Source organism: Copidosoma floridanum, unplaced genomic scaffold, assembly GCF_036245765.1.
Source record: "Copidosoma floridanum isolate Cflo_tuat_1 unplaced genomic scaffold, Cflo_Japanese_pri ptg000030l, whole genome shotgun sequence".
NCBI classification, from domain to species: Eukaryota; Metazoa; Arthropoda; class Insecta; order Hymenoptera; family Encyrtidae; genus Copidosoma; species Copidosoma floridanum.
Window position 1 is genome coordinate 23,164,997 of NW_028321907.1, and position 143,660 is coordinate 23,308,656.

The window sequence follows — 143,660 nt, forward strand, 5'->3', positions numbered from 1 at the left end:
TAGTTTATTCGTCAAATGAATTATTTTTATGGCAAGCAAGTTTCGGTAATGAGAAATTCAGCAATTTATTTGTTAGGAAAAATCGTGTTTCACCTGGTGCGTATTCGACCAGGGAATCACGAGTCAGCCAATAACGCTACGCTTATGATGGCTTTTTTACTGCTAGCCTATAGATAAACTTTTTCTTTGACAAACAAGCGACGACAACGAGTAGCTCAGCTTTTTGATGGATTATTGAGTTAATAAATTTATTCCTTGGTGAGCAAGTAGTGGCAATAAGTAAATTAGCTGTTAATAAGTTTATTTCATAAATTTATAACTTCTTTGGCGAGCAAGCGATGGCAGTTTATAGCTCAGCTATTTATCAGTTCAGTTACGAAATAAATTATTTATTTTTGGAGCGAGTGACGCCAATAAAAAGCCCAGCTTTTGATGAGTTTATTTGATAAATAATCTTTATTTTTGGCAAGCACAAAATTTCGAGAAAAAAAATTGCGAAGAAGATTTTGTACTTAACTTGTAAGAGTAAGTGAGACAGAGAGAGCGACCGAGTCCCCTGCACCCACCACCCAGTAGTGTCCCCCACTATTCCACCGACAATAGCAGCGAAGGAGAGAGAGAACCAGAGATAATGTGAGTGTTTGTAAGTGTGGCTGCTGCACACGTGCACACACGGCAACACGGCTTATCCAACGGTGAAGCACCAACTTACTCAATCCACTGAAATATCGTTTGAAGCTTCTTGTATGCCTATACAGATTTCTTAGACGACCGGCTCATACGTTTTTAAAGTAGCCACAAAAAATTTATAATGGAAACTATTTTTTCCTTTATATATGAATTTTTTTCACGATTTTGATAATTTCCTGTCGATTAAGCATAAGCTTGATATGCAATTTTTTGATGAAAATCCGTTTTTTTGATCATTTAATATTTTTATTGACTACGTATTATTTTGAAAATTGTACATAAGATAAAGTTTGAATGGACAAAAGTATCTTTTTATGAAATAAACTCATGAAAAGTAACTCAAAATCAAAATAATTTTAAACAGGTAAAACTGGAATATTGATATAGAATTTTAAAAGATGCACAGCTTGATGTATTTCGGAATTTTGAATACTCTATGCTCAACATAATATAAAAATGCAACGATACAATAAATTATAATGCGTACAAGAACTATTATTTTGTTTTTCAAAAATCAAAACTTGAGATTTCAGCATGATCCAGTTTAATTTGTATATATTTATGGAACCATTATGAATAAACAGTACTTTTTCCCTTGCACTGCCCTGTAAATAATCTCTGCTCGTCGTTGGCTGGCTGCACGGGTGCGATTTTTGAAACCGGCAAGACTCAATGCTTTTAAATATCCTGTAGAGAAGAAAAAGATTTTTACTCGTCCGTATTATTTTGTGGAATTGTAAATTTGGATTTAAAGTTATTTACACATATGGATTGACTAACGACAGTAACAGCTTTTCAGCTTTCAAGATCAATCGACCTTCTTGCATCAACCCGTCGAAAAAGTTAGCGTGTGAAATTCTCTCCAACAAAGCCGAAAAAAATGCGCTGATAAAACTGTTGCAAAAAATGACCTGGCCAGGATTTGTGTGTATTGTATTGCACTAATCGATTTTTTCACAAAACTTTTCGACACACAATTTTGAACACGAGGTAATGCACAATAAACTAATTATACAATATTCTCACTATTATAAAAAAAAACATACTCATAATTTGGGCCTAAGAACTATGTTCAAAATATTTTTCTGCAGAAAATTCAAAAAAACTGAAAATTTTCAAATCAATCCACAATCATTGAAAGAGTTGGTTACGTTACATATAATTTTGGTTAAAACGCGCAAGAAAAAAATCGATTGCGACTGTCAATTTTTTTTTCATGTTTTCATATATCATCTTTAGAAATAATTAAGAATTGTAGTTTATTAGCCAGTACACTTATGTATAAATAATTAATATTTTAGCATTTGTTAAAACGTTTTTCCATTTTCTTAACCGAAAATCAACAATTCCACAAAATAATACGGACGAGTAAAAATCTTTTTCTTCTCTACAGGATATTTAAAAGCATCGAGTCTTGCCGGTTTCAAAAATCGCACCCGTGCAGCCAGCCAACGACGAGCAGAGATTATTTACAGGGCAGTGCAAGGGAAAAAGTACTGTTTATTCATAATGGTTCCATAAATATATACAAATTAAACTGGATCATGCTGAAATCTCAAGTTTTGATTTTTGAAAAACAAAATAATAGTTCTTGTACGCATTATAATTTATTGTATCGTTGCATTTTTATATTATGTTGAGCATAGAGTATTCAAAATTCCGAAATACATCAAGCTGTGCATCTTTTAAAATTCTATATAAATATTCCAGTTTTACCTGTTTAAAATTATTTTGATTTTGAGTTACTTTTCATGAGTTTATTTCATAAAAAGATACTTTTGTCCATTCAAACTTTATCTTATGTACAATTTTCAAAATAATACGTAGTCAATAAAAATATTAAATGATCAAAAAAACGGATTTTCATCAAAAAATTGCATATCAAGCTTATGCTTAATCGACAGGAAATTATCAAAATCGTGAAAAAAATTCATATATAAAGGAAAAAACAGTTTCCATTATAAATTTTTTGTGGCTACTTTAAAAACGTATGAGCCGGTCGTCTAAGAAATCTGTATAGGCATACAAGAAGCTTCAAACGATATTTCAGTGGATTGAGTAAGTTGGTGCTTCACCGTTGGATAAGCCGTGTTGCCGTGTGTGCACGTGTGCAGCAGCCACACTTACAAACACTCACATTATCTCTGGTTCTCTCTCTCCTTCGCTGCTATTGTCGGTGGAATAGTGGGGGACACTACTGGGTGGTGGGTGCAGGGGACTCGGTCGCTCTCTCTGTCTCACTTACTCTTACAAGTTAAGTACAAAATCTTCTTCGCAATTTTTTTTCTCGAAATTTTGTGCTTGTCTAAATAATTCAAATAGACCAAATTGATAGGAAATTTTTTGCTCTATACGCTGTTATTTATATTTTTACTATAGCTCTTACCGTTACTGAGATATAAGCAAAATGAAATTTCAAATGCGATTTTAACATTGATCCACCACTCGAAAAAATTTTTATTTATTTTTATCGTAATCAGCAGGTCAAATTACATAAAATATCAAAAACGCCTTCTTCTCCAACAACTTTCTAATTCAGAAGTTTCTTGGTTGGTCTATACTGCCATCTCAAGCAGCTACGCTAGCTAGTCGAGACTCGAGACTCGAGACTCGAGACTCGAGACTATATATATACCTACAAACTGGCAATGCCTCTATATACATACGAATTGACGTTCTTCTGCTTCATATTTGTATTTGAGTTCTCGCCAGTTTCAACTTTAACTCCATGCATACAAGGTAAGCATATACGAAAAATGTATGTGACTTATTAAGTATACTCGTGTGTGTTATCGACGACATTTCTAATTTAGTTGCTTGCAAACGCACAGAAACAATTTTTCTCGTTTAAAAATTTTGAGGTTGGCTCTTTTTTCTTGTCCATGTATTTATCTTAGCTTTGTAGCTAAATTATCATTGTATATACTGCATATGTATACGTATGCCAAGGACACCAAAAGTTTTTGAGCATTGTGCTCGCTCTTCGTTTGAATTAACATTTTCGAACTTTAGTTTCATAAGACTTTATTTTCAGTGCAAAGTTACAATTTTTTTCAAAAGTTTAGAATAATTTTTTTTTTGTTTTAGTTTATGAGTGCCAGTTCAAAGTCTTACTCTTTGAGGAAATAACAATTTCAAAGTACCTAAGAATGGTCAAATTTTAATCTTATTTAGAAGTTTCATTCAATTAACATTACTACTTCATTCAAACAATCTTAAAACGCATATGATTATCTAAAAGTATTTATTCATATGCAGAATTTTTTTAGAAATTATTACAGTGTTATTCTACAATACATATGCATAGCATAGCCCGAAAAAATATACATAAAGTTGGAAGAAAATTTAATAAGTATTTAGGTATCGAAAAATTGCTACTTTCAAAATTGTCCTTAAAAAAATTTCTGGAAGATTAAAATTAAAATGTGAAAAGATGCATGTCAGTTAGAGGAATATTTTCATCACTAAATCAAGCTTTATATGCACACAATATAAAACTTAACTCCAACCTAATTATTTTTCTCAATATATTGTACTTTTAATTTGTATTTTGCTAAAAAAAATTAACTAAATCTTTCTGTTATTTGCAATATTCAAAAAACTGTTCATATTTAATACAAAATTAAAAAATAAATTTTTTATTTAATATCAGAACTTTCTTTTTGTAAAATACTAATGTAATAAACATACAATAATTTGTTAATAATTTTTGAATTTAATATGATTCAATTAGTGAATCACAGTCAAGTTGCAGCTATAACTTATAGACTGTCATGGATAGGACCGTTTAAATATTGAAATGTTGTATGATTTTAGGTTAAATTATTTTTTAACTCTCCATATCATAATAGAATGATTTTAATCAGGTTCACTGAGTTTCTGCTATTCTGCTGTTATCTTTTTCACTTTGGGTCAAGTTTTGAGTGTCACATCGTCATTTTTTCAAAGTCAACCTTCCTATAGCTTGTGTAAGTTACCTTGCTATCATTATATAACAAATAATTATATAGATTATAAATCATAAATACTTCTCATTAAGTTTCAGTTTTTTTCTTTATCTCTTTTTCTATGTTTCAGATATAATGCTAAGCAGTTGGATTAAGCATACTTTGCACTGCTTTCTTTTAGTGACCGTTATACTGCTCTTTGAATTTGTATCAGGTGGTTTGCACTGGGGACCAAGAGACCAGAGCCAACTCGATCCATGGCATCAGTACGGCTTTGTGGGTACTCTTGTGCTTTATCTCTTAAGAACTCTGACTTTTCTCTCCTTTCCTCAAGTTCTCTTCAATTTCATTGGACTTACCATTTACAATGCCTTCTTAACCAAAGTAGATCTTAAGGGCTCACCTCTTCTTGCACCCTTTGTCTGCATCAGGGTAGTGACTCGTGGTGATTACCCCCAATTAGTGAAAACGAATGTAGACAGAAATTTGAACAAGTGCATTGATGCAGGTCTAGAGAACTTTCAAATAGAAGTAGTGAGTGATAAGCCCATTGGCTTGGCAGCACATAGGAGGGTACGGGAAGTAGTGGTGCCTTCTACCTACCGAACAAGCAGTGGAGCTCTGTTTAAAGCCAGAGCCCTACAATATTGCTTAGAAAATTCTGTCAATGAGTTAGCTGATCATGATTGGATTGTTCACCTTGACGAAGAAACATTACTTACTGAAAATTCTATTCGAGGAATATTAAATTTTATTCTTGATGGAAAACACCAATTTGGTCAAGGTTTAATTACTTATGGTAATGAAGATATTATAAGCTGGTTTACTACACTGGCTGACAGCTTTAGGGTAGCAGATGATATGGGAAAACTTAGACTGCAGTTTACCATGTTTCACAAGCCTCTTTTTAGTATGAAAGGCTCATATGTAGTCACTCAGGTAGGTGTTTTTCATATTTTTCTTTAAAATCATAAGTATTAAAGAAGCACTGTATCTATTCTCTAAATTGCAAAGATTTTATGAAATAACATTTGATTTTTACTAATTTAAAAATCGCAGAAGTAGAAATACAAAACTTTAAATGGTCTTTCTTTACTCGGTTATAATTGTTATTTACTATTTTAACAAAAAAAGTTGAACTACATTAAAATGGTGTGAAGCTTTGATCACGTACAGTAGAGGCCATTGGTAAATTGGTAAATTGGTAAATTTTATACTTCCCGCTCATTTTTTTTGTTTTTTTTTTTGTTTGATGGAGCGGGGAGGAGAAAATCTTCATAGACACCCCAGCTTATCCGGTGGTAGTGTCGGATTCATCCGGTGTGCCTACCGACTAAAAACTAACCTCCCCGCATGGGACAGGTCCGTGAGGGTCACTCCCCTAGATAACAAAAGGGCATAAAAGGAGAAAGAAGAAGGAAAATAACGGAGAATTTCGGAGGCCGACTCGCTCTTGAAGAGATGAAAGGAGGGGACACTTACGCATCTGGGCGAAGCTCGACTTTCCGCTCAACGAATTAAACGGCCTCCAGTGTACTTATGGTACGTATGTTATACGCGGGCATTAATCACAAAACAAACCAAAGCTATGTGAGAGCTTCTTTCCCACATAATGTAGAGCAATCAATAACATATTCTTTTATATAGATCAGCCATTTTATGACAGTAAATTTTTCACCATTTCCCTGCTGAAAGTTCGTTTTGTTTCCTTGGGTTTGGAGATCAAAATCAGTCTTTACTTCCTGTCGTTTGGTTGCGCAAAAGTATACTGCACACACGAGAAAATATATTTCTTATTTGGATGTACACGTTCCAAATAAAAATTTTTTTTTCATCATACTGCCCCGAAAGTAGCAACTTTTATTTCGCTTCGCGGATCAAAATTCCCTTCTCTCGGCGCAGGATTGTTTAAAAACAGAATACGCACCACGTTCAGAGGTTAAGAAATGTCCTGAAGAAAAAAACGTTTTTCCACGTGAAATCTGCGACATTCTTAACCTCGCTCACTAGGTGTGTAATATACTATAACCGCCTTCTGACCTCAAAATAGCACAATCACCGCTTGATTTTGGGTTCTCAGGCGGAAAAATAGTATACGAAACTCATTCGAAAAGGCATCTTTACGAATCTCGTTACGGCCTTCGCCTTCGGCTCGTACTGTAAACCTCTCTGTTCGTAAATCGAATCCTTTGCAAACTTGTACGCAATATACTATTTCAAGGCACACACTTGAACCGATTTTCTTCTTATTCTATGTACCCTTAGAGTTTCTTTATCTCTATAAAGAAAAATTGTGTGCAAGCATTTAAGGACTTGTGACTCTGTTTTCCACCCCACTAGAAATTTTGAATACTAATTTTCTCACGTAAAAAAACCAGACTAAACTGAAAAATATCGAAAACTAGTTAAATCGTCCCGGGTTTAAGAAAAATCTTATTTTTTCGCATTCTGCAGTCGTTGGGAGACATTAATCACCCTGAACCTTAACATAACTTCGAAATATAAATAATTAAGGGTGAATTTATCCATCCAAAGCCTCCCTTTGTATTGCAGTACCAAAAATTGATTTTGAAATGTATTATTTTACCTCGAAAATTCTCTCTCAGAGGTATTTGAGGCCATTAATCACGTATTGGAGGTCTATTTGCTAGCAGGAATAGTTTGAACTCCTCGAAATCATCCTCAGTTGCAGTAAATCATTAAACAATTTGTAATTTTACCTCTAAAATCGTTCTCCAGGAGGCGTTCAAGGTCGCTGATCACGATTCCGAGGTCCATCTATGGGCAGGGGTAGTTTCAACTCCTAAAATCACCCCCACTTTCAGTAAATCTTACTACTTTACCTTGGAAATGCTCTTCCAGGAAACCATAAAGAACTTATTTGAATATTGTTTATTAGGAGTAAAACGGCATTGAAACCACCTCTGCACACAAACAGACCCTAAATTCGTGACCAGCGACCTTGAAAACCCCTGAGAAACGACTTTTAAGGCACAAGTATGAATTTTTAAAAAAAAGAAATAATTAGAGTACACCTACTTTCAATAGATCTTTAAGAATCCGATATTAGACGTGATTCGCGCATTCTAAGTACTTCCATGTTTGCTATGATATATACAATACTTGTACGAATTGTTGGTCATGTGATGCAGAATGAAAAAAAAATTTTGGCTACCATAAAAGTGAAATAATCCACTCTATCTTATTGAGATTAAGAAAAACAATAGACAATTTCCATTGTAAAGTTATAATTTTTCATTCAATTTGTTTTCTATGATTATTTATAATTTAATATTAAAATTCATTCGTGCCTCATTAATTTCTACAGATCTCAAAAAATTAATAATGAGAAAATAGGTTTTGGTCACGTGACAATTTTTCTTATAATATATAATAGAGAACAGAAAATCAATTTATAGGTAGAAAATGAAGGATGTAGCTTTGCCTTTGAGATATGACTTTTATTATTTTTAGAATTATTACGATTGTTTGTATCAATCAGTGTAACACACATTTTTGTACCTCAATACTTATTTTCTGTACGTGGAACTATTTTTAGCCTATCTGTCTTCCTTTTCAAGATACGGTTGTTTTCCTACTTTTGAGAGGTTATGTTATAACAAAAATTTTTCGAAAATTTTATCAACGTCCATGTTAGTTTCCCAAACATGCCAGACTAAATAAAAAAATTGTTTTTACTTGTTCTTTTCAAGATACAGTTAAAAAAAGAAGTAATTAAGATTATGTTTGTGCATACTCCAACCCCTCTATATTTGTACACCTCGATCATGTAATTCAAGCCAGTAAAAATTGTTACTTTTAGCCAATTTTGCTTTCCTTTCGAGATACAGCGTTTTTTTTTGTTTTCAAAGGTTAAGTTGTCAAATTATACATATTTAATACTTAATATACGTTTTTTTACATACATATATTCGCTGTGAGTGTGAAGACAGCCAGCACTCGAGTCTACGATTTTTTGCAACGCTGTCTGGATAGCGGACAACTTCCACAATGCCAAGTCTCGAAAAAATATACAATAAAGTTGATGTAATTTCTGTACGGTTGAGCAAGTACTACTAAAAGATGATGTGAACAATCAGCTTGACTACAAAAAATGTGTTTAATAATTTTAGTGCGTGCGTAACTCATACGCCTGTAACGATTTCAAGCAAAATATCTCGATGCGGCTACCAGAAGAAAACGTGACGTCAAATTTGATGTATCTGACAGTCCAAATAACAGAAAAAGGTTAGCCTGCTCGACTTTGTTACAGGCGTGTGAGTTATGCACGCACTAAAATCATTAAACACATTGTTTGTAGTCAAGCTGATTATTCATATCATCTTTTAATAGTACTTGTTCAACCGTACAGAAATTACACTAACTGTAATGAATATTTTTCCGAGACTTGGCATTGTGGAAGTTATCCGCTATCAAGCCAACGTTACAACAAATTGCTGACTCGAGCGCTGGCTGTTTTCACTCTCACAGCGAATACATATGAAAGGATAAATAGGATAAAAGAATAATTTTTACTATTTTTTTTCTAAGACTTAAATGAGATCAAGCGACATTTATGTCAGACATTATTTACCTGATAGTACCTGAGATGTAACGAAGGCCCAGTTTAGCCCATATTACAGCCACGTTACGATTTCCACCATGCAGCAGTAGGTATACCTACTCTATACATAGAGTACTATAGAGAGAAGCTATATCATATGTATAGATAGAGTAACTGCGGTGCACTATTGTGCGCATGCGAGAGAGAGGAAGAGAGACAGACAAACAGATCCCCTGCTTTCAGCGCAGTCAGCGCTGGCTGGAATACGTACAGATAATATATATATAGATACTTATGTGCACGACAGCTTTCGCTCGCTCGTTTTACGGGTTAACTTCCCATATAAGGCACACCTATAGAAGTTTCCCTTCAATATATCACTGTTACGTGTGCATGGCACAGTTCAAATTTTGAGTAAGATTCTATTCTTACATACTCTTTCGTGTTCAAGAGCGACTGTTAGATTTTGAACTTAAAGAAGTACTGGGTTTTGACCCGTCTGTACTTGTAGCCTGGTCAGATACGTCGATCATTGACTGTTTCTAAGGTAATGGGTCAAGCAACTAGTGCAAAGACTGAGCGATTCTGCTAAACTTTTGGTGGCCATACATTACAGTCACACCAAGTTTCGAAGGGCTCTCATAATGGCGTCAGTGGACAAAAAGACGAGAATTGTCGTCAAACAGACCAAATCAGATGATTCTCTGTTTGATGGGAACCTGATTGATAAGCTATGACCCCTGCAGCTACGATGAAAGGAAGATTCCTTTCAGAGGTCAACGCAGCTTTAAACTGTCCAAGCCTGCATAGAAGACGGCCATTCTAGTAGGCAGAGTGACAAGGACAACAGTACAGGCCAAACTTCCAGTTCAGAGGAGCGAGAAAGAACAACAAAAAGAGAGAGGGGCCTCAAAGGCACCAACCACCCAAGTTCACGCCTCCAGAGAACTAGAAGTAAATGATATCGTGGGACGTTTGGCTCAATTTCGTGACAACTGAGCTAGAATAACCACAGATAAATTTATTTTCGACATCATTTGCAGATTTGAGATTCCGTTTACTTCTGACGTGGTACGAAATAGGGTTCTAGAGGGCGTTGTCAATCGAAACAAGAATTGTCTAGGTTAACAATAGCAATAGATATCCTAGTTTCAAAAGGCGTAGTAAAGGCAGGGCGGGTCTTCTTTTCCTACTTTTTGGAAGCAAAAACAGACGGCACTGACCGTTTCCTACTGAATCTCAAGAGCCTTAATAAGTTTATCTTTCCACTACACTTTAAACTTGAAGATCTTCGAATAGCTGCGAAAATGATACAAAAATACTGTTTTAGGAGCACTATAGATCTCAAAGATGCTTAACATATGGTGTTAGTGAACACAATAATTTGAAGAACTCTAAAAAGTTCTACAAGAATTCTAAAAAGTTTCTAAGCTTTTGATTTGAAAACAAAATTTTCCAATTAACTTGCTTACTATTTTCTTTGAATGTAAATCCATTTATCTTCACTAACATTTGAAAATCTGTTATATATCCCTTAAGAGCCCAAGGCTACAGCTCAGTGGTCTTTCTAGACGATCTTTTGTATGTTGGTAAGAATTTTACACCGTGTGAAAACAATATAGGTGCTACGGTATACCTTTTGACCAAGCTGAAATTTTTGATTCAGAGAACTAAGAATGAATTAGTGCCCCAACGTACATGTAAATTTACAGAAATAATCGTAAACTCCATACAGATCTGTTTTAGCTTACCGTAACAAAAGATAGTGAAGCTTCTCAATTTATATCATACTTAATAAAGATAAATGTAAAATTAGGGAATTTGCTTCTCTTTTAGGATCGTTCGTGGTAACACTACCATCAGTGAGTCAAAGTCTCTTGTATACGAGAATTCTTAAGAGGGAGATACTGGTAGTACTACTCCAGAACGACTTAAACTACGTGGCTACCATACGAATCTCTAATAATGCTATAGAGCTGACTTGTCGTGGTGGTTGAGTACCATACTAAAAGTCAGAAATTCCATTAGGATAAAGAAGAAAAACACGAGAAGAAGAGCGAGTAAGCGGATAAGGTCAGTAAGAGCTCTGGCATCCACCGCTTTGCTTCCATTTATTGTATAAATGTATATAAATACTCTCTAAACTTGTGGCTAACGTATTGTAGAAAGAAGGGTCTGCATCATGTTTATCGTGATATCTTTGAACAAGGCTTCTTAGTATAATTACGGTTGAACTTGACGTACAAGTAAGTTTGTTTGACCGTGTAAATGTGGACGAATGTATATGCAGCCAAATACTTAGGCATGATTTTATATACATATTCACACATTTAGAAACATAAGCATTACAGGTTTAAGGGTTTAAAAATTATAAATTACATTAAATACTTGCGTAAAGTATACACATAAAACATAACTTTTTCCTAACTTCTTTCCTTTTTCCTAAAGTATGCAAGTCTTTCGTGCAGGCCCCTTATAAAAAGTTCCCTTTACATGACTTGTTTTTCCATTCTTCTATTGAGCGAATCCAAGCTATTATTAGGTGTAATAAAAAAATTTCATCTATTCACCATCTCACTCACTTTATTAACCTTTTTTCAAATTGATGGCCATTTTATCGATGACATAGCAACGTGTTGATTTTTACGAATATGCAAGCCCCTGGAGGACCAGACATATCATCCGATAAAGTCAACTATCTGTCTTTGAACCGGGATAAGTAGTTTTTCAAAATCTTGGATACTCATTCTTTCAAAAAAGCTGGAATGAAAAATATCGATACTTTTCAACTAAATTTGAACCACATGACTTGTTTAACTCCTTATGTTTTTGCCACATGTATAAGAAGATTAAACAGTAAAATATCTCTTTTCTTACTTACATACTCTTTTAGAACAATGCTGCAACAGAAAAGCAGAAGAATTAATTCCAACTTTATTTTGATTCTTAGACAATGAAATATTATTGTACAACTAACTAACTTCTAAAGTACTCATTTTTGAAACGAAATTTCTTATGCTGGGTTCAGTGCAAAGATGTAACGTTATGAAAAAGTGTCACGAAAAATTTTTAGAGAATTAGAGAATGAAGAAAACCCGATAACTACTTCCATGTACGGCCTCTGCTCTCACCTCTCTGTGCACTGTCTTCACACGGTCCACACCTCTCTCTCTCTATCTCTTTCTCTTTTACACATTATACCACTGCATGACACTATTATATGGTGTTATTTGTATATATACATGCATGTAGTCTTTTCAGTGTTAGCAGCAATGCCAGCGAAAAAAGTAATGCGACTGTTTTTAGCAATCAGACTTAAGAAGATCTTGCCTACATGGAAAGTAATGGCATAGAATTAATGGCCTAGTGAAACCAGGAGATTGAGCTAGTTAAATCTGCAACAAGAGTTATTGAAAACACGCTTGGAGCTATTACCATAAATTATGGGAATACTGCAAACGTCGTTAAGGAAAGCCTCAAAGCTGCTCTCAAATACCTGAAAGCAGCTGAGGTGATAAGACAAGGCTTACTTTTTGATGAAGAAAGATTTTAAAAAGGTTGGAAGGAGTCCTTTGAATCCGTGAAGTACAGGCGAGATTATTTTCGACGGCATGTTCAGAAAAGAACCATGAACACTGCCCTTAAGGAAATAGAGCGAGTTAAAAAAAACAGGAGCGCATCAGACAGCCCTGAAAAACGCCAACAAGCCATGTATTCTAAGAAAAAGAAAACAGGCAGAGGCAAACAACAAGAGGAATATATATGTGTATATGTATATATATGTATGTATAGTTTGTGCGCGCGCGCGTGTGTGTGTGCGTGCTTGCGTGCGTGCTACGCTGTATATTTTTGCACTTATAGCGTAGCATGGCCTATCTATAAATTATACATGTATTTATTTTTACATTATGCGTACGTTAACACCACAACTTCACTACACTGTAATCAATAATGGACGATATATTGAATTCAATAATTATAGAACCATCAGAAAAGAGACACATAGCATACTAAAAAAATTATTACAATTATTCAAATCGATTCTAAAATTATGTTACAAACCTAATCTTTAAAAAAATTAAATAATGCGATATTTCAAAAGAAAAGCAAAATAGGTCGAAAACAATCTTTTTTACGGATATAAAGGCGCCCATTAATCATGTGAGGTGTTTAGGGGAGGAGGGGTTCAAGCTTCATCTCATCATATCTTACGCAGCGCTAACATTAAAGTTGCCCTTAAGAGCACAAGAAAAAGAGCTTAGCCAAAGTCGAGTAAAGAAAAGCATTGTCCCATAAGCCATCAAGCACTGTGGCCAGTTGCACACAGCCACGCTTCTAAGTGCTTAATAAAAACGATTTTTTAAATATTTGACGACTTAATCAACAGTCTGTCAACACTGTCATTCATTCAAAATGAGTGATCATGATTCACCGAAGCAGAAGTTCCCGAAAAAAGGAAGACTTAATGCTACACTTTAGCGTAAAATTGAATAGCTCATCAGAGAAATGATAGACAAAAAGGCCCAGACTACTCTAGTATACCTTTAAGTAGATTATAAACACCTTTTTCTTGGTGCTGTTTCATTTTACGCGCATTCAATGGAAAGCGGTATTGATCTTTTCATTCTGCACTCACTATACACAAATCTACCAAAACAAACTATTTTCTCCATATGTCAATGTTATGTCTGAAAATCTTCATCGCAATACTTTAATTCCAAGTAAATACTCAAACCTCTAGCAGTATTTTGGCTCAAGCTGAAACAAGTAAGTAATTACAGTTTTAAAAACGTAGAATGTGCAAGTCAGACTGGGATGAGCGCACAGTATGTTCAAAACTCAGAATCCAAGGATGAGGATAGTACTTACTAACCAGCAGCTAAGAAATCAAGATTTTGGTAAAGATCCTTAACTAGTGAATTAGTATTTGCCTTCCTTTAAATGCATGGCTTTTTCCCATTTTCCTTTTTGAGTTAAAATGTCTTTAGTTTTGAAGGTGCTTCAAACCGAAAAACTTAGCCTCTTGCGATTAGTGATGATGAAGATGAAGTCACGACGGCATCAAAGACAATACAGCGTGCAAGTGGCGGTGGGAAATCGATGATTTTAAAAAGAAGCTTACGCTTGAAGAAACAAAAGAATGTATGCTCTGAAGCATAGAAAAAATAAAAGTCAAGAAATAATTAATTCATGTTTCAAGAATCCCGACGCGGCAAAGTCGTTGATGCCTTATGCTGGTCCTGGACAACCGAGTTTTTAAGAAGTGCAGCCTGAATTAATAAAAGCAATAGTAGATTTAGCTATGTTTGGTGCATCTGCTGAGGAGCGGCATTGCTATGAGATTTTTCGTACTGTTCATACGCTTTCAGAGCTCACTGACAAATTGATTGAGATGGGATTCAATATTCAATATTCATCGAAGTAATACTTACATATGTCTACTGCTAAGACGCTCAAATACTCGTGAGGCTTATTGTCATGTAGTGACTATTCAAGTAAAGCTGAGCAGTCTTGAAGCTGACCATCATAAAGCTCATCAAGACCAATACTTTTGTGTGGCCTCTATAAGGTTTCTTGAGACTGTAGCCTCAATGCTTGGCCCTAACACCGTGAATTTTTTGTCTCATGATAATAAAATCTGAGTTCTAATAGGATTCACAGTGGCAAACAAGTAGGCAAGCGCCTTTGCTAATGCATGTTGAGTATAAGGTGTCGCTGCCAGATCACGACTTCGTGATTGCTTTGAGGCACAAATTGATTCCGAGCGTGTGTGCTCTTTGTGGAATAAAACTCAATTAAAAGGGACGGTAAGAAGCTGTTTCGTACAGTAGGTCGACTTATATAGCAATCAGAAGTGGCAAGCACTCATCGTCAACTGCAACTAGTCACACTCAAGATTTGAACACTCTTTTAACCCTTGATTTTCTTCACAATTTTATGAAAAATGGAGACAGAAAAATTAAGCTTATTCTTATCATTTCGAACAATGGTGGTCCTGACGAGAATCTACAATATCATGATGTTATTGCACACGCCATACAGTACTTTAAATAATATGATTTAGATGCATTGTTTATAGTAACAAATGCCCCTGGCAAAAGAGCTTTTAAAAAATAAGTGCTTTAAAAAGTGTAGCCTTATTTATTATTAATTCAAATTCGAAATATACTTTACGAAGAATATTTTCCATAGCTAATTATTTCTACTGTAATTTTTTATGAAATTCTTAGTTTTGCAACTTTACTTGTGAACGATTTGTAATTGAAAATTTCTTCCTAAAGTATATTTTCTGTGTCCAAATCGTTTTCACGTTTAACTCGTACGAAAATTCTTTTTTTTTTTGCATCTTGATATTGCAAGAAATAATTTCCTACTGTTGGAAATGAGAGCGACCGACAGTAGGCCCGGCTTTTGTGTACATTGTGTACACTAACTTGTAGTCTCTGTCGGCTCAACGCTCTGTGCATGTGCGCTTGGTCGACTTGGCGCGCTGCAGGTGTGTGTGTGCGTATTCACGCGACGAGCTTTGTATACTGTAAGCGCCAGATTATACTCAGCTTTCGTCGAAGATAGACTATGTTAATTAACGTTGCCAAACTCTAGCATTCAAAGATGCATACATCACCTTAAATGCTAGCGTAAATCTTCTGATTAACTCTCTCAATACAGTGGACAAAACTCAGTTGTGCAGTGCAGTGCACTTAGTGCTTTGTTTAAGTTGCTCACTGCATAATCTGCAGACCAGCTCAAATAGTTAATCTCATCGAACTACCAGTGATCATCAACAGCAAGATTCAGTGAAACTCTTGTGTATTTCTACAGACAGTAATTGTGTATTTCTACAGACAATCGTTTTTCTTTAATCAATATTTCAATCAGTTATATTATATCAGTGCTTTCATTTTCACATTTATTCGTGTAACTTTCAAACTCTCTTGCGAGCTCAAAGTCAGTGCGTGTTTACATATTGTGTTATTCAACTTGACTCTTTTCTTTCTACATTCTTCGCTTTTATATATTTCAATAGTTCATTGCTTTAAGACTATAGACATTATTTCTTTTCTCCTGTATTATTTTGACCTTTACTATTTTTGTGAATATTAACTGTGATTTTTCTTGGCCTTTGAGTGACATTAAAAGTTGTTATTTTATGCTGTTTAATTTTATTGTGTTTTATTGTGTCTTCCCAATCACCCTATCCGAGCCTAGTGTGTGCTAACGCATACGCCTCGAACACCTACGTTAAAATAAATGATTTTTAAAGAATAAACCTATTCTGTCGAAACTTTAACCTTGGGACTTATTAATTGTTATAACAAACGCTATAACTAAAAGAAATCACTTACTGTAGAAGATAAATGGTATTGAAGATGTGTTTTCAAAATTTAGTGTTATTTTTGGTATAAAAACTCTATTACCGATTCTATCTCCAATTATTTTATTTGTTTAAATATTATACTCCCATAATTTCGTTATTTTTAACCTTGTTTTATAACATAAGCTGTCGTACAAGATTAAATTTCTGATCAACATAACTATTGCTCTGATTTTTAAATGAAGTTCATTGAGCAATAGGCCTTTAGGAGTATTATTTTATATATCAGTATAACAGTTAATACAAATGTTACCCTTATTTTATCAACACCCTCATATGTTGTGTTATTTGTTCTGAAATACGCGTATGGGCCTTACTACCTAAAAGTCTGGTTCCACCTAAGATTTCGATGAAAAATAGTGTGCTCCCCCTTAACATTAAGGTCTGGCAACAACGCTGAGTAGAAGAAGTTTGTTTATTGTCGGCTGCTGTTCATAGTATTTTTAAATGTTTTGTTATGCAATACACTCCGAATAAATCAGCTTTAAAAGTCAGGATACTTTCAGAAAAGAAAGAACGTTATTGACAAAGTTTACAAAAATGAAGGGTGTGTGGTTGAAGTAGCAAAAAAAATTACATGAAAATAGAAAAAAAAAAATGCTGTAGACTGTAATGATCAGTTCTCGCCGTACAAAATAAAGACGAAAAGTTCTACTATTAAAGATAATAAAATAACCATGGCAGCTACATGTCCTCGAATAGAAAATATGTGTACTTCAGCTGATTATTAGTTTTGCTGCACATGTAATAGCCCACTTTCCTTAAATAATATTATTGAAGAAAATGAATGTTAATTAACATTTACTATTAATATAAAATGCAAGTACTGTTTCAATATTTATGATCCACCCGTGAATAAAAAACACTTGACATTAAAGAAAGAAAACCATTTTGATATCAACACTAGAGTCGTTTTGGAGTAAGTAACTTGTACTTGTTTAAAAATCATTATTCTTCATTATTTTACCCACTTATGAAGTTCATTTTCATTAAAAATTGTAAGACCCTTAGGCGCTGGGCTAGGTCACACTCACATTTCTTAAGTTACAAGCTTCTTGGATGTGCCTATAATGAATCAAAAGATTTTCAAGGTCTATGAGGAAATAGTTGAACACACTATAGAAAAACTAGCTCTAGCAAATTGTAAAAAACAGCATTTGAAAATAATACGTTACATTACAAGGGATGAAATTCGATGATCCGCTCTCGGCAATCAAGTTGCCCGCTGGAGCGGATTATCGAGTGACGTTCCGTGTGATGTATACTATTTTTCTTACTACTTCGGCCGAAAATTCGTGGTTCATTAGCCATCAAATAACAATTAGCTTTAGTGGTGAGTATGGTGATAGGTTATATTTGGGGCAAAAGTGAAGGGCCCGTATCATCCGCTAACATTTACGACCCGAGCGAAGCGAAGCTTGTTGGTTAGTGGATGTTAAGGGGGGTTATCGTGATATTTCATTTTCTAGAGAATTAAAAAAAAAATAAAATGGGACACTTATTTTGTCACTACACATAACACATTAAAATTTTAGAGAAACTAGCTTTGTAGTTTTTGAGAAAAAAAATCTTAAAATTTTTCTGTTATACATGGGCTCTTATGGAGAGGTCGTTGCGGGCTCGCTGCCAAAGATACGTATTCTAATAGATCTCGTTTGATTTTCTATAGATTTTCGTAAAAAACTAATATGTTGAACTGACTATATTAAAAAGCATAGTTCTAAATTTCATAAGGCCTAGCTTTACAGTTTATGAAATGTTGTAAAGTACAGTAGCAGATTTTGCCAAAAATTTGATGAAAATGAAGCAAACAGATGACTAGACTCAAAGTGCGCATGCGCGAGTACATTCACTCATAAAAATTCATCGTTACGGGAAAAAAAGAGTGTACAATCAACTTGGATCTTGATACACCAAATTTTTAACGCATATTGTACCACGATAACCCCCTTAAAAGGCCTGGAAAGCAAAAGAAGTTGGTCAGAACTACTTAATTTTGTTAAAACTCCTTTGGATTTTATTAGTTACTAAATAACATCTTATACATTTTTTTATTTAATAAATATTATTGCATATCAACAGCATTTACACATTTATAATCTAATATAATTATTTATTAGACTCCTGGGCATCGGTTGCTGCTAAAGTCACATATTTGATTTTTATAAGATTTTTCCAACCATCATTTTATCAATGTTTCTATATTCAGATTGAGGTTATAAATTTACTATGTTGCATATTACTGAAAGAGGTTACATGCATTACACGACAAATTTATAATCATATCCGAGTTGGACGCGTGCTCTATGTAAAAGCTTTTTCACAGCTCGAAAAAAATTAATTAATGCAGCATAAATAAGTACCTGCTTAATACTTGTGCACTTTTGCACTGCTACTCGCGCTCTCTCTATCTCTTTTTCAAACAAGGAGGAGTAGGGGGAGTACTGGAGCACTGCTGCTCGCTCTCTCTATCTCTCTCTGAAGCAAGAAAAAGTAGGGAGCAGGAAGTTTTTTCCCCTCGACCCCTCTTGTCTTGTCTTTGTGGTTGGCCTTGTGTCATTGCTGTGAAAACGGTATGCCATATTAAATCTTTTTGTTATGTGTATTTAACTGTGTACTCGAGAATCAATAATTCGAGGCACCGTTGATTCTTACTGCTCCACGGCACGGTATGCATTACACCGCAGAGCCAGGCACCGTTTCCCTTACTAGTTAAAGCAATACCACGTAATTTTAGGCCAAGACACTTTAACGGCAGGGCCCAGGTATTTGAGATCCTGGGACGATTCCTAACCTTTCGTAGATTTAAACTTATAGCCCCAAATTAAGTCCAGCGGAGTTATAGCATAGGAAAGAAAATGATTTTTTTTTAGTAACTTTACCGAACCCAATTGCGGTATTATGAAAGATTATACCTTATTAACGTGTCAAAATTTCTTTCCCTGCCGAAACATACTGTTCGGTTCGGAGCAATGAATTGAAAAAAAAATTTTTTTTTTGAACTCACTTTACCGCTTCAAAATTTAATGAACTGTTCATTATAATATTTGAAATGTACAAAAAAATTTCCTGCCGTTTCTGCTAGACCGTTTCCGAGAAATACATTTTGCAAAGTGCCGAAAAAATCGATTTTCGAGACCTTTTCGAACAATACCTGAAATAATTAGTTAACATTGTTGAAAATGGCAGGGAGTACATTCATACCTTTATGGAGTCCCAATAAACTATACGTGTCGTTCCCTGACATTTTTGATAATATTTACCCCCCCCCTTTGCCCACCCCTAACATATATAAATTGTACGATTTACAATACGTTTAATGACGTCATGTGTCACCCCACTACAGTCCTATAATTTATATATGTTAGGGGTGCGCAAAGGGGGGGTACATATTATCAAAAATAGCAGGGAACGGCACGTATAGTTTATTGGGACTCGATAAAGGTATGAATGCACTCCCTGCCATTTTCAACAATGTTAACTAATTATTTCAGGTATTGTTCGAAAAGGTCTCGAAAATCGATTTTTTCGGCACTTTGCAAAATGTATTTCTCGGAAACGGTCAAGCAGAAACAGCAGGGAATTTCTTTGTACATTTCAAATATTGTAATGAAAAGTTCATTAAATTTTGAAGCGGTAAAGTGAGTTCAAAAAAAAAAATTTTTTTTTTTAATTCATTGCTCCGAACCGAACCGTATGTTTCGGCAGGGAAAAAAATTTTGACATGTTAATAAGGTATAATCTTTCATAATACCGCAATTAGGTTCGGTAAAGTTACTAAAAAAAAATCATTTTCTTTCCTATGCTATAACTCCGCTGGACTTAATTTGGGGCTATAAGTTTAAATCTACGAAAGGTTAGGAATCGTCCCAGGATCTCAAATACTTGGGCCCTGCCGTTAAAGTGTCTTGGCCTAAAATTACGTGCCATTGCTCTGAATATACTCTCAGATGGCACGGTAGCATTACACAATACTGACGAGGAGTTCCACAGCGTTTGGGACGTATGGAAAAAACCACAGAGGTACCCACGAAAAAGTGACGGAGCGGGGTCTCGAACCCGAGCCCTCCAGACGGAGGGCAAGCGCTCTATCATTTTTCACTTATATCACTTAAGCCACTGTGAACTCCATCCCTCGACCCCTCTATGCGATATAGATGTCTCGTCGATAGGGAAGGAACATTGGCATTCGTCCCTATACACTGCCACTGAAACTCGAATTTTTGGGTGAGGTAATAAGAAAAAGAAATTAAACAATGTTAAATAAAAAATAATCAAAAGTGTCGCTGTAGGAAACAAAGAGAGATAGTTTACAAAAAATTGGAACTAATTAAAAGCAATCTTTATTTTTAATTTTTTTGTTAACAAATCATGTCAAACGATAAATTATTGTATTGCAAATATTGTTTATGTGAAGTAATAACTTGATTGTTTTTTTTTTTACATTTTTTAAAAATTATTAATTTTCTATACTAATACAAAAGTTTTTTGGACACAATGCCAATTTTTTTTACTTTAATTACTTGTCAGTATTAATTATTTTTAAGTGAACATACAAGTTTAATTGTGTTTTAGTAATCTTACATAAATGGTTACGGTTGTATTTTAGGTCTGAAAACATTAATCCTGATCTTATAAATGCAAATAAACTGACAATCAAAGATCTAGGCAGGTATCATTCGTATTGCTGTTTCATATGATATGGGATGGACCACTTAAAGAAATAGAAGAGACTATTAAGGTTTAAATGGAAGTAGTTATTTTTCGAAAAATTTGGAAAGAAATGTATTTCTTGGTTTGGAAATGGTGACCTAGTGAATTAATCTTAGATGGCGCTACTGGTACTAAGACTCTAGCCAATGAGATGTGAGAACAGTTTATGAGATAATAGTTAAACTATTGCTGCCCTGCGTGCTAAAAGTAGTTACGAGATTGCAAAACTATCAGGTGTTAACCATACTAGAAAATGTGTAACGAATGCATTGTATAAATTGAAGATAAATTTTAAAGAAATATTTGAAGATGTAATATATTACTCACATCGTTGTTTTACTTAGGCAATATCATAAAATGTAAGAAAAAAAAGCAGATGACAAAGGCAATTAGATGCATTCCTTATCATGCCGTAAATAATCATGAGCATTGTGGTTCTTGGTGTGGATATAAAATAAATACCAATATTTACAAGTATGTGCATAGTTTTGTCTTCTTTCTGTAGGCTTACGTTTTTCATAAAATAATCTATACCTGTTATTTCATACGGACTCTCGTATTGTTAATCCTATTTATTGTTTGATGGCTGTTTCAGCATACAATATACACTATTTCTTACTCCAAGAAATATTTAGTAATTAGTTTACGGCCATTGTAGTGTTCGGATCGATACTTCGCCTAAGTTTGGTTCATTGCTCTAATAGTTCTCATTTCTGTCAGGGTCTCAACTAATTCTTTAAAATATTCCCAGTAAGCACATTTTCTCAAGATCTCTTAAAGATGTCTTGTAGTCTTCTAATATCCATCTAAAATATGTCTTTAGAGAATTTTAGCTCTACAACTCCTCAAAGATGTCTTTCATGTGGATATTAGAAATCTACAAGACATCTACAAGAAATCTTGAGAAAATGTGTTTCCTGGGTTTGTTTTAAAGTCTGGCCTTTAGGTTACAGTTTAATTCTAGATGGCATTATAGCTTTTTGGCCAAAAACGATTTCAAACGGTGAATAGCCCGTACTTTGATGGTCCGTTGTGTTGTATGAGTGCATGCACATTGGTACATGTTCGATCCAGTAAATACTTGATTTTACGTAGGCTTTTATGTACTCTGTAAGGGTATGATGCATCCATTCAATGGTTTCATTTGTTTCTGGGTAAAATGCTGCACTGTCTATTTAATCTATTTTAAATTATCTTGCGAGTTGGTCCATGCTTTTGTTCATGAAATGAGTGCCCTGATTTGATAATAAGTGTTCTGGATGTTCGAAGTACGCTATAAACTTATCTAACATCGTTTATACGGCTTTTTCGGTCGTTGCTTTTTTCATGGGTGTGAAAATGATGAATTTCGTTACAAATTTAACAGCGCTAAAGTAACTTTCAGAATTGAAAAAAAATTTTTTTTAACAATACTTTTTTGTGAACAATACTGTACATAATATAGCAAACGTCCGTGATCAGTGGTTTGTTAAGGGAAAATTAGCCGGGAGTTCATATATACGTACACAAGTGTACTTGAGATTCACTGCTTCTGTGCTATTGCAACGTTTCTCTGGGCATTTGCTTCAGCCTCTAAAATACTAAAAGAAGTTTAAAAAAAGTCTCTTTTGGACCAAACTTTAATAAACCTTAATCTTTCTGATAACGCGATTTATTAGCAATCATTAAAAACTTCAAAACTGGTCTTTGTTTTGATTTGATTGTTCCCATAATAAATGGCCCTACACATTTTCTGGCGAAAACAATCTATTCGCTTCGTGCAGCAATTTAAAACAACGCCACCTACAGGGGAAAAGTTGTCGATTCTAACAAACAAGAATACATAGATTGTTATGGACAATGATATATTACAATCGTTAATTTTAACAGTAATGTATATTTAACAACTCACATAATTTTGTTGGTTGCTGAATATACTTTTCAACTAAAAAAATATCCATTTAATAGGATCTGAATAAAAAAAAATTTGTTTTTCGTTCATGGTTGTATTTTGTGAGTTAGTATTGCGATTTTTTTCGCATATCAATTTGTTTCGTGAAGTACTTTCGAATCAGCACATTAAAAAGTAATATTTATTATGCTCGCTCATATATTATTTTAATTTCATACTATAAATTTACTTTTTTTTTATGAAATTGAAAATGAAATTGAAATGATTTTTATGGAATTGGAGTTGTTTTTTAAGTTGCTGCACAAAGTGAATAATTAGTGTCAGAAAGTATTGACCGAAGAACTTCACCTCTAATAATTGAATGTGAAATTCCTATTAACGAAATCAATGAATGCATAGCATTTTTATTAAATAAACTTTTTTCCATTTTCGACACTAAGTTTTACCAACAAATTTTCGGTACTCTCATGAAGTCTCCCATTTCCCCTTTTCGCAGACCATGTAATAAACGACCTGAAAAGTGATTTCCTCTGAATTTTAAAAAATGAATACAATATTCTTACAATTTTTTATTTTTGTTGCGTGGACAACATATTACTCTTGCAAGGGGGCAATTTTATCACCTAGAAATTTATAATATACGCCTTATCCGCGCTGTCGACTGCGTGCAGGAAAATAGATTAGATATGCGCAGGAATCATCAGCAAATACGGAGAATTGATTGTGCACCGAGAGATAACGTAGATTGCGACGGTGAATCATCTCAAAGTCGGCTATAAAAAGCGCTGACGCGTAAAAAAATTATCCTCTTCTAGCGAACCTGGGACGCGGAGATCCGCTGCTTACCCAGACCTGGAACTCTCCCGTGCACCGGTACTGACCGGGACCAGCACGAGCCGAGAGAGAGAGAGAGCGATCACGTAGTTAAGATACTAGGAATAGCGATGGCGCTTCTTGGGTGAAATACTCGGATAGATTACTAGAGCTTTCCTCTAGGTACCCAAGGCCCCGAGGACGACCTAACCCTACGTGACTCTTTCAGGATAGGTATAGAGCCGAGGACTAATACTCCGAGGCTGTACTACTCTTGGTGGAACCCCCAACGCGAAAGAGAATTTGTGCGGGAAAATTTTAAAATCTTTTAAAATATATTTTGGAAAAATTTAAAGTTAAAAATATAATCCAGTTTGGATTCAAGCGCGAAATTCAACTTATCTCGAAATGATTCACAGCCTTTGAAATAAACCAGAAACTTTACGGTTTTTAGTTTAAAAGTTGCGATGATTATTAAAATAAAAATAAGTAAAAAACCTAGCAATTAAAAACATAATTACCTTATTAAAACAAAGGTGAATAAACTTAAGAAAGAGAATAATTAATTGTACTTATTTATTCAAACCTACCCCTCAATAGGTGGTTCCGAGTCCTTATATTCCTTAAAGCTTATTTGATAATTTAATTATGAGTGATTTTGTTATTTAGTTTACAATCTAATTGATTGAAAATTTTCATTGTTTTGTCTATTTTCGAGCTCACGAGTAGATAAGAAATTGAGTTACATAAAATAAAAATAAGTTTCAACGTATAAGAACTTTATCTATGCCCAAAGAGGTTTAAATAAATTTATGTGGAATAAGAATAAATTACCAAAGTAAAAATCAATAAAGCGATAGTAAAAGTAATCGCTGTATATACTGCAGGGATTTATAGATTATTCAACACTTCATTTAAAATTAAGATAAAAGCTATTTTAAGATGTTTTTCTTTATGGAATCGTCCTCCAACATATGATTACCGATATTGATTGTGTGTTGGTTCCTAATCTTAAAGTTTCCCTGGAACATATGCAATTCTTAGCCATGCCTTAACTACCGCCAACTAGTCGGGGTTACACTCAAAGAATGGAAGGTCGTACTTTCAAAAAAAAATCACTTTGACAAAGTTCTAAATGTTTTGAATTTATACCATTCCCAAGTACATTTTACTTATCAAATCGAGATGGACAATGAAATCAACCTCTTAGATTCAACAATAATTAGAAATTCTAATTAGTTTATCTTTGTCTGATTTAAAACATCTAATTTATTTAGATAAATTTTAAATTACTTCTTAGGTTATCCAATTAATTTGAAAAAAAATTTTTTTTTACTTTTACTCAACATATTACTTTTTTTTTTTTTAATAAACGATATGCTATAATTTAAAGATTTTGGTCCTGGAAAGTTAATTTTAACTGTATATTTTCATGTATGTACATATATTCGTTTTATTACATGATTTGTAACTACTGCTTTATTCCTAATATTTTTTATTATTTCTTTCTTATGGCATTCAATCTTCTAGTTAATTCATGGTTTTAATACTTGTGATTAAGAGCTTCGATGGCTTAGTGGTTAGTATGCTAGCCTCCTAGTCGGAGATTCTTGAGGGGTCGTGGGTGAGAACCCTTTTGAAAATTATCTAGATTTTTCCCCGATTCTTTTCGCTAGAATAAGTACCCAGGATGCCGAAATATCACTTATCTGGTTTTTAAAACTAATACTTGATTTTTCTGGTGATGTCTGAACCTCCAAGAGCTTTCTTTTCGAAGAAAAACCAGCACCTGGCCTGCTCACAAGGTAAAGCCTCTGTAAGTTATAAAAAGGTCGGTACAGCGAATTAGATGGTTTATTGGAAAATATATTTTCATTAAACCTAATAATAACTGAGGTGTGCTTAAGACAATGGCTGCGCCCTGTAGATAGTACCTATTAAGATGCATGATCGAGTCGTCTGAGGGGACTTTGCAAAGGGGCGTGCACGAAAGACTGACACACCGTGCAGTGAGAGCAAAAAGTTGAAAGCAAAAAGGTTGCTGATATGGTAAAAGCTGAAAAGAGTCCTAGAAATCAAAATACCAATACCAATATTTGTAATTAAGGCAGTATTAACATGATTACGTTTATTGAACCGAAAGATTTTAAACAATTACAAACATTATTTTATAAATCCAATTAATTTTCCACTATTTGAAATCACGATTTGATTTTTTTTTTAATTCTATCGAACATTATAAATAGAGAAAGAATTAGGCTAACTTTTTTATTAATATAAATGACTTTAAATAAGAAGTTCTATACTAATAATATTGAAACAAAGTGAGATTTTTTGCTTCCATACAATTGTTTTGCCTATGGCAAGTGCTCCATTCTACATTTCCTGATGAGAAAAGGAAAGTAAGAACATTGGATTGACATCCTGCAATAATTTTTTTATACATTGGCGACTTAGTACACTATTTATTAAATTATTTAGATACACTTACAAGTCCTAATCTCCAATATTTACTGATTTTTAAACGAATATACCTTTACATTCTCCTGTTACAAGTTTATTGTATTAAAGATTTTCTTTTTTATGTTTTCTTTCAAAGCTAATTTTATAGTTTTAAAGGCATTCTATACTTGCAATTCGATTTAATTGGATTTGATTTGAAACGTTTTTCCACAGAAGCGAAGCCATCATCATTTGTATAATTAAATGTAAAAATGATTATCAGAACTGTCACAATAGATTTAGGTGTGATGTGACAAACTTGATCTTGACTTTTTGAATTACTAATAGTTTTTTTTCACTCACGAGATTTGCGCTAAAGGATGCAAAAGATTATTGTCATTTCAAATAAAATATGTAAAATAATCACCGTTTAGCAATAACTGCATTAATTTATTATTACACAGACTTGAGCCAAGTAAAAATATTCTTCAACGTTTACAAAAATCTAGTTTTTGTCTTTTACCTTCCCAAGATTTTGCTGAACAAAATTGGATTCAACATTCATTTTGCCCAGGTGGTAAAGCCCCACTAGTATATATATGTAAACCAGCTCGGCTTCACCTTATATATTATCCTCCTATATTATATAGTTAAATGTGTGAGGCATTCCACATAACCCCCTTCCCCTCCACTGCCCCGTGCTTTTCAAAAGACCCCCCACCATTTCCCCGCTGCCCCTCCACCACCACCCACAATTTAAGCTAAAATTCGTCTTATTTCTTTCACACGTTATTTCAACCCGATAAATATTGAATTTTCAAAAAAAGGCATTGAAATATATTTTATAAAAGAGAAAATAAAAAATTTTAACAGCATGTGGATGATTCTTAACCATCGTAGTAATGTTTTATACATAATTTTCTTACTTTCTTTAAAACACACATTAACTATTTTTAACGAAATATAAAATGTCAATGTGTACTTATTGATACAGTTAAATTTATATGGGAACTTAAAAGAAAATAAATAAAAAATAAAACTAATAATAAATAATATTTGTTGGCATAATATCTTAAGTACTATGCTAGAGTTTTTTTTATTTTGTTGAATGATTACATTTTATTTACTTCGATTACAAACTATTTTTTATTGTTTACCACAGACCAACTAAAGCTGATTTTTTTATAACAACCATACTCATTTTATGTGAGGGGTATTTATTTTATATCTTTTTTAATATTATCATTACTTATACAATTCATGTTTTTCAATTGGAAAACATTTTTGTCATCTAAGACATTTTGCCTCCTACTTCAAAGCCTATACGAAGGACTATAATGCATTGAGGAGGTTATTGGTTTATTATAAATTATAAATTCAATATTTATTGGGTTGTAATAACGTGTGAAAGAAATAAGACGAATTTTATGATTTCTTGAGGTTTTGTGCATAAGCACACGATCAGTAAGAGCTAATTTAGGAGTGAGAATAAAAACTCCAAAGTCAGGTGTTAGTTTGAGCAACGTTTCGTTGGTCTTAACGCCAACCTCATCAGGCTCAGTCTATATCGTTAAGACGATCGTTACAGACTCTTAACGATATAGACTGAGCCTGATGAGGTTGGCGTTAAGACCAACGAAACGTTGCTCAAACTAACACCTGACTTTGGAGTTTTTATTCTCACTCCTAAATTAGCTCTTACTGATCGTGTGCTTATGCACAAAACCTCAAGAAATCATGGAAACAATTGGGAGCAGAACGGCACGTTCAACAAACACCGTAAAGACGAATTTTAGCTTACATTGTGGGTGGTGGTGAAGGGGCAGCGGGGAAATGGTGGGGGGTCTTTTGAAAAGCACGGGGCAGTGGAGGGGAAGGGGGTTATGTGGAATGCCTCACACATTTAACTATATAATATAGGAGGATAATATATAAGGTGAAGCCGAACTGGTTTACATATATATACTAGTGGGGCTTTACCACCTGGGCAAAATGAATGTTGAATCCAATTTTGTTCAGCAAAATCTTGGGAAGGTAAAAGACAAAAACTAGATTTTTGTAAACGTTGAAGAATATTTTTACTTGGCTCAAGTCTGTGTAATAATAAATTAATGCAGTTATTGCTAAACGGTGATTATTTTACATATTTTATTTGAAATGACAATAATCTTTTGCATCCTTTAGCGCAAATCTCGTGAGTGAAAAAAAACTATTAGTAATTCAAAAAGTCAAGATCAAGTTTGTCACATCACACCTAAATCTATTGTGACAGTTCTGATAATCATTTTTACATTTAATTATACAAATGATGATGGCTTCGCTTCTGTGGAAAAACGTTTCAAATCAAATCCAATTAAATCGAATTGCAAGTATAGAATGCCTTTAAAACTATAAAATTAGCTTTGAAAGAAAACATAAAAAAGAAAATCTTTAATACAATAAATTTGTAACAGGAGAATGTAAAGGTATATTCGTTTAAAAATCAGTAAATATTGGAGATTAGGACTTGTAAGTGTATCTAAATAATTTAATAAATAGTGTACTAAGTCGCCAATGTATAAAAAAATTATTGCAGGATGTCAATCCAATGTTCTTACTTTCCTTTTCTCATCAGGAAATGTAGAATGGAGCACTTGCCATAGGCAAAACAATTGTATGGAAGCAAAAAATCTCACTTTGTTTCAATATTATTAGTATAGAACTTCTTATCGACTACGCAGTAAGATTTCGAGTCCTATACTTTATGCTGAAAGACTTATGCGATAATTTTTTTTGCATGCTTACATTATGATAGAGAGAGGATAAATTATTTCATAATAATCAAAAAATATTAGGGACAAAATATTGACAAGGTCTAATAAATCATATAATGCGTAGTAAATCAAATAGTTAAAAAAGTTTGAAAATAATAAAGTACAAAACATTTTCATTTCACCTTTATTATTCATTGGTGGTGCAAGGTACATTCAAGAACGTAACTAAAATGCAATGGCAATAATGCAAAAATTTATAAAATCTGACTTATTCATTACTGTTACATATAACTCAAAATGGACAAAAAATAAAGATAATTTAAAAAAATTTTCCCAAAGGTACCACTCCTAATAATATACCAAATATTACTCTCAGATTGAATCATACAAATCTAAAATTTATATTAAATGATATAAGCAAGTAAAATATTTTCGAAAAGGTTATTTTGTACGCTTACACAATTAAATTAAAAAAAAGGCTTACTAGGCTCACATCATTGTGACATTGCATCTTTATGATAAATTATTTACTCCTGCAGCCATGACAACTATATTTCGGAGGAATTTTCACTTGACTCATACATAAACATTAATACTGTAGTATCCATCAGAAATCGTACTTTCTTATGAAATATATTATTTTTTACAAAAATAGTCAAAAAATTATTAACACCAATGTAAGTTCCTAGAACTAACACAAATGTATTATGTGAATAAAATTATTAACTAAATGATAATTTTACTGCGTATTGTTTGGCATATTTATCATGCAGTCATAAATTATGATCAATAATTAGATTTTGACAAGTACCATAAACGGGAACTGGAAGGGGAGCCACTTAAAATGTGAGGGGACCTGTGGGGTTGCAAGAAGGGTGAGGGGGTCTTTATTTACGTAGGATATTTATTATTGGGTCAATTTAAGGGGGAAATTTCGATTTTCTTCCCTTGTTTTTAAGAGGGCTCAAGAAAAAATTTAAAGTTTTGAACGGCGTTGAGGGAGGCGAGGGGGGTAGGTGACTGAATTTGGTCTTACAACCATATTTATGTATGTATGTGTGTTTGTGTGTGTGTCAACATATACATGTAAGTTTAAAGTTTTCTTTCAATGTGAAATTACCGATGGTTAGAAATTATTTTAAACAACGTATAAATTAGACAAGTGTTAATGCAGAAAAATAACTGTTTGTTAAATATTAGTAACAACTATAAAAAATCACACACAATATTCAAATTCAAAAATTTTTAAACGTTTGTTACCTGAATTAACAACTGCGTCTTTTTATATTCAATGAACAATTTCTTGGTTACTTAGAGCTTACAATAAAAGTTGAAAATTTTATCATATTTAGTGCAAATATCTTAAGAACTTGTAACTAACTGACTAGAATACATAGATGAAGTGAGGCAAAAGAGTTATGACGATTTAGCTGTGTTCTATCATAATGGCTCGTGGGAAATATGAGTTGAATCAGTGTCTAAGCCTCTCTGTATTAAATAGAACAAATTTACATGTTCTTTTTCCTGGAAAATTCACTATGAACAGGATACTCTAAAAGTGATTTACTCTTCATGAAAAATATTTAAGTTTTTTTTTTCTTACCAGTATCTACTCTGTAAAGAGATTCAGATAGTTTTTTCACTATTTTTAATGGATTTGTCCGAACTAGATCTAACTTTTTTCATTGATCTCATTACTACTTTAAATATTAACTAAATAATTTGTATGGTATTGTATTTTTTTGTCTGTTTATAATAATACTATTTGTTTATGTTATGTCGCCTGTATGCACTTTTCGTGCTGCAGATGTATTAAAATCTAGATTACTATTCATATTTTCATGCAATTCTTTTGAAACTATTGTGCCACAGATCTGTTTAAGGCTTAGTTATCATTTATGTTTTAGTATAGTAATCCTTTCCTGTTTATAAACAATTCAGTGAAAAATCCGTCCAGATATGTATAGTGTCGTTATATTTGCAATTGCATGATTTTTTAATGATTAACCAAGATTTATTTTAATTTTCATACATTTTACAATAGATTTTATTTATCAACGGTTGCTTAATTCTTTTATTCTGTTTATTTTGAAATGTACCGTTTACGACTGTAAGAATTAGTTAAACTTTTTTTTTCAAATACTTATTAAACTCTGTGAAGTTTGCTCCCAGACACTGATCCATTAATACCGTCTTCCAGTTGCCTTTTATTTCCACCTTTTTTTCAATATTGATAAAATCTCGTGCTACCTGCATTTAAAACGTTGAAATAGATGCGTATTGAGTTAATTGTTTTACTATTAAGTGTAAATACTTTTTTGGGGATCTGTTTTCACTAAAATTTTCTATTGCATCCAGCTTTATTATTTCTGACGGCTATTAGGCTAGATTTAACTGTGATAACGGAGTTTTAAAATTACTAAATCTCGATTTTTTTTTTTTTTTGTTTTTTTGTTTTTTGTTTTTGTTGTTTTTGTTTTTGTTTTTATGTATATCTTGCGAGCGCGCGGTGGCTCAGTCCTCTAGGTCATGGATTGGCACGCGGGAGACCGTGGTTCGATTCCCAGCCAGTGCAGTGCGACTTTTTCGGGCAAGTACCTCTGTTATTTTTCACATGTGCTTTTTCACCACGCAATGCTCCTCGAGGAAGGTTTAGGCGACCTTCTCGCAGCAAAAATTGCCTAATTTCCCCCTACCCCCCTCCCAGTAATATGGGAGGCCTCCCATCCCTCATCCCTTCCTTCTCCCAAGTGCTAAGTGCCCATAGTAGTGCCCTTATGAAAGGAGCCGGACGTAGAGCACTTTAATATAAAAAAAAAATGTATATCTTGCACGTCCTGCAAATAACTTTAATATTTTAATGAATATTTTTAAAGTAAAGGATAGGTGCAATCATTAAAGAAATTTGTTTGACACCTATGTTATTATTAATATGTTCCTGTAAATCGTAGAGATATTTAAGTACGGTTATAACAAATTTTTCTTTTGAAGGTTTTTATTCTTATTTAAGGTTTCATATGTGCTGTTATCTTTAATAATGCAATATTTATCATGAATTAAATCTTTTTAATCTTTCTAAATATATATTTTAATATTTCGAAATTCACTATCTTCGTATTTGATTTGTTAGTATTGTTCTTTTCAGACAAAGCTAGATTTCTTGAAAGACGATCAGCCTCTAAATTTTTTTACCTGAATTATACTGAAAATCAAATTCAAATTGTGAAGCGTATTTCTAAATATGTAGAGAGTTCTAAGATTTTATTTTTTATATTAAAATTACGCAAAGGTTCATGATCTGTAAATATTCCAAATCTTAGACCTGTTAATTAATACTTTCAATATAAAATAGTCTCTTTTAATGCTCATCATTCAGTAGAAAATGTTTTTTTAAAATTTTTTTCAGATGTATTGAGTTTTTGCAAAAAATTAAATACTGGCTTATTCGATTCGTCTTCTTGTTGTTGTTTTAATATTGCAATAACTCCTTGCAAACTATCATCTTTGTAAATTTACAATAGCTTATTCAGATCAAATTTTGCTAAATCAGTGGTGCACATGTGTACTCCATTATTTTTCGAAAAAATTTTCTTCGCATTATTCGACGTTGTAAAATGAGCATTTTTATTTAGAAAATTATGTAATGGTTATAACGTAGTCGCTAGAAATGTCATTTTGATAGAGTACTACTTAACCTAAAACTTGTGTGAGTTAGTTTCTCTCTTTTAGTTTGGAAAAATTCTTGAACCGCTGATAAATTATTATTTATTGATATTAGGCTAAAGTACAATATTATCTGTCCTAAGTATGTCACTTTATTGTGTGAAAAAATAAAGTTTTCTGGGATTAGTTCTACACCATGTTATTGTAAGACTTGCAAGGTTTTGTAAGCATGCTCTAAATAATCTAAATATTTTTACAAACAATTAAAATATTGATGTGGTTGATTGTACAGAAGTCTAGGTTATTATTTCTAATCAAACTTCAGAGAATTTTTTAAAGTGCAGCTGCATCTGATTTCAAGTCAAAAGGTGAAAACTTCTATTACCCCTGACCATGATCAGTCACTTAAGCCGTTTTATATTTATTTTTATCTCGTAAGGAAGTAGACCAGGAAGCTGAATTTGTGTCTAATTTTAAAAAGTAAAAACACTTTTCTATACGTACCATGAGATCATCAGTTCTAGAAAATGGTTGTCTTTCGGTAATAATTATTTTATTTCACAATAGTCAGTACACAATGGTGATTTTTTGTCTCCTTTTCTATAAAGTAGAGTGACTGGTGAAGAATATAAACTGTACGACTCTTTTATGAGTCCTGCATTTAATAAATTTTCTGTTTGTATGTTTATTTCTAACTTGTCTGGAATAAAACACTTATATCGTTTCTATAAAATGTATTTGTTTTTAGTTAATTTTTTTTTTATGAAAATTTTTAACCGTATTAATTTCAAATTACTCTTTAGCAAATATTCAATCATGTTTTGCCGAAAGATCATTTCAATTATTTATCCCACTTTTATTTTTAAGCGTTATTTTTACACTCTGATAGACTTTTAAATTTACATTCTGAGTAGTTGAGTTTAACCTCTAAATGGTTTCTTAATTTTCTTTATAACATTAATGAAACTTTATAATACAATTCAAACGGATCAAAAAATTATCCTCGAATAAAACGCTTTTAGTAATCGTGATTAAAAGTTGTATGTGTATTTTAAAGATCTTTCAATCGACCATTGTTTTTTCATACACATCTACTAGCCCATTCAATATTTGTATTAGTTTGATCCTACTTATTTTGTTTGTTCATTGTAATCCCTCGTGCAGTTTGTTTTTCGAAAAGTTTAGTAATAGTACATTGGCTCTAGAATCATACAGTGCAAAGGCCATTTTATTATCAACGAGTACATTTAAGTTAACAATCATCAAATTAAGTTTCTTTTTCTGCTGCTTTTATAATAACTGGAAATTTTTTATGTTTTCTTTCTACATAGATTTTTCGGACGAAACCTTTTTGCCGTATGTTACTTTCTCATTAATATGACACAGTCTAGGCTTATGCTTCTGTTTATTTATTTCTGTTTCAAATTTTCTCACGTTTGAATTTGTGTTTACTGCTAATTTTAGTTTTCTTAATACAGACATCAAGTTTTCAATAGTTATGAAATCTTTCGTATTTAAATGCAATCTAATAAATTTCAGGATAGTCTATACAATAAAATAAATTTAGGAATTTAGGCTTGATTTTGGATTGATAAATTAAAAGATTTCTCTTTTAAAGTAAATCAAGAAAAATTACATACACCCATACAAGAAAAAAGCTTTTTCAATTTTATTCCATGATATTTCACTGAATGTATGCAGAAAAGATTTGTTAGTATATATCAGTGCCCTCCAGTGAATTTGGAAATTCAAAGTGATCAGTGATCCGTTGGGGGCGAAATGTAAGAAAATAAATAAATACAAGTAAAGTGTATTTAAATTTTCTTGCGTTGATTTATTGATGCGCAACGTTTCGCTGACAATATGCGTCAGCCTCATCAGGCTACAAAATTAAAATTAAAAACACACAATGAGTGATCTGGAAGGCTCAAACACAAAATTACAATAAATTTTTTGTAAATTGTTACCGCAGGTACGCGTAAATTCGTAAGTTTGGTTGACTTACTCGTCACCTGTCGTGCTGTCGACTGACAATAAATTACAACCACAAGCCAGCACTTATATAGGCGGAGCCGCAAAGGTAGACGGTAGAGGGCGATGAACTCGATCGGGACATTTAAACTTTCGTAGTAAAGGAAGGTATGCTCTATTAAAGGAAAGCACATCCTCCTTTCTATTGATGTTGTGTTTGTCGAGTTTTATATAAAGCATTTCGGAAATAATTCTTTTTTTATAATTGGATTCTTTGTCAAGGATTTTAAAGTTATCCCAATCGAATTCATGGTCAAAATTGAGTGCACACCAAATCAATTTTGACCATGAATTCGATTGGGATAACTTTAAAATCCTTGACAAAGAATCCAATTATAAAAAAAGAATCATTTCCGAAATGCTTTATATAAAACTCGACAAACACAACATCAATAGAAAGGAGGATGTGCTTTCCTTTAATAGAGCATACCTTCCTTTACTACGAAAGTTTAAATGTCCCGATCGAGTTCATCGCCCTTTACCGTCTACCTTTGCGGCTCCGCCTATATAAGCGCTGGCTTGTGGTTGTAATTTATTGTCAGTCGACAGCACGACAGGTGACGAGTAAGTCAACCAAACTTACGAATTTTCGCGTACCTGCGGTAACAATTTACAAAAAATTTATTGTATTTTTGTGTTTGAGCCTTCCAAATCACTCATTGTGTGTTTTTAATTTTAATTTTGTAGCCTGATGAGGCTGACGCATATTGTCAGTGAAACGTTGCGCATCAATAAATCAACGCAAGAAAATTTAAATACACTTTACTTGTATTTATTTATTTTCTTACATTTCGCCCCCAACGGATCACTGATCACTTTGAATTTCCATATGCAGAAAAGACTTATGCCAATAATTTCAAGGTTTGATCAGAGCACCAGTTTTAAGTTAAGCTGAAAACTAATCAAGGGCAGGTCACTCCAAACACACTTTTTACGCTTCTGAAAACTGTGTTTGCTTTATACGTAATTTTTGGCATTTAAGTATGAACAAATCGAACCACGATTTTTCGTTGTTACTTTAAAATTTTTAAAGTGTCATATGCGCGATAAATTTAATCATAATCAGAAACAGATAATGGGTGGCCGATGGTACATTTTGGAGGATTATCAATCGCCTCTATGTAATAACCGTCAAATACCACATTACATTCGAATCATAGGAATCATAGGACATAATCATAGGAAATTTGAATAGTTTTTATTTTTATCACAATGATTTTACTATCCTGAGTCCGATTCTAACAATTGTTATGTTGATATTAAATAATGTAATCAATAAACTTGTTGAGAATTAAAGATGAAACAAACCAGCACACCGTAGCACTACCTCAAGCTTGGTGTAGGAATGTGTAAGCAAATTATATGGATAAAATAATTTCTAAGGAAGTGGTGGAAAATGTTTGAAAAGGGGTAGAAAAAATGTTTGAGCATTGCTCAGACAATGCGATTAGAAATTCTGAGGATACTGATACGGGTGTTTTTAGAAAGTGTAAGGAAAGCTGAAGAGGGAGGGGGGTGCTTAAAGTAGTTTAACTAAAAATGACACGATAACCCACATAATTTTACTTCTTTTAAAGATGTAGTGGAAGGGTTAATTGAGGAAATTCTTTTAAATAGTGAGGAAAGCTTATTGGGTTATCTCGTTACGGGGTTATATAACAGTGAGAGGGGGGCAGAGGGAGGACTGAGGTGGCTAAACACACAATCCAATGAAAATAATTTGAAAACCAATAGAATTTTACCCTACTTAAAAGGGGATCGAGGGGGTATGCGAGGAGTAAAGGAAGGGTGACGGGGGTTTTGTAAAATGACCGTTTAAAACCACTAAATAATATAGGAAATGTTTGTATGCATAGTACTAATAACTTTAAAATAACTATAATATACCTAATAATGTATTCCTAACAACTAATATTCCTTTTATACAATTAAATATTCGTATTACTTTAAACTTATTCCTAACTAAGTTCAAAATAACTATTAAGTTCAATATGGAACTAACATATACAGGTCAAATACTGAGATACATGGCGTGCAAAGTATTTGAACTCTTTGAATTTGATGTTTGAAACTGAGAGCTTCCAACACCGAGGTTCTGCGCTTTCACCGTGGAGCTCATAGCGTTCAATGTTGTTAGAGCGCTTGGCGCTTCAAGTAGGTCATACCTAACTTCTAACATGGAAATAAAGTGCCCCCGGAATCATTGAACCACTACGTTTTAATGTTAAATGAGATGTTGTCAAACGTTGTAGTACATCACTTCGATCTTATTGAGTGTATTTACTGTCACAAAGTTTTAAGTATGTATGTACGGGTGTGTATGTATGTATGTATGTATATATTAGTAAGATTTTGCATTCTGTGGGCTTGGTGCGCCAATCCTCCATTTCCAGCATTTAAAGTTTACTAAAAAAATAAAAAAATTTCTCAATTTTTTTTTTTTTTCTTCTACCTTTCAACGAAAAGTACCCTTATCCAAAATTTCTCTAAAAATACCAAGAGAAATAAGACCATTTACTAAAAATAAAGATAAAAGTAGGCAAATGTGTACTAACATCGATTTTATCTATACATGTAAAGATAGTTAATATGTTGGTACAATAAGTAGAAGAACGTAAATGCCACATATTTTAGTACTTTTCCTTAAACTGCCTTTTTAAAAGTTGTGCACAAAACTGATTAGCTAGCACTTCCACGGTTGTTATTATTACATCATTATATAAATTTTAAAGCATTAAACATGTGTATATTATGTTGCATACTTTAATGTATTAAAATAAAAAATTGACATACTGATGTATGAATAATCAAAAAAGTCAAATAAACAAAAACATCAAATAAACAAAAAGTCAGCGTGCCTGTCTGTTTAACTCTTGGGTGGTGTGGAAAAAGGAGATAAAGAAGTTGTTCGGTATAAAGGTTCTATAAAGGTTAATATTAGTCATGATGTTCCAAGTAGGAATATATGAGACCATACTATTTTGAAGGATGTTAGGTGACAACAGAAATATACGTATAATTATGGTGAAATAAAGTTAGTTGTTTTCCAATATAAAAGAGTTAACCCTGCGACAAATTATATTTTTTTCTTTACATTATGATGGGTATTGCAAAACAGTAAAATAAGACATTTTCAGTAAAGGGTGTGGGAGGGGCGTGTAGACATACCCACCAAAATAAGTATCTTACTAATGTATAAATAAGGGAAAGTCGCTAAAACCGTTGTAATCGCAAACCGCGAAAACTACTGAACCGATTTTGCTGAAATTTCACATACCGATTCTTGACACTTCCTACATAGTTTTAGTATGATTTTTATCTTGAAAAATTTAATAACAATAACAATAAATAAGCTCAAAGTTTTTCAAAAATACGCCAGCTTTTCACTTTAGTTCAGTAGGATTCGCTAGCTGGCGTCGACATAAAATCGAAGCTACCTGCAACAGAATTAAATAAGTGTGGTTATAATAGACCGGAGCATCTCAGAAGTATACACAATCGTCTTCTGACAGTTCATCGAGCTGTATCGAGAATGTAGATCATAGTCGTGCAGCTGAATATCCCAGTTACCGATGACGCTCTTTTCAAACGGGCAAGTGATCTAGGTCTACTTTCACCCTAAACCTCCAGGATTGATGAGTGCCACCAATAAAAAATTTATTCTAACCAATGACGTCTCTGGCGGAATACCAGGAGACGTGCCTAGCCAGAGCACATCCTGCCCCATCACTTCAAAGTTATGTGGCTGTACCACAATCTGGCCTGGTGCCGTCAGAGAATTTTTTACTACAAATGTAAGCCAGGGAAGACAGCCTTGAAAAGTACGGGCAGCCACAACGGCCAACTTCTTAATGGTCGTTCCAACGGCATACCTACAGAGAAGGTATTCTCCATGCCCACTTTCCCGATTAACGATGAGCGGTTCGTTATGTGGGGAACGACCTGAAGACGAGATATATTTTGGTCAGCGGCGCATCTCTCTCATATACGGTCTTCATACACAGACTTTGAGGGTAAGAGTCAAGCTACCAGCAGCTGGCTCTCCATCATCAAGAATGATATTAAGGAATAACTAGAAATTTTACCACTGGCCTTTTTCAGGGCCAATATAAGTATTTACGTTCATTACTTAATCTTCAATTTCATCGGTTCTTTTAAGGGCCACCTTAGTTCAAACTGCCTTGCCAACAAATACATTTTTACTACCATTTCTGGAAACGATTCGTGGACGAAAAGACTATGGAAAGCCGGCCACTATTAAACCAAGTCAGTCATTCACTGGCAGACGTCACGAGCCGAGTTGTTCGTCGGAAGGCTGGGAATCCCAGTGACCGAGAACCCTATATTACCCTCTTGACTCCAAGCATTCGCCCGAGAATCACCGATCCTCTCCAAGGTCTGCGCTGGACGAACCTAATAGCTATGAAGAAAAAAAACTTGAGGCGACGGGAGTCTCCAACGGGCAAGCATCACGAACCAATCTCTACTAATCTCTCCACCTTAGATTATCAAAACAAGTGAGTCTGAAAAAAAAAGTGCGTTAGACACCAACGTCTTTAACGTTATACCAGGAAACGTTGGAAAAGAGCACTACAACTAACCCCAAAGCTTCGGACTTGGTAATTTTTCTCCTAATGAGTCTGGGTCTTCAACAGCAGGCCAGAGAAGATCACCCTGAGGTATCCAGGCAGTCACAATTGCTGTAAACTTTAGTCAAGAAAGAGTTTACTTACGAAGCTCACCGGTCTTTTGTAGGGCAATCGGACGTCGAACTACCTTGCCAACAAATATATTAGAACTTAACAAAGTTGACAGAAAATAGCCTTTAGGGGTCACAAAAGTCTTAAGCATGACAAAAGTCGCAAGAGGGTGAATTGGAAGGAAAACTTTAAATGTATCTAATGAATACAATTTTAGGCGTTGAGAAACTGATGCAGAAAATTTATCGAGATTGGAAGAGCAGCGTCAAATTCGACAAATAAAGAATCCATTACGTGAGAGATCAGCTTTTCATTTTACCCTCACAGTAATTTCTTAAATCTTTAAAGATCTACTAAATTTAGATTTTTAACTAAGTAGAAAATATATTCGTATTTTTGTGGCAAAAAAAATGTAGAGATTAAGCCACAGGACTTTGTGGCTCTGGTTATAAAGTTGTGAGATAAGAGAAAAAAAATTTTTTTTAACATATATTTTTTCGGAGTTTACAATCTTAACAGTTTCAAAAAATAGTCCTTTTCGTAAATTATACGGGAGAAACTGCACATCATTCACTTCTTATGTCCAACAATTATTTTATAGCATAAGGAACGCACGGTACTTTTTAGCATAATTATATATTTTTTTTTAATTCTTACAGTTTATTATTTGACAAAATTAACTTTATGAATTACTAACAAATATGTTTTTCATAAAAAGATTTTTATTCTAAGAAGTGTCAGGAATAAATGTAAAATTTCTAAATGAAAAAGTTTCACATTACGTGTCAACACACTCCGGTGTTCCATTTAGTAAGTCTCGGGCAAAGCCGAGACGGGGGGCCGCTAGTATAATATATACAAATTAAAACGTAATATAATTTAATACACTATTAAGATTTTCTGTCTCATAAGGTACTTTAGTTCAAAAATTGCTTATTTATAATTAAATTTATTTTTCTTTAGACAGAAACTGATGAAACAGAAAAATCATAAATTAAAGTTATTGAACTGTGGATGTGAGATTAGATTCTTGTATTTTTTTGTAAACATACTAAGAAGTCTTAAAAGTCACGAGCTAGTAATCCTGACTTTTATTTTCTTTAAAAAACTAAAATAAGGATTCACTCATTTGAAACTCTAAAAAAGCCTAAAATTGAAGTTTCATAATAACTTATTAGTTATTAAGTATTTATTAACCGGTAGCACATACCAAAGTTAAATTTATATGCTTCATGTATAATAAAAATAAAAGACTGTCTTATTGTTTCATAAATTATTTGTATTCATTTAACTAACTGTTCATAAGTTTAATCAGCGAATCAGTTATACGGTAAATAGTATGTTAAAGTAGTGAGTTTTAAGTGAACACAATACATCAATACATGTTGTTTAGAATTATGAAATAGGTAATTTAAAGTTGGTCAACTAAACGCAATAAAATTTTAAGAAGCTGTATCTTCAAGATGATGACTTTAGATAGTTGATTAGGTACTATAATAGTTTCACTGCTTTATTTTACAATATACAATCTAAATGTACTGCAAAGAAAAGAATACAATGTATTACCTTAAATAATTGTCTTGTTTGCTATATAATGTCTAGTATCTGATTCAAACATTTGTATAAAATAACGTATATAGACAAATTACAAAACTCCAGTATGTATGTTATATGTACAAATGATTGTATTTTTCGGTAGATACGCAAACAAGTATTAAAGCTGATTTGCTGGTAACGCCAATATTTATTTTGTCAACAAACTTAAAAAAAGATTAACTTATTTTAAACTCCAAAAAAGTCTCAAATTAACTTTTTGTAATAGTTTAATAAGTTATCAAATAAACACAAACCGGTTATAGGGAATTACATTTTATACATATGATGAGGAGGTTTGGTCAAAAAATAAAAATGTTATGTAATTCTAAAACAAAATTAAATTTTTTTTCAAAACATTGCATGTTTGACTGAATTTTTTCAAAATTTTTTCAGACATATTGTGAAAAAACAGTCATTTAATTTAACCATGTAATGTAGGCTCTTGTCAGAGTCAATATCTAAATTATATTTGAAAAACGATTTAAATAAATCAAAACTCCTTAAAGCAATTTGAAATAAATTATGCTATGTTATGGAACCAAGTAATTATTTTTCAAAAATACATCTTAAAAAAATTTTGAATTATTCATGCACACATACCTATAATGTTTATAAAAAAAAAACGTAGTTTTTTCCCGTGTTACCTAACATTTTCCTTTTTTTGATAAATTCTCCCTTATGAAAAAAAAAAAGAAAAGACTAGATACTGAATATAAACTTATTTATATCATAATAAGATTCATCAGTTGACTCAGTGATAGAATAGTAGCCGAACTACTGTGGGTGTAAAATACATAGATAAAATATTATTTTTAGATACGTCAAGTAACTTACCTTATTTCTTATCAACTAAATATATGTGCGATATAAATGTGAAGGGCTATATATCAGTACAAAGTATAAAAAGTATAAAGGAAAATGGAGGGTAAGAAAAACTAATGGGTACAAAATAAAAAGGGGCACTATTTATTGTCAAAAGAGAATTACAAGAAGAAAAAAAAAAGAAAAAAAAAAGGGAATAAAATAATAAAAAAACAAATTCGGTGGGGCGGTGCGTCCTTGGCTGCTGGTGTACCGTGGTTCGGCTGGTCCTTGACTGAGTCACTCGTAGACCCAGCCCCCGCCCGTGCGCTGGTATCTATAATGATCGGAGCGCCTTGGGCACTCCTTGGAGCGCTTCACCCCCTGATGCACATATAAGAGTGGACGGGGCAGGTGGACCTTCCCTTTGGGCGAAGGAAGTAAGAGTTATCGTTGCCCCTGTTTTCGGGGACCGGTTGAGGAGTGGGAGCTCTGCTTTGGCTCATTGGCGTATGTAGCCGGGGCCATTCGACGCTTCTCGACGTAAAGAAGTTCAAGCAGCAGCTTCACCATGTCCTTGTCAATAGCAGGTTTTCTGGCCTTCTTCTTGGTCAGCTGATCGATTATTTCCGCCGAGTATTCGTCCTTCAGATCGAATCCAGCCATCTTAAGAGGATTAGCCAATTTCTTTGGCAGCTCCTTAATCGCCTTACACATGGCAGTTTGTTCACTGTGGATAGACGCTATCTCTTGCGAGCTCGCATTCACAGGCCTTAGCCTTGAGCTTATACGCCGGTTCTGGCAGGTAAAAGTGTTCAGGTGGGGGTGGCTCGTGGAATGCATTTCTAAGCCATAGGAGGCGCTCAGCCTCAGTGGCTCTTCGCAGCAGCTCCGCCAGGCCGCGCACCTCGTCTTGTCGGGCTCAATCCTGTAGCTTGGATCTCATGTTTCTGTGAAACAGGTCCAGTTGACGTTCAATTGGCTACGGAGGTTGGATTCGCCGCACGATATTCTTAATCTGTGTTAAGAAATTTTGTACGGGCTCACCAGTGTACTTGGTGCACATTTGCGCGTTGGAGGTTGAGCGGCGCTGCACCGCTTCGCCTGATCTACACCATTCCTGTCCCACAGCTACAAAATTAGTCCAGCTAGTCCACTGGTCGCATTCGTTGTGGAACCACATTGCTGCGATACCGCTTACAAGTTCCGGCAGAGCTAGGAAAAGCTCTACTTCCGTCAAAGCCGAGCCGGGCGGCACTCGATAATGTACGTGAAGAAAGTGTCGAAGTTGTCCTGACTTTCCTACTTGAACTTGCCGTTCCATCGCCATACAATTTGTCTTAAGTCACGGCATCCGGAGTCGACGTACGACCTGCCTGACCCCGACTGTCTTTCCGCTGGGGGTGGGAGACTCCCCCTCAACCAGGCTGGACGTGTGGGGTCAACTGGTACAGCCGAATACGGGGGTAGGTTTGAGTACGTTGGGCGTGTTGATGTGCTCACTGCATATGTGTGTGGCCACGTCGTAAACGCTTGTGTTTGCGTTGTACGTGCAGGTGGCGCCGTTAAGTACCCACTCATCTGTGGGTAGCTTACCGATGCCGTGTATGCGCTTGTTACCGTGCATACTGGGCATATCGCTTGTCCCCAGCTGACTGGTGTAGGTGGCCATAAGGGTCCCATCGTTGTGTGTGGTGGTGGCGCTAAAATATGTGCCGACGCTGACAATATGTCTACATTATATCGACCGTTTTCGAGTAGCGTAGCTTGCGATCCGCGAGATTCGCAAACGCCTGCTCGCCAAAAATTGTTTCTCGCCTTCTCGCCGGCACGTTGTCGCTTTGGCTTCCTTGTAATTCTTGGAAAGCCGCGTTCCTCATTCGTGGTTGGCTCTTATTAGCTGTAAAGGCCGAGTTAAATCTTGTCAAGTTTACGATGTCCTTATTGGCTTCAAACAGCTTATCGCACAGCTATCTGTTCTCTCCTTCGAGAGTCTGTGCCAATTTATCCTTTCTACACTCATTCGAGTTCCCGATAGACAAGAACGTATTAATGAGAAGCTTGTCTTTATCCGTAGCAGCTGCTTGGACATCAGGGGCTCCGTCCTGCGTGCTTGAACTTGCCGCCACTGTCGTGACTCTTAGGAGTGCGTTTACCTTCTCACTATTCCGCACTATTTGTAGCGGATGTATGGACTTGACATTAATTCTGTCGTCGTTTGTTTTTGCAAATTCCTCGCAACTTTTGCCATCATGAGGTGACGAGCCTTACGACGTGGTAGCTAAAGCTATTACGTCACTATATACCTATATTTTTGGCCAAGTCATCGACTACTACCGAGTCCTATAATATATAAATATATATAAATATATATATATATATATATATGTATATATTTGCTATACTTGTATATTTTTGACATATTGTTTAATGTGCGTTCTCGGTACTGCTGACTATGAGTCAAGAGGAGGGAGAAGGACCGAAGGGAGTGAGAGGAGTTGAATGTGTGAAGTATGGTTAAGTGAGTGTATGTGTGTAAGAGAGAAGGGAGTTGGATAAGCTCACGACGCGTCGGGAACAAACCAAGGGCCAGTTCGTCGCGTCGAGGACTTAGTTTTGGAGAACTCCAACGATTTACCGATTTTTAGGAGCGTTGGAGGTTGTGAGATGCAAGGGAAAGGGCGTGCGCACCTATACAGACTTACTGCATAGCGCAGTCAGGATGGTACGAGGCATCAGAGAGAGCAGAGCGTATAGATCAGAGTCGAGAATTATAGGGAAAGTAACAGGTGATACAGAGAATAGCAGAGAGAGAGAGAGAGAGAGAGAGAGAGAACCATAGGAGGAGGGTATCCAGCGAGTTGAGAGGACAGCTGCCGCGAAGGGAATCACCGGAAGCTAGTGGTGTGACTAAGCCACCGCTGAGACTAGGACGAGCTCCAGGTAGCGCAGCGTGATCGTAAGTATATTATAAAGGTACTGGACTTAGAATACTAGAGTCAGATACGGGGATAGAGGTATCCGAGTGATCTGAGCAAACGAGTGTGCGAGTACATACGGGGATAGGGTGAATGTTAGAGACGCGTGAGTGTGTGCGAGATTTCTTGGGTTAGTGACGCGCGCGAGGACGGTGATCGTTACGAAGTGTGCATGATATGGTGCGTCTAGGTATATACGTGTGTATGTGAGGTAGGTGTGGGCCTCCGACAACCGAGCTAAAGAGAAGTTCGACAGCGAGGACGACCGGAACACATACATTGAGTGGTATACTGACCTTGAAAGCACCGTGTAATAATGCTCACATCTTTAGTGAAGAGAGAGAGAGAGAGAAAGAGAGAAAAAGTGTGTAATATTCGAGAGTGTGTAGAGGACGGATAAATAGCGCTGGCGCGCTGTGAAATTAACGTCAGTGATTGTGTTTACTTGGAATTAGTGCCCCCTTTCCCCCTTTTTAATTTCCTTTTGGGAGTGTTTGGCGTTCCTGGGCCAGACACCTGTGGCAGACCTCCTGGAGGAGAAGAATCCAGAGTGTAGGGACTAGTAAGTGACGTAAGTGACAGAATCTGGGTGGCTGTTTATCGGCTGGAAAAATCCTCGTCACAGCCTTTATACGTCGTACTATGGCTGTATTGACGTCTTCCACCGGCTTGAAGTCCTTCAGGACGTATCTCCCCGCGAACCACTAATAAAGGTGATGAGCTCTGACTGCTTTGCTGCCAGTCGTTAACAGCTCAAGGTTTACTAGACAGTCAATACCTAGGTCTTTTTTTATTACTGACCTGCAAAATTCAGTTAGTGTGTCCTCTTAAGAGCTAGCCAGTGTTACCATGGCCCTTAAAGGTGCTAAAATTCACGCTACACACACGGAGAGATTTCTGGTACTACGGTAGTATGTATAGCCGCGTGCAACTGTAGTATAGTGCGTCGTATACGACTGTAGCGCCCGCGCGCCACAACGAAAGTATATGGCTTCTGCTACCGTAGTCTACAGGCCTCCGTGCAACTGTAGTGCGTGAACTATACTACCGTTGCTTCTGCCTTATACTACAGTTGCAACGCTGATATACTGAATTGGTATATTACCCCGCTTACCAACTTTGCTCGGGAGCCATACCAAATCGGTATTGACGGCCCAAGCAAATGTGCACACACACACACACATAAGTGTATATATATGTATATGTACGTCGTTTGATACGGCGGCGGTGCTGCACTATATATATATAATCTCGTGTTTACCGCTCGTTGGAATATATATATATATATATATATATATATATATATATATATAGCATGATATGTATCGGTGGCATTTCCCGAGAACCGCGTGTAGAGCGATTTTTTTTGACGCGAACACCGTTGGAATCAATTTTTTAGGGCAAATAGCTTTTAAATGGGAGCCGATTGAAAATACGTTCCAAACTACCCCTAAATGGGGTTGAAAAGCTATAGCGCGCCCGCATGAACTCGCGACGTTGCCACATTGTTATTGGAGCTTAGTCGGTAAGCAGTGAGAACTATATCCATGTGCGCACGCAAGAGCGTCAGCTACTGCTGGTAACTTGAAAGTTTTATGTAAAAATTTTTACCTTAAGGTAAATATTGTCTGCTCCTCATGTTGTCAGTTGTTTATCCATCACGCGCTTACTGTCTGTCTCACTCTTATGTTGGACAAAAACATCTTTAAATTTTTATACTTAAGTAATGTTACCTCGAATAAAAGTAAAATACCATATCAGTAGAGATTTTTGCACTCTACACGATAGTATTTTTGCAAAAATAGTCGAGCTCTCGGTCTAAAATATTGTTGTTAGGTATGTCTTGCTTACGTTCCCGGGTATGTCGTCTGTACACGATTTAGAACGAGTCTATTCATAAATTGCAATAATCAAGTACCCGGGAAGTGCCCGGGAAGTACCCGAAGAAGTGCCCTGAAAGTACCCGACAAGTGCCCGGGAAGTACCTGCCAAGTACCCAGGAAGTGCCCGGGAAGTACCCAAGGAAGTGCCCGCCAAGTCCCCGCCACGTGCCCGGGAAGTACCCGCCAAGTGCCCGGGAAGTACCCAAGGAAGTGCCCGCCAAGTTCCCGCCAAGTACCCGGAAAGTACCCGAGGAAGTGCCTGGGATGTACCCGCCAAGTGCCCGGGAAGTACCCGAGAAAGTACCCGCCAAGTACCCGGAAAGTGCCCGTGAAGTACCTGCCAAGTGCCCGGGAAGTACCCACCAAGTGCCCGAGGAAGTACCCGGGAAGTACCCGCCAAGTACCCGGGAAGTGCCCAGGAAGTACCCGAGGAAATGCCCGGGAAGTACCCGGGAAGTGCCCAGGAAATACCCGCCAAGTACCCGGGAAGTGCCCGTGAAGTACCTGCCAAGTGCCCGGGAAGTACCCACCAAGTGCCCGGGAAGTACCCGAGGAAGTGCCCGCCAAGTACCCGGGAAGTACCCGACTGTATTGTACTAGACGGGGACTTCTAGGGCACTTGACGGGTACTTACTGGGCACTTTCCGGGCACTTGGCGGGTACATCCCAGGCACTTCCTTGAGTACTTCCCGGGTACTTGGCGGGGACTTGGCGGGCACTTTCTCGGGTACTTCCCGGGTACTTGGCGGGTACTTCCCGGGCACTTCCTTGGGTACTTTCCGGGCACTTCCTCGGGTACTTCCCGGGCACTTGGCGGGTACATCCCAGGCACTTCCTTGGGTACTTCCCGGGTACTTGGCGGGCACTTCCTCGGGTACTTCCCAGGCACTTCCCGGGTACTTGGCGGGTACTTTCCGGGCACTTGGCGGGTACTTCCCGGGCACTTCCTTGGGTACTTCCCGGGCACTTCCTCGGGTACTTCCTGGGTACTTGGCGGGTACTTCCCGGGCACTTCCCGGGTACTTGATTATTGTAATTTATGAATAGACTCGTTCTAAATCGTGTACAGACGACATACCCGGAAACGTAAGCAAGACATACCTAACAACAATATTTTAGACCAAGAGCTCGACTATTTTTGCAAAAATACTATCGTGTAGAGTGGAAAAATCCCTACTAATATGGTATTTTACTTTTATTCGAGGTAACTTTACTTAAGTATAAAAATTTTAAGATGTTTTTGTCCAACATGAGAGTGAGAAAGACAGTAAGCGCGTGATAGATAAACAACTGACAACATAAGGAGCAGACAATATTTACCTTAAGGTAAAAATTTTTACATCAAACTTTCAAGTTACCAGCAGTAGCTGACGCTCTTGCGTGCGCACATGGATATAGTTCTCACTACTTACCAGCTAAGCTCCAATAACAATATGGCAACGTCGCGAGATCATGCTGACGCGCTATAGCTTTCCAACCTCATTTAGGGGTAGTTTGGAACGTATTTTTAATTGGCTCCCATTTAAAAGCTATTTGCCCTAAAAAATTAATTCTAACGGGGTTCGCGTCAGAAAAAATCGCTCTACACGCGGTTCTCGGGAAATGCCACCGTTACATATCATGCTGTATATATATATATATATATATATATATATATATATATATATATATATATATATATATATGCAATAATCAATATAATATTTTCTCGAGCTTCATACAGTATAGCATACTACTATACACTGGATGGGATCTAATAAACGCATATAAATGCGCTGCTGAAAATAATGTATACAATAGGTAATCTTATCCGAAATGAAATAGTAATTAACTACACATACATCGTTTTCAACAGCTCTGCGCGTTCTAAAATAGCCCTCAATAGTATATTGCAAAAATAAGGTTCATGCTAATAGCCTCTGTTTCGCAAAAAAGGACTCGTATTGTATTAGGCAAATGAATAAAAGATAATTATAATGAAAAGCATGTTTTTTAACAATAAATCATTTGAAAATTATTTTTATTTACAAATAGCACCGTATATATTTCAACTATTAATTTTTGTTAATTACAATAAAATTAATCTCGTACAAATAGCAGTACGTATTTTGCAATCATTTGTAAAAAAAATATACATATACATATACATTCCAACGAGCGGCAAACACGAGGTTATAGATATATATGTATAGTGCAGCGCCGCCGCCGCCACCGCCGCCGTATCAAACGACGTACATATACATATATATGCACTTATGTGTGTTTGTATGTGTGTGCACATTTGCTTCGGCCGTCAATACCGATTTGGTATGGCTCCCGAGCAAAGTTGGTAAGCGGGGTAATATACCAATTCAGTATATCAGCGTTGCAACTGTAGGATAAGGCAGAAGCAACGGTAGTATAGTTCACGCACTACAGTTGCACGGAGGCCTGTATACTACGATAGCAGAAGCCATATACTTTCGTTGTGGCGCGCGGGCGCTACAGTCGTATACGACGCACTATACTACTGTTGCACGCGGCTATACATACTACCGTAGTACCAGAGATCTCTCCGTGCAATTTATTGGTAGTTAGTGTACTGTGCCGCAGCGCAGAGATTAGCTTGGGAAAGAGAGCTGACAGGTAGGGGAAGTTTGCGCCAAGGCGTTAGCTGGATGCAACTTTTCCGCCTATATTTAGGCCTTAAGGCTTTTAATTAAATTAATAATTCAATATAGCTTTATTTAAAGCTGTATCCTTCAAAGGATATTAATTCCCTCAACTCTCTGTGTTGTATGTGCGTATGTGGTACAGTATTGTATACAATTTTCGTGTAGTGTACCTTGCACACGTACACTATACTGCCTAAGTGCTCGATGCACTAGAGCCGCGAGAAGCCAACAGCCGTGTACATATTTATACCGGTATATACACTTAGTATATGCTGTCTGCGCTGTAGATCAGCGTTCGCTGCCTGTGAAAATTCGATTTCACAGGCTAGGCTTGTTGGCTGTTGAAAATGATATTTTGTCTCGAAATAATATTTTTTCTCTCATTCGCACTCGTATACAAAAATTTTGAGTGCTGGAAGTCAGCAACGACTCAAATTTTTCACGTAAATAAAGCCGCTGCTTTGTTTACACGCGCGATCTACTCGGGTCTGCCGGTGTCTCTCGCGTATGTTATACGCGTTCTACGCCTTATACAAGCAATCTATTTTGTTTTGCTGTAGCTACTGCTACAGCTCCTACTTTACTATTACTGTACATACATCGATCGATGCCTAGCCGTGGTTTATTTGTCAGGGGCCAACGGTAATAGAATGTTATGTTAATTCCAGAAAAAATACACAAGTCAAAATATCTATTACAATATTATAAAATGCATTCATAGTGTACATAAGAGTCTAATGAAAATAGCATTGAGACTACAAGAATTTTTAATACGTGTGTCATAAAAATATGAATTCATCAGTTCATCTTAAAAACAAACATTTCTATAGTTACAAAATTAGAATAATTTACAAACAACTGTTAAACTCCAATAACAATTTTGTTTGTGTTAATATTAATTAACAATTGTAAGAAAAAAAAAATGACTGTGAATCCTACTTTTCCAATCGAGGGCACACCAACCTCAAAAACACCTGAAGTAGGAAATGGTGCATTACGTCGCTACGGCACAAAATACAAAGATAAGCGCCCGAAGGGTGCGGTTGTTAAATGTTGGTGCCTGAGTCGCGTATAATATTTTTGTTACTGAGGGCGTACAGTACAATTTTCCGCCCGTGGGCACTTTGGACCCGGAAGGCGCAAAAAACGTTTCTGTCCGTGGGCCCAAAGTTATTACAAGGGCGCAAAGTATGGCCCGAAGACGCAAAGTGGCAGCTGCATTTCGCGCCCATGGTAAGAAAAATAATGAATGAAAAAATGTTCTTTAATAGTACGGTTTAATAATAAAATTAAAAAATTAAAATGACGATGAAGTGAAAGAAATTTTGAAAGTAGATCTACGAATGTTGTCTTTGTGTCCATGAAATGTATTAAATAAGAATTAGGATGCTTTATATTGATTACAACGGCGCAAAGTATGGACCGAAGACGCAAAGTGGCTGCTGCATTTTGCACCCATGGTAAGAAAAATAATGAATGAAAAAATGTTCTTTGATAGTACGGTTTAATAATAAAATTGAAAAATTAAAATGACGATGAAGTGAAAGAAATTTTGAAAGTAGATCTATGAATGTTGTCTTTGTGTTCATGAAATGTATTAAATAAGAATTAGGATGCTTTATACTGAAAAAATTAAAAAATAAGCAAAAAATTCTGTACGAAAAATTTAAGGAAATAACTGCTAATATTGATTAAATAAAATGTAGTTCTTTAACTAATAAAATGTTTAGAAGAGCAGTTGCTATTGTAAAACTATCAATCACAAAAAAGTTTACGTAGCTCTTACTTTTAAGAAATATTTTTAGTAATTCGATCTTAAAAACTATAACAATTAATTCTTAGAAGATTTTTTATGTATTGTAATACTTATATGTTTCAAATAATAGTACAGAAGTTAATAATGGGACAAATAAAATAGCGTATAAAAGAAAAGTGTTAAATGCCTTGTACCCTATATTAAATCAGAAATATATGAGAGTAAACAATACATTATAGCCCAGGAGGTAAGGGTTTGAATTTTTGTGCACAAATTAAACTAATGATTTGATTGAAACCTAAAACAAAATTTTATCTATATCACGGGCTCATATTTTATGAAATATTAAAACTACAACTTAAAAAGAATATATTATGAAAAATTGATTTTATTACTTGAAATAAAGCTTTAAGAATCCTTGTAACAGCATTACAAATATTTGATCTTGAGTTATCTAGATTTATTGAAACTAAAATAAACCCTTTGAAAACGAACAAATTGTTTGAGGTAGTGTTTTTCTACAAGTTCTTTCTAGATAATAATTATCCATTTCATTTGAATAGTAAAATTTTATTAACATCAATCTCAAGGTTTTGATCAGAATTATTTACTTGCGTGTGTATGTGTGCAAATTCTATTGCACCCATAAACGCATACGCATGTTTTTTCATGTCAAGCAAGTTTAACCTAGTGTTAAAATTCATACTTGCTGCCTCTATTATAGAACGCGGAGTACATTAAAAAGGCAAACAAGAGATAGTAGGAAAAAGGGTTGGAATCGTTTTGTTCTCGATCGCTAGCTTGAACTCATCAGTGTGGTGTGCTAGCGATCTAGCCACAGACGAGCACAACTAACACTTGCACTAAAGTAGTATCATAACAAACGCAAGATTCATACAGTAAGTTGGAAAACTGGCATGTATTTGCAATCGTATGCCTATAAACGTTATTTATTACAGTTAGAGCCTATAAGTGTTAATTATGTTTGTCTGTGGCTAGACCACCAGCACGCCACACTGATGAGTTCTAGCTAGCGATCGAGGACAAAACAATTCCCTCCCTTTTGTCTACTATTCCTTGTTTGCCTTTTTAATGTACTTCGCGTTCTACAATAAAGGTACCAAGTATGAATTTTAACACTAGGTTAAACTTGCTTGGCATGAAGAAAAATGCGTATGCATGTATGAGTGAAATAGAATTTGCACACATACACACACTAATCAATAGTTCTGATCAAAATATTAAGTATAGTATCTTAATTATTTATTGTCATTTCTACGAATAAATGAGCAAGTTGTTTCGGGGGATTATATCAATAAAATTTTTAACTTTATGATGGGGAAACTATGGCATATTATGGTGTAGATAAAGCAACTAGTACAGGTGTTAAAGAATTCAATAATAGTATCTTATGAATTTACTATTACTAATACTAAATGATATTTGGTAAAATCTTTCAGCTAAATCATTAAATTTAAAGATTGAAACAGTAGTGATAGGAGTTAGAAATTCAACAAAAGTAGATGAATTTAGCAATGTTACGGATTTAAAAGTAACAAAACTATACACAGATAATATTGAAGCAGTTAAAATAACCAGATAAAAGGTAGAAACAATGTATGTGTCTTTGTAATAACCCTATTTCAAAGACATTCATTACCATTACTATTTTTTTACCTTCTTTTTCACGTAAATAAGCATAATGTTTTATGTTGCTTTTTTCAACCTAATAATTCCAACAATAATTTCAGTTCGGTTGAAATCAACAAGAGAGTAACGAAATGAAACTTTGTTTATTTGATCTTTTTAAATGAGTGAAATTTATTTTAATGGTTTACCTATATTTATTCGTGATGAGCAAAAATAATGCAATTTTTTTTTAATATGCTGAAAAATTATATAAACTTTTAATTTTCCCGCGCCCTCTTAAAGTCTGGTGGCGCTCTACTTAAGCTATAGGAATAAGCTGTCAGAATTTTTATACGATTTTTTACATCGTATCAAATAACTTGTTTATTAATTTTGCTAAGTAAGAAAAATTCTGCCGTCGTCTTCTTTATGAAAATTGAAAAGACAAAAAATGCCTTTGAGTAGTGAAATAAAATTTTAAGTTTTAATTTTGTAAAATATCTAACAGTTACCAGATGGAACAAACAGTTCAAAAGTGGAGATTTGAGTTTGGATGACCATAAGCGTGAAGGTCGTCCAGAAAAGTGTTAGGTAATGATTTGCAAGCTTTTCTCAATAAGAATCCATATTGGACTCAACAAGAATTGACATAGCTAAAAGTTGACCGAATATCAATTCCCAAATATTTGAAAGCGATGGTTTCACATCAGTTAAGTAAAGAAAAGAAAAACGGACAAATCAATACTTGCCATTCTCTTCTTGCTAAACATCATAAGAAGTCGTTGTTGTGGAAAATCATAACAGCAGATGAAAAGTAGATTTTCTTTAATAATGTAGAGTGAAAAAAAATTATTAGTTGATCCCGAACGATCCTCCATGGAAATTCCGAAATTCGAAATTTCTAGGGATGAAGTAATGCTTTGTGTTTGGTAGGATTTGAAGGACATTTTGTTTTATGTATATATATATACATTACCAGAAAATAATGTCCACTATTATTTATGCATGTATGTACTAGTTTATTAAATAAATTCATGTCTTGTCGTAGTTCACTAATAAAATAAATACTAAAACAAAATCATATTTATACGAAAATGTGTGTGGGTATGTGCCAGGATCCATGGTGGTTAGTAAGGTTTTAGTTAGATTTCACAAAATTGGTATTGGGGTCTGTGAGGAGGGGCAGCGGGGGTAAAAAAAATCTGCTAGGGAGGTGGGAGGTGAGTAGGAGTCCCCTGGGGACTGTAGAGTGCTGTAGGTGTAGTCGGAGTTTAGATAAAAAGTCAGCTAAGCCAAAATAAGAAAGACAAAATAAGGAAGTAAGTGATAGAATTTTCCCTTATTTTGTAGAGACCAGTGAGCGGTGAGGGTTAACGGGGGGTTGTTGGAGTGATGTAGGGGTTCTTTTGTCGAATTTTCTAAATAAAGAGCTATAAAATATTAAAAGAAATACATTATTCATAATGCATTATGCTTCGTTGATCAAATATTTAAACTTTTTCTGCCGATGATGATTTGAATGCACACAAATCACTTTTCATATAGCTCTTGATCGTGTTAATTAGCAAAAGAGAAATAGTATGTTACTTACAGCTATCCAGTCATTTGTTCGTTTTTCGCAATATCATCACTTTCCTGCGAGCTTAAAAACTTTTTTTGTGAATATTTTACCCATAATAAAGAAAATTATGCTCTTCTGCACGTCAACAAAATTTTTGAACTTGAAGATAAATCATTAAAATAATTTAATTTACCTATACCGTTGAAAAATAACCTACAAAACAATGACGCTGAGGAAGTTGCATTCTGTAAATATACGTTCGATTCGATGTATGCTTAGTTAAACAAAGAACAAAAAAATATTTTTGAAATTGTATGTAAAAACGTTGAGAAGACTTATTTTATACGCGGTCCTGAAAAATTAGGAAATAACGTTTTATATAAAACATAAATTTATTACATGATATTACAAAGAAAAAAAATTTTGTCAATGGCATGGACTAGCATTGCATTAGTACTACTTCCAGAAGGAAATAAAAAAAATTTAATTTCTTTACATTAGGAAAATTATTAAATTGGCTGAAATATTCTTGCATAGTTCGTTTAAACAATGAATTAATGTATTTAATCAATTAAATTATTATTCTAATATTGTTTTATGACCATGCTTATAATTTGACATATTTCAATAAATATGAGTCTTACCTTTTCGTCGGAAGTAGGACTACAAGCAAGGTCCACGGTTTAAATAGTCTGTAAGCTTATTCGTTGTTATTGATTAAGTAAAAAAACATAATTTCATGCTCTTAAACTTATTCAATAATGCAATTAATAAACTTTTAGAAAATTAAAAAAAAAACCATTTTCGCAAAAAGTGTAAGAAAAGCTGAGAGTAGGGGTGTAAAAAGTCATTCAACTAAAAATGACATAATTACTGATATATATTAACTTTATTTAGAGATGCTGCTGATGGAAGACTAATAAAAGCTCTTTAAAAGTGTAGGGAAGGCTTATTGGATTATCCGGTTTTTAAATTATAAAATTATGGTGGGATGGAGGGGTGCGGGCTAAACAAAAGTTTAACCCTTTCAAAGTATAGTTATAACTAATAGAATTTAACCTTATTTAGGGGGGGGCTAAGGGGGGCTGTTAAAATTGAAAAGTAGAGAGGGGCTACCTAATAATTAAACCCAATAAAAATTACATAAAAACTGTTGAAATTTCACATTATGTAAAGAAGGGGCTGAGGGGGAACTGGGAGGCTTCTGAAAAGGGGTGAAGGGGAGGTTGTGTGTAATGACCCTCTAAAATCACTTTATAATATAAGAAGAGATATATATATATATATATATATATATATATATACTAGTGAGGCTCATGCCCCCCTGCGCGCACTGCGCGCCAATCCCCCAACTTTTGTATATTTTGTGAGAAATACATTTTTACAGTTTTTGTGTATTTATTCTTATTTATTCTTAACTTTTTCATTTTTTAAATTTAAAAAACTTATTTTAAATAAATTACATGGGGCTTCATCATTTGAAGACGTTAAAAAACATAATGGAATAACATATAAAAATTTCAGGGATACTGCAATTGCAATGGGTTTAATAGAACGTGATTCTGAAATCGACAATATTTTTGAAGAAGCCATAACAATTATGTTTCCATACTATTTAAGACAATTTTTTGCTTGGTTTGTGATTTCAGAAAACATTCAAGGAGATGAAATATGGAATGAATATAAAAAATATTTTACGAAAGACTGATAATAATAATAATAATTGTGCTCTTCTACATATTAATCAAATTTTGGTATCGGAAAGTAAATCATGTGAGTCTTTTAGTTTACCGACACCAACCATTAGCAACTATATAAATAATTGCTATATTGAGGAAATATCTTTCAGTAAAAAGATGTTCAATGTAACGTACACAAATTTAAATGAAGATCAAAGAAAAATTTTTAAAACTATTTGTGAACAAGATGAAAAAGCATATTTTATAGATGGTCCTGGTTGATTCGGAAAAACCTACTTATATACGACACTCATTTATTATTTTATTTCTAGAGGTAAAAATATTTTGTCAATGGCTTGGACAGGAATTGCATCTGTATTACTACCAAAAGGTATGACCAGTCATAGAACTTTTCGTTTACCTCTAGACTTAGATAATATTGAAAGTGTATTTTTAGAATTTGAAACTGAAAAAAAAAGTAAGGGAAGTTGATTTATTAACATGGGACGAGGCTTCTATGATTTCGAAAAAAGCTCTAAAAATCGTTGATAGAACGTTGAGAGACTGGTGTAATACAAAACTTTGCTTTGGTGATAAATTAATAGTATTAGGAGGAGATTTTCGACAAATCCTTCCAGTTATAAAAAACGGTAATATAACTGTAGTAATAGAAGAAACTATTAAATCATCATTTTTACGGAACTTCTTCAAAATTTTAAGATTATAAAATAATATCCGTTCTAGTAATAATGAATTTTTAAAATTATTGTTAAGAATTGTAAAAGGGGACATAAAAACATTTAACATTCCTAAATCCTGGATAACAGATGATGTCTGTACCAAAATATTTGGTAATTACAGCAACTGTTTTGACAATAACGTGATACTAACTTCACATAATAAATATAGTTTTTTTTTAAACAATTAGATTTTAAGTAAATAGATTTTAGTAAATTACATAGGAAAACTAAAACTTATTACAGCATCGATACTGCAACATACAAAGGTGTTGATAAATCAGATGATAATATTTATATACATTTTCCCATAGAAATGTTAAACAACATTCGTGAAGGCTTGCTACCTCATGAACTTAAATTAAAAATAGGTACAATAGTAATGTTAATTTGAAATTTGAGTATATCAGACGGATTATGTAACGGTACACGATTGCGAATTACTAAATTACTGAAGTATAACGTAGAAGGCGAAATAGTAACGGGAGAAAAAATTGGTAATAAAGTTTTCATTCCCAGAATTACATTAAATACTGGAAATACTTCATCATTACCTTTTATTTTATATAGAAAACAATTCCCATTAGTTGTAGCATTTGCTATGACTATAAATAAGTCTCAAGGTCAAAGTTTTGATAATGTGGGATTATATTAAAAAAAACCTTATTTTCTCATGGTTAATTATACGTGGCTTTATCAAGATGCAAAAATAAAAATGGAATTTTTGTTCAAGTCGATAGAGAAAACAGTTTAGAGATTAAAAATATAGTTTAGAAAGAAATTTTTGAATATAATAATGTATCTAAAATTCGTAACATAATTTAATTATTACTTTTTTATACATAGGTAAAATTTATTAATTAATAATACATATCATGAATGTATATCGTGTTCATCTATTGTACCAATTTCAGCATTAATTTAAAACAGAATAGAAATGGACGTAAGTCTTCGTGGTTTAATCAGGCTTTATATGATGACTCATAAAGTGATGCGAAACTTAAATTGTTTATATTAATGATACTCTCAATTTAACTTAAGTTTATGTTCGTAAAAAAAAAAAAATGTGTATTAAAGGACTATATAAGTGATGATGATATAATAACTATGCCATGAAAAAATTCGTGGGGGTTGGTGGGAGGGCCGTAGGGGGTAGGTGGGGGGATGTGGGATGTTTTGAGAAAAATACTATACAATCTTTCCATGTGATTTGGTAGGAATGTGGTGATAGACTTTAACACATTGACAGGGCTGGCAAAATGCAACGTTACAAAATGCTAACAAAAAAAGTCAGCCCACCAAAAACTTTATGCTTACAAAGAAACCAAAGGATCCAATAAATTGAAATACAATTGATTGTATTTAAGTTCAGCTGATTATCGTATTGTGTACTAATCTGTAACTATTTGATTAAATATTAAAACATACATTGTTACTATCCCATGAAGCCATACGTGGTTGAACCCCCTGGCTTGAATAAAGACTTATACTATACTTCTTTACTATACATATAATATTTTATGGGGGGTCAGTGGGGGTGGTGGGGGGCCTTAAAAAAATGCGTGGGGATCAGTGGGGGGCTGTGGGGAGTTTTGAGAAAACCTATGATATGTCAAAATGTCAAAATAAGAAAAAAAATAACGGATTTTTACCTAATTTTTGGGGGGAATGGTGGGGGGCGGTGGGGGGAAATGGGGGCGGTTGGATGCAAATGGGGGCGGTGGGGGGTTTGTGTGAAATGCCCTACTGAGTAAACTATATAATATAGGAAGATATGTGTGTGTGTGTGTGTGCGTGTGTGCGTGCGCGTGCGTGTGTGTAGATGGAAGTTAAGTAAGAAAAATAATTACAATCAATCTAATAATATGTATAATTCGTAATAATCAGTAAACATATATTTTTTACTAATGATGATTTATATCTGTGCAACTTCTGCAACATAAAATTCGCAACACCGAAAAATTAAGAATTTATAAAGCAAAACAGAAAATTAAAGTATTTTTGTTAAATTCGCGGGATTGTTGTTACAAATGAAAAAAATTTAGTGAGGCATAAAAAAAGACACATAGTGACGAATGATTATTTCATTGTACAGAATGTTAACAAACGTTTAAAAGATCGTCACATTTAAACAGACGTGTATTAATTCATAAAAACCATGAAAAAAAATATGTGAAAAATGAGGAAAGGGTTTTAAAAGAACAGATGAGTTAAAACAGCACATAAAATGTCACAATATTGAATTAGAAGAAAAAATTATTGTCTCAAAAGCTTAATTGTGTTTGTCTATTTAATTATACCTTTTTCTAAATTTTATTTTTTTGTAAATAAAGTTCTCAGTAAACTAAGAATTTTATCTTTGGAAAAAGTAGACATGGATCAGAAATAGATTATCCAAATGTAATAGTTAAACCACGTTAAATCAATTACGTAATTTGCGAAATATAGTGAGGCAGTGGGGGAGAATAAGGAGAGGGGGACCTACGATCTGTGACTCGAAAAACAATAGAAATGAGGTACAACTTCGGAACAAAATTACATATATTTTTTTATACGAGGTACGACTTGAATACTAAATTACATGTATTTTTCAACATTCCAGAGGGTGAAATACTCTATAAATATATATATTTTGGGGGAAGGTGGAGGGGGGGAGCAAAGGAAAGCTGAGGAGGAGTAGAAGAGCGGGATCAGCTTACTTAGAAATAATTGGGTCAAAAACCACGTAAAAATAAAAAAATAACTATTTAAATTGAGAAGGTGCTGAGAGGGAGGACTAGGACTCACTTTTGTTAACATATCTGTATAATATAGGGATGTATATACATATCAGACATTCTACGTCCATCCGGCCACTTAAATGACTAAAAATCATCTAGACCTAGAAAATTATTTTTGGGCTTAAATTTTTTGTCTATTTGTACGCTTTAAAAATTGATCTGGCGTTTTGAAAAATTTAAAATGGTGGATCCAATATGGCCGCCAACTTTTCAAAAATGAACAAATTTTCAATAAAAAAGAATACTACAATAGTCTGCCAAACATTCTATGAAAAAAATGTTTCTTACAAATTTTTTAATAAAATTGCCGTTTTTAAGAAAAAAATTCAATAATTCTCAAAAATTTTCTAGCTTAATGAAACTTCAGATTTTGGTCTTGTACAGGAAAAAATTCACAATTGGCATGTAAGACAGATTTGTGAAATACTCTTATGAAAGAAGGTCGCTTGTGATAAATCTAGTATCAGTTGTCAAGAAATTTGAACTGGTGGATCCCATATGGTAGCCAATTTTTTAAAAATAAACGAAATTTAAATGAAAAAAATTCTATAATATTCTGCATAAAATTCTAGGAAAAAAACGTCTCTTGATAATTTTTTAATAAAGTTGTCGATTTTGAGAAAATAATTCATGAATTACACAGCACCCCAAAAAAAAAACGCAAAAACCAGACCAATCTTACCCCTCATATTCTGGGTCACTAACGAATTCGAGCTCAGGAATTTTCCATTAGCTCGTATTTACTCCATAAATTTAAATAATTGTCCTTATCTATAAAAAAACAACACAAGTTGTTAAAAGTGTCATGGTTTTATTTCATTATGTAATTAATTGCATATGTTATGTTAGCTGTTTTCAAGATTTAATTCTAAGAGATCGTTTGGTCAGACACCTAACATAACCTGAAAAATCCCCACAACTCTATAATTCAAACTTTCACAATTAACAGCTTTTTGAATATAAATCTGAAAACTCGTTACTACTTTATACATGAGCTCTCAAAGTCTCTCGACTCTTGAACTAATCGCACGACCTCTTGAACATCTAACATAACCCTAAAAAATCCCACAACTTTGTAACTCAAATCTTTAAAACCAACAGCTTTTGAAAATGAAGTCTATAAATTCGTTACTATTTCAAATATGAGCTATTCAACTCCCCGGATTCTCAAGCCAAATCCATGAACTCTAGAACACCTAATATAATTAAAAAATTCTGTAATCCAGTGGAGATAACCTTTGATAAAATAGATTCACTACTTAAAGTTTATAAACTTGTTAGTGCTTTGGACATAGTCTCTCACAGTTCTTAGACTCTTATGCCAATCCTATGACCTTTTGGACACCAAACATGACCCTCAAAATTTCTGAATGTATGACTCTAAATGTTCGTCAAGTTCTAAAAAATTTTACAAATCGGCAAATATCTTGAAAACTTATCATATTACAAGGTAAAAAATTATGGTAGTACATATATTGTTAGTTGTTTAAGTAAATTTAAGTATAAGCTTTTTTTTCAAGGCCATATTTTAGTTTTAACCTGCAAAAGCAGCTGTAAACCATATTTTTTTTGTTAAAACATTCTAATCGTTCATTAAGACAAGTAAACAAATAATTTGTTTATGATTATGACGTTAAAAAACCTTAATCGATTAAAATTATAGGTCCGTGAGACAATAAAATCCATATCTAATCTGTATAAACTGTCATAAAAGTTTATTTGCTGGTATGAACATCAATGACTGTAATAAAATAAGTGACAATATAGATTTTGTTTTATGTATTATTTTTGAAATGAAAGTACTGTACATCAATTCAATAAAAGTAACACTTTTTTCTCATCACAGTCTAAAGTATTACTAAACTTGTATCTTATAATGAAGTATTATTCAAGTATTTAAAATAAAATCGGCCCAAATTAAAGGAATATTTGTATCAAACTTTATTATACTCTCTACATCATAAAAAAAGTTTTTTGCGTACCAACTATGTACCTGAACTGATACCACGCTACTCTCCAAAACAAGCTAGCTATACAAACAAACGTTGATAAAGAAACGCTCACACGTATTATGTTTATTGTACAGATTTCCATCAAATACGTGTGAAAGTCCGAATGTTGCAGTGAGTTTAGTCAATAAGTGTAGCGTATTATTAACCAGTAATAAGAATTAACGCAGACTAAAGAAAACACTGATTAAAACAGTTTATAACTTATAAAAAACTAAATTCTTTTTAGGGGTTTTCGTTGCATTTGTGCCATTTAATCTTTTTTATCACAGACAATTGATACTGAAATGTTTATACGTACAGTAGCAGTCAAATTTTTTAAAATTGTATAATAACCTTAAAAATTTTTCTATTGCAGGTCTGTAAAATTTGAAACAAATTTCATTGTTCAAATGCCAATCAAAAGTCAGTTTTATGAGTTCAAATATTATTTTTCTCCTCCACAGGCTGCACTGAGAAATTAGTGGAACGCCCTCTGTCCTCGCACGGTCGGATAGAGTCCTAATGTGACGTACACCCGAGTGACAGTGATTCTTTCTCGGCACTTGCCCTAAATGGCAACGTTGAATATTATTTTTTCGAAGCAATCATAGATGTCGACAGATATGCATGGCACCCAGACTTCTCCCCTGTAAGTAAAGAAAGGGAAGCGGAGGGAGAGCCTGACAGAGCTTGTTTACGTTTTTGAGCGTATCTTCTGCTATGCCGTCGAGACACGTAATAGTGTGATTTTTGGTGCCGGCATTATGAGTATAAGACTCGTTCTCCAGCTGTAGTTGTACCCCGTGGTATTATTTATGTAATTAATGAACTATAGCTGCACGATAGAGTCCTGACGGCTTACATAAAACAATGCTACATTAGTTCAATAACCTGCAATTAATAATTAAGTTTAATTAACTCCTGAACAAGAGTGTGCACGTTGTAAGTCAATGGCTGTTTTTATTTGTTTATATTAATTTATCTCGCAAACGAGATGAACTTAGGGGTATCAAAATCTTGCACTTATTTTCTGATCCTGTAGATTGATTGAAAATATCAGCTGATACCAGATGAGCAGGATTCCTCAAAGATTCCTTGTTAAATCCTGAATTGTATATTACGTGCTTGTCAAGATTAAAACAGATGGTTTTCGATGCTTATTTTTTTTTTCATAAAGTCTAAAAGACAGTTAATTTAGTGGAAGTGTGGGGAAGCAGCAAAGTTTCAGATAAGTGCCACAAATTCTTAATCTTTTACATAATATATATTGGATACAAGAAATCCGATACTTTGTGGTTTTTTTTGTATTTGTTTCCAGAATATGACTTTTTTAAAGGAGTATCCAACAGTACTAAACATGACCAAAGGATGACAGCAATAAGGTATCGGGCAACAAGCAGCTGGTCAACAAAAGGAACAATCTCCTGGCAGTAAAGTGCTTGTACTCGTCGGATTTGGTGTTTCCACCAAGTTCTCTTTACTAGTCAGGTCAACTGTAAGAAATTCATGCAAAGGGCCTGAGTGTTAATGCCCCAGTAGCTTCCAGTAGCTTTGTCAGCAAAAATCGTGTAAAAGTCTGTATCTGGGTAAGCTAGTGTATTACTCTGTTTTTTTTTTGCTTTTTTCACAATAACAGCATGCTTTTGTACTTCTGGCATTTTAATCATGAAAATGCACGTATCATTGGCAGAATTTTAATAAAAATAGCCTGTTACCGTTGTTAATACTTAACTTCCAAACTTGTGTGTGCGTTTTAGGTAGTGCAAGGCTAAGGAAGAAATATCAATGGCATTCGAAAAGGACCCCACGGCTTAGGAAAGCCAACGATGATTGGTGTATGAGTACTGAAGTATTTGCAGATCATCACTATTTTGAAGGAGTACCCAGCACGATACACTGTCACACTCAAAATTAGATCTTTGCAGGGAGTGTTGACAGAAGCTACAGCCAAAGTAGGTATAATATTTTATAGGCACGTTGAAAAATAGTTCCAAAGCGCTCAATCAACTTGCAATGTCGAGACAACAATGCGCAATGGTTTTTGTAAGCTGCTAACAGATTATCTTAAAATCACCCACAACCTCACAAATCACCGTATAAGCCTGTTTTGGGCATTCGCTTGTGCATACTCATCTGCACCGTTGAATGCCCAAAACTGGCTTATACGGTGAATTGTAAGGTTGTGGATGATCCTAAGTTATTGTACTGGCAGCTTACAAAACACATTGCGCTTCATTGTTTTGATATTACAAGTTTATTCAGTGCTCTGAAATTACTTTTCAACGTGCCCATGAAATAATTATATCCATCTTGGCTGCAGTTGCTGTGATCGCTTACTGTAAAGATCTTATTTTGGTTGGTATGATAGCAGGACTCACAAGGCTGGGATTTTAAAGGAAGGAATTAAAAAAGTGTTTCTCTTTAAAATTCATCTTTTCAAAATTGGGTAATCTTATTTTTATACTTTCACAATTAGTATACCTGTGAAACTATTACTTTGAAAGTAATAAATTGTGACAGTTATGAATTTCCATGTTGGAAAGGTGTAAAATTAATTATCAATTTGCTCGAACACTTGTTTGAACATAGGTAGAGCTGGGTGAAGGAGGGATGTGGGATGGCATACGACAAGTGTCCATTGATTTACGAATGCCAACTACTGTTGTTTTCGAAACCTTACTCCACTTTACAAGTGATTTTATGAACACTGCAAAGTCCTCAGCCTATGAAACCAGGATGAAAATTAATAATGAAGAGAGAACATTCTACGCTCGGATGAATGCTATTTATTAATTATCATTAATTCCGTTCAATATATTCCTTGTGCTCTCACTACTCTCATTTTGTAATCTATTATATATTTTAATAACATGCATTATGGTATCGTAACATACATATGATAGTTTGATAGATACCAACAATCGGAATAAACACTAACCAATCTATATTAACATATTTTATAGCTAACTCAATGTTTTATAGTATTCAGTAATTTATGTAACCTCCTTGGGCTTGAATTACTTTTTCCAAACGAGTGTGCATTGAGTTGGTTAAAGTTCTAAAGTAATGGGGATTATCCGTAAGATTTTGCCATTGAAAAATTACGTTTTCGTGCAACTCAAATGCATTTTGAGCCATCCCAGGTCTCCAATCCCTCACCATCATTGACCAAGCATTTTCAATGACGTTCAAGTCTGGCGAACGAGCTGGCCAATGTAATCGTTGGAAAAGTGGATGGTCTCGGTACCAATCCTGAACAATGCGTGCTGTATGGACTGGGCTATTATCTTCTACGACTTGTATGACTTCAGCATCAGGAAAGAGGGGAGTCACGGATCCTACCAAAAAGGTTTCTAGTATTTGGACGTACCGGGGGGAATTCATGCGACGACCGACTTCCACGATATCACCAGCACCATGGCCAGTGCACCATCCCCAATATGCCTCATTAACACGACCACTGTGTGACTGTGGAATCACATAATCTTCCAAGTATCGGGAATTTGGTGGTCGCCACACAGTGCATCGTCCATCCTTATCAGTGGAAAAAACCTTCTCGTCGACGAATACCGTGTTTCTCCATTCTTCTTGAGTGAGCTGCAGATGATTGTGCGCAAAATGCAATCTGGCTGCCTTGTGCCTTTCCAGTAGAGACGTTTTTTTTGCAGCTTTGAAACATTTAAGTTCAGTACTTTTTGACACTTCCCTTCTCAAAGTTCTATAACATACGTCTAGTTCCAATGTCTCCAGTAGATTTTTCAGTGGCTCGAAAGGATGACGAGTCATCTCCTCCATGACCCTCGCAATATCGTCATCAGTTAGTTTCCGACGTGATCCGTTGACTGTGAATTAATTGTTGATGTATTAGTAAGGTAAATGATTCATGTGAAATGCAATTTAAAAAATAGTAGTTTTCCTACGAGTTTGAAAAGTCTCTGTTTGCGAACCGAGAGGTTTGGTCCCGAGCCGAAGGCGAGGGACGTAATGAGGTTCGTAAAGGAGACTTTTCGAACGAGTTCCGGAAAACTGTTTTTTTGCCCGAGGAAGTACCAGCCTCCCAAAACCACCCGAGGGCGGAAAAATAGTTATTTTGTTTATCTGTTAATTAACTTACAGTGTCTTTCATCTTGCGCCTGGAATTCTTCAATTTCCGCTTCCATTTCGAAACGCATTGACCATTTCAAGGCCGTTTTGCGACAACAACCGCGTTGTTCACAAATTTCCGGCAGACCTACATCTCTTTCCCACAATGTTCTCATTCGAGCCAAGTTGACTTCTGTTGGTCTGAATGCCATGATAATATTTTTTTATGTAAACAGTTAAACAAAAATCAACAATCAGCGACTACTGTTATCTTCTTCACACGAATCTTTTACTACTGTGCAACGAAACAGTTGGCCCATGCGCTGTCAGTTTAAGTATAACATTTGCAGTCTACTTGTAAAGAGCAGGTTCCACCAAGATCATCTGCGACGGTATGACATATGCTATTGTTAAAGTAACTATAGCAATTGCGTCATACAATTCGCCACCTTACAATACTTCGTGTCGTAATTTCTATATTGGAGTGACAAGTACGACATTTCGAATCTAATTAACTTAGACCGTAAATCTATTTAAGAATATTAAAAAGCTTCAAAAGAAAGACGTATTAAAAAACACCTTTGTAGTGAGACACTAGTAAAAATAACAAGTAGATACACGGGATCCTGTAATTTCACGTTAAAGATGGAATATTACGAGATAGAGTTAGCCCGGCACGGTCTGAACGAACAACAAATATTAAACGTCCGAAATTACATTCCAGTTTTTGTTAAAGAAGAGATAGCTGAGATTCGACAAATCTTCGGTGTTGAATTGAGAGATGATATGACGGAAGATATGGTGAATAGAGTATGGGAAAGCGTCGTCTATCAGTGCAACTCGCCCAGTTTTGCTGGATGCTTCGGCCCCAATGTAATCACTAGTAAGTTTCTGTAAAAACAACGAGTTATTCGATTTCGCATTTTTATGTTCATCGGAAACGTGAAAAGCAGTATTTTCAGAACTACGCTAAAAACAACTATTTATGTGTTTTCAGAAAAATTTGTGACCAAATCCTATTACGTCTTGAAAGAGGACTATACTCGTTTGAAGAGTGACCTGGCTTTTGGATTCAGAAAAAAGATAAGTCTGACAAAGGAAGAACAATATCTAATCAGCGACTTCGATGAAATTAAACCAAAAATATAAATTTTAATTATTTTACTGGAGCACAATTCATTAGTTTTTATATTTTTGTTACCATACCTTAGATTTAATTTTTACTACATCAACATTTTCATTCCGATTATTGGTATCTATCAAACTATCATATGTATGTTACGATACCATAATGCATGTTATTAAAATATATAATAGATTACAAAATGAGAGTAGTGAGAGCACAAGGAATATATTGAACGGAATTAATGATAATTAATAAATAGCATTCATCCGAGCGTAGAATGTTCTCTCTTCATTATTAATTTTCATCCTGGTTTCATAGGCTGAGGACTTTGCAGTGTTCATAAAATCACTTGTAAAGTGGAGTAAGGTTTCGAAAACAACAGTAGTTGGCATTCGTAAATCAATGGACACTTGTCGTATGCCATCCCACATCCCTCCTTCACCCAGCTCTACCTATGTTCAAACAAGTGTTCGAGCAAATTGATAATTAATTTTACACCTTTCCAACATGGAAATTCATAACTGTCACAATTTATTACTTTCAAAGTAATAGTTTCACAGGTATACTAATTGTGAAAGTATAAAAATAAGATTACCCAATTTTGAAAAGATGAATTTTAAAGAGAAACACTTTTTTAATTCCTTCCTTTAAAATCCCAGCCTTGTGAGTCCTGCTATCATACCAACCAAAATAAGATCTTTACAGTAAGCGATCACAGCAACTGCAGCCAAGATGGATATAATTATTTCATGGGCACGTTGAAAAGTAATTTCAGAGCACTGAATAAACTTGTAATATCAAAACAATGAAGCGCAATGTGTTTTGTAAGCTGCCAGTACAATAACTTAGGATCATCCACAACCTTACAATTCACCGTATAAGCCAGTTTTGGGCATTCAACGGTGCAGATGAGTATGCACAAGCGAATGCCCAAAACAGGCTTATACGGTGATTTGTGAGGTTGTGGGTGATTTTAAGATAATCTGTTAGCAGCTTACAAAAACCATTGCGCATTGTTGTCTCGACATTGCAAGTTGATTGAGCGCTTTGGAACTATTTTTCAACGTGCCTATAAAATATTATACCTACTTTGGCTGTAGCTTCTGTCAACACTCCCTGCAAAGATCTAATTTTGAGTGTGACAGTGTATCGTGCTGGGTACTCCTTCAAAATAGTGATGATCTGCAAATACTTCAGTACTCATACACCAATCATCGTTGGCTTTCCTAAGCCGTGGGGTCCTTTTCGAATGCCATTGATATTTCTTCCTTAGCCTTGCACTACCTAAAACGCACACACAAGTTTGGAAGTTAAGTATTAACAACGGTAACAGGCTATTTTTATTAAAATTCTGCCAATGATACGTGCATTTTCATGATTAAAATGCCAGAAGTACAAAAGCATGCTGTTATTGTGAAAAAAGCAAAAAAAAAACAGAGTAATACACTAGCTTACCCAGATACAGACTTTTACACGATTTTTGCTGACAAAGCTACTGGAAGCTACTGGGGCATTAACACTCAGGCCCTTTGCATGAATTTCTTACAGTTGACCTGACTAGTAAAGAGAACTTGGTGGAAACACCAAATCCGACGAGTACAAGCACTTTACTGCCAGGAGATTGTTCCTTTTGTTGACCAGCTGCTTGTTGCCCGATACCTTATTGCTGTCATCCTTTGGTCATGTTTAGTACTGTTGGATACTCCTTTAAAAAAGTCATATTCTGGAAACAAATACAAAAAAAACCACAAAGTATCGGATTTCTTGTATCCAATATATATTATGTAAAAGATTAAGAATTTGTGGCACTTATCTGAAACTTTGCTGCTTCCCCACACTTCCACTAAATTAACTGTCTTTTAGACTTTATGAAAAAAAAAATAAGCATCGAAAACCATCTGTTTTAATCTTGACAAGCACGTAATATACAATTCAGGATTTAACAAGGAATCTTTGAGGAATCCTGCTCATCTGGTATCAGCTGATATTTTCAATCAATCTACAGGATCAGAAAATAAGTGCAAGATTTTGATACCCCTAAGTTCATCTCGTTTGCGAGATAAATTAATATAAACAAATAAAAACAGCCATTGACTTACAACGTGCACTTACTCTTTTTCAGGAGTTAATTAAACTTAATTATTAATTGCAGGTTATTGAACTAATGTAGCATTGTTTTATGTAAGCCGTCAGGACTCTATCGTGCAGCTATAGTTCATTAATTACATAAATAATACCACGGGGTACAACTACAGCTGGAGAACGAGTCTTATACTCATAATGCCGGCACCAAAAATCACACTATTACGTGTCTCGACGGCATAGCAGAAGATACGCTCAAAAACGTAAGCAAGCTCTGTCAGGCTCTCCCTCCGCTTCCCTTTCTTTACTTACAGGGGAGAAGTCTGGGTGCCATGCATATCTGTCGACATCTATGATTGCTTCGAAAAAATAATATTCAACGTTGCCATTTAGGGCAAGTGCCGAGAAAGAATCACTGTCACTCGGGTGTACATCTACCGACCCAGGCAGTGGGACAGCTGGCGAGCCACTTTGAACGCTAGGCGGACCACCGTAGTACAGCAGCAGTACTATCTATACGGTACAGCAGTTGTCCCGGTATCTAGTGCGTGGTCTGTTCCGGTTCGTGGTACAGTATATGTCCACGACACAAGCTATTTATACTATCTATTAGATAAGTTACTTGTATCTTATATATAATAATGTATGTATATGATACATAGCACATCATTACTGGACATATCTATATATACTATTTACTGTATAGGTGCTACCTGTGCGTTACTCTGTCACAAAAATAACAACTACAGCCGCATGTACATTATAAGTATATATGTATATATACGTATTTATGAAGATCCTGAATAGTTCATCTTTTTTGTAATAAATTTTTTAGTCTCAGAAATCGAAAACAAAAGCAAAAAAAGCTGGAAGGGTGTCGATTAAAAAAAAAAATGATTTTTAAAGTAACGAAAATTCGAAATGTTCTACATTGTTTCTAAAAACTTTTATACATATTAACCAAATAACTGTATTTTATAAAAAAAATTTATCTCTCCAAACTGTAAAATAAAAATTTGGATTCAAACAAACTATTATAACAAATATGTTTTAATTTTTAATTTTTATGATATTTAGTTTATATAAAACTAGATTGTAAATTATTATAATGTATAAGTTACCAGTGTCATTTACAATAACGTAATAAGTGGCAAATAATAATACAAAATATGTTACTCCTCGAATAAATTGATCAACCTTAAAACATACCGTATTATTTGTTATATATTTTAAAGCAAATAATATACATATATACATCTATACACGTATGCACACATGCGCGTTACATACACATAGGCGCGTCGAGTAGGCATTATAATATATTATACGATATCGTATAAATATAAAATATTATATCGACGCTCGGCACACGAGCTACTGTGGGTACATCTAATGTATCAATAGCACGTTAATAGCACCATACTTGTGGCACATTGCTTGTGCTGCAAAAGTGGAGCGCCTGGCGTCCCACTCTGGGTCGTCTTTCGTCCCAACGTACGTGGTAGTTCAGACGCGCCACCTGAAGGACAGAGGGCGTTCCACTAATCTCTCAGTGTGCTCTTATTGATATTTAAAGCAGTATACAGTCAGAATCACATTCAAAACTCAAGATGCAGTCCATACTGACAGATGTATAAATCTCTATAATATTGAAGATCATGTAGGCAGAGATTTGAGAAATATTTCTAAAAGTATGCATGATGTATCCCCGAATATACCTTTACATGCTAAAATCTATCAAGGTTATAGTAAATTATATTATAAGAATCAACAATTATTAAATAAATCTGAAGAAGTACATTTGGTATGGTAGAATTAGCTTAAAATCTTATCAATATTTACAAAATTCTGACTTGCTTGAAAAAAAATATAGTAATAGTATAAATACATTGTGAAAAATTGACACAGAATTTTAAAAGTAGAGATGTCAGCAAAAGCCCTCAAAAAAAATGTCAAAAATGGTTAAAATATGTTTTTCGCGTCCAGAATACAGGCGAAGAATCGTACAAAAAAAAATTTTAGTAAAAAAGATGCGAAATTTTAATACAAACAAAATGAGCCGCGTTTACTTTTAATCGGTTGAGCCGTTTTTTCGCAAATCGTAAAAAACTGCCATTTTGAGTCATTTTTTAAATACTCAATAACTTACGTTCTATATAATTTTAAAAGCTAAAATTTTAACACAGGGTAAATATGATAACTCTTAACATACACACCAAGTTTCAGCAAGATCGGTTGTAAACTTTTCGCGAACCGCAGCAAAAATCGAAAAAAGGTCCTTTCGAAAAATGGCCGTAAAAAAGTTGTTAGCCATTATAGGTACATTTTTCAAATGTATTTCTCTTTGTCTATGTTTACTCTAAAAGTACCTAAAACGCCGTTTATTTTTATCGATTAAAAGTATCTTAAATATCGATCGCAAAAAACGGTCTTTTTGCTTCCCGGCTAGTAGAATCGGCGTCTTGGCGAGCTGCCACTGGAGGCAACGCCCACTTTCCCTGATGCATGCTCCGCGATATCTCGGTAACTAAATGAGATGAATGGATGATTTTTTTGTAAATTGGGATAGCTCGTTATAATATTACGATTGCGCATATTTATAACTTTCTGCAAATAAAAGGAGGACCTATTAAATTCAAATTAATAGATTTTTATTTCCTACCGTTCCTGTTTTTCCTTTTTTGAAAGTGCCAATGTTGTTGGATACTGTTCAGAACAATCAAATATCATGTATGTAACTAATCTTATTATTAACTATAATTATTAAAGAAACTATTAATTTTTTTTTAAATAAATTTTTGATCAGTAAAAATATGTATTTTTTGTTGTTGTTGTTATCGTACTTTTTATTGTTATTGAACGATGTAGTTGTATATTTTATTTATTTTAAAATTGCACTTGGAATATCGTTTTTTTGTGTGACTGTAATAGGCGCAAAATAACTCGTTATAATATGTAAAACAATTAAAATAGAAAAGTATTATTACACACATTTCTTATATTGTTTAATAATAATAAAAAATACGATAACAATAAAAAAAATTCATATTTTTACTAAACAAAATATTTAAAAAAAATTGAATTTTTTTTTTTACAATAGTTACTTTACCAATTATTGTTAATAATTAAATTAGTTACTTACATGATATTTGATTATTCTGAACAGTATCCAACAACATTGGCACGTTCAAAAAAGGAAAAACAGGAACGGTAGGAAATAAAAATCTATTAATTTCAATTTAATAGGTCCTCCTTTTATTTGCAGAAAGTTATAAATATGCGCAATCGTAATATTATAACTAGCTACCCCAATTTACAAAAAAATCATCCATTTATCTCATTTGGTTACCGAGATATCGTTACTTTTTATGCACTTTTTCGTTTGGAACGCGCTCGCTCACAACCTCCGGAGCATGCATCAGGGAAACTGGGCGTGGCCTCCAGTGGCAGCTCGCCAAGACGCCGATTCTACTAGCCGGGAAGCAAAAAGACCGTTTTTTGCGATCGATATTGAAGATACTTGTAATCGACAAAAATAAACGGCGTTTTAGGTACTTTAAGAGTAAACTTAGAAAAAGAGAAATACGTTTCAAAAATGTACCTATGTTGGCTAACAACTTTTTTACGGCCATTTTTCGAAAGGATCTTTCTTCGATTTTTACTGCGGTTCGCGAAAAGTTTACAACCGATCTTGCTGAAACTTGGTATGTATGTTAAGAGTTATCATATCTACCTTGTGTTGAAATTTCAGCTTTCAAAATTATATAGAACGTAAGTTATTAAGTATTTAAAAAATGACTCAAAATGGCAGTTTTTTGCGATTTGCGAAAAAACGGCTCAACCGATTAAAAGTAAACGCGGCTCATTTTGTTTGTAATAAAATTTCGCATCTTTTTTTACTAAAACTTTTTTTTTGTACGATTCTTCGCTTGTCTTCTAGATGCGAAAAACATATTTTGGCCGTTTTTGACATTTTTTTGGGAGCTTTTGCTGACATCTCTACTTGTTAAATTCTATGTCAATTTGTCACTATGTATTTATACTATCACCATATTTTTTTCAAGTTAGTCAGAATTTTGTGGGCCAAAAAACTAATTCTACTATACTAATAGCATAGATATTACGTTAGACGACTTTCTTTCTTCAATTTCCAAAAATTCAGATGTTAAGAGACCCTCACCATCCAAAAAAAATCGTCTATCAAGAAAAACCGCACTAGAAGAAATGTTACAAAGTTTGAAAGACAAGTTTTTAAGTCTACCAATGAATGATACTCTTCGTGTAACGATTATAACTGTTGCTTTAATTAGCTGGCGTGTTCGACAGATAGCAGAAGAATGTTAGGAAAAGTGTTTGAAAACCCAAAGAGCTGCGAAAACTTAATGATGTTTTAGCCTCCCCTCAGATGAAAACTGGAAAAATGATACCTAATAATACAGTGAAACAAATCACAGATTTCTATGAGAGTGATATAAGTAGCCGAGTTATGCCCAGTAAAAAGGATGTTGTCTCAGTTACTGTCATAATACTAAAATGAAAATGCATGAGAGATTATTGTTGTCTCATATAAAGGTCCTTCATACTCAGTTTAAAGATCAAAATCTTACATTTGCAGTCGGTCTTAGTAAATTTGTAAACTTCGGTCGAAATGGTGTGTGGTAGCTAGCGCTAGCAGTACTCGTAGCGAATGTATTTGTGTACTGCACCAAAATTTTGAGTCAACGATATATGCAGCAAACATCTTGATTTATTCGGGACTCCACTAGTTCTATATCTTCTTTCACAGACTCTTTCAAGATTATTTTGTGTTATAATCCTGCATTCGTTGTTTATGAATTCGCTAAATTAAAAATTTTATCACATCACTTTATTTCTAAAGAGCAGTCAAAATATACATTTGATCTGAAGAATAACTTGAACGAAGGTGAGGTAGTAATACACACAGGCTTTTCGGATGATTATGCATACGTTGCACAAGATGCATCTTTGGGGTTCACTACAATAATGCTCAGTGCGCAGTTCATCCAGTTGTTATTTGTTATAAAAAAAAATACTTTCACTTATAAAAGTTTTATTCTACTATCGAAATGTCTTAAACATCATGCCACTGCAGTGTATGTAACGCAGCAACAGATAATTACTGAAATAAAGAAGTTTCTCCTACAGCTCAATAAAATTATATATATATATATATATATTAGTGATGGAGGAAATAATATATATATATTAGTGATGGAGGAAAGCAGCATTACAAAAACACGTATCAAATGAGTTATCGTGTAAGCCATGAAAAAAGTTTTTGTATAAAAGCTAAATGGCATTTTCATGCTACTACACACAGTAAGGGTGCATGTGAATTGATTGAACAAAAGCAATGCTTACACCAACATCGCTAGTTGAGTGGGTAGGGAAAAAATTTAACAGTACAAATTTTTATTACTATAGTACGAAGCAGCATAAAAAGACTCAAAGACATCTGGCTAAAAGACTTTTTCCAGCTTCAACAGTAACAGATGTATCTAAAGCACATGCATTCATAGTGATTCCTGATAAGAAGTTAAAAATTTTGAGGTATTCCAGTGACTCTGAAGTAACAAGCATTACGCAGTACTAGAGGTTATCAAAATTACGAGTTATTTGACTCTTTCCTTTTAACTAGGACATAATAACATAGTCACATTATTCTTTGTAAGAAAATTTTTTATAATTCATGAATTTTTTTCTCAAAAACGTCAATTTTATTAAAAAATTCGTAAGAAACATTTCTCACATAGAATGTTACGCAGACTATCGTAGAAGTCTTTTTCATAAAAAATTTGTTCATTTTTGAAAAGTTGGTAGCCATATTGGATCTGACATTTTAAATTTTTCAAAACGCCACATTAATTTTTAAAGCGTATAAATAGACAACAAATTTAAGCCTAAAAATAATTTTCTAGGTCTGGATAATTTTTGGTCATGTAGGTGGCCCGGTTGACTTAAATGTCCGATATATATATATATATATATATATATATATATATATATATATATATATATATAACATAATAAATGTATGAAGACGTCATTCCTGTTCTTTGAATTATATTATTTTTATTAAGACACTCCACAGCCTTCCTTTAACTTTACACATACCTAATATTTACTTGTCGATAAACATTTTATATTTGCGTTCACATAACGTAGGATGCAAATAAGTAGACCTTATACGTACGAATAACTAATAATTTAGTCTTTCATGACCAAACGTAAGACCATGAACAAATTAATACAAATTCTATTTAAGTTCGAACATAAGCATAAGGTTGTTAGTGCGCTAAGCTTTTTTTGGTAATTTTGGTGGTCATCTGTATAAAAAATTTTAATTTTGTATTTGTATATGTAAAACAAGATACCAGTATATACATAAGTTTAAATAACACTTAACTATGCAATAATGAAAACCACAGAAGTATTGCCGTACTAAGAACGTCAACTTATAGAGTCTGTCAAGCAATTTAAATATTTATTGAGCTGTTAGATGTATACTTGTTTCCTATCTTAAAAAAACGATGGGTCACGTGATAAAGCCAGTTTATTCGTCGTGTGATTGGCCGAGACTGATCAAGCGTGGGTAGATTTGAACACAAGGTTTTAAAAAATTAGTGAAAAGTCATTTAAATTTGTAAGGTTATATATATTACAATATTACATGTTACGACAAAGATATATTTATTTTACTTTTCTTTAAAAATACAGAAACTAAATGTTTGATTAAATTTTGGGGGTGGGTGCGCAGAACGCAGAAGGGGCGCAGCTCCCTAGTGTAAAAAAATTACGTAATTATTTGTATTTCACGTGTAGCGTAATGAAATTAGAATTATTTTCTCTTTTAATGGTTAAAAATTCAAAATCGTACGTATAAAGCTTGAAGCAGTAGATTTATTTAAATATAGATCAGTAATATCCATCAAAATATTATCAAGGGGGAGAAAATTCTTCATATCAAATAAATCATAAAATGTGGGAAGAGAATAGGATAAAAAAATGCTTCTCATGCTTCTACGGGAGTAATATTATCTGGAATGTTGAGCGGCGTATGTATATACATTAGTGTTGCTCAAAGGGGACTTATGCGGACATTATTGGAAAAAAATCATCCCAAAGTTAGGTATGGACAGTCTGTATAACTTTCGAATGTTGTAGATATGTATTTTAAATGCAAGTTAAGTCCATATAAGTCATCTTTTATAAACAAATATACAAATATACATAAAAGGAAGGCTTTTCCCCTTGTGCGCATCGTGCACCTACCTCTATCAGAAAAATTGAATCGCAATACATGATTGTTAAAAACCTAAAATATCTAGTCATTTATTAAAAAATAAAGTAATAATGCGAATTTACCGGTAAATAGTGTTGACTTTCTCATTATTGTATTGACAGATTGTGTGTTGATTGTATTAATTTCAACGATTGAGTTCTGTAATCGATTAAAAAATTTAATCAAAACCATAGCACTCGATCATATCATGACAATGGTGTTTTTATTCAAGTTCATTGTAGAGTTGTTTTTAGTTTATATGTTTAAAACACTAGTATTTCTTACATTTTATAAAAAGAAAATATTCATTTTTAAATGTGTTTCTTACGAAGAATTATAAGTATTAGGTATATGACTGTAATGCATGTAGGTAAACTAGAACTGTTACTTTTTCATCAGGAAGTTGTGTATTCAATCCGCATACGGGGAGGATATTTTTCTCATTTTTATTTATTTTTTAAGGAAATTTCTTGAAATAAAAAAATTGTGTGGTTTAGTATTATGAATTTTTAATTTATTGGATATTGATAAAAAGGCATGTATGGAGACTATAGAGTGCTTGTTTAAAAAATGCCACTATCTATGCAAATGCGCTTCTTGATACAATGATTAAAAGATGTATCAACATTCGCTTATGTACCTATTGGTCGTATGAAATTTCTAATTATAAGTATTCCTATTAAAATGCAAAACAAAATAAGAGATATTGATGACGATTGAATGTGAAAATAATTTAGTATTAAAAAAAAGTGGTTTAATAAGAAATTTTGAATCGGTAGGATATACACCCAAGAAAAAGAATAAAGTTCAGTAAAACTATTCATATTATTCTTTCAAAATTGTATTATTTATTCAATTCTTTTTAGCGAAATTAGTTTATTTTCGTAGTAAATTTTTAAAAAAATAATCATTTAATAGAAGAAAACCTGAAGATTTTGTACTAAAAACCTTATCTAATGAAAATTATGGTTGTATATAATGGTGATCTCTACATTGTAGTAGAGAAAGACGAATTTTTTAAGGAAATAAAAAATAATGAGCAAATACAGAACAATTGAAATTTAAAATTATAACGAAACAAAATTGTAATAAGTAGACAGATCATAATATTAATTGGTTGTTGTTTTTCTTCTTAAAATTAAGTATCAAGATGTTCTGTCTCTTCGTGGTTTTGTAGGGCTACTGGTGATGACTTCCATAGCCAAAGATAAGTAGTGAGATAACCAGTGCCTATAGTAGAGTGTGTCGCTTTTTATTTGCTGATTTAAGTGTCATGTCGCTTCGAACCAGCCGAACTACTCGCACGTTTCCAGCAGTGGAGGAAAATATCAAAACGTGCGTACGATAGGTACCTAGTAAAAGGGAAAGAAATACATCCATATGCATGGCTTTATCTTGATATAGCTTCATATATGCATTTTTTGTAGGAACACTGGCTGCCATCTATATAAGCTCTCGGCAGTCGGCTCTCGCAGCTCACAGCTCTCGCATGCATGTACACGTATGTCTGTTCCTGATGTTCTGTTCCCTCAAAAGCAATTTTGAATGTCAAACAGTTATTATGTCTGGACATGTATTACTCGTTAAAGAAGTTTTTCATACTTGTACAGATAAATACCACCAAATACGGAATTTCTTCTTGTATGAACAAACAAATTGAGCTGTCAATAGAACTGATGGATGACTGGGTGGTGATACACATAGAGCGGGATGAGTTACTTGGTAATCAACAAAATTATGCTACAATTCTTGTCTTAATTTTAAAATTGTCTGAAGTAAGACTATTTCAAATTAAATAAACTATATCTAGCTAGATGTTGGTAAGGTAAGAATTAAATACATACCATATAAACTTTTTATCATGCAACTTTTAAACGAAAGAAGAATTGTCACACGTTCTTGACTCTATTAATTAAAAATTGCGCCCGAGTTTAGTAAAACAAATTATAATTAAAAAATAAAAAGTTAAAAAACACATCATAAACTGTTTGATTGACTCTTTATTGTTTGTCTCCATCAACTCTCGATCAATCTCAGTGAATTGTGGCTTACAAGATTCCTTGCAAAGTCTAGAATGTAGTTGAACTCTACAATTTTTTCAATAAAAATAACTATTTCTAATCAACGTTTTGATGGAGTAAAAATTAAGTTTACCTCCTTGACAAAGGAGGGATTTACAATTTTAATAGTTATATATTATAAACATAACGCTTAAATAGCCTTTTCTTTTAATCGGGAACTAAAGGATAAATTTTTGATGATAAGAATTGTACCTTTAGCAAAAATTTCCTTTAATTATTTAAAAAAATTTTTTGACCAAAATCTCCTTACACGACGTTGTTATCAACTGGGACTTGAAGTAGTCCGTTTTTCGTGACTGACTCATATTAAGCATATGACTGTATTAGTTGTGTGAATACGGGCAATCGTTAAGCCGTAATTACAAAAACGAGCTACAGACAACGAATTGCGTCGAAAAAAGCTCTCCTATTCTTTTTCAATTCGAATCTTGCAGAAACTGCAGATCGGACTGCGTCAAAGAAAATAAACGTATTTAGCAAAAATATTGAGCCTATAGCGGTCACATATGGCTGAATAGAATTACATCACGCACTGAGCTAACAAAATAATGAGCTAACACTAATTTTTGAGAATAAGCGCGTTTCTATATAATTACTATGATATTGTATTGCGCTAAATAATATGTTTTAAATAAAATCTAATCGTTTTTATTGAAAAATATCAATGATATGACAATTTTCAACTTTTGTTACCGAATTCTGTTACTTTCATTAATTATTTCGTTCATTTATCACATCTATTCATTTACGTATGAACGCTGTTGCAGAATACAAATAGAGCAATGGTAGTGTGAGAAATCTCTTTGATGTATTTCACAATCAGCAGCTCTTTTCTGCAGACATGTGATTGCAACTGATGTTATATTTTGAATCCCGTAATCCCGATTTCCTCCTATTCGACAACTACCAAGAAGTACCAAGATAGTGTAATTAAGGTGCTTGGAGAACTATGAGTTGCCCGTTTTTTAAGGTTTTTAGTTACTCAGATGTCCTGATAATGACATTTCTTTCAATATTAAATCATTTTTGGTGAGTAGGAACTCTTTGATCTAGCAACCAACTTGACTTTTTTTGTTGATCTTATAACTTTTTAAATTTTTTCTTTCGTTGAATACTTTTCAAAAAATAAAATTAGAAGTATTATTTAGCTTTAACAAAAACACTTAATATTATCATAGTTTCTGTCATTTATATGACTTTTGCACTACAAAATACTGTATTACGTTATTTTTATTGTAGTCTTGGTTTTTTTCCCCAATAGATACCAAACGCATCAATCTTGTCCAACCTCGCATTTTGAAATGCAGTTAGTTTTTTTTATAAAGATTTCACTTTTTTTTCGTAAACTGTTTGAATCAAACTGTTGTGATTAATAAAAATTGAACATACATGCTTATAACATTCATAAATCATTGTTTTATGTAAAGACGACTGGTTGAGATCATGATTTTTTGTATTAAATATTATATTAAATTTTTTATTTTTTTTTATTATACTCCTTAAACCACTTTAAATTTGCTTTAAAAATAAAATATTGAGATCATCAGCACCTTTTGGCGATTTTTTTTAACGATATTTTTTATTACTGATATGAAACTACTGGTTTTGTTGACGTAAAATATTTGTATAATGACATTTTGATATACTGCAGTGGTAAAACACTCTATTTGCTCTAAATTGATTTTTCAGTATTGTTTTGTTCGTTGCAACCAGGACATCTGATTGTTATGTTTCATTCAAGATGTCAGCAAAAATCAAACAAATTTTTAACTGTAATGTGCCACTAGTATTATATGTAACATTAAGTCATCCTCAAGTGAAATAATTTTTCATAGACTACTGAAAAATCCAAGTTATCGTAAACAGTGAGGCAGAGTGTAGCCTTTTACGTATTTGTACGATCCTTCACATACGTCAGTTAATACAACTGCATAAGTAATTAAAAAAACTCATTTCTTAATGATCTCTGCAAAAATATGCGTGCTTATATTCAATAAGAGGTGTAGTACTAGTTTATCTTCAGGTAGTAGCCATCAGCCAGTGCTTGTGTCGATGGCCAGTGACAGTATGGTTTCCATGCTGAGTACTCATTTATAGTACTAGTAATTTATTCGTGGCTGTTGAAGATTAGGATTGTAACTTAGATGTCTGCATCACGTTCAGACTTAATTTATAAGCTGGGAGGGTTGCTTGGCTTTTACAAAAAGTAAATAGTGTAAATAACACTATGGTATTATGTGTTAAGAGTTGTTCTTGTAGGCCAATATTTATAGAAACAAAATATATAATTTCATGATTTTCAAGTGATAAAAAATACATTTCTACGCGTAAAGTATGATGTTTAGTCACCAAGTAAAAAGGACGTATTAAAGAGGTTCCAACCAAAATTAAAAAAAAAAAGTTTAATAACGCTAAAACAAAATTATGTTTTTTTAAAGATTATTTTATGAGTTCATACATAGTCTTTCATATCTTTTCTCGAACGTATTTAAAAAAAAAATTTATTTTATTTTACAATTACACACTTTCACGTAGGTTCTTATGTGTGTCAGTAATTAAATTGTATTTAAACTTCTATTTTAATAAATCAAAACTTTTTCAAAGCAGTTTGTAAATGCCTCCTTGTTCATATTTTAATATACTTTTTCACACTTCAAGTGCTGGTCTTAACAGCATGGAAGGCACAGAAAAAAAAAAAAAAATTGAAAGCCATGGGTTACCAAGAGCAACTGAGAAATAGAAAAAGGCGGTGCTATCCTCGTGAGGATGACGAGGGGCAGGTACGAGATGAAATAGGATGCAAAGGACACAAAATCTGGTCTTATAGGTAATCCATGCCAAACAAGAACGGATGAATCTTGATAGAGCAGCATTGATATGAAAGAAAAACAGATAAAGCTAGCAGAATAACTGGATGGCGTGGAAAAGAGGCTAGGAGAGTTAGAAAGGGAAAGCAACACGCTAAAAGCAGGATTCATCGTAAATTAAACGAAGGCAACGGTGATGAAAGGTCGCAACAAAAAAGGCTCATCGTGAATTCTGGCTACAGGTATGAGTGGTGTGAGTATGTTGGGTAGGGAAATGTTGAGAATGAAAAGAATGGTTCACTAAAGAGATATTAATTGAAGATAAAAGTTATCGGATACGGTACAAGAACAAAAGTGAGAAAATTTTAAGAGTAAGGAAAAGTGTTAAAAGACCGATAGTAAAAATCGATTATTGTAATTGCTAAAATAATTCAAAATTGCTGTTGTTTTAAAAGGTAACAGGATAACATTATAAACATAAAGATTTTTGGGACATTCTTTTTGGAACTTTTCATTGGAAAGCCTTTCACGATAACAAAATTGAGAAAAAAGATAGAACAAAGGGGAGTTTTTTGATTAGGATTAGAAAGGCTTGGTTTGGAAAAGGTAGATATTTGCATAAGTAAAATCGAGCAGGATTTCTAAGGTTGAAAGTGGTGGAAGGTACAAGCACAATAAATATTTTTGTGGCATATAATTTAGGAAATTTAAATTCAAAAATAAACTTACTAAATGAAATTAATTGTAAAGAAGTGAAAAATACTATTGTTCGGAGAGATTGTAGTATTAGGCTAGAAGGATTATAGGGGGTAAAGGTGTTGAGATAAGAACAGGTAAATGGCTAGTAGAAGTAAAAACATGCTGATAAGTAATGAGAAATTTAGGATGGTAGAAGTTATAACAGATCAAGGTTGGTGACTTTTATATGAATGAGGGTTAGCTGAGCAAAAATAAAAATGGATAAGGGTAGAAAACAGAACTAAATCTGTATCTATCTTTAAAAGTGAAAATAAAATGTAAAAATAAAGTATAGTAAAAGATAAGGGACGCCAGAACCTGAGAAATAAATAAGATAGTCTATAACTAGAGAAAAGAGACTATTAAAAATGGGGACTGAAGGTCAGGCCATGAAGAATCGGACAATAGTGTAAGGAAAGTTAAGAAAGCTTTGACGACTTAGCGAAATAAAGAGGGGATGAAAGATATATATGTAGCAGGAAGAAGAAAATCAAGGGCAACGTGTTGTGAAAAAATATGTTGAAAAAGAGAAGGACAAAACTTTATTAAGAAACATAAGAAATAATAATAATGTCCAGAAGTTTATAAATTGATTAAGGAAAAAAAAAATAATAATTGTAAGTAATATGTGCCTAGATAAATAGAAAAATATTTTAAAGAACGATTGGAATGTAAAAGAAGAAATGAGATCAAGAGAACAGAGGGAGGTTACAGAGCAGCTAGGGTCGACGGTATTACTAATAAAGCTTGGTTGTTTGCAGAGAAAGAAATGAGTGAGAAGTTTCAGGATGTTTTGCAAGGAGTTTGGGAAGAGGAAGAGTTACCTGTAGACTGGAAGATTGTGACGGTAGTTCCGTTAAAAATACCGTACCAGATGGGCAAGCAGGCTCCAAAAAAGAAAATGTTTTATTGTGCAAGCGAAGAGGAATACTTACAGTCTTAGTAAGTACAACAGGTTTATTTTTAGGATCCTTGATTTCCGGAATCCGTCTCTGAACAAAAATAGACACTCCCTTAAAAGATGATAATTCTATTGATGTTGAGTATACAAATTTGTGAGTGGCGAAACACTCGGTTAAACGTTAGAGCATTGTATAGAATTCCCAACATCCACTAGGTTGTTACAGGATATCAGGTATACCTATATAGTATTAGCATAAAAAACAGCATTTTTTTAACACACAAGTACGCACATACATCAAGCTCTAATGCACAAAAACTTGAATTCTCTTAATTTTGTCATCTATATTCAGTTTTTGAAATTAAAATTATAGTCAAGCTTTCTATTATTAGTTATTTAAAATAAAAAAATACTGAATTAGTTGGAATCGTAGAAAGCCAAAATTATCTTATAATAATAAAAATGACATTTTGTTTGTATTATTTAAAATGAGACAATCAATAAACAGATTTGTTTCAAACACATCCTGATTATGTCCGTTTTCGTAATTATCTCTAAACTATCATTCTCTCCCTTTTAAAACCGAATACTTAGTCTCTCTCGCTCGCCTTTGGCATTGTTCGCATTCCGACGCTCGATTAAGATTAGAGATGAATAACACGTTCGTTAATTGGCGCACATTATTAGAAAGGAGGGAAGGGGTTGAAGGAGAGAGTAAAGATGTCATTACTAGGAAGATTCGATGGGCTTTGTTCAGTTTGATACTTGCCTCTGTACATAGTGGTCTCCAGTTTATTCTGAGACATCGTGTACTTAGCTTGTCTAGGGTAATTTTTGTTCGTTTTGAGTTTTTGAACGTTTCTGTTGCGCTGCGACGCGTTAATATGTTTTTCCATAAATTCTTCTTTTTGTTCATCTGAATCATTAAATCAAAGCCACGTGCAGCTTCGACGTTTGCGTACTATGAGCACCATGGCAAATATCCGCACTCACGGAACCATTATATGATGACGAGTAGGAGAGCAATGCGGACGCGCACTTTATATTAATTATATCTTTATCAGAGGCTCACAAATCGTGTGTTTTTTATTCATTTTTTAGGCCCTATCGCATCCTATCCTCCACTAGTCAACGTAAGTTTTGTCAGTCATTAAATTCCGTTTTTTATAACTTAGTTTTATATTTAGCTATTAATGCACTGTATTTAAATTTTGAAGTTTTTCTTTTGCATCATTGTGTTAGCTTTCTTGCAATTATTTTATATTTGCGTCGTGGTTTCATTAATTATCGTTATTTAATAAATCAGTCGGTTTCGTCGAATGGACGCAGTCATAAGGGTGGAATAAGACCTCTGTGCCACAATTCACTCTTTTTTCTTGGGAATTAGTATATTACTGTATTTTTGAACCCACGTATACCCGTCTGCAGGGTTATATCGTATTCAGTATCCTTAACATTTACTATCCTTGTGTTCTTTTTCGTAATTACCCTTCTTTTTCCAAGTATGCCAGTCTTTTGTGCGGGCTCCTTGCAGAGTTTCCCTCGGATGACTTATGTAAACAAGTTTGTACTTGCTGTTCTGTATCACATGGTCTTAGTATAACTCTGAGATCAGCATCAGCACGATCTAATGGAGCTCGTAATTCTTGATTGTCCCAAGCTATGCCAACTTTAGGCAATGAAATTGTGCCAAGCTCTGCATTTTGTAAGTATGTATTTGGCATACCTTTGGCGAGCCTTGCGCAAACTTGCAGAGAATTTAATTTGACCAAGCTTAGGATTGGCACACCCTTGTCAAAGCCTTGGTGGAGCTTGCAAGCTCGACTCATTAGGTTGGCCAGGATTGGAACTATTAAATTGTTGGGCGTACCTTTGGCAAAACCTTGCTCAAGCTTGCAAGCTCGTCAGTTTTTTATTCTTAGGCATATGCTTCAATAAAGCTTACTCAATGAGCTAATTAAATGGGCCAGGCTTTGCAGTTTCGTGTTTCTGGGCATGCTCATAACTAAGCCTTGTTTGGTTTCGCAAGCTCTACTTATTTTATCAACAAGCTTTCCGAGTAAAAACTAGTTAATTTATGTGACTAATCAATGAATAGGATATAATAAATGTAAGTGTTAAAATATTTTAAAATTTATTAACTTGATGCATTGCCATTGAACGATTACAGAACTTGGAAATTTTCTCGAAGATATTATAACTAGTCATACTTACTTCTTTTGCAGGTAGCTTTGATTTAACTTCTACGCTACCTAATGGATCCTACTAAACTAAAGTGAAAAGCTAGCGTGTTCTTACAAAACTTTGAGCTTATTTGTTGCTATTGTTATTGATTTTTTAATGATAAAAACTATAATTTAATTATTAGTTTGATCATGCAATGCTTTGCGTAAAGGGGATGGGCGACCTTCTTGCAGCGAAATTGTCATTTCCCCCTACCCCCTCCCAGTAGTGGGTGGCCTTCCATCATTCTCCTTGTCCCTTTTCCAAGTGTCGAACGCCTTAAGCAGTAGACCTTTGTGTATTCAGACGTATGATACTATAACATAAGAACAAGATATAAGGACCTATAAATCACAACAATTACTAGTAGGTGTGGTTATAGAACACTCGACCTAAGTAGTAGACCTTTGTGTACATAAACGTATGACAATATATATATATATATATACACTAGTGGGGCTAGGCCTCCTATGTGCTCCGCGCTAACCCTTCATTTGCAGGTTAAAATTGATTAGTGAAATTAGAATTTTTTTTAATTTTACGATTTTTATCAAAAAGTAATTTTATCAAGAATATTAACGCCCTGAATTTCAAGATAAAATATTAAAAAATAATAATGTTTATAATTTTAGAAATACTTTTGACAAATTAATTGTTTATTATAAATCGATCTTTACGTGCTCTGCGTGCCATTACCATTGACAAAGAGTTGTGTAAAGTAAATTAAAAATACTATATGTACTGTATGAAAGGATTTATACGTATTGTTATTCGACATACCATTGAGACTTACTATTGTAAGGTGTCGACAAATATAAAAATAACATGTATAAGAAAAATTCTAAATTTTTCCATGAAAAGGGTAGCGAATTAGCCCGTCTTGTCCCTATCATAAAGTGATCTCACAAAAAATTATAAGTTAATGTAGGAGGTGTGGAGAAGCTGTGGAGGTGAATATTCCATAATAACCCTATGATAAAGTATCTTTACAATACATTTCAAGTTTTTATGGGAAGATGTAGTGGACAACTTTAAGGTAAGAAAATTACCCCTTCTTTAATACATTTTCATTAAAACAGGATTATTATAACACTTTCTTAAAATATTCTAAGTTTCTGTGGGGGGCTTGTAGAGGAGCCATGGAGGTGTGTGGGGGGTGTGGACAGCCCCGCAAAAATAACTATATAATAAAAGGATCTAAAAATTTTAACTATTAAAACGAGGTAAGTTGTTATAGCTATAAATTTTTCCCAAATTTTTTCTTTAAAGACGCGCAAAATTTACAGCAGTAAATGCCTACATTTAAAAGCTGAAATATGTAGGTCCTTATAGCTACTATGTAGTTAAATAAAAAACATATCAATGTAAGTTATTATATTTGTTATTACAACTATTATTTATAACTATAATTATATCTACAAATTTTAAACTGCTAGTTGTAGATTAAAGAAGATGAAGTTATACAAAAACATTAAGAAATTATCAGGTACTTTATCAAGATTAAAAGAGGTTTTTTATCTAATTAAAATTTTCTTTTAGAACGTATTTACGTTACCTGTCATCAATAATTTGCAAAATTTTATATCTATCTCTAGAAGCTCATGTTATCAAGATCTGTCACCGAGAATTTTTTTGTGTGGATTTGTAAGGACAAACTACTAACAAGAGAAGAACTATTATTTATATTTTACACTTTTGTTAATCCCATTTTAAAGTGATATCAATGCAGAAAAACTTTTTTTAATCGTATTGTAAATGATTTCTAGGATGACATTAATATCTCTCTTAATGTTTCTATTTTTTTTTTATTCTAACCCCTTTTTGATAGATTAGTGTGGTGATTAAATTTCTGCACTTTTAATAGTTTTTAGCATCATGAAAATGCATGTTAGTTGTCCAAATGTAAATAGCTACTTTTACTATTAATTCATAAAGTTTCTTGTAACGCAGTTAACAGCTTCAAATGCACTTGAATAGACGCCTCCACTCGAATTTGGATGAGTTATGCAACAGAATAGATTTTTTTTTTAATATAATACTCCTAAAGTTCTATCGTATTATCTGATTGTCACCCAAAACAACAACACATAATATTACAGTACTAAAAACCAGTGGATAGTGGATGCTTAGATACCCAAGTATGGAATTATACTTCTATGAAGTTATTTGGCAAACAATATTATTAGAAATATAGCTTTGTAGCTTAGAAAGGAGCTTTGTCTTGTAATTATTCACCTACATTTTAAACATTATAAAAATCTTAATGTTATTATACATAAAGGGGATATTCTCTTAAGTCCAACGCACGGAAGATTGTTGTTACGAGAAAAACAGGTTCTATATGTTAGTACAAGTATTTTCGATACTCTGTACAAGAAAAATGTGTACTGGTACAGGTATATTTGATACGGTAGTATACTTTAAAGTACCTTATTGAGTATAGCTAAACCGTACGTCAAAATCCGATACGTGGTACGGATTTTTCCTGTACCAGTACAAAAAGTTAGTTGGCCAGTGGGAGCATTCAGAATGTCAGTATATATATATACATACGTCTTCATACATACATTCTTTTCCAAAAAGACTTAAGAGAAAAATATCCATTTAACATATTCATAATTCTTATTAATAAGCTTGTTATGTTATTTACAAAAAATTTTCAATTAATGAAATAAACAAGTGCAAAAGTTGATCAATTCTTAGACAATTGATTAAATACAGTGCTTTTGGATGGAAAAAAAATAAGTTTATAAAAAATACTTGTATAGAAAATTACAGTTTTTACTTTTTAAACCTTAAGTACATGATTATGAATGAACATTATCGTCAGTCATAAACAAAAAACCAATTAATACTTTATTTTAAAAAGTTTCATTCATACAGGTACTCAAAAACTTAAAAATTGAAAATTCAATGTTGTCGAAGCCCAGCGTTGAAATCAAAATTTTTTAAAATTAACTTTTAGCTGTCAAAACCACTTTTTTTTTGTTAGAAAATACAATTTCAGATAACTTTGTACTCTTGTGTTTTTTCTACAAGGCTTCAAAAAAAAGTTACAGTTCATTTTAGATTGTTTGTTTTTGCTTTTTCTTCCAATTCAAGTTATCATGTATAAAATTAATGGTAACTTTGTTTCTGAGTCATCTAGTAGAAAAACACAAGAACATAAATTTGTTTATAATTCTATTTTATAATAAGTAATTTTTAAGAAAAACCGACTACTAACAAAACTTGATTTTAAGTTTGACAGAAGCTTAAGGGGTGAGGATTTCTCCACTAAATATAAGCGCACGTACTATGCGCGAATGCGTGGTACAGTAGAAAGCCATGCGCAGTATACAAATTTAATAGACTATCCATGGTACAGAAAAATCCTGTACCAAAGCTATTGAAAAACTTGTACTAGTATAGTTATAAAACCGACTAGTCACAGGTTTTTCGGTGATCCAGATAAGTATGTAAAAATGTGAGACTGGTTGCAGAAATCTCAAGACCTATACGTTATTTTTCTATCCTCATCACTTTTGGTATAGCTTATTCTGGTAACAACAATCTTCCGTGCGGAAGCGTGACAAAGTAGGTTTGAGAAAGCAGACAAAGCCTCGGTTACCACGTTATTACTCACTTCAGATTTGCATACTTGAATTTTTTAATATTGAAAAATAAGTATTTTTTCTAGTATGGCTGATGCATTTTAGTTCACTTCAGTCTTTTCATTTCTATTTTACAGCTATACCAACAAATGTAGGCCAGAAATTCGTTAAAACAACGAAAATGAGATCTGTGTATCTTGAAATTCTCAAATTCATTTCCCAAATTTCTTCTGGCTCAGCCCTTAAGATATGTGATCTTATCGTGAAGTAAGCTGCTAGCCAAATTTTCCCTGTGTATAATTGGGACAGACATATTCTTAAAATTAAGCAGAGCTGCTAACAGTATGATATCGGTGACAGGTACTTCCTAATTTCACAGTATGTAGCATGGAGTATTCGGAGTTCTTGGTGGCTAAGAGGGTTGAGTGCTTGATTCCCACCTGGATGGCTCAAGTTTGAGACTCTGCTCCGTCACTTCTTCCGGGATAACTCTGTAGTTTTTTTTTATGTAACTGCATCCCTAGGATATTATACAAGTAGGCAACTGGTATAATGCTTTTGACTTAGCATGCAGATTTGCAGATAACAGTAAAGAACTACGATGCCTCAGACGAAGAGGTGGGTGAATGACTCTCTGATAGTAGAATCGTCCGATAAATAATCAATAATACAAATAGTTTTTAATATACATGGTGACTTGAAGTCACATATGCATGTATATACCCACAGCTATTCAAGAAAAACAGACAAGACATAGTGTTGCTAAGATCGGATACTTACTCGGTGTCAAGTTTGAAATATGCATGAAAATTAAAATATCCTGAGTACTCAACATCCTATTAGTCTAATCTAGAATTTCGTATGACTTAAGCGTAAATATCTTAATTTCAGTATCAGGAATAAGATTCATAATAAATAAATTTATGATCAGCCAGAAATTAAACAATATTTTTGTAACAATGTTAACTTATTACTTGTTCCTCCGGTCTTCGTAGTTAGTAATCACTCATTAACTGCAGAAAGAGTTTGGTTTTTATGATGAATATGGATTATAAATAAAAAATAATGAATAATCCAAAGAAAATTAAACTTTTCTGCCTTAACAGTTAGATCCCCTTGAGTATCGAGTTAATGAACCAAATTCAAAAAAAAAAACAACATTTCATTAGAAAAAGAACTATTGCCACCTAACTCTACCGTTTCCCATAATTATCCAATTTTTGGTAAAACTATGTGATATACAAGTAAAACATAACCTTGTTTTAACATAACATAATTATGTTTTTTAACCGTGTGTCATGAATCAAAGACGCAATCAAGAAATTGACTGATTTACTTATTGTTCAATAAAACAGTAACTACCAGTAAATCCTGTAACGCAGCTGTAATGGTATCAATATAATCTGATCGATAAGATAGTTGATAATCGAACCCTAATAATCATTATTTAATTGTCGTAAAATAAGAAATCGTTCAATAAAAACACATTTTTAAATAACTTGTACATCGCTTTTGCGATTTTCGTACGTATTTTCGTGATCAATTGTGAGAATTACTTAGATATTTAATAACTGTAACTCGGGATGTTTGGGTTTTATCAATGGATAAAAAAGACATAAATATAAAAGCTAGTTAAATAAATAATAAATTTCGGATTTTTAATATGTGTGATGACTAAGTATGTCATTTTAGAATTTTGTTAGAAAGAGTAATTTAGTTTATGTAATTAACGTGACGAAAAACTTTTTTTTCTAATTACTGAGGATTATATCATAAAGTAGGTTTATATAAGAAAAAGAAAGAAAAAATATCATAGATAAAAACCTTGAAACTGTATTTTTTAAGAAAATTCATTTCATTCAGTATATTCATAAACTGTTTGTACGAATTATTGTATGCACACATTCATTTATTCAAAAAATCTTTAGTGAGACTATTGTAAATCACCGTAACTATGTTGTACAGGCTTTATTTCTATCCAGTACTTTCTAATTTGAGCGATATCTAACGTATTTAGGTTTTTCAAATAAACGTTCAAACAATAGTATTTTTGGGAAAAGTAAAACTGAAGATCAACAAGTTACGTGTCCAAGAAAAAATTACAAAATTGTGACCTTTGCTGACGGCAAGATTGTTGGGTAAAAAATCTGAAAAACTTGATTATTTTTTTTTGAATAAAGTAGTACTGATTTCCGAAGTAAAAAGGAAAAAAAATGTATTTTTGTGTCCGTTGACGTAAAGTATCCCATATATATATTCCAAGAACCATTCCATTATTAGTTATATATGAGGTGTGTTGTTAAAATATTAGTGGTGCTGGCTTTCTCGCACATGCATTGTATCGAGTCTGTATATTTAACTCGACACAGTCGCAGCGCCTCTTTTTGCTCAGCACTGCCTCTCTCTAATTCGACCACTCGAGCTATATAGACGTGCTCTCGTTGTTAAAGCCTACGACTCCTTGTACTACTCGATACCTTTGAATACCTTTTAACAATAATAAAGTTATTTCTTCATATTCTTGTCTTACATTTACTTTGCGTGTGCCTCACCCAATACTCTACCCACCTGTGTAATTGTTAAAAGGTTATGGCCCCCAGTCTGCTTTCACGTGCGCAAGGCTAACTAAAAAAATAATGCGACCGTGACAAGTGAAAGATGTGTGTGCTCGACAGTTTTTTTTTGAGGTGTCGTGTCCAATGTGGATGGCGATGAATCCCGACAAGAGGATGCCTTCGGAGGCTGACGATGTCCGTGAAGACAGTAAAACCGATACCAGCCCCCGGGTAAGTCAAGGGCACGAGGAGAGCAACGGCAGCGAGCGGACCGGGGCAAAGAGCTCTGAAAACAAGTCATCGCCAGGAGATACCACGCCGCTGGCAAACTACATCAGCACCACGTCTCCTCTGTCATCAAGGGCAGGCGTCTGGAATCGCGACAGGGATTTGACTCCTGTTGAGCACAATACCCTCCTGAAGAAAGTTTCTCGGGGTATGTGATATTTCCCATTAAGTTGCGTGGTTTAATTCGATTGAGATGTGATGCAGGGTACGGGAGTACGGTGTCTGTATTTGAAGAAAAAATTTGAGCTTATTATTCGTTAAATTCGAGTTCATCATTTGTCTTAACTTCCGAGTTAATCTCTGCAAAAAAAAAATCAGAATCGCGTTAGTGTTTTGTTTGTCCATTTCCAAGAAGCGGGAAAATGCCAGCGCGGCGTGCGTGACGATCTGAGGTACAGGCCGGGACAAGTGAGACGGAGAGATGGTGGGGGAGCGCGGCAAGCATGGTCTATCTTTGCGTCAACTCTCTCTGAAGGCGAACACATGGCGCGCTCTTGCATGGCTGTGTCCGGCTGCCTGTGTGGTTGTATACGTGTGCTAGCCATATCTGCGCGTCGCCCGGCCAGTGACTATGTGCGGTAAAACGGAGAAAGAGGAGAGGGGTTGCCGCCGTGTTTGCCATCCGTTTCCAAGCTATACCTATATACTGTACTGCCTGTCTCTCGATCGCCTGGTTCACTCTTTTTTTAATTTGGTTCATTAACTCGATACTCAAGGGGATCTAACTGTTAAGGTAGAAAAGTTTAATTTTCTTTGGATTATTCATTATTTTTTATTTATAATCCATATTCATCATAAAAACCAAACTCTTTCTGCAGTTAATGAGTGATTACTAACTACGAAGACCGGAGGAACAAGTAATAAGTTAACATTGTTACAAAAATATTGTTTAATTTCTGGCTGATCATAAATTTATTTATTATGAATCTTATTCCTGATACTGAAATTAAGATATTTACGCTTAAGTCATACGAAATTCTAGATTAGACTAATAGGATGTTGAGTACTCAGGATATTTAAATTTTCATGCATATTTCAAACTTGACACCGAGTAAGTATCCGATCTTAGCAACACTATGTCTTGTCTGTTTTTCTTGAATAGCTGTGGGTATATACATGCATATGTGACTTCAAGTCACCATGTATATTAAAAACTATTTGTATTATTGATTATTTATCGGACGATTCTACTATCAGAGAGTCATTCACCCACCTCTTCGTCTGAGGCATCGTAGTTCTTTACTGTTATCTGCAAATCTGCATGCTAAGTCAAAAGCATTATACCAGTTGCCTACTTGTATAATATCCTAGGGATGCAGTTACATAAAAAAAAACTACAGAGTTATCCCGGAAGAAGTGACGGAGCAGAGTCTCAAACTTGAGCCATCCAGGTGGGAATCAAGCACTCAACCCTCTTAGCCACCAAGAACTCCGAATACTCCATGCTATATACTGTGAAATTAGGAAGTACCTGTCACCGATATCATACTGTTAGCAGCTCTGCTTAATTTTAAGAATATGTCTGTCCCAATTATACACAGGGAAAATTTGGCTAGCAGCTTACTTCACGATAAGATCACATATCTTAAGGGCTGAGCCAGAAGAAATTTGGGAAATGAATTTGAGAATTTCAAGATACACAGATCTCATTTTCGTTGTTTTAACGAATTTCTGGCCTACATTTGTTGGTATAGCTGTAAAATAGAAATGAAAAGACTGAAGTGAACTAAAATGCATCAGCCATACTAGAAAAAATACTTATTTTTCAATATTAAAAAATTCAAGTATGCAAATCTGAAGTGAGTAATAACGTGGTAACCGAGGCTTTGTCTGCTTTCTCAAACCTACTTTGTCACGCTTCCGCACGGAAGATTGTTGTTACCAGAATAAGCTATACCAAAAGTGATGAGGATACCTACCTCAAAACCTACCTCAAAACAGCCATGGTTCATAGCACTTTTTTCGATAAAAACAGTTTTTTTTTTAACAGTGTTGTATCAGTAATTTGCACGATAACTACTGAGCCAACTCCACTCTTAACTTTTTAAATTTACTATTCTACAGGCACATTTTGTGCTAGAACAAACAATTTAAAAACTGTGACCTAGAGAAAGTACATAGAGATACTATGTACAGTAGCGAATATTTTATTACATTTTCTTAATCCTACAAACCCCACAACATATATGTGAAAAAAGTGAATTCTTAATTGAACATAATAGTTTACCATTAAGGAGCGTAACAGCAGTCTTACTACTTTTTCGACATCGTATTCCAGGCCTGCAACGAGAAAATTTTACTATACGTGGCTTCTAAACCATTAGACATTAGTTGGAAATGCACACTTAAGAAATTAATTTTCCAGAAGTGCGAGCCAAGTGAGTAAACATAAAGTCTCGAACTCTGTAGCATATGTTACAAAGCTATTTCTGTGTTTCTGATATTCATTACAATTATTTAAGGACTTGCTACTACGGTGTCATCTAGCTGTCTATCTATAAGTCGCGTGTGGGGAACTTCGTATGCGAGTGCATGTATGTAGGTGTGGGGGTGTGGGTATATGAGTTTAGAAGTGCGTGCTTAAGTCTGTAAATTGCGAGGTAGCATCGATTCTCTGGGACTGTTCATATTATGTAAGTAACTAAAGAAGTCAATCTTAAAGTGAGTTCTGTGTTATGTATATTTATTAGTATAAGCGTATTGTGTACCCTGGTCTTCTTCCTTGGGAACTGTCCGTTTTCCAACGGACAGTCTGCGGCAGGGCCTCCTCTATGTAAGCAGTTTCCATCGTGAGAGCAGAGCTGAGCCAAACCGAAGTATCGGAAGGTGTGCTGGGTTGGAGTGTTTTGACGTTTTAGGTGATACGACGTGTTCAAAGGTGTTTTAGTGAGGTGCATCATTACAGTTTCATATTTTTAGAGGTAAAAAAAGTATTTTGATTTTCTTTAAGATCGCTTCATATAATCGAGAAAAAATGTTACCTTAACTACTTTATTACAAATGATTTCCTTCGTACTGAACTTAAAGTTTTTAGAAAAATTAGTAAACCAGTGGTCAGTAGGTGCTTGGGTACCCAAGTAAAATAAAATTTTGAATAACCCACTGCAATATACGAATCAAAGATGATGCAATCATCGTTGGAATTAAGATATTCGATAATAAGCTGTAATTTTAATTGATATTTTAATGTTTAATAAATAAAAATTTTCGTGAATAATAAATAAGTGACGTACTGCCAGGACTCCTCGCATTCGTCATCAGAGTGTGTTGGTTGAATCTACCGATTATTTCAAAATAACTAATTATCCACTAATAATATCTAGAACGTTGGGCTTGCATACTTATTCCTAGTCACGTATATAACACGCACAATATATATCTAAAAAAAAAGCTTAGAAAAAGATCTTGTACTATCGCTTTATCCTCAATGGGGTAGCATTACATGACAGTGAACGTTGCTTAACTTAAAAAGCTACCTTATACAGGAATGAATTTCAAAAGGAGAAGACATAATAAACATCAAACAATTCATTCATAGAACCTTGCATAACTAAACTAATAGAAAAAGAGAAGATAAAGAAAACGTAAAAATTTTCAAGGTGCATATCCTATGGAAAGTGATTTTTTTTTTTTTTTGTTAAAAAATCATTTTGAGTATTGAAATTCTTAAAATTTGAGAATTCACTTTTTTCACATATATGTTGTGGGGTTTGTAGGATTAAGAAAATGTAATAAAATATTCGCTACTGTACATAGTATCTCTATGTACTTTCTCTAGGTCACAGTTTTTAAATTGTTTGTTCTAGCACAAAATGTGCCTGTAGAATAGTAAATTTAAAAAGTTAAGAGTGGAGTTGGCTCAGTAGTTATCGTGCATATTACTGATACAACACTGTTAAAAAAAAAACTGTTTTTATCGAAAAAAGTGCTATGAACCATGGCTGTTTTGAGGTAGGTTTTTCTGCAAAATCTTCCTTCAGTGTAATTCCAGAGTTTTTTCCTTGCCCCACAGGTCTTCGAGTCTGGGTGAACGCAAAACAGTTTTAGGGTTTTAGGTAGGAGTTAATAAATCTGATGCTAAATACCGGGCAGGAAGGATCGTTCCCAGCGGGAAATGATCCCTGAAACATGGGGCTTCTTCGGAGATGCTAGTTAGCCTGAATCTGATGATACATCAGAGAGCGTTGGCTTAACTATCGTAAAGTAGACATCCTGCGACCAGCTTAACTGACAAGGGTGACCATACAGTTTTGGCGGAGATATTATATTTCCACTGTGACCATGGTATGAAATATGTAATAAGTTAGGGATCGGTTACGGCGATAGGTAATATATGCGACAATATACCCCAAAACATAGGTGGTGAGTGGGTGGCCCCAGCGACACTAGGCCAGTAGGCTGTCGTGGTAATCTGGTGAAAGAAAATTAATGTCCTGATTAGAAATCTGTCCCCGGAAGATATGAGGGTCCGTGTGCGCTGCTGTAAATACTATGTACGGTCCGTCTACGCAACCATATACGGACCAATTACGGAATGAACTCTGGCAGGTATACGTGCCATGGACGGCGCCCGTGTATTTGGCAAACAAATAGGGCCTGTCTGTAGGTTATATACCGTGTAAGGATATATTTTTCTTGTTCATAAATTCTATCATTTTATTTTATTAAATATGTTGTAAACATATGAATATGAAATAAAGTTATGAATAACTAAAATAAATAAATTAATTAATGCCATTGTACATAGTAAATTTGTACATAATAAATCTGATACAAGTCAATAAGAAGGTATAATGAAACGATTGATTACTGTTTCCAATGTTTTTTTAGTCAATTCATCATTCTGAATTCTTCTACTGGTCAGTCGTGCGTGATATTATATCTATAAATATAAAATAAATATTGAATTTATTTTCACTAAAAGATAAATAAAATCCTAATATCAATATGCAATTACTAGTAATGATACTAAAAATATTAGTATTAGATGTTATAGGCTTTGCTCCAATTTGCATTTGATCTGCAAATTGACTAAACACATTGGACTTGACCAGTTTCCTTATCATTACTGTCAATTGAACGACTGGTTTCACGTTTAAATTTGTACTTTATCTTACATATAGAGATAAGAAAAGCAATAAAATAAGTTAATATTAAGTTAATCAATGGTTATTGAAACGTCACGTACAAAATTGGATTTTGAAGCATAATGAAGTTTGATTTTTGAATACAAATAGTTGTTGGAATCGAAGGTAGCGAGCAGAAATTGCAACAGATATTTGTCTAGCAATTTTTGTTAAGTCACGACTGGTCCTGTGGATAAATTCAATCTTTTGTCTAGCTTGTACTCACATTACAAATTTATATGGATGCATCTCATGCTTTTCTATACAATCCCACTAACTTTTTTGAAGTTGATGCACCAAAATTGAAAAAATTAAAACGTCTAAAGTTAATTGAGTAGAAGATTTGAATGCTAGCATTGAAATACATGTTTAATTATAAGTAATGGCAGCAGTAATGACCTTGAAATTTTGGACTAAGAGCATCAATATTTTAGAGGATTTTCGTTTCTATTTCTGTAACTAGTAAAGAAATATTAATAGATTATCATACAATATCGTATGAATAATAAATAGTCTAACTCTTAATAATGTTTATTAAATTTATCATTAATTCAGTTTTTGCAGGACCCTTATTCAATTAGTTCTCATTAGTGAGAACCTTTTTTTGCTTAATATCATCATCTTGCAACTGGGAGACATCAGAAATACAATAAGACCCTTTACTTTAACAATATTAAAAGAAACTGCTTGTATAACATGTCAGTTTCTTCTTGCGTATTCGCTATGTGTAGTAATCTGAAACAGCGCCACCTGCATGGCAAGAAGGAGGCGATGCTGGATAACACGATTACATAGCCTGTTGTGGGCTGCAAACTTTGTTAATTGTTTTTTATAGTTTTAATGCATTACTGATACTTAAAGTATCGATTCTCAGTGTCAAGAATTTGTTTCAAACAGATAACTATTATTTTACAGTTAAAAAAATAATTAATAAATAATGTGACGAAAAATTGTTTTCTGTTTAATAAAAATTCTTAACACTGAAAATCGATACTCTAAGTATCAAAAATGCATTAAAACTAAAAAAAACAATTGACAAAGTTTGCAGCCCATAACAGGCTATGTAATCGTGTTATCCAGCATCGCCTCCTTCTTGCCGTGCAGGTGGCGCTGTTTCAGAATACTGCACACAGCAAATGGCGCGCTTAGTATTTTGCAGAATAAGTAGCATTCCCGTATTTTGTCCCCTATTATTGTAAAAGTAGCTAATAGTTCTTAATTATTTACACATAGTTGTTGGAGTGTCGCAATACAAAATACCAGAGAATATTCTCTGAAAATACTATAACATAACTTTGTATGCTACGTTTTATTTCATAAGATGCTATTCGCTGGGTGCATGGCACGCAGCGTCTTTAGTACAGTGTCGAGAAAGTAAAACTTGGGTGCCAAAATGTGCAGACGACAGATAACAGATAAGAAGTAAAATTCAAAAAACTTTGCAGGTCAGAATAGTTTCGAGGTTACTTGACAAGTATATGTACATACACACGTTGATGGCGTCGTCTGCAAGCTTTGGAACCCGAGTTACACTAAATAATCACTGTGGGCCAGTGTTCGTATTGTCAGTAGAATTCCATCGTCATAGGTTTGGAGATAAAGTTGTCAACTCTTACAGAATGCGTGGAGTGAGTAGAGTTGCGTTGTAAGGTCTCTACGCATTTTGTAAGAGTTGACAACTTTATCTCCAAACCCATGACGATGGAATTCTACTGACAATATATGAACACTGCTGTGGGCGCTTAGATAGTTTCACCTATCCCCGCCAGCCACCTGCACCCAGCGTATACAGCAAGCTATCGTAACGCATAACGCACAACGCACAAGAGTAGCATTGGCTGGTATATCTATATCGCCGATAATGTGCAGCACACCGCTCTTGCGTGTTGTGTGTGTAGGTATATTACTCAATGTTCCTCTTGTACATTGTACGTTACGGCAACTTACTGTAAAGGCCCTTAGATACACGCCAAAGAGTATATTCTTACACGGTACACAGGTATCTCTCCTACATTGCCAACAGTGGGGGGTTCCCTTAGCTAAATCGTTGGCAACGTAGGGGAGGGACATATACCCACGCTCGATGTTGTCTCTTTCTATATGTATGCTTCAGCACCGTACATAGGAACGGGCAGTCTATTTGTCATATATCCATGGCCCATACCCTGGTAGAGTACGATTTAAGGACGTGTGGATGCCATCTTTGTGCTTTTTTTGCTTATTACAACATGTATAACATTATTTTTCATTTAGTGTATGATAAACTAGTATTCAAAAGTTTTAAAAGAAAAAAATAAGGCCCAAAGATGTAAATCATCATAATTGTTGTAAATTTAAACACAATGTCTTGGTGATAACAAAGTAGTTTGGAATTATCAGCCTACATCCTTATTTTGATGTTAAAAACTCATAAAAAATCCTTGTTTTACATAAGAGAGAAATATAACTTTTTTAATGAAAGCCCAAAAATGTTTTAAGAATATTAATTTTTATTGAGTAGTAAGACAAAACCATTAATTAAATAAAAGTATTAACTTAAATATATTTATCCATTTTGTCCTCAGATGGGTGCTGAAAGACAAGTGTCCTTTAATAATGGTCTGGATGGATCTGTTGCGGAGGATTGTTTCTTTGCGATGAAGGCATTCTCTCTCGGCTATACATTCAACTTCATTGATGGCGAAATGTGGGAAAAATCACCTTTTAACTACTGGGACTTTGTGCAGCAGCGCAAGCGCTGGCTCCAAGGCATTCTGCTTGTTGTACATTCCAAAGCAATACCGCTAAAAAAGAAGTTACTGCTAGGCATATCGTGTTATTCATGGGTCACATTGCCCTTGTCTACGTCCAACATTTTTCTCGCCTACTTTTGCCCCATAACATGTCCTCCACTTATGGATTTTTTTTGTGCTTTTATCGGTGCTGTTAATCTTTACATGTACATTTTTGGGGTTGTCAAATCTTTTTCACCGTACCGATTTGGATATCTCAAGTTTACATGCTGTATATGTAGCGCAATTCTTGTTATACCATTTAATTTGTTCATTGAAAATGTAGCTGTTATTTGGGGTTTGTTCGGTAAAAAGCATAAATTCTATGTTGTGGAAAAGGAATTAAAACCAGCAATCACAGTCTGATATTTAGTTTACAATACAAAGTTACTAATTTTGCAGTGCACAAGCCACTTAACTTATATTTTTCATGATACTGGTACACAAGGAGTACTTGTGATGGTCAAAGAGTCAGGTTTAATATTTATGCACTAATAACAACTAGCATTATGCTCTAACTCATCTTAAAACTATGTATTTAGCATATTGCTAAGTTATGATCCTACAACCTCATTTTAAAACTCCTAGCGATATTAAAACACTAACAAAAAATGAGTGAAATCTCAAACAACAGTGTTGATTTTGGTCCAAAACATACCCTTACTCATCCATCTTCAATGAATTACTATAATATACGATTAAATTTACAAGGATGTTATCATGTACAAAATCATCAAGTAAAAAAAAAGTATTTAAAAATATGACCTTTTCATTTTGGAACTGTAACTTTTTGATGATTATTTCTATATTTCAAATAATTTATTTTTCATGTCTGTGAGTTTTGTACAGATACATTGACTATGGATGATCGATTAATAGAAAAAAAAAAAAAAAAAAAAAAAACATTAATGAATCACTTTTGCTTTGGCAAAAAAAATTACAATGCTGAAGTACATCCTTTTTTTTAAATTAATATTTTTATCACTGTGTTTAAAAATTAATTTGACTATTATTGAAAATCAAAATGAAATTTTTTGACTGAAAGAAAATATGTATTATTACAAAACAGCTTTATCAAATATAAAGAAGAAAGAAGCCTAGCTATTTCAATTAATTCAATTCTTTTAATAGTTCCATTGTTTAATTATTTGTCAATATTTCACCTATTGGGCCGTAAATTATCAATGTTCAGCTGGCTAATGGTATTTTAAAAACTTGTGTGGCATCTTCACTACGACAAGTAATTAGCCTAAAATTGCTGCAAAACACATCACCAGTAACCTTTGTAATTGCCTAGAAGCTTCATCATGATATACATTTCATAACCACTCACTAGATCGTGGGGTTATGAGATGTTTCGATGAAAAGGTTCGTTGTACATCACATAACATTAACCTATCGATGTAACGCTTGTTGTTAAAAAAACTACTAGTAATATATGAAAGAAAATGTTAAAAATTACATAAGTGTTTAATTTTTAACTACAAATGTAATTTGCTTGATCTAAAAAAAACGATTTGAAATTTAAGAATTTTTAAGTCACAAAATTAAGAATTAAAAACGCCTAAATTTGCTTCAAACCTATACATGATATTTTTTGCACAATGTGGTAACTTCTCGGCCCCTCAATTCCTTCCCCAAGTGATTTTTTCCAGAGGGCATTTTGATGCCTTGTATAGAGAGAACTCTGTACCATTTTAATAACATTAATATTAGTTTTTCGCTTATATTTCGAAAAATTATGGGTGATGTCTCTCTGAAACAGCTGTCTGTTCTACAAGCACATAATAAAAATATTTTGGGCCACATACATTTAGAGGCAATCGTGGCCCAGGCTCTGAAAAAAAAATTTTTTATATAATTTCTATAACTGAAAAATTATGTTTAACTCTAAAAGGCTGAAAATTAACTTTGTAATGGATCAAAATGTTTATGTTTGCAAAAACTGTAAACAAAAAAATATTTTATTAAAAAAGTTATTCATTTAATTTTCATGGTCAAATAAATTTATTTACGCAAAAAAAAAAAAAAAAATACCACTTTTTTACTTAAAACTTCTAAAGCATGCATTTTTCGGCTTGAAAACAATGTCAGCCGATAGAACGCAAAAACGACATTGGTTTTTAGTATTATAACATTATTGAAATACTTAGGTATACAAGACAGATTCGTCCAAGCTACAACGTAACTTTTTTCAACGGAATCTGTTATTTTTGGAAAAACTCTCCTTTTTGCTTGAATAAAAAATATTTTATTTCTGTTACTTTTTCGAGGCAAAACTTTAGTTATTTTTGTTATTTCAGTTGACTGTACCCTTATATTCTTCAATAATGCTTTCATTATTAGTACGTTAAGTTCCTAAGTCTTAGAGATGATTGAGTACTCTCTATAGAAGTAGCCTACGGTGTACAGTAACCAGTCTTTAGTAGAAGTTCAACATTGAAGTCTATAGTATGTGCTAATAAAATCCTACTCAAAATACGATAACGAACACTGTTAGTTACACCTGAGATGTATCTTATCTATGAGTATTATAGCTCTGAAACACTTACCTCAATCATACACGTAAAGTGGGTATACCATACATACACTACTTCTATTACAAACCATAGCTGTTACTGGCCGAGCATAGTGTAAAACGACGATTGAGCTTTCCGCTTCCTTTCGTAAATAAGCTTTGTATCTTCTTGTGATTTCTTTGCTTACTTTCATTTTGCAAAGGCCGTAAACCTTTTGTATTTGAGGTCCTGAGTGTGAAAGTAACCAAAGATTGGATGATGTATGTTTACCGAGTACTTCATGAAAATAAGTTTTTGTGACTTCCAGTGGTCTTTATCTTGGCTTATTGCTGCATTAAGATTTTTTGGTTTGTTTCACTTTAAAGCATAATAACTATGTTGTGCGTAAAAAAAATAAAATTATAGTTATTTATTTTTTTTGGGAAACGAGGTTGTACTTTTGTAACAATTATTACGAAAGAATACGAATTGATACAAAGAAATCGAAGGCAACGTTTATTGTATGTAGTGTTGTATTGACTTAGGAAAAATAATTAAAAATGAAGATTTAAATAGTTGCATTTTTTTAAATACTAATATTCATTGTGAAAAATAGGATCAAGAATGAGAGAATTTTGTGCGAATGTAGCATTTGTATAATAATGATTAATATTTCATTGATGTATTGACAATCTGTTACGCGCGAAGTACGTTAGTGATGTTGATTCTGTATGGACTAATGATAAAGAAGACAATATGCATAATGCATAAATCACTATATTTTTTAATATTTTCTGTTAGAAATTTTGTAAAAATATAGTTACATATAATCAAAATAGATGTAAATCCGAAGTTTTTAGGATTAAAAAAATTAGTATCTTTTTGTTTGCAGGTTTCGAGCTACAGGGCTTTTTACTAAATACTTTTAATTTTTCATAGCTTGGACGTAGTTTGCTTCCGTACTTGAATACTAAAATCATGTTATAATACAAAAATCGAAATTAATCCTTTCGTTCTATCGGCTGACATTATTTTTCAGTCGAAAAAATGCATTTTCCAAAAGTTACAAGGACAAAAGTGGTATTTTTTCACAATTTTTGTGTAAATCATTTTTTTTACCATAATCATAAATTAAAAAATTGTAAACTATTTTTTCCTTCAAGTGCGCGTCAATAGAAAAGTTTTGACCCATTACAAAGTTAATGTATGACCTGTCAGAGTAAAAAATATAATTTTTTGTATTTTTCAGTTTCGGAAATCATATAAAAGAAGTTCTTTTAGGGGCCTAGCCCACATTAGCCCTTACTTTAGATAGCCCAAAATATTTATATTATGTGCTTGTAAAGCATATATTTTTTTTAGAGAAGGGTCACCTCCAAATTTTTCGAAGTATAAGTGAAAAATTGTATTTCTAATGTTATTTAAATGGGACAAAGATCACCTCGTACAATGCGTCTAAATACCGTCTGGAGAGAATTACTTGAGAGTGTATTGAATAACAAAAGATCTACCAAACTGCAATAAGTTTCGTGCATAAGCTTAAAGTAGATTCAGGCGACTTTTGCCTCCCCCCTTATCTATGAACACAAATAATGAAATTTACACAGTGTTTTATTGTCTTATAATTACACGTTAAAAATTTTCAAGTTACATTTCAGTTGTAAAGTATTACTTTATTTTGAATATGTCAACTAAAATTTTGTTCTTTTCTGGCTGCTTGGAGTGTATGCTTAAAAAACTTTTAATTATCATCATAAATTTAATTTTAATTTTATTTGAGCTGATAAGGGTCCAATAGGTAATAATTAATAAAGCTGCCTAAATCGTGAAAAATAAGTGAGTCAACATACTTCTAATTATAAAAAGAAACTACTTATTAAATATCGATGCTATGGATGTAGAATTGTAAATGTTCGTTTCGCTTACAACGACCAATTTTGTCAGTAACAAGAATAAAAGTTTGCTCACTTAATGATGTCTAGTCAGAATAGTAAAAAACGCAAAAAAATTTGCTATCAAAAGAATATACAAAAAGCAGTATTATAAGTATTTTCAAAGGAAGTTAAAACTGAAAAAACTACTTGTTAGTAATAATCAAAACTTTTTTTATTTGCAAACCAAAGAGTTTTGCTCATACAGCTGCAGATTTGGGATACCTTTTAAGGATAAGTAATTCGAATAACTCTAACGTTGATAAATTAATAACAGTGTATATAATTAGGCTCCTAGCTCTGAAAAGAATATTACAAAAACAACAATTCAGTTGTAAATATGAGAATCTCCTGTAGTTTTAATCTTCGGCAAGTATCTACATTTCTTAATACATAGAAACTGTGGCGTGATGAATAGAGTAGTTTCGGTAGCCTCTGGCAAATTGTTTCTTTGTTTTTAACTACTCCTAATGAAAGTCGTAATGATTTATATCATTACTCTTGATTAATTATCAACTAATGTTTTCACTCCGTTTTGTTAAGGAATTAATTAAACCAATTTTAATCTTTAACTCACGCTACAGTTTTTGTGTGGAAACGTGACTTTTTCCAGCCAGGTTCTTTATTCATAAATTTTTTTTAGTAAGTACTATGTGTACGTGTATAACATCAAATGTCACTTGCTTGTGTATTAGTTTAATAAATAAACATTACAAACCAAAGTTATTTTTTGATTGATACTACTTGTAGTTATCAAACAATTGGCACTAAAAAAAAGCCAACGTGAATACATAAAATATATAATATCTCGTACATATCTTTTTTTTGTATTTTATGAATAAAAATTAATCGTAGGATGCTTGTTTTTAACTATCAGATGATGTATTGTTAAAAACATTTTATGTAATAAATATATTTAACTAAAACTTTATTGTATATTTATCATTTGTGATTGAATATGTTTAATAATGAAATAATGTAATTTATCTTTATACTAACTGTATTTTTTTTGCCAACAAAATAATTGTTCTTGGAGTTGACAATACTTGTTGTGAACTTGAATAAACCATATAATACTACATCTTGATTTAATGATACGTATTGCATGTTATATGAATTTCTGAAAGCAGGAGTTAAAAATTCTAGGAGTTAATTATTATATTGTCTCATTAATTTATCGTAGACTGTGTGATACGTCATTAAGAACAATCCAGAGAAAATTAAAGTTTTTTACGGTATGGATAAGGTAGATTAAATTTTATAGCTTTATGAAGTTATTTATCAAATAACTTGCTTTTTTTAGGAAAACAGAAGTTGATGTACGTTTTTGGCATACCCAAGAATTATTCAAGCCTTAATTTAGCAAGGTTCTTTTAGAATTTGAAGAGGAAGACGAAAAATCAGGTGGGTAAGAAAGAATGCATAATCTGATTTTTCGCCGTTCGTTTTTAAATTAGAATCAATTTCAGTTGATTTAAGCTTCATAATTGCTTTAGAGAATGAAGGATGTGCGATAAATTTCTATTTGTCAATGAATTGCATTAAAAAAAGTTTGTTCTAAAAATAATACCACTTTCCGTGGATATCTCCGATTGGTTTACATTAGATTTAAATACTAGTTTTCCGAAATTTTATTAAATTGAACTACGTTTTTCAGATAAATGCCAGGCAAGGTGGCCAAAAAATAGTAAAAATGTCCAAAGCAAATTTTTCGCATCTTGAAGGAAACCGAAGAATCCTGCTAGATTTTACTCAGTTTAGCCGTTTTTTCGCAAATTGTAAAAAAAACCATCATTTTTAGTCATTGTTCCGAAAATTAATAAATTTCACTGCAATTATTATTAAGCGCTAGCATGTCTGGATGCAAACTTTTCGCAAACCATTGTGAAAACTAAAAAACGGTATTTTTTAAATTTCCCTTACAAAAGTTTTAAGACAAGTTGGGCCCATTTTTCAATCAGGCTTCTCTTCATCAAGGGTTATTCTTTAAGTTATAGCAATAGTGTTTATTTTCAGCAAGTGGGACTATGATAAATTTTGATTGCAATTGTATACATTTCATCGCTCAAGCTCGTAAACAGCAGGCTTTATACCCATACATAGATTTTTTCTTTTTTTTTTTATGTTATAGTGCTTTACGTCCGGCTCCTATAAAGGGCACTACTGAGGGCACTTAGCACTCTATATATAGATCAAATCATCCGTAGAGCCTTAACTTATCACCCAGCCCAACAGCTGCATTGTCAAAATGCATGTTATTACAATTGGTTATTTTCATACTTTTACTTATGTGAAGCCATATTATGCGCTACAAAGTATACGAACAATTCCAGATTCCTGACTTTGACAAAGCATGTGATAGAAGAAAATTTGTTTATTGCAAATTGCTTAAGATTTTTTTCTCAGCCTACTGCCCGTTAGTTGTAGTGAAGTTATACTCTGAGATATTTTTTTTACTTGAGAAGTGTGAGGATACTCACACGTTGATTCAGGGACGTTGCTGTGATCCCGCAGGATTGTAAATATTCGCGCACTGGACAAATATTTTATCTGTATTAAAGTAAGAAGTTAAAATATTCTAAAGGGGATTAATGATAAAATTACCTTTAATTGACATTTATCAGATAATGACGATACTGATTTTGGTATTGCGTGCATAAAGGTATACCTACGCAGTGTATAGTGAAGAAAATAAAAGAATAAGAATTGTAGAATACGTAGCAAAATCACAACTTATATTTCTTTTATTTTCGTTTTTTTCTTGTACTATTATAAATTACTAGTTTAATTTTAGAATTGTTTCGGAAGCGGAACTATATAAAAGAGTCGATTTTGTTTTGATTTACCGATCTACGAACCTATCAAGTGCGCCAGTTGTTTTTTCTACAGCGTAAACACGCTTGTCTTTAAAATTACGACGCTCAATTTTATCAAAGTTATTTGAGATAGGTGAAAAGCACCGATTGTTTTCAGCATTACAGCCTTTGCTTTAAGCTTGTAATTTACATATATTAAGACTTGTATGTCTTAGGCTGCAATATATTTGACGTCAAAATTTTTTCGACATGTAACTTTCTCCGATCCTCCGTGTTGCCAAACACGTTCTAACGCAATGTCGTTTTTCAGAAGGTATATTTATATTCATATAGTGTCTGCCATAGACTGTCATATAAATATTTCTTTATAGAGTGATAGAATTAGCTTTTCCGTCAAGGAAATTCTGATTAAAAAAAAAAAAAAAATTGTACTCGCTAAGGTATCGTATTAAAAAAAATTGCAATACTTTTTGACAGCTGAAAATGTCAGTGAAAGGTAAAAAAAAAAAGATAAAAATAGAAAAAACAGGTTTTTTGCGTCTAGATAGAAAACTAAAGACTGTACAAAAGAAATTTTCAGATAAAAAGATACGCAATTTCAAGATCCAAAAAATGGCAGACTTAAAATCGGTCGAGCCGTTTTTTAGTTTAGCCGCCATGTAGGGTCCCGTGGCCTTTTCAATTAGAACGGACCCACCAAAGTTTTTTTAATGTATTTTTGCCTGCTGAACACGATTATCGATGGTGGGTCGCGATCCGGATGGACAATTTTTTTTTTTTAACAAATTTTATAAACAAATAAAAATTATTCATTTTTTTGGAAAAAAAAATTTTTTTCCTATTCTTTAGCTCATTTTAAACAAAAAAGTTTCCATACACCATATGCCTAAACCCAATACTTTTCCCGTAAAAAATTCGACAACTTTCAAAAAATGCATTTTTTGCTATTTTCAATAGCTTGCTACTTAAAGCCCGATTAATATTTTTCAACTCAACACCTCTCAAATTGTGAGCCAAACATAGTATTGATGAATACGTAAAGACCAATTGATTTTATTTGGTTGTTCTTATCCAGCGAGCTCGACGGTCTGTGCCTTTTTAATGTGACCGTACGGCCTCGGCGCAATACAATATATTCTGGCATTAAATGTTTGTTATCTGGACAGCTATACATAGATTGTATTTTATGTATTTTTGCCTGCTAAACATGATTATTGATGGTGGGTCGTAATATCGAAGGTGATCAATGTTTTTTTATTAACAAATTTTATAAACAAATTGCAAAAATGAAATTTTTTCTAAAAATAATTTTTTTTTTGCTTTTATTACATTTTTTTACTGAAAAGTTTTTAATTCTCCAGTTTATATAGGGGCTTATGGTAGCATATATATAGCTATGTAGTCAGTTTCTTGTTGTCAACAAATTAGCATATACCAGTAATCAAAAGTTTTTGATCATATCAATGTGTGCAAAATAAAATTTAAGAAAATATAACAGGACTACCCCAAAGTATAATAATGTGATAATACGTAGTTTATGAAGGTACGATACATTTCTTTGTTTAGAATCTATTTTATAGTATACTGTATCTTGTACATATATACATATCTTACGAAGTTACCACAATTTTTGTTATTTTATTTTCCACTGTACTTATTTTTACATGTGTTTTCTTTTTCACAATTACAAAAATAAGTGCAGCACGGTATTTGTTCTGCAACACATAAGCAGGTTTTTCTACTGCATGCTTAACAAGAACAAGGTTGTAATAATTCTTCGTAAGGTGGAATTAAAGTTTCAATTTTTCGTGGCATAAGGAGATCGTCAAACTCTATGTAACCACCCTCTTTCGGATCTAATTGTTTAACATCAACATTCAAAGATTAAATTTGATAATATACTACGAAATATGCTCTTAAAATGTGCAAATTGATAGAATTAGAGGTCGGAGGTAAATCTTCAATTAAGCACTGTTTTTGATGATGATAAAACCATACACGCAATTCATCAAAGCTATTGCATTTTGAATTTTTACTAACAACACGTACCAAATACTCTTCAGCCTTGGTGATACTTTCATTCAAATTTGACTCAGAGTAATCTGAAAAATATAATAATACTAGCAGCCCCCCGTCTCGGCTTCGCCCGAGACTCGCTGAATGAAACATATGTGTGTTGACAAATAATATAGGACGTTTTCAGTTAAAAAACTTTATATCTATTTTTGACACTTTTTGGAACAAATAACTTCTTATTGAAAATATCGAAAAAAGGAAAAAAATGATGGTAAAAAGTATCGTGCATTCTTTACGTCATAAAATAGGTATTGGCTCTGAAAAGGGCCGTTGATTTTTACATGTTACCGTTATGAAATAACAAAGGGTTATTTGTTAAAGCTGTAAAGATACAAATATATAATTTAAAATTATTTTTTCATTCACAAAATTTCAGTATACGTGACATTTTTAGTTTTATTTCCAGAAGGAATTAAAACAATCTGATGATGTGGATCACCAGTTCTTGAAAGCCCGACATACAATTGTCCATGTGAAAAGCAGTTTGAACGTAAATCTACCCCCACAAAATTATAAGTTTGTCCTTGCGACTTGTTAATTGTCATCGCAAAAGAAACTCTGACAGGAAACTGTAATCGCTTGAACTGAAAAGGTAAATCAGTTGGTATCATCCGAATTCTTGGAATAAAAGCTATTTGTCCTGATGCTGGACCTGTCAAAATAGTAGCTTCTATAACATTATTTCGCAGAGTTTTAATTTGCAGTCTGGTTCCATTACACAGGTTCGGTGGTTGAAGATTACGTAGTAGCATAATCGGAGCTCCAACTTTTAAACTCAACTTATGGGGTGGAAATCCTGATGGAGTTAGGGAGTTTAAAAACTCCTGAGGATAATTAACAACATCTTCAGATGCGATGACTGAATCAATAGAGAGGTACTCTCGAGAATCAGCTACAAACTTTTGAAGAATAATATTGTTAATTTCCTCTGCTGTAGAATTTCTTGGTGAAATTATCGCTCTCTCACATAACCATTGGTATGATTTGTTTGATAAATTTTCAATGTCTGGGTAAACTTCAGAAATAAGATCATCGACAGTTGTAACCAGTTTTCCAATGGATTGATCTAGGGTGATAAAACCGTTTTCATTTTCCATCGTGCCATCGCCAATTTTTAATAGCTGAGTTGGAAATTCCGTGTTTCTTCCGCAGAGATGTGCTCTCATATTAGTAAATGAAGAGACTCTACATAATGCCAGAGAAATGATGATTTTAAACAGGCATGAATAATATCAGCTCTAGTTCCTCTCGGAATTACTGGTAACGTCTGCCTAAAATCACCAGCAAAAACAAATGTAATGCCACCCATTAAATTCTGGTTTGATTTTAAATCTTGCAATGTTCTATTAATTGCTTTAATGTGAGCTCTGTGACTCATTGTGCACTCATCCCAAACAATAAATGTTGTATCTTGAAGAATTTTTGCAAGTGGGCCATTTTTGCGTATCGGGCACGTGTAATCTTCTCCGGAAAAAACACATAATGGAAGTTTAAAAGTGGAGTGAGCTGTTCTACCTCCACTCAAGAGAGTGGCAGCAATGCCAGAAGATGCAACAGCAAGGGACAGTTTTCCTGCCGATCTTGCTTGGGCCAACATAAGATTAATTAGGAATGTTTTTCCAGTGCCTCCAGGAGCATCCAGGAAAAAGACTTTTCCACCACTATTTAAGACACTATCAATTATACGATCAAAAGCTTGTCGTTGGTCTGGAACCAACTTAGGAATATTTTGCTCAACGTAGTTATATAAATAGTTATGATCATAACCATGTCTGATGGAATGTTCCAAAGGATCATTAGTACAGAGTTCATCTCGAACCGGTGAGTTTAGCCCAAATGCAGTCAAATTTTTTTCTGAAAGAGAGATGATCTTGTCTTCTACTTCAATTAAACCTCTGTTGAACACTATTTCAGAAAATTTAACTTCAAAATCGTTGAGTTGAATTCGTCGAGAGTGAAGAATATCTTCACATAATTGTTGTTCAAACATATCCCACAAAATTTGAGGTTGCGATGGCTCACAAAAAACTAAAATAATAGCAAATAAGTCACGTAATTTAGATGGATTCTCAGACAAAGCAGCATCTGCGAGTGTGTTTTTCCATTGATCATCATTTTCCAATAAACCAAGTGCGTAACAGGCAGCTTTGAAAGTTGCGTAAGTAACACTATCAACGGTGTTTAAGTACTCAAATGAAGTTGGGCCTCGAACATATTGAAGTAACATTCGAAGATGGAAGCATTCCGACTGGGTGGGATGAATCGTATAAACTCTACCTATAGCTGAATCTTTTTTTACTCCTGGCCAGCCTGGAACATCTTTACACTGTTTTCTTTTCACAAACTTATAACTGTCCCATCGGTAATAGGCGGCAACTTCGGAATACAAAAGAGTTTTAGCAAAATCATCTATTACGCAAAGTTCAAAAAACGCCATCAACGTTGTTTTTCTCGGATTTTCGAGAATCTGTTAAATGTTTTGCTGATTTATGTAAACTCTTTGATAATTTTTAAGGTGAACATCTAAATGTAAGACTGGAGGATACCGTGCGTGAATCTCAAAGTCAAAAAAACGCCAAAATCCCTCAGAGGAACAAATATAGCGTCCATTGGCATAGTTTGCAATTTCGTCAATGTTTCGAACTGAAAAAGTGGCACGGTCCGATCCTTTGTTGATATATTTGCAAATATATTTAATTGCTTGCACTGAATGACAAAATTCGACGTTAATATGTGCATTGAAACATCGTGATAAGACGGGTGACTACGGTACAACCCAACGGTTATCAATCTGTACTTCTTTGCCACGAATTGTAAGTACAGAACTATGACCTCCATCTGCAGGGGCTTTTCTACGATAGGTTGGGTAGCCATCATCTGCAGTTAGGGTTTCTTTAACAAAATTTCGAGGAAACTTTTTTGTACATTTTCCATTATCCATACATGGTGAAGCCATGTTGAATTCACCGCAAGGTCCATGAATCATACTTTTCGAAATGATACTGAATAGCAAGGGATCTTGTTGAGGATCTGGTAACTCAGCTGAAATGATCTTGTCTATTTCATCCGGCTGAATTTTTGTTTTAAGCCATAAAAGTATGTGCACATGAGGTAGCCCTCGCTTTGGCCATTTGACACTGTAGATTCAAGCATCAACTTCCCCGTATATTGCTTTCTTAGTGAGGACATCTATAAGATTCCTTAATTTCAAGTGAAAAACCCTTGAAACAATGTCATGCCTGTCTGAAGGTTTTTGATTTTTGTGTAATTCATTTTTTATTTCCGACCACTCAGGGTTACACGTAAAAGTGATAAATAAACATGGACGCCCAAACCCACGTACGTAAGCCATTGCATCTTGAGTTTTTTCATGCATATATCTCGGTGAGCCAGTGAATGAGGATGGTAAAATTACAGGCTGTCCGATACTGGAGGGTTCAATGTTACGATCATTATTTATTGCATCTCGTAGATGAATGTAACTTTCAGCACGCAGTTGTTTTTGATGTGTTCTCAAGTAAAGTAAACGCTCTGTGATCATTTTTGCCATCATATCAACAACAAATTGATTGAGCAGGTTCTTATAATAAAGTAGGTAATTTATATGATTATTTTTTAACATGAACCTATAAGAGTAGAACTGCATGCAAGAAACAGTTTTGTTTGAAACACCGTGAAGTGGTACATCAATAGAATATCCATTTTCTCCAAAAACAAACATAAGAGGATATTGCAAGGAGTCATAGAATCGGTGAAGCTCAGAAACTCGCTCCAACCGCCCATGTCGACCATGTAAAATAATGTCTCTAGGACCTTTTTCTTTGTTAACTATTAGTGCAGCAACTTCATTCACTCTAGGCGCATTGTATCGTCCTCGATGCTCCCCAATAGGAGTTCGATCGGCATGAATAATCAATTTTAAATTTTCAAGTTCATCTACTGTTCGAGAGTCTTAATTGGATTTAAAAGTTCTTATAAGAGGATTGCAATCATGCATCACCTTTTGTAATGATTCAATCAAAGTTTTCTTTAGGGCATTATCTGACCGAATAGAAATTTGTTCAGCTTCAGACATGAAATAGATTTGTAAGCACTGCGGACTCTTGTTCTGTTCAGGAAGTAAGCTACCTATCAAGTGGTATACTTCACCTTGGATTTTGAAAGTTAGCATAAAGTTTCCTTCTCTAATTTCTTTCCCTCTAAATGACGTCATTTGGAATTTCGTATTGTAACGTCTGACGTTATCAAGGAAATGTTTTAATAAGGGGTGTTCGTCCATTAACAGACATCTTACCAATTCAGGAGGATTTTCTAGTGGATCAAGGGAAACTTTACCACCAAAACAACAGAGCCCTGGAGCTTCATCTCTCCATTTTTTAGCGCCACAATGAGTGCAAATAGAAACCATTCCGCCAATTTGAATGGATGGAAGATTTAAGTAATCAATATCAGGATTGTAACAGAAAGCGGATCTGTCACTTAAGTGGTTGTTCAATCGTCGATTTTGCCGTTGCTGTTCTACTCTCGATGAATGTTCTGCATCAGTTTCTCGACTCCTAAAGTTGTAAACATTTAAAGCATTAGAAGTTCTCCTCCCGATTCGCCCTCTTGCGATTCGAGGCATTGTTAACAATTTTTGCGCGCCCCAAAAAGGCTGTTTTTGTTATATTTTGTCAATTACAATATATACTTTAGCAGGTGTTCAACGTTTAATGGCCCTGAAAAGGGCCAATGAGATTGACCAAGTTAGCTGAACGCTAATCTTGGAGGAAAAGTAATTTCTGGCCTATGTAATTCGAGTGCAGAAAGTCGTCGGTGGCCGGGGTTCCCAGACTCACGACAAACAGCTCTGCTCTCGATGTCTGCCAGTAAATGACTGACTTAGTTTTGGAATAAGCTGTCTTTAAATAGATCCCTGTTGGACGAATCGTTGCAATTCGTTTAAAGACATTTGTCCAAAAGTACAAATAAGATTATTTTTGGCTAAGTGGTTCAACGTTTAATGGCTCTGAAAAGGGCCAATGAGATTGACCAAGTTAGCTGAATGCTAATCTTGGAGAAAAAGTAATTTCTGGCCTATGTTATTCGAGTGCAGAAAGTTGTCGGTGGCCGGGGTTCCCAGACTCACGACAAACAGCTCTGCTCTCGATGTCTGCCAGTAAATGACTGACTTAGTTTTGGAATAAGCTGTCTTTAAATAGATCCCTGTTGGACGAATCGTTGCAATTCGTTTAAAGACATTTGTCCAAAAGTACAAATAAGATTATTTTTGGCAAAGTGGTTCAACGTTTAATGGCTCTGAAAAGGGCCAATGAGATTGACCAAGTTAGCTGAATGCTAATCTTGGAGAAAAAGTAATTTCTGGCCTATGTTATTCGAGTGCAGAAAGTTGTCGGTGGCCGGGGTTTCCAGACTCACGACAAACAGCTCTGCTCTCGATGTCTGCCAGTAAATGACTGACTTAGTTTTGGAATAAGCTGTCTTTAAATAGATCCCTGTTGGACGAATCGTTGCAATTCGTTTAAAGACATTTATCCAAAAGTACAAATAAGATTATTTTTGGCAAAGTGGTTCAACGTTTAATGGCTCTGAAAAGGGCCAATGAGATTGACCAAGTTAGCTGAATGCTAATCTTGGAGAAAAAGTAATTTCTGGCCTATGTTATTCGAGTGCAGAAAGTTGTCGGTGGCCGGGGTTCCCAGACTCACGACAAACAGCTCTGCTCTCGATGTCTGCCAGTAAATGACTGACTTAGTTTTGGAATAAGCTGTCTTTAAATAGATCCCTGTTGGACGAATCGTTGCAATTCGTTTAAAGACATTTGTCCAAAAGTACAAATAAGATTATTTTTGGCAAAGTGGTTAAACGTTTAATGGCTCTGAAAAGGGCCAATGAGATTGACCAAGTTAGCTGAATGCTAATCTTGGAGAAAAAGTAATTTCTGGCCTATGTTATTCGAGTGCAGAAAGTTGTCGGTGGCCGGGGTTTCCAGACTCACGACAAACAGCTCTGCTCTCGATGTCTGCCAGTAAATGACTGACTTAGTTTTGGAATAAGCTGTCTTTAAATAGATCCCTGTTGGACGAATCGTTGCAATTCGTTTAAAGACATTTATCCAAAAGTACAAATAAGATTATTTTTGGCAAAGTGGTTCAACGTTTAATGGCTCTGAAAAGGGCCAATGAGATTGACCAAGTTAGCTGAATGCTAATCTTGGAGAAAAAGTAATTTCTGGCCTATGTTATTCGAGTGCAGAAAGTTGTCGGTGGCCGGGGTTCCCAGACTCACGACAAACAGCTCTGCTCTCGATGTCTGCCAGTAAATGACTGACTTAGTTTTGGAATAAGCTGTCTTTAAATAGATCCCTGTTGGACGAATCGTTGCAATTCGTTTAAAGACATTTGTCCAAAAGTACAAATAAGATTATTTTTGGCAAAGTGGTTCAACGTTTAATGGCTCTGAAAAGGGCCAATGAGATTGACCAAGTTAGCTGAATGCTAATCTTGGAGAAAAAGTAATTTCTGGCCTATGTTATTCGAGTGCAGAAAGTTGTCGGTGGCCGGGGTTTCCAGACTCACGACAAACAGCTCTGCTCTCGATGTCTGCCAGTAAATGACTGACTTAGTTTTGGAATAAGCTGTCTTTAAATAGATCCCTGTTGGACGAATCGTTGCAATTCGTTTAAAGACATTTATCCAAAAGTACAAATAAGATTATTTTTGGCAAAGTGGTTCAACGTTTAATGGCTCTGAAAAGGGCCAATGAGATTGACCAAGTTAGCTGAATGCTAATCTTGGAGAAAAAGTAATTTCTGGCCTATGTTATTCGAGTGCAGAAAGTTGTCGGTGGCCGGGGTTCCCAGACTCACGACAAACAGCTCTGCTCTCGATGTCTGCCAGTAAATGACTGACTTAGTTTTGGAATAAGCTGTCTTTAAATAGATCCCTGTTGGACGAATCGTTGCAATTCGTTTAAAGACATTTGTCCAAAAGTACAAATAAGATTATTTTTGGCAAAGTGGTTCAACGTTTAATGGCTCTGAAAAGGGCCAATGAGATTGACCAAGTTAGCTGAATGCTAATCTTGGAGAAAAAGTAATTTCTGGCCTATGTTATTCGAGTGCAGAAAGTTGTCGGTGGCCGGGGTTTCCAGACTCACGACAAACAGCTCTGCTCTCGATGTCTGCCAGTAAATGACTGACTTAGTTTTGGAATAAGCCGTCTTTAAATAGATTCCTGTTGGACAAATCGTTGCAATTCGTTTAAAGACATTTGTCTAAAAGTACAAATAAGATTATTTTTGGCAAAGTGGTTCAACGTTTAATGGCTCTGAAAAGGGCCAATGTGATTGACCAAGTTAGCTGAATGTTAATCTTGGAGGAAAAGTAATTTCTGGCCCATGTAATTCGAGTGCAGAAAGTTGTCGGTGGCCGGGGTTCCCAGACTCACGACAAACAGCTCTGCTCTCGATGTCTGCCAGTAAATGACTGACTTAGTTTTGGAATAAGCTGTCTTTAAATAGATCCCTGTTGGATGAATCGTTGCAATTCGTTTAAAGACATTTGTCCAAAAGTACAAATAAGATTATTTTTGGCAAAGTGGTTCAACGTTTAATGGCTCTGAAAAGGGCCAATGAGATTGATTAAGTTAGCTGAATGCTAATCTTGGAGAAAAAGTAATTTCTGGCCTATGTTATTCGAGTGCAGAAAGTTGTCGGTGGCCGGGGTTCCCAGACTCACGACAAACAGCTCTGCTCTCGATGTCTGCCAGTAAATGACTGACTTAGTTTTGGAATAAGCTGTCTTTAAATAGATCCCTGTTGGACGAATCGTTGCAATTCGTTTAAAGACATTTATCCAAAAGTACAAATAAGATTATTTTTGGCAAAGTGGTTAAACGTTTAATGGCTCTGAAAAGGGCCAATGAGATTGACCAAGTTAGCTGAATGCTAATCTTGGAGAAAAAGTAATTTCTGGCCTATGTTATTCGAGTGCAGAAAGTTGTCGGTGGCCGGGGTTCCCAGACTCACGACAAACAGCTCTGCTCTCGATGTCTGCCAGTAAATGACTGACTTAGTTTTGGAATAAGCTGTCTTTAAATAGATCCCTGTTGGACGAATCGTTGCAATTCGTTTAAAGACATTTGTCCAAAAGTACAAATAAGATTATTTTTGGCAAAGTGGTTCAACGTTTAATGGCTCTGAAAAGGGCCAATGAGATTGACCAAGTTAGCTGAACGCTAATCTTGGAGGAAAAGTAATTTCTTGCCTATGTAATTTGAGTGCAGAAAGTCGTCGGTGGCCGGGGTTCCCAGACTCACGACAAATAGCTCTGCTCTCGATGTCTCCCCGCAAAGGGCAGATCTACGTTTGGAAAAGTAGTTCAACGTTTAATGGCTCTTAAAAAGACCGATGAGATTGAAAGTAACTTTACGGTAAAATTTATTGATGGCCCTGAAAAGGGCCGATTTTTATCTTCATTTTTTTTTTTACTAACGATGGAGAGCTGGTGAGGGTCAATTATTTGACACGCTTTATCAGGCGTTCGATAAACGGCAAATATTTGCCGCTTCACTCTGCTCAGTCGACGGGGATCGCGGAGCTCGAGTATCTGGACCCGAGGTTGCTTCGTCCTTGCCCTTGGAGTCTCTGCAAAAGGTGAACGCGCTAGAGGACCAACTTTTGAGGAGGAGGCTGGTAAACTTTCCAGCTGATATGTCTGCTCACGCTCCTCATGGTTGTTCTGCTTGGCTTGCTCTTCTAGGACCAGATTGGATGGAAGAAGGGCTTCCAAACCTTGTAATGTTGGTGAAGCAGGTTGAGCTCTGGCCGGACGTATCCTGGTATTTCGCCTGAGACGTTGATGTTTCGAACGTCTATTTTTTCGTGGCGCTCGGTTTTCTTGGCGATTCGGGGTTAAAGCCGATGTATTTCGCTTGTCCATGAACAAAGCGTGTCAGCGGTAGCCGGGATGCCCAGCTTCACGACAAACACCTTTATTCTTAGTGGACTGCCGAAAAACGACTATGGAAATCGTCGTCTCAGCGGGGCAACTTATAACCACTCTTTACTATCATTGACTGCGGGTGGCTTTAATTTTACTTCAACGCCACCTAGCGGATCCTACTGAACCAAAGTGAAAAGCAGGCGTATTTTTGCAAAACTTTGAGCTTGTTTACTGCTATTGTTATTAAATTTTTCAAGATAAAAACCATACTAAAATTATCTAGGAAGTGTCAAAAATCGGTATGCAAAATTTCAGCAAAATCGGTTCAGTAGTTTTCGCGGTTAGCGATTACAACGGTTTTAGCGACTTTGCTTTATATATTAGTAAGATAAAAATAACACCGAATACTGTTATCGTTAGAATATAGTCAAAATTTTCATGAAAATCGATAAGCTCTATCTTCTGATGTTTTTAGATACATTAACATGTTTTTTGAGGGGGGGAGGATTACTGGTATTTGCCATTACTAGAAAATACACTATCAGAGAACTCACAAGAACGCATCGAACTGCACTCTGAACTGCATGCAGAAATACTCGCGCTCACTTGTTTAAACACAAGTTTAAACAAGTCTGAAACGCTACAGGGACTTCCCATCGTTTCGCGGGAAAACAACGAAAATTCAAAATTTTAATGTCTCAAAAATTGCATTGCAATTAAAATTTTTACTTTGCTATCGAGTCAAGGGACACATTGATCAATTTACTTTACTAATTGATTGTATACGCAACACAAATAAATTGTTTTTGAACGATTTTTGCAAGACAAAAAGTTAGACGAAAAAAGGGGATAGTATTAAAGACGTTGGGTTGTCTTGCATTTTTCTACTTGGAGTTAAAAAGCATGAAGCTGCTAAGTTTACTAAACAAAAATAACAAACGAATAAAATCAATCAACTACAAGACATTCTTAAACCCCTGCATGAACTGGAGAATTAAAAACTTTTTAGTAAAAAATTATAATAAAAGCCTAACGTTGCAGCTGTGTGAAAAACGGAAAAAGTGAATTTTTTACAGTTCACGTTTTTTTGCAGTAATAGTATGGGCTTAACAGATGTACATTATACAAAACTTTTTGTTTATAATAAGCTCGAGAAGCGTAAAAAACTTTACTTTTAGAAAAAATTACATTTTTGCAATTTCTTTATGAAATTTGTTAACAAAAAAACATTGATCACCTTCGATATTACGACCCACCATCAATAACCATGTTCAGCAGGCAAAAATACATAAAAAACAATCTATGTATGGCTGTCCAGATAACAAACATTTAATGCCAGAATATATTGTATTGCGCCGAGGCCGTACGGTCACATTAAAAAGGCACAGACCGTCGAGCTCGCTGGATAAGAACAACCAAATAAAATCAATTGGTCTTTACGTATTCATCAATACTATGTTTGGCTCACAATTTGAGAGGTGTTCAGTTGAAAAATATTAATTGGGCTTTAAGTAGCAAGCTATTGAAAATAGCAAACAATGCATTTCTTGAAAGTTGTCGAATTTTTTACGGGAAAAGTATTGGGTTTAGGCATATGGTGTATGGAAACTTTTTTGTTTAAAATGAGCTAAAAAATAGGAAAAAATTTTTTTTTTCCAAAAAAATGAATAATTTTTATTTGTTTATAAAATTTGTTGATAAAAAAAAATCGTCTATCCGGATCGCTACCCAACATCGATAATCGTGTTCAGCAGGCAAAAATACATTAAAAAAACTTTGGTGGGTCCGTTCTAATTGAAAAGGCCATGGGACCCTACCTGGCGCCTAAACTATTTTCGCAATTTGCCAAAAACAGTCATTTTTAGCCATTTTTTCGAAAATCAATAACTCTTGTTCTAATGAATATTAGGAGTTAAAATTTGTAAAGAAGGTAATTATTATGGTTTCCAAGATGCACACCAAATTTCAGAAAGATCGGTGGTAAACCTTTGCTGAACCGCTAAGAAAAGTAAATAAAGATCCTATTTTTTAGCTGGCCAAGTAGTGGGGCGAGCCACTGTGGAGCGCCGCTCTTTTTATCTGAAACTTTTACAGTCTTAAGTTTTTTATCTAGACGCAAAAAATCTGTTTTTGACATTTTTACCATTTTTTAAGGGCCTTTACTGACATTTTCAGCCGTTAAAAAGTTTTGCAATGTGTTCTGAATACGATGTCCTAGTAAGTCCTATTTTTTTTTTTTTTTTTTTTTTTTAAATCAGAATTTCCTTGAAAATCAAGGGTCAAAAAGCTAATTCTGTCACTCTATTATACTTAGGTACCCAAGCACTCGCTGTCTACTTGTTTTATCAAACACGCATCTTTGCGCGATACTTCCATTTTAGTCATGACACGGAAAATTTTTTTTTTTCATCGTGACCATTTTTTTGAGTACCTTGCCTGACATATTTATTTGTTCAATAGTAATTCTATTTAAAAAAATTTTTAAAAACTAGCACTTAATTTACTTTTGTGCTAATAGCAGTTTTTCTAGAATTGACAGGATTTAGATAATTCCGTCCTATTTTTAAGTGTTGGTTTAAGTAATGCTTTAAAATTTCAAGAACCTGTGGCAACCCTTTTTTTCTTGTTAAACAGCTATTTATTTAATAAATGATGCTATAAAGCTGTAAAAACGAATTGGTCTCATCGATAAGGTAGACAAATTCAATTTTCTCTGGACTGCCCTATTTTATAATTGAATACAACTATCTGCTTAAAATAAAATAATATATTTACCAGGCATAAATTATGGCACACGACGAATTTGTATTGCTAGCATAAGTAAAGTTTGCAAAAAAACAAAAATTACTAGTTGCTATGTTTCGGTGCAGCCCGTTAAAACAATGTTTACTTGGAGCCTTATTTTAGGACTAATTAACAGGTAGTCAATCAAACATTTGTCATTAAGGGAATTTTTCCTAAATACCATTTGATGCTTGGTACAAAGAACTGTACAGTTAAGGCTTGGACAAAGAACCGTACAACTTAAGTATTTAGATAAAGTTGTGTACAATGAGCAACACTCAGACAAAGATTATACAGTTTTCTCATTGATGGAAATTTTTACACTGTATGGTAGTATCATGAAATAATAAGCCATTTTTGGACAAAATCTCATACAATTTTCACGATCCGAAGGTGACTCATACTATTTGTGGCACTTGGAAAGTGTTTACATTGACATTTCCTTATTTGATAAGTTCTATAGTAAATAGTTCCTCAGTGCCAGCAATTAGGTATTAATGGATCAAGGTACCAATGTGTCATGCTAAGCATTTTTCTAAATCTTATTTAAAACATTAATTTCTTTTCTGAAACTAGAACTGTAAAGTACAGTTATGTTCTTCCAATGACAGCACAATTCTTGAGTGTTAACTCAAGCCATAAACTTTCTGAAATGGAGTAGATATACGTCTATAAGGTGAACAAATTATTATTATTATTTTTTCTTCTTTTTTTTTAGAACGAAGTTCTTTATATCGCGTACTGGGGGGGTTGGGATTGTAAAAACGACAGATTCTTATAAAACGGAAGTGGCTTACCGGAAGTCTCTTCCTCCTAATTCATTGTATTTTCCCCTTCACCCTGTCGCCCTCACCATCAATCCCCTACACACTTCCCCTCACCCTATATCTTCCGACCGTGCTGCACTAGTCTCCTGCACTCCTCAGCCCACCATTCCCCTTCACACTCAAAAGCAATTAATTTTCAAACGAATTTTAATTTTCTTTTCCCACAATAATTTTTATTTAACTTTAAATTTTTTCTTCTGCAATTCCAAAAAAAAAAAAAAAAAAAAAAAAACACCTTCCAAAACAGAGATTTAAACCCTTGATCTCGTGCATACGCAACCCCCTTGTTACCTGAGAAATTGTGTGTCTTTATAACCATCTCATGTTTAAAGAACTTTGTTCTTACCGTGGGTCCCATGACCCATTTATACCTCCTGGTTTGTTTCTTTTAATTCTTTTTTTATTTTTATTTATCTCCTTTCTTTGATTTCTTTTTTTTCATTTATCTATTTCATCTTTTTTTTTCATTCTACTTCCTGTGATTTTATTTCGTTTCCTTTTTTATTTTTTTTTTTTTCATTCCATCTCATTTTTAAATGTCTTTTCTGATTTCATTCCCTTTTTTTGATTTCATTTTTTAATAATTTTTTATATTATTTTCCATTTCTCTTATCATTTCGTATTCATTACTTTTATTTTTTTTTCATTGAATTTTTTTATTTTGACTTTATACCTTTTTTTTTACGATACGAAGTAGTCAATGTAAATGTTACAACTCTGCATTACAACTTTTTGAACTTTGTTTAAGTCACTAAGCAGTTAATTACAATAAAAGGGAAAAGGAGAGATTCAAAACATCGACAGAACACTTTAATTTTGTAGTAAAACTAAAAATGTTTATTTTAGCAACATTGACTTCGAAGATACCTCAGCGAAGCAACAGCTCAGATCAACGACTGTTTGTTATTTTGATAGCTAATCACAAGACAGTTTGCTTTGGTACTCCATTTTTACTGCTTTATGATTGGTTGTCAAAAGAATGAACAGTTATTGCATGGTACTATCTGCAATGAACTGTTGTTAAAATTACTGTATTTATGCATGACGTACTCACGAAGTTCAACCGTCGTGAGTACTGAACTTAATTCTTTTTTTATTTATTCGTTTTTCAAGTCTTCGTTTTAGTGAACTACATAAATGCACTACTAATTTTTATAGAGCTTTGTTCTTCCTATGGGTCTCGCAACCCCCTTGTTATCTGAGAAATTGTGTGTCTTCATAAACATCTCATGTTTAGAGAACTATGTTCTTACTGTGAGTCCCACGACCCATTTAAACCCTCTGGTTTGTTTCTTTTAGTTTTTTTTTTTTTTTTTTTTTTTTTTTTTTTTTTTTTTTTTTAATTTCTTTTACTTAATTTTTATTTTTTATATTTATCTATTTAATCTTCTTTTTTTCATGTTTTTCTTCTCTCCTCTCTGTCTCTCTAAATGGGTGATGAAGTAGTTTGCAAAGAGGTAGAGCGTAAGTATCATAATGAGAAGTATCTATTTTTTTGTTATTGTTGTTGTAAGTTTTAGGGCGGAAGCCGCATGAGATAAATTACATGAGTACTTACATGAACAAAAATAATAAATAGTCAATAATAATAGTACAAAAGGAAAACAAATGAAAAAATATGTCTGCTATTGTACACTTTTTATGTAAGGAGAGAGCCAGACTCGCAGCACAACGCTGACCGAATAAAGGTGGAATATGAGAGAAAGGATAAGGGACATACGGTAATACACTTAATAAATAAATATCGATGGGGTAAAAATAATGTTAGGACAAGTATTTACCACAGAGACTTAAGCGCGGTCCCGTAGTGCGCAATGTATAGCTAACAGCTTTATGTATTGCAGGGCACAATTGGAGGTACTAGAACAGCTACAGTGGTCGATTACACAAATACAAAATAATTCAGGAATAATCGCAGAATAGATTTCCCCGTTGGCTACAACCAGCACGAATTAGAAAATCGTACAAAAAATAGACTGATCATTCCATCTCTCGCTGGGACCCAAATTAAAATTGATATGCAGACAATTGTGGAAAAAAAGTAAACAACTAGCGCCTAAAGCTGCTCAGAGATCCAGACTACAAACAATAGGAGATGAAATAACGCAAGCAATGGAGTCCTACAAGCGATTAACAAATCTGCTACAGGGAATAGATAACCGCCGTAAAAGAGAAATAATGCCCTGGGGGGGAACTATTCTAAATTTTTTATTCGGAACGTTGGACACTAACGATTATGAAGCATTAACAGATGCGCTTGACGTGATTAAAAACAGTATACATAATATAGCAAAACTCCTGGCCACACAGGCAGAATTAATATCTAATAGAGTAAGCGATGTAAAGGACAGGGTGCAAAAAATAAAAGCAGATATAAAGAAATTGGAAAACGTTAACGACTTACAGAAAATAGATAGTTCAACAATCGCAGCTATAAATACACTGGATGGAAGCGTAAAGCAGTACATGGCAGACTGTGACTCCATAAAAATGCAGTCCTCTTTGCGGCAAAAGAACTAGTACATCCAATAACTCAGATCTTAGGTAAGTCCGCTTGAAATAATAGACATATCTAGGTTAACAATTTTGATGCAAAACAATCAGTTAATATACCACATAAGCATCCCGCTGTTAAATAAAGACTACGCCGATTTATATAGAACTTTGCCCCTACCGATAAAGCAGAAAGGCCTAATCAGTTCAAATACTTATATCTATAAATGGCTGGAGCACGAATATATGGCCATGAATAAAAAAATCAACACATACATGACAATAATGGTTCTCAAAGTCTTCAGCTGTAAAAAATTGCGCGAGTTATTTATCTGCGACCATACGGAACCAATAAGAGAGATAAGGCAACATCATGCGTGCGAAGCACGGCTTATAGTACAGCACAGCATAAGCGAATGGAAAGAATGTTCGGTTAAAATTGTCAAACTACAAGATACATACTGGGCTCGATTTCATGCACCAAACCTTTGGGCTTTTACAACAGTACAAGAGGAGCCACTGTTTATAGAGTGCTATGGCTCAAACCATAGGACAATTTCATTTAAAGGCATGGGTATTTTACGACTTAATAAAGGCTGTGCTTCTCACTACACGAATGTGGGCATAGCAGCTCCGTCAAATATAGAGGAAAGGCTAAATACCACCTACTTTGGGATGTCATATGTAAATATCAATATAATATTAGAAGAACTAGACCGAACTTTTAAAAATAAGGGGGTTTCAGATAGTGTTAACACACTATTAGCACAAGGGGAACTTAAGTTAAACAATAAACAGGGGCACTTTAGGACAAACCCTCCAGCCGATGGGACATCCTTACGGGAGATTATTAAAAAGGCCCGCGGGCTCGCGGAAATTCAACAAACACAAAGAGAAGTTACAAATTTCAGATGGCTCGTTTACCTAATGGCAGGACTGATAATCGTGGGAATGGGATGTCTTTTTCTTAGGTATAAGTGCCTTCTCTATCGGGAGGCCCTACGTCTTATATGTTATAGAATGTTCGCATTAGTCAGCGTGAAAACAATTTTGAAAGAGATGGGACCACAGCAGTAAACTCATCAGCGCTGCAGCTAACATCCATCATAATACCGAAGAAGACTCAAAGACGCTTAATTAACATCCCAGTAATCAGGACGGGAACATCCTTCAAGGGTCGCGAATCTGCATAAAACACGTGACGCAATACAGCGATTTTCATTACCGAAGGAAAAATAAATAAAATTAAGGAATATAAAAGAATAAGTAATGCATAAGTAAAATGACGAGTATGTTATAATGGTAACAATAACTATTTTTTAACAACAACTTTGTAATAATAATATAAGTAATAAAGTGATAATATCGTGATGGTAATTATGATGATAATATTAATGAGAAAAACGAGGATGAGCGCCGGGAGTCGCTCAACTGTATCGGGGGGCGCAGTCCGTAGGACGAGACTCAGAAAGAATTTTTTATTTTTAAAATATGTAATGTCGAGAAAATTATATTATAGCTTAATGTAAAAAAAAAAAAACTACCTATTGTCGATCACAATACATGGTAGTTGTAGTTACTATAATTATAAGACTAAGCAGATGAAAATGAGCGCCGGGAGTCGCTCGACTGTATCGGGGGGTGCAGTCTGTAGAATGGAGACAAGAAAGAATTTTCTTTTTTCTGAAATACGTAATGACAATAAAGTGTGTTAAGTTTAATAATATACAAAAAGTACTACCGTCGACCACAACACATAAAGTAAATCAATAAGAAAATAAGTAGAAATAAGCGCCAGGAGTCGCTCGACTGTATCGAGGGTCGCAGTCCATAGGACAAAGACAGAAAAGAATTTTCTTTTCTCGTTTAAACTAATGACAAGAAATTTGTAGGGAAATTTTTTTTTTTACAAAATAAGCAAACGATAAATAGGTGTATGGGAAATGATAAAATAGAAACTCCATGTAAAATAATGTAATGTATTATTCCAAATTTTTTATTTTGTATGTGAAACAACTATTAATGTAAAGTAGTCTTAAGTGGATGCCCAATTTGTGGTAATTTTAAATATATTTGTAATATAAGGCAAAGCGCATACAAAATTAATATTGTAATACACTTAACACACAATGAAAGAAGACTGAATGATTAGAAGAGCGAAAATATTAATGTAAAGGGAACAGTGGTTCTCTACAATGGAATGAAAGGATGAGTGTGAAATACTAAACTACACAAACAACACAGACAACAGTATTCAGCATAGTACACACATGCACAATCGTAAGCAAGTCTACAGGCTCAACTCTGGATAGATTAAAAGGTTAGCGTCGTCAAGGGCGACGACGTCACGGCCTCGGACGTGCAATGCACGATATGCAAGGCATATCATACTGACTCTCTCTAGTAACAGCGAGGCTACCTTATGAACAAGGCATCGACAGGTGGGGAACAAGCTAATATAAGGCCTAGCGAGCCTCAAATCGTGGCAGTCAGGCAGTCAGGCAGTCAAGCAGTGAAGCAGTCGAACAGTCGGACAATCGTGGCAGTCGGGCATTCGCGCATTCGAGAATTGAGAGTACATGACTAGCCTTCGAGGAAAACACACGCGGTACTTTGCCTATGATAACGGTAACTTGAATAAAGGTCTTGAAAATAACAAGTATTGGTCATTCTCGCGACGCACCTCCTTACCAATGTTTTCTCTACTTAACAGTAGTGAATCCTATTTTTTTTTACTGAGAGCTCACCAGCCTTTTAAAAATGCCTGAGGTAGAAAAATGGATTTTTTTGAGTCTTGTACGTTTTTTTTACGTTTTGTATTGCGCTCTAAAAAAATACTTAATTTTGCAGAACAAACTAAGTTTTTTTAATCGTTAATATAATACAAAAAAAAAATTTCTCATTGCAAAGTGAGAAAAAAAGTATTAAAAGTACCAAACGCCGAACTCAGTGTCTAAACCGTCATTATATGAGGAAACTAGAGAAAGGGTAGAAAAAAAGGAATTTGAGAGAAAAAAAGTTATCTGAAAAAATCTCAACACTGCTAAAAGACTACATTAACAGTAGAACAGAATCATTGTTAATAAAGCCAGTGAACTAATATACTAGGATGCTAGAGACAGCTGCCAATCACTAAACTTGAGGAAATACGGAAAAAATAGGCGATCGGCACAATTAATATTAATGATAGGAGCTTTATGAAAATGCAGATCAGTGCAGCTTTAATAAACATCTTGACAGGCATTACTTGGTAAGTAAGAACAACAGGAAATGATATATCTGTTTTATTTTTACTCTCCCACCTCCAGAAAAAATAAAAGGAAGCAGCACTTACTTCTTTAATTGACTTAGAGAAATTACCAATATCTAATCATTATCCAATATCAATTTACAGATTGAATTTCTTTCCATTATAATCTATAAATCACTAATAGTAGTAAAATACTAAAGACGTAGAGTTTAATATAACTTTATAGATGATAAATATATTTAAAAAATGAGAAGAAAATAACAACAACACGAACCAAGTAACAATTAATTTAAAACCACCAAGAAGAGTAAGTAAAACTGAATTGGAAAAAAGACCGTCCATTTTCTTTTTACAACCCACGCTTTGCGTAGTATTTCATGCAATAACCTATTTTACTGACAAAGTAATAAAAGAATTTGATTTATATAGAGCTCAGAATGCAGAATTTCAACAACCATTAATTCAAAGAAATTGTGAAGAAAACACCCAAAATGACCTAACAGAAACCAAAATAATAAAAATAACGCTAGACCACAACCCAGAGTGGTTGGCTAAATAAAAGTAGGCTGACAATAAAAAGAAATTGTTTGTAATAAAAATGCTAAGCAAATTAACGCCAAAAATAATATGCAGGCAATTATTTTATAGGCATGGCGTCAGCGATAACGAGGCTGATGCACCACCCCAGACAAAAACATATATCTATCTCACTCTGAAAGTTCACTACCTCCACCGAGCACGAAAATAATACGATGAAACTGAATACTAATCAGCTTAACGATTAAGTGCAAGTCAAACATTACACAAACCTACACGATGTAATAACAAAAGCAGCTACACAGGCTGTACAACACTATACAAATTAAACACCTATACTTACAAATCAAGACACCTATTGGTACAAAAACCGAACGGAAAAACTACACTACATCAAACACAAATGCAAATTGCAGTTCAAAAAGAGCAAGTAATTAGAAGCAATACAGTTATTTGCAATACAAATTACATCAATAATAATTATAGAAAATATACTACGGTGCCGCCTTCACAATAATTTGAATTAGGTTGAGCAAATAAAACTTATTTCATCGTCCAAAACAAAAATACATCACCCCCGCACTATGCACAAAATTTTAATTATGAACGTCCAATGCAAAACATATTGTCATCACTAATCAGTTAGAACGTGCCCAAGTATAGTAGCGTTACCTATAGTGTGATTCGACGTATGTACCATAGGTTAGGTGCACCGCATATACAGATCTTCTGCAGCTCTCGTCTCAACCGGTATTGCTGACGCACTAAACTTCCGAACTAGCACTGTACTACCGGTGGTACTCTGACGGGGCCAAATCTTTCTCAGTATATGAGAAAGTACAGTTTACGTACTTGTTCAAGTAAATCTAGTGGCTGCTTTAGGACAGGGCTGGAACTGACCAAAGTATTTGTACACACGAAAAACGAGAAATGATTCACTCACCAGTCCCAGCGATTTTAATTGTTAGCGGCATTGGCCAGTGAAATTTTTTAGTGTCAGTGTGTAATTCGAAAAATGACCGTGAGGGGGCATTACAGAACTAAATTGAGCGTTTTTCAACGCTCTTTCTAAGCTGGTCATAATATTCATATAAATCGAGGGACAAAAATAATGCATTATACGTTCTAACTGATTTGCTAAAAGTATGTGTAATTTCAGTATAAATATAATCTATGATAAATAAAGTTTATAATGTCACTGCAAAAATTCTGGAAAAAAGCTTTAATTTGGTATGTGAGAGTGTTTTGTTTGAAAAGTTGAGCTTTGGACAGGGGTTGAAACTGACATTTTGAGGTGATTTTTGCAATTTTCTTCGTAAAAGGGACAAGAAATTGGTTAAATCTATAATTCATCTAGAATCCATAACATTTAACATGTCTTGGCACTGCAAGCATAATTAATTTTAGTTTCAAAACGTCGAACGAGCTCTGGACACGATTTGAGCCAGTTACCGTGGAATCACCCTTAGTTTTAATCAATAGTTAACAACAAATTTAATTAACCAATGAATTTAATAGTGAAATAATCACTAGTTTAATTAACAGGCAACATTAGTTTTTAATTAAGTATTATTTTAATTATTAATAATAATAATTTTTCAATTTCAGGTTTAATGAATTATTTATTTATTTTTAATTAATCACTAATGTCGTCGATAATTTCTTTTAGTTTTTAATGGATAACAATTTTAATAAACAATTAATTTTATTAATTTTTATAAAAATATGGATTTTCACGCCTTCAAAAGAAGAGGATGCAACCCCTACTGCTTAAAATGATGTAAAATACTTGTCCTTTTCACAAAACTAATCTCTGTTTTATTATACAATAAAATATAGAGTTAAAGCCAAGATATTTAGGAAAAATGGTTTTTCGAGGTGTACTTCAGGGGTTGTTTTTACCTTTTATAACTGCGTATGGGCCTTTAAAAAAAAAAACGTGTTTTATATATTTTCATACTTTACCACACATTCTAATTTTATCAAAATCAGCGTATGAAAACTTGGATGTTTGTCTTGTAAGTCTAAGAGAAATTGGAAAGGACAACCGTGGGAGTATGCATCATGTTACCTTTAAGGGAGTGAACTACGCCATCCTACTGATGATTAAAAAGCTGTTACGTATAGTATTTGTAAAGAAACAGCTTAGACCATATTTATTTGGACGAAAATTTACGGTCATTACTGATCATGAGCCGTTGAAACACTACCGTACTTCAAAAAAACCCGATGTAAGAATTGATAAATTAAAAGCAGAGTTGAAGGGCCATGAGTTTGACGTTGTTTATAGACCAGACATATCCAATAAGGCGCTGGACTGACTGACCCGAAATTTGATTATAGAGAATGGAAAGAAAAACCCCAAACTGCCGTGACGAGAGTCTTATTAATGTTATTTCTCAATATTTAATGATAAAACATGCTTTAAAAAAATTATGAGTGGATTCAGACTAGTCTTATTATTACTATTTTCAATTTTCATAAGATTTTGTTATTATTAAATATCAGAGAGCAACGTTCTTAACTAAATAAAGGTATACATAATTACTACGCGCGCGCGCGCGCACACACACACACACACCTATATATACTAGTGGGGCTGACGCCCCCCTGCGCGCTCGGCGCACCAACCCTCTGCTAACAAATTAAGTAGGCAAAATAAAAACACTACTTGCGTAATTATCAATGCAGACTAAGGATAAGTTCACAACAGCAGAATACGTGATTCACAAAGGAGTTGATGAAACAGATGATAACATAAATATTAATTTTCCAATAGAATTTTTAAATACTATCAGAGGAAATCTTCCACCACACGAATTAAAATTAAAAATAAATGCTATAGTAATGTTAATAAGAAATTGAAGTGTATCGGACGCTCTCTGTAATGGCGCAAGGTTAAAAATAACAAAATTTTTTAAGTACAATATAGAAGCAGAAATAATAACGGAAGAAAAAAAAGGAATCAAAGTTTATATTCCTAGAATAACATTGAATACTGGCACCTCATCATCATTACCTTTTGTCTTCTATAGAAAACAGTTTCCCTTTGTATTAGCGTTTGCTATGTTTATCAACAAATCACAAGGACAGAGTTTTGATTCCTTAGGATTGTATATTAAAAAACTTTTACTCTTTCACGAAAAATTATACGTTGCTTTATTAAGATGTAAGAATCTAAAGAAATTTTTTATTCAAATTGAATCCGAGAATAAATCAGAAATTCAAAATATTGTTTAGCAATAAATTTTTCTGTAATTCAAAAATATGTAACTTCAAAGATCGTCACATTTGAACAGATATATGTAAATTCATAAAAACCATGGAATAAAAATATGTGTAAATGTGGAAAGGGTTTTAAAAAAACAGATGGGTTAAAACGACACATGAAATGTCACAACATTAAATTAACAGAATGAATTATTGTTTCAAAACCTTAATTGTGTTTGTCTATTTAATTATATCTTCTCTTGAATTCTGTCTTTTTGTAAATAAAGTCCTCAGTTAGTCAAGAATTTTATATTTGAGTAAAGTACACATGGACCAGAAAGAGATTCCAAATGTAAAAGTTTAATCAAGTTAAACAAATAATGGTCCTTCAGAGACATATAGTGAGTAAGGGGTAGAGAATAGACAAAAAGGGGACCTATGATCGGTGACTTAAAAAACCCTAAAAACAATGTATGACTTGGGTACTAAATTACAAATGTTTTTTAACATTCAAGATGGTAAAATATTTTATAAATAAGTATTTTTTGGGGAGAGGTGGAGAAGGAAAAAAGGAGAGCTGAGGTGGAGCGGGGAGAGAAGTTACTTAAATATAATTTGATCAAAAATGACGTAAAAACAAGCAAGTAACTATGTGAATCGAGGATGAGCGGGGGGGCTGAGACTCACTTTTGTCAATACAACTATATAATATAGGCGGATATATATATATATATATATATATATATATATATATATATAGACAAACCAGGATAGCGTGCTTGCTACCGTATAGTATGTGTATGTACTACGTTTACTATCAAGAGAGCATGCGGCAGTGGGGGACGAACAGGAACGAAGGGCGAAAAGATAAGTGTGACGCTTTCCCCTCGTTTTGTCAAGTAAAGGCCCTACATGAGAAGCTTTACTTCAAAAAATGGTAGGTACAGATATAGAAGTAAATGCGAAAAGTGATAAGCGCTAGGGTCACCAGCGAGCACAGGCAGGTCTGGTTGCAGAGTTGATCGAGAAGAGAGTGACAATCCTTGACCCTATAGAGATCCTAGAGAAGGTTAGGGTGGACACAAGTATGCCGAGCAGGAATGTGTGTTGTGGACGTGTGAAAGAGATACTGTTGTTGCGGGGCTAGCTTGTAGCTATGCGTAAGAGTGTGTGTATAGCGTTTTGGGCACTTGTGAGGTGGAAAGCGTATTGACCGCAGAGTTTAGTAGAGCTAGAGCTAGAGCTAGCTCAGACAATAGTTGAGGGAGCCAAGCTAACTGATGGAGTGCACAACAAGGCTCCCGTGGCAGACAGCAGAGAAGATTGTCGACAAGCCGCCCTCAACATACCAGACCTGTGCTTCTTGATTTTAAAACGACGTAACAATCAACCTCATCGCCGTTGGTGGTGCCCTGGCGTGAGCATTGGATCGACTAATGCCAGGAACATTAACGTCAGCATTCGAAGGGCTTTGTCGTTGGCGAAAGCGTCAATTTCCTAGTAAGGTCGAAATAGTGTCGAGCGCAAGTAGTTATTGTCTATTTTTAAACTTCACTTAAATATCGAGCGTTTCTTTTTTTGTAAGCCGCCAAGCACTGCGTTATATAATCATAGTCTTTTGTTGGTAAAGTAATAAATCTCGCAGTCAGTTATATATATATATATATCATTTGTGTTTTGCTCTATCAAAATTCTGAATTCCAATCCTTCATTATCATACCACAGAACACGTTGCTCCGTCTCACTCACTACCCCCTGCAGACAACGCGTAATTCGCTTCAGATCCAAACCATGGCTATCCATGGACATTCGCGCACTCATGTCAGCCAAAGCAGCAGCTTACCGAAGGGCCAGAGCGACAGGCTCACCGTCTGATTGTCTGTCGTTCACCGCCTTACGCTCACGGGTAAGAAACAGCATAGACGTAGAGAAAAATCCATATTACTCGACTTTGCTCAGCTCATCCTCAGACCCTTAGACAGTTTGGTTTCACCTCAGAAACATTGGCCTCTCAGCCAAATCCTCTGCCTCTCCACTAAAGTACTTTTCACCACAAACGCTCAACGACCATTATGCTACTGCTTCTCGTGCCTCTCCACCTCTACATTGCACCGATACCGCGGAAATTACTCTTTGCCCACTTCGTGGTGACCTGCCCTGCATGTTCGAATTCGCACCTATAACTTGTGGAGATATCGATTGGGCTCTCACTAAAATGTCCAAAAATTCGGCGGGCCCCGACCAAATTCCTACTGACATGCTCAAGTTCGCCTACCCCGCCATTCGCTCTCATTTAATCGAAATCTTCAACAATTCAATTGAGCAGGCTCTTCGACTGGAAGTTATCTCTAATTCTGCCACTCTCCAAATCCCACCCCCCACAAACACCATCAGATACGCGTCCCATAGCACTTCTCCCGGTATTATCCAAACTCTTTGAGCGTATAATTCATGAACAACTCAGCACTTATCTTCTATCTCGAAAGCTGCTGGACCCGCATCAGTCAAGGTTTAAGCCTTTGCATTCTACTCAAACTGCTCTTCTAGGATTTACTGAACAAGTCAGACTCGCTATTGATCGAAGAATGGCAACTCCGACGATTTACTTTTACTTCTCGAAAGCCTTCGACACCGTCCCTCATAAACAAATCCTACGCAGACTATGAGCCTTAAACTGCTCAACTCGCGTCGTCGAATGGTTCGCGAGCTACCTAGCTGGCCGCTCGCAAATGGTCAAAAGTAAAACGGGTCCGCCATCAACCCCGATCACCACCTTTGCTGGTGTCCCGCAGGGGAGTGTTCTTGGGCCATTACTCTTTACCATTTTTATCAACGATCTTCCACAAGTACTCGCTCACTCCAAGCACGACATCTATGCGGACGACACTCGCATCTTCCTGCATTGTCTCCCTTCTGAGCTTCCGCAGTGTACAGAAATGCTGAAGGAAGATGCACTGCGGGTGAGTAGCTGGGCTCATGACAATCACATTCGACTAAATCCCAACAAAACCAGACTTGTCATCTTCGGTAGCCAACCCAACATTTCCAACTTAGATACGTCGCTCCTCCCACGCGTTGTTATTGAAAATGCGACAGTGAGCTACTCGAACCACATTACCGATCTAGGGTGCCAAATATCCTCAAATTTAAACTGGGACCATCATGTCAATCAAGTATCAAGTCGTGCCCATAGAGCCCTCTACACACTGCGTTTTCACAAACATGCCCTCTCCCGCTCACTCAAGAAGCGCCTCGTTGAGACTTTAATCTTCCCGCATTTTGACTACGCCTGTGACGTCTACCATGATCTCACGAATGAACAAAATCTTAAACTCCATCGACTGTTAAACGCGTACATTCGTTTCGTTCATGGCTATATTCCTTGGAGATCTCCCGTCACGTCCTACCGTCTTGCTCTTGGGTGGCTCTCTGTTGAGCACAGGCGACTTCTGCATGTTGTGAATCTTGCCCTTGCAGTCATCACCTCCGGCCAGCCCTCTTATCTGTTCAATCACTTTCACCTGTACAACGTCGCCGCATCTAGGCGTGTTACGCCTCGGCGGCTACCCGAACCACTGCTCCTACCAGTGCCTTTCACTTGGGCTCTTGACAACTCCTTCCATCTAATTGCCTCCAAATTCATAAATTCATATGCGGATCATCAAATTCCACTATCGGTCACTTTTTGCCACCATCTCAAGTTACTCAAGTTACTTATGAGGGAAGCACTAACACGCGAAGAAGTCCGTCTGTGGAGACTGAGGGTTGCCGCTGATGCAACACTGGAGCTCTTAGCTGGCTTATATGTAATTTAACCACCGATCTCATGTCAAATACGTTGCCAAAGCATTCCTAGCATACTAGAGTTGTAATTACCTGCGATAACTACTCAATATTTTAATAGCAAGTCTTTATGTACATTTATTTTTTCTTTCCGGCTATCGTTTATTTTGTTTTTACAGCCTTAAGTCTACTTTACTTTCTTTAATCTTAGACAACCTTAACTTGATAGCCATCTTGTAAACTACTATTGTTATACTTACATTTTTGATTTCGATTATACTTATGTACTTTGTTAACAAATACGCACGCCAACATGTTTTACGCTTAATTTTGTTATTATTAATCTACAGTGTAATATCTATTAATTTGTCATCATTTTTACATTACACGTCAACTTGTAATTCTTTGTACAAATTTAAACAGGGCCAGTTTGGGGTTGCACCCCGTGGTCTCAATAAAGTATTCTATCTATCTATCTACTTTGATTAGTGGAGGCGTCAACATTTTGGTAGCAGAGCGTGGTTGATGGTGGAGGAGAAAAAAAATAAATTTCAGGATTGAGCTATAACTGAAACGAGCATCGTTATCGCAGGTATTCGTTGATGCGCGCCATTTTGTGCGTTAACCGTTGGCATGGTCGTTGTTGGTGAGAAAAGCATTGATTCCCCGAGCCTTAGCACACAGTTTAAGACCATAACAAAACAAGCAGCCGCAGCCGTCGACACAGCGTGTTGACGTTTTGTGTAGAAAGGGTTCCTCGACGAGCAACAGAAGTCGAGAGGTCATAAATCAACAAGTGCCCTTAGGAATTTTGAAAGCTAAGTACAACTACTGGCTTGACAGAAGCTTATGATACTTTTATTATTATTTTTTTATTTCATCTTTGATTATTTTGTTTCATCTTTGGTACGTAAGTACCGTTTATCGAGCGTATTTTTTTGTATTTGTTACTACTGCTCATATTCGTAAAACATTTTCGTTGTATCTTCGTTGGTAAAGTGTCGTTTATCAAGCGTATTGATTTATCATTGTTACTATTACTTATATTCGTAAGGCATTGAAAGGTTTTACAATGGATGGAAAAGATAAGACTAAGCAAGTGAAACGCACTAACATGATAATTAATTTTTTCACAAAATACATTTGAGAAAGCCGGTCCTTCAAAACAAACGATGGATCGTCTTAAATCGCGCGCTCAGTTACTGAAGCAGTATTGGTTAATATTTATTGTCGAGCATTATGCTTTGTTGGAATACGAATCAGAACTTGGTCAACATGATTATTTTGCTTGAGATGCTTACTTTCGTACGAAAAATGCGTATTTAGATCCTCGAGCGCACTTGATTGTTAAAATTTGGGAATTAAAAGTTGAACCTTTGGATCCAACGACTAAGCAGCAGAAAAATCCCCCATGTGATGGGTTTAGTTCTTCTCTACCAACGCTTTCGCTACCCACGTTCTCCGGTCGACAGGAGGACTGGGAGAGCTTCAAGCAGCGATTCGAGGCTGTGATAGAGTCGCAGATGCGTCTCTCGGGCGTGGCAAAATTGCAGCACTTGCTAAATTTGGTGCAAGGAGCAGCTGCACAAAGATACAAAGGCTTAGCCGTCGTTGAAGCCAATTATGAGATCGCGTGGGAGCGCTTGTTGAGATGTTACGATAATCGGCGTCTGCGTCTTGCTACGCATTTGGAAAATTTGATTCAGTTACCTGTGGTAAGGGCGCGAAACGTTGAGGATCTTTCGGTAGTCGTTGATCGGGCTGAAAAAACTATGCAAGCGCTTATGGGTTTAGATTGGCCAATGAAACAGTACAATCATTTTATTGTTTATTGTATAGTTCGTAAACTTGATCCAAGTACGAAAGAGTCGTGGAACGTGTCTCAAGAGAATAAAGACGAATTTTCTCAATATAAAGATGTGATATCGTTTTTGGAGTGTCGAATCAGATCAATGAATCAAACTCAGTTAAATTCGCAGAGTGAGATTCGTGTGCGCGAAATCAATCAAATGTAAAGCCATATAATATGAGTAAAATTTAAAATTGAGCCATTGTCGCCAATGTAGCACAGGATGCTTCAAATTTTTCGTCTGTATTTTGCCAAAATAAACATGATTTGTATTTGTGTGAAAAGTTTAGAGAGTTACATACAGCATTGCGTTTTAAACTTTGTAAGAAGGAACACCTCTGTTTGAATTGTCTAGGTAAGCATCACCGTACTGCTCATCGAAGCGCAGTTGTCAGTTTGGCCGTAAGCGCCATCACTCGCTTCTCCGTATGCAGCAGGATCGAAGCAGATCGCTTCAGAGTCAGCCGCACACCAGGCTCAGGCGACTGCGTCCGATGCTGATAGCCAGGCTACTTCAGAAGGATCAGCTCTCGCCTTTGCAGTGTTCATCGGTAGTCGAGTTCTTCTGGCCTTAGCGAGCGTTATGAATCGGAATCGAGCTGGTGAGTCGAGAACGATTCGAGCGCTGACTGATCCTGCCGCAGGGCGTTCTTTTTTATCTGAGCGCATTGCATCTTGTTTGCTGTTGCCTCATCGCAAGGTATCGATTGCTATATCGGGAGTTGGGTCGTCAGTTTGTACTCATGCTTCTCGTGAAGTCACGGCTCGTTTGGCTTCAAAATTCGATAATGACTTTGTTCTTGAGAATCAGTTTATTGTTCTCGGCGAGTTGTCTCGAGCGCTTCCTTCTCATGTGGTCGAAGTTTCGGATCCTCGATATTTTTCAGGTCTCTATTTGGCTGACGATAGATATTTAGTACCTGGTCGTATTGATGCCATTTTCGGTGTTGACATTCGTGCTGAACTTGTTCGTGAAGGTCTTAGACGAGGTTCTCCTGGGGCACCAGTGGCTCAGCTTACTGTATTTGGATGGATACTGACTGGTTCTGTCTTGGCTCAAAAGGGGCAGGCAGTGGCAGTTAGGGCTCATCATATTGGAGTGGTCGACAGTTTAGAGGGGCTTTTTTCCAAGTTTTGGGAAATAGAGGAGGTTCCTCGTAGACTTATTTTGTCAGTAGAGGATGAGTATTGTGAGGAGTATTTTAAGAGGACTACTTATCGTGATAGTTCAGGTCATTTTGTCGATCGTCTGCTTTTTCGCTTTCGTGAACATCTCTTAAACTGTAAAGAGATTTCGTTGACTTGTTTGCTTCGTTCCGAAAAACGTCAAACAAAATCTAATGAGCTTGAAGTAGCCTACAATCGGTTTATGACTGATTATCAGGAATTGGGTCACATGAAAGTGACGCCCCAAGCTGAAATTAAGTTAGCGTCATGTTATCTGCCTCATCATGCCGTATTTCGTAATGATACCCCTCGCAAAATGAGAGTAGTTTTTAATGCCTCGCAGAAATGCACAAATCGTCAGGCTCTTAACAGCCTTCTGCATTCTAGACCGAAACTGCAAGTTGACATCTCAGCATTGATAACTCGTTGGCGTTTTTATAGGTACGTGTTAACGACAGACATTGTAAAGATGTTTTGGCATACTAAGGACCGTAGCTGGCAGCACATTCTTTAGCGTTCGAGTGCTTTCTAGCCAGTGCAGGATTTTCAGTTACTGACTGTTACTTACAGCACGGCTTCTGTCCCGTTTTTGGCAATTCGCACTTTACTTCAGCTAGCTGAGGAAGGTGTCAAGTCGTACGCTGAGGTGGCTGCCATTCTTCGCTCACAGGTTTATGTCGATGCCATTTTTTCTGGAGTTGATACACTGGAGATGGCTGTTCATCGTCGCGACGAGTTAGTAAGGTTGTTAGCTAGTGCTGGAATGGAGTTAAGCAAGTGGGCTTTAAATGCTCAGGAGTTACTTAAAGGCATTAATAACGTGTATAGTAATGAGGTTTCGGTTGAGCAGGACGAGATCGTATCGACGTTAGGTTTAAAGTGGCATCCTCGAAAAGACGAGTTTTTTTGTACTAGAGCTTCCTGCTCCGTCGATGCATGTAACAAAACGACTGGTTTAATCGGAAACAGCTCGCTTGTTTGATCCTTTGGGATTTTTGGCACCTGTCATCGTAGTGCTAAAAATATTGATGCAGGACCTTTGGTTGTCAAAATTGAATTGGGACGAAGAGCTTCCTGATGATCTTAGATCGCACTGATTGAATTTTCGCACTTCATTAGTGAGTTTGAAAGAAATCAGGATTACCCGTCCCGTGAGTGTGTCTGGCTCGGAAGCTTGGAGTTTGCATGGCTTTTGTGATTCTTCTCAAAAAGCATACTGTGCTGCAGTCTATTGTGTGAACACTAATGGCCAGTCAACCTTGCTGATGGCTAGGTCTAGGGTTGTTCCGGTCAAGACCCAGTCTCTTCCACGACTAGAGCTCTGTGGAGCCGTTCTTGTAGTTCGATTGGTGAGATTCATTATTGCGCACTTAGAACTTAAACCGTCGACTATCCAGTTTTATTCTGATTCACGAGTGGTGTTAGATTGGCTCAAGGGTCACCCATCGCGTTAGCATGTTTTTGTTGCTAATAGAGTTAGTGAGATACTGACTTGTTTTCCGTCAGTACCTTGAAATCATGTACCATCAGCTGAAAATGCAGCTGATCTTGTCACGTGAGCCGTCACTCCGTTTCAACTGGCTTTCTCTGAGCTGCAGTGGTGTGGTCCGTCGTTGCTTCGGAATGGCATACTTCATCGTACGAGTGCTGAGCCAGTTGGGGAATTGCAGGAAGCCGCTGCCCTAGCAGCTTTGGAAGTCGTTAGTGACTCCATTGAGATGCAGAAAAATGAGTTGATGGAAGTCCTGAGGCAATTTTCTAGTTATTAGGCTATACTTAGGCTTGTTGAATTGTTATTTCGGTGGAAATTTTGTGTCAGTTTTAATCGGGCTGACAGTCTTCTTTCAATGGGAGCTCTGGCTTGGCGGGCGGCGCGAATTGCATTTGTTCGGATGGTTCAGCGGCATCATTTCATTCGAGAAGTCAACTGTTTATTGGAGGAGCGCGCTCTGCACTTAGGTTCATGCTTGTTGTGTCTGTCACCCTTCCTGGACGAGGATGGTTGAATGAGAGTAGGTGGACAGCTTAATAATGCTCCCTTGTCCTTCGAGGAGAAGTACCCAGTTATTTTGCCCAGTAAGGAGCCGCTTATTCGTAGAATGGTAGAGCATTGTCATCTCGTTGCTATGCATGGCGGTGTTTCTCCTATAAGAAGTTATCTAAATCGATTTTGTTGGATCATAGGTGAACTTAAATTAATTCAGGATGTTTATCGTCGTTGTAAGACTTGTGTCCGTTGGGCTGCTTGATCTGTGAAGCAAAAGATGGCACCATTACCGGCCTTCAGATTGCAGGCTGTTTGACCTTTTGCCATTACGGGAGTAGATTTTGCGGGTCCATTTTCCGTAAGGTTCTCCAAGGGTCATGGAGCTAGGTTAGTGAAGGGATACGTCGCGATTTTTGTTTGTATGATAATTTAGGCTGTGCATATTATAGTTGTGTCTGATTTGACTGCTGAGGCCTTTTCAGCGGCATTCTACCGATTTACCTCCCGATGGGCTGTTTGTTCGCGAGTTCACTTGGACAACGGCACAAATTTCTGAAGTACCGCCAAGGAGATAGCCGCACGGTTTCGTAAAAGCTCTTGGGACATGAAAATTATATTGTCTAATTTGGCGGAGCAAGGCATTAAATGGCAGTTTATCCCTCCCAGAGTGCCTCATTTTGGAGGGGTCTAGGAGGCGGCTATTCGAAGTTTTACGTTCCATCTTTGGCGTGTTGTTGGTCAGAGCACTTTGACGTATGAACAGCTTGCAACCGTAACTGCTCAAATTGAGGCTTGCCTTAATTCCTGTCCTATGTGTCCAATGAGTTAAGAAGGTGATGATTGTATCGCTCTTACTTCTGGCCATTTTTTGATTGGCTCTGCTCCTGTTTCTAGCTTGGAGCCTTGTAAAGATGTTGGTGATCATCTGAATCTCTATCATCGCTGGAATTTGGTTGGTTAAATGCGTACTTAATTCTGGGTACTCTGGCCGAGGGAAGTCATTCATCATCTTCAGCAATGTAATAAGTGGCTGAAGCAGAGTGATAGTTTCAAAATAGGTGATGTTGTAGTTCTTCGCGACGAATTGCTGCTTGCTGGTCGATGGCTCTTGGGACGAGTAGTTGAGGCTCTTTCTGGTCGAGATGGTTTAGTCATGGTCAAGACAGCTGGTTCAGAGTTTAAACGTCCGGTAGTTAAGTTAGTAAAGCTACCTATCGATCAGGATGTTAAAGCTAAATTTGTAAAGGTGAAGGCGTAACTTTCCAATAAGGTTTCTCTTGGTGGGCGGCAGTTGGTCAAACTGATGGCATTTTTTAAGATATAGGTTGCGTAAAGGTGGCGTAATGTCAAGTTGAATTTTTATGTAAAACGAAGTAGGAGCGAAATTTGCGAGCGTTTGCGTTATAGAATTATTTAATACGTAAAGATTTACATGGATCTAATTATTTAATTAGTTTTTAATTTATTTCAATTGTTTTATATTTTTGTACATTACAAGCTCTTAAAAACTGGTGTTAATTGACTTCAAGATATATTGTTACCTAGCATGTCAATTTGTACTTTTTTTAACTAATAATTTTATCGTTGCTTGGCCGCAACGAGGCAAGCGGAATGTTCGTGTGTGTGTGTGTGTGGTATCTTCGTTGTGTCGCGGAATGATTGGAATGTGCGTTGCGATCGTGTGAAAGAGATAATGTTGTAGCGGGGCTAGCTTGTAGAGCCTATGCGTAGTGTGTGTGTAGCGTTTTGGGCCCTTTGAAGAGCGCGTGAGGTGGAAAGCGTATCGATCGTAGAGTTTAGTAGAGCTAGAGCTAGCTTAGACAATAGTTAAAGGAGCCAAGATAACTGATGGAGCGAACAACAAGGCTCGCGTGGCAGACAGCATAGTAGATTTTCGACAAGCCGGCCTTAACATACCAGACCTGTGCTTCTTGATTTTAAAACGATGTAACAATCAACCTCATCGTCGTTGGCGGTGCCCTGGCATGAGCATTGGATCGACCATTGCCAGGAACATCAACGTCAGCATTTGAAGGGCCTCGTCGTCAGCGAAAGCGTAAATTTCCTAGAAAGATTGAAATAGTGTCGAGCGCAGGTAGTTATTGTCTGTTTCCAAACTTCACTTAAATATCGAGCGTTTCTTTTTTTGTAAGCGGCCAAGCACTGCACGATATAATCATAGTCTTATGTTGGTAAAGTAATAAGTCTCGCAGTCAGTTATATATATATCATTTATGTTTTGCTCTATCAAAATTCCGAATTCCAATTCTTCATTATCATATCACAGAACACGTTGCTCCGTCTCACTCACTACCTTGATTAGTGGAGGCGTCAACAGAGGGAAGCTGACTGACGGGCGACGCCGAAGAAAAGGGCACAGAGCAGGTTATCTAGTAAGAATGTTAGTGAAGGACAAATAAATTAATTACGACGGTATACAGAAATAAAAGAAAGTTCAGGAAAAGGCACTGCATTAAACAAAAAATAGTGATGACTACTTTAACGAAGAAAATACTTTGCACAGATTACTCAGGGGCGGAAAGTTACATCATTTTCAGGTATGGAGGCTGCTTGACACCCCACCCCCCCTCAGTTCAAAATAACATAATTTTTATTCATGACCCAGAGTTTTTTTTTTTAATTTGTAAAATAAAATTAATGAGTGAAATAATTTTTCATAGATAGTTTGTCCTACAATTTTGTGATAAAAAATCAATGGCTTTAATTTGTCAAATGAACTTTATTTCATTATAGCAAACGTTTGACATCTAATATTATTTTTAGCAATAATCTTATTTAGTAATACTTCAATACTGAGACCCTCTAAAATTTCTTTATGTTTATTGAGAATACTTAAATTTTTCAATCTTTTTTGTAACATCATTAATTGCAGGTATGATTTCAAATGTTTTAGAGCAGAAAAAGAGCGTTCGTTTGTGTACGATAATGCTGGCACTGTCATTAAAAGTTTTATCAACTTTGTGAAATTAGGAAATTTTGACTTTATCTCTAGCTTGGTGTTTAAATACGTATTAAAAGCGTTTTTAAACAAAAGGAGTGCTTCTTTTTCGTGAGATGAAAATAAGAAGATAGCATTCTTATATGTGCAAAACTCATCGCCAACAAGAGCCTTTTAGAAACGTTGATGGATTTATCAGTAGGCAGTGGTAGTTTTTTTTAAATAACTTTAGTGTAGACAGAACGCAGATGATTCCGTTTTGCGCTTCATGATAAATAACCCAATGACATCTATTTTTCCAAGATTCTAGACTCTTTGGTTTTGCTAAAAAAAGTATTCTACTTATTAAAAATTATGAATATTTTAATTGTCTTTTAAATAAAGACCATATCTGTTAAAAAAAGTCATATCATCAAGGAACTTACATAAATTACTGGTTTTTGAATCGTCTGCATAGCTGTAACTAAACTACCGGACGATTCCAAAGATTGTGATCCTACTTTAACAGCAAGAACTGCATCAGGCATATTTGATGGTTCAGTAGTCAAACGTTATATTGGATCTTTCTTCTCTCTCACAAGCCACTTATCCATCTCTCTTTCTCTTTATACTTTATACTCTTTTTTTCTCTTTACTTACACACTAACCACTTATTTACGTATAGTAATATTATCAAAAAATGAAAATGATACACACATAGCTATACAAAGTAACTGTGAGAGGTAAGGCTAGTCAATGTATATGCAGTGAATGTGTACCTATATTGTACCCTTGAATACGCCATAGCTATATTTGATAAACTCGAACTCGAGAGAGTCGAAAGGAGAGAGAGAGACAGAGCATGCGCATGCGCCTGATTGCAAATTTGTTTGTCAAAATTCAAATTTTTCCTAAGTCTTCTGTTTTTAAGTATATTAAACTTTATATGACCGCGCCCAGAGTGCAGATTAGCTGCAGCCAATGGGAGCTGAGAGTCTTACAAATCGTTTAAGTAAATGTTGTTATTAAATTAATTCATTTTCATTATAAAAAAAAAGAAATTTTTAAGGTAACAAATACAGAATTATGTAAATGCAAATGTTTACTATATATGATGTACATTAAAAGTAAATGAAGAAATGTTGTAATAAAAAATTCATAATTCAACTTTTCAAATTCATTCTGATTACAGTATAATTGGTATAATTTTTTAGTATGGAATTCCATACCTTCTCAAAGTTCAGCTGTGGTTGCACCACACCGACC

At 34.6% G+C, this 143,660-nt stretch overlaps 3 protein-coding genes across 3 annotated transcripts; 1 reads left to right on the forward strand and 2 right to left on the reverse strand.

The window, feature by feature from the left end:
- The first annotated feature begins 3,368 nt into the window (after positions 1-3,368).
- egh (beta-1,4-mannosyltransferase egh) lies at positions 3,369-104,455 on the forward strand. The gene is made up of 4 exons (XM_014354498.2): positions 3,369-3,429; positions 4,557-4,658; positions 4,768-5,576; positions 99,098-104,455. Exons 3-4 carry the CDS (start codon positions 4,773-4,775, stop codon positions 99,668-99,670), a joined length of 1,377 nt encoding a protein of 458 aa, XP_014209984.1. The 5' UTR covers positions 3,369-3,429; positions 4,557-4,658; positions 4,768-4,772; the 3' UTR covers positions 99,671-104,455.
- A 4,582-nt stretch (positions 104,456-109,037) lies between these two features.
- Positions 109,038-109,791, reverse strand: LOC149373563 (uncharacterized). The gene is made up of 2 exons (XM_089596898.1): positions 109,189-109,791; positions 109,038-109,121 (listed from the first exon to the last, which is right to left on the reverse strand). The coding sequence occupies exons 1-2, from the start codon at positions 109,789-109,791 to the stop codon at positions 109,038-109,040; spliced, it is 687 nt and encodes a 228-aa protein (XP_089453024.1).
- Positions 109,788-117,566, reverse strand: LOC149373564 (uncharacterized). Its single transcript, XM_089596899.1, has 4 exons — positions 117,120-117,566; positions 111,423-111,695; positions 111,172-111,331; positions 109,788-111,034 (listed from the first exon to the last, which is right to left on the reverse strand). Exons 1-4 carry the CDS (start codon positions 117,564-117,566, stop codon positions 109,788-109,790), a joined length of 2,127 nt encoding a protein of 708 aa, XP_089453025.1.
- Positions 117,567-143,660: the final 26,094 nt, after the last annotated feature.

Coding starts and splice junctions, on each gene's coding strand:
- LOC149373564 (XM_089596899.1), bottom strand. CDS start 117,566: ATGGACAAGCGAAATACATCGGCTTTAACCCCGAATCGCCAAGAAAAC. Junction 111,696..117,119: donor ACCCTCACCAGCTCTCCATC/GTTAGTAAAAAA, acceptor ACAAAAATTCAG/CCGGATGAAATAGACAAGAT. Junction 111,035..111,171: donor GACTTTGAGATTCACGCACG/GTATCCTCCAGT, acceptor TTTGCGTAATAG/ATGATTTTGCTAAAACTCTT.
- LOC149373563 (XM_089596898.1), bottom strand. CDS start 109,791: ATGAGAGCACATCTCTGCGGAAGAAACACGGAATTTCCAACTCAGCTA. Junction 109,122..109,188: donor TCAAGCGATTACAGTTTCCT/GTCAGAGTTTCT, acceptor TTGTGGGGGTAG/ATTTACGTTCAAACTGCTTT.
- egh (XM_014354498.2), top strand. CDS start 4,773: ATGCTAAGCAGTTGGATTAAGCATACTTTGCACTGCTTTCTTTTAGTG. Junction 5,577..99,097: donor GCTCATATGTAGTCACTCAG/GTAGGTGTTTTT, acceptor TTTTGTCCTCAG/ATGGGTGCTGAAAGACAAGT.